Below are 144,179 nucleotides of genomic sequence, written 5' to 3'. Positions count from 1 at the left end.
AACAGTATGGCAGTCGCTCAAAAAATTAAACATAGAATTACCATATGATATAACAATTCTATTTCTGAGTTTATAAGCAAAGTAATTTAAAGCAGGCATTCAGACCGATACTTGGACACCCATGCTCACCCCAGCACTATTCACAACTCCAAAAGGTGAAAAGAATCCAAATATCCATCTATTGATGAATAGAGAAATTGTGGCAAGGGCATAGGCCGGAACATTTTTCAGACTTAAGAAGGAAGGAAATTCTGGGGTGCCTGGGTGGCTCAGTTGTGAAGCGTCTGCCTTCGGCTCAGGTCATGATCCCGGGGTCCTGGGATTGAGCCCCGCATTGGGCTCCCTGCTCAGTGGGGAGCCTGCTTCTCCCTCTCCCGCTCCCCCTGCTTGTGTTCCCTCTCTCACTGTTTCTTTCTGTCAAATAAATAAAATCTTAAAAAAAAAAAAGAAGGAAGGAAATTCTGATGCATGCTGCAACACGGAGAACCCTCGAAGACATTCTACTAAGTGAAGTAAGCTAGACACGAAAGGACAAATCTTGTATTATTCCACTTCTTTTTTTTTTTTTAAAGATTTTAAAGATTTTATTTATTTATTTGCGAGAGAGAGAATGAGAGACAGAGAGCACAAGAGGGAGGAGGGTCAGAGGGAGAAGCAGACTCCCCGCCGAGCAGGGAGCCCGATGTGGGACTCGATCCCGGGACTCCAGGATCATGACCTGAGCCGAAGGCAGTCGCTTAACCGACTGAGCCACCCAGGCGCCCTGTATTATTCCACTTCTATGTGGTACCCAGAATAGCCAAATTGATAAAGCAATAAAGTAGAACAGTGGTTACCAGGCACTGGTGAGGAGAGGTGGACGAGGAGTTTTTATTTTTTTCCGTGTTTTTGCCATTCGCTAAATAACCCGAACTGAACCCACTGGAAAGATTGCAAGGCATTTCAAATCCCTTTGATTCCTCCATAGACGGAAAAGGCTAACATAGCCCCTAATGACATTTACCTTAGTTAACAGAGCAGCAAAAGTAGGGCCCAGTGCTGACTCTGCCTTTTTGAAAACAATTAAGCCAGGCTAGCCCATCCCATCACCCTATTCTTAGCCGAAATTCTGGAAACTTCCACCTGATTCCCACCTTGGTCCTGTCTCCATTCTTGAACACACCTGGGATTCTGACCTGTATTTCTCATCTATTCTCAACGGCAGTTTTTCCTTCTGGCCCATTTAGTTTATCCAGTTTGACTTTCTCACTGTCTAGCAGTACTTACTGCAGAACCATTCATTTTTCTGAGTCAAGCTGGGCCCTTGGAAAGACATAACACTCTTGCGCTGCTCTTCACCCTAGCAGCCCTCTTTTGATTATTTGAATGTGCCAAGTTCTCCCTGCTTCTGGGCACTTGTGCATGTTGTTTCTACTGCCTCATATGTTTTAACCCAGTCTTTGCCCAGAGGAACCCCTGCTCATCAGTCAGATCTCAGTTCAAATGTCACTTCTACAGAAAAATGTCCCCTGACCCTTTCCTCCTCCCGCTTCTAAATTAGATGTCTGTGAACGTGTCTAAAAGGCTCTTTCCTTTCATAAGATAGCCCAGTTTGCATATGTATACTCGTATGATTATTTTATTATTATCTAGAAGATCATCTTTATAAGGAATGAGGCCATGGTTGCCTTGGTTATAATAAATAAATGAGAAAGAAGTAAATGAATGTAAGTGTCCGCTAATTTGGCTGGCATTCTCCCACCACCTGAAGAAGTGTGGACAGTCCTTCTGTCTCCTGAATGTCCTGTGTACCATACTCTGGGTTCCTAATACGGGCAGAACTGAGCAGGGAACCAGTGAAAGAGATGGTAAGAAAGGAAAAGGGGATCCCCACCAGCTATTGTGAAAACTGCCAATAGGCTGATACATGTACACTCATCCAATACCTTGCTGTCAACATCATTACTAAGACAAAATGGTGGCACTGGCTCTCCTTGTCTACGGCGCTCCCCACCCACTCCACAATGTGCCCTTTTCTGACTTTGTCCTCAACTATGCTATTGATGCTCATTTTAATCTGATTTCATCGGTTTTCAATCCATATTTTGTCGGGAGCATGTGGTCATGGTGGATATACAGTCTGTCTAGACACCCCTCCACAGGGAATACATTGAAATCATTCCTTTCCTTCCACTTACTAGAGAAGGGGTGGAAGAGCTGAGGTCTTATGAGTCCCATTTCATTTGAACTTTGGGGGTATTAATCCAATTTTACTGTTGTTCTAAACAATTGTGTCCCGGGAAATGCACTTGTAATGAACTTTCATTCTGCTCATTTATATATTAATTCATCAATTGTAAATATGCTGCCTCTAATAAGCAACGATCTCTGTATCTTTTGGGTCAGTTATATAGCCGTTCATCCGAGACAATATAATGAGGCTTCACTTACGCAAATAGGTTGTGTTGATTGACAAGTTCCAAGCTACCATCCGATCTGTCATTTGAACCAGGCAGTCTGTAATTTGCTGCAGCATCATTTCCACCATAGAATTACAGAATATTGGATCTGGAAAAGACTGCAAATAGCCACTGGGGCAATCCCCTTATTTTAGAGTTGAAGAGACTGAGGCCAGCATGACCCACTCTGTGCCAAGTCATACTAGGATCCTACCGCCATAGAAGATGACTTCCTATGGCTATTGTATTCATTACTTTAAAAATGTTCATCTTCCCCATATAACTCAACACATGTCCACTTATTTCCTTCAACTTTTTCTTCCCCACCCTCTCCCCAACTATCCCTATCTATGATCCATTTCAGCAAGCCATGGCATTACCTTTACCCTCCCCCAAAGCTACACATGCTTGCTCAGGCTATGAACAAATTGAACCCCTCCAGCACCAGGCCAGAGCTCCTAAGCTAGTTCTGTAGAAGCCCCGTAGCCAACCGTAACCGCCCCCCAACATCTGATCATTTTAATCTCTGCACAAGCACAGAATTTTAGTAGCTATTTTCATACCAACATTGGACAGCCCTGTTTATGACAACCATTTTATAGACATTGTAATAAAGTACCAACTCCTAGGCTGTCAATAGCCTCATTCCAAATTTGCTTTAAAACAACTCTATGCACAGATGCGGAATGGGACCACTGTTGTCAGAAAATAACTTTGCTGGAACATGAAGCCCAGAGTGACTTAAGCCTGAGGGAGATTATGAGGCAGTTAGGACTTTATAGAGAATGCAGGCTTGGTTATCCAGGACAACGTAGGTTAAAAGATACTTAGAAAATCATCTCTTCTTTTTCTGAAATCCAAGACACACTTGCTAAGAAAATGAAGCCATGATTGCATAAACGATCACATGCTAGTGTTCAATTTTTGTCATCACCGTAGAGGAGACCACCTCGCCTCTTAACTGTACATTTCATTGCCCCCCCCCCCCAGAAAAAGCATTAAGAGTATTTCCTGCTGTTGATCCATCCATTCATCGAACAGGCTATGGACATTCACTGACTATGTAATACGACAGGTACTGTGTGATGTTCCAGGGACATCACGGACATTAAGTCCTACTTTGTCTCTGTCTCCTGGGGCTGATGCTACTGGTAAGCATGGCTATTAACTCAACAAACATATTGGGTGCAAATGTTGGTGTAATGAGGACATCTAGCCTGACCAGGGAAATCAGACTTGACGGATCTAAGGACACATGGCCACACTATTTGTGTCTGGGAAGAGGGCAATAAAAGGGAAGGGGCAAGTTTGGAGGAGAACTTCAACTTTACCTATTTCACAGTGTTGTCTGGGCCCACCACTGAATAAAGGATACTTCCTGTAATAGCTATCCTTCTCAAAATCTTACCATGTTACTCCCTTCCTCACAAACTTCTATTGGCTCCCTGTGGCTATTGGGGTTAGGTTGTAGCTCCTTACTCTGACATAATAAAAGGAAGGCCTCTCACAATTTAAAGACAATTTCTTCCTCTCTTTTTTTTTTAAGATTTTTTTTATTTGTTTGAGTGAGAGAGAGCATGAGCGAGGTGAGGGGCAGAGGGAGAAGCAGATTACCTGATGAGCAGAGAGCCCGATGCAGGGCTCAATCCCGGGACTGCTGGATCATGACCTGAGCCAAAGGCAGATGCTTAACCGACTGAGCCACCCAGGCGCCCCTTCTTCCTCTCTTTTTATCTTCTGTCATATGTATCTGTATGCTCTGGCCAGTGAAACATCACACCACTTTCATTCCTCCATGCTTTTAGACATGCTGTTTCCTAGAATGCTGCCCGCCCCCAACCTCCTCCTACCTAGCAAACTCTTTTTAGTCCATTACAACTCAGTTCAAATGTAAACTCTAGAGTAAAGCCTTCATTGGCTGTCCCTGTTACACTCCCCCTTCCCATCCCACCTAACTCTGCCCTCCATGGTTAGCAATAGTATGCCATAAACTTAATAATAGGGCATCTTTTGAGTACTTATTATGTCCAATAAAACATTAGACATTTTCACGTGTGCTCTCTAATTTCATACTTAAAATATCCTGTGAGGTAGGTACTATTATTATTCCCATTTTACAGATGAGGAAAACAATTTGAGAAAACGAGGTTAACTTGTACAAAATCATACAACAGTGAATAGTAGGTTTGAGACTCAGACTCAGGGTGTTTGATTCCTGAGACCGTATCTTTTACTATTGATTTATTCATTCATTTGTCTTTATATGTCCTAGGCACTATGGATATGAGGTAGAAAGAAAAATGTTTCTACACGCAGAGCTTTCAATCCTTACTACCTCCCAAAGAAAAAGCATGCAAGGGAATGGCAAAGAATCAAACTGAGGTGCCGCCCCCACCCCTGCCACATGGAGGGCAAGATTTCTGCTACTGTTGTATTCATAATTCCTTTGGCAAAATATTTTTCTATGAATAAAACCAAGTGAAATATAAACTTCTGGGGCACCTGGGTGGCTCAGTCGGTTAAGCTTCTGCCTTTGGCTCAGGTCATGATCTCAGGGTTCTGGGATCGGGCCCCACATGGGACTCCCTGCTCAGCGGGGAGTCTGCTTGTCTCTCTCTCTCTCTCTGCCCCTCCCCCCGCTCATGTTATCTCTCTCAAATAAATAAATAAAATCTTTAAAAAAAAATAAACTTCTTACCATGGCCTCAAAACTGCATAGATTGGCAATTGTCTACCTCTGAAACCACATCTCACGGGTACTCTCCCCTCTTTAATTGTGTTCTAGTCATACTGCCACCTATCTGATCCTTGAAAATCTCTTTTCCGCCTCAGGGCCTTTGTTTACTTCTTAGTATTATCACAATTTTAATAAAAGATAAAATATCACACTTGAATGAATACTCATATTTACGTCAGACTTGTGCAAAGAAATAAAACACTACAAGTCGAATCCCCTCTGCTCTACTCTGTAGCCCCAAATCCTTTCCTCCTTCCACAGAAGCAATCACCATCATGAATTTGCTTTCTCTGCAGTCCATGTTTTCTTATGTTTTTCAACTTATTGGGCATGTGTGTTCATTTCTAAATTTATAAGAATGATTTCATGCTGTATATGAAGTTCTAGAACTTGCTTTTCTCACTTACCATTCAACAAAATACAATGTTTCAATAAATATTCTTGGACAGTAATTGAGGGCATTATGCTACATGAAATAAGCCAGACACAGAAAGACAAATATTGTCTGACATCACATATATGTGAAATCGAAAGGAAGCCAAATTCATGGAAACAGAGAGTAGAATGTTGGTTACCAGGAACTGAGGTTTGGGGAAAATGGGAAGATGTTAGTCAAAGAACACAAACTTCCAGTTATAAGATGAACAAGTCATGGGGGTCTAACATACGGCATGGGGATTATAATTAATAATACTGCATTATATAGTTGAAAGTTGCCAAGAGAGTATATCTTAAATGTTCTCATTACAAAAAAGAAATGGAAATTATATGACATGATAGAGGTGTTAGCTAAAGCTATAATGGTGATCATTTTGCAATATATCTGTGTATCGAATCAATACATGCACCTTAAACTTGGGCAATGTTACATGTTTATTATATCTCAATAAAGCTGGAATAAATAGCAAGAGGATAACTAAGCACATGTTTATGCCAATAACTTCGAAAGCCTAACTAAAATAGATAAATACCTAGAAAAATATAACTTACTTAATTGATGAAGAAAAAATATTCCCAAATATTCCTATATTCCAACTAAAGAAATAAAATAATTAAAAAATGTCCCACACAGAAAAAAAACCCCAAAAACCTGGTAGAGTTTTATGAGAAGGTGTTACCAGACTTTGAAGAAGCACATAATTCTAATATTTCACAAACTTTCTGGAGTATAGAAAAAGAAGAAATAATCTTGATCATTTTATATGCTAACATAAACTTAATATCAAAACCTAGCAACAAATATCTGCCAAAGAGGCAAATTACAGAAAATGTCCTCATGAATGTAGATGCAAAACTCTTAAAACATTATCAAAGCAAATCCAGCAGTGTATAAGATAGATAAAACATCATGACAAAGTTGCATTCTTTTCCACAGACTTACGATGCCACATCTGTCATCTGCCAAGTTTTCTTATATACATGGACATATTTTAGGGCACTAGTGTGTTCCTTTGTCGTTTGCCTACTTCTCTGCCAATACATCATTGTTTTAATTATTACAGCTTTAAAATACATCTTAAGGAGCACCTGGGTGGCTCAGTAGGTTAAGCATCTGCCTTTGGCTCAGGTCATGATCCCAGGGTCCTGGGATCGAGTTCCGCGTCGGGATTCCTGCTCAGCTGGGAGTCTGCTTCTCCCTCCCGCTCTACTCCCTACTCCCCCTGCTCATGCTCTCTCAAATAAATAAATAAAATCCTTTAAAAAATACTTTAAAATACATCTTAAAATCTTATAGCACATGTTCCTTTGCCATACTCTTCTTTTTCGGATTTGTCTTAGTTCTTGGATTTTACTCTCCCTGATAAATTTTTGAATCCATTTGTTTAGTTCCAAGAAAAAGCCTATTGGATTTTTATTAGAATTACATTTAAATTACAGATTAATTTGGTGGATAACTGACATCTTTATAATGAATATGGCAAGTCTTTCCAGTTATTATGTCCTCAATTTCTGGACAAAGATCTTAAATGAACTGCTCATATTTATTTGTAGGTCCTTTAAAATTTCATTGCCATTTTGAAGATCTTTTTGTCTTACTACATTTCCTGGTTGTTTACAAGTACCGCATGAGGACAATATTTATTTTGATCTGTCATTGATCTCTGATGTCCTCCAAGTTTATATGAAAATAATAGCATAATTAAGACATAAACATATAAGGAGAAGAGTAAACTGAGCATTCATTCTGAATGGTTCTACCTTTTATTATTTGACTGTTCATTTGTTGCCTGCTTGTGTGTTTTAATAATAATTTTTAAAACCACCAACTTTCCAATACTTCTTTGTGGTTCTACCCCACTGAGCAGGTACTAAAAATAGTCATGATAAAAAAGGTACAATTTGACCCCCCAAACCACAGGATGAGTGGTTCAATAGTCATCAGATAACATGCATTCAGTTATTACATTAGCAAATATTTAACCAACTACTATATTTACTGAACACACACTGTGTGACCGGCAATGTGCTAGAGGTGACCAGAAAAGCCAGAGTCTCTGCCCTTTTATAGAGTTTATCATCTAGCAGGAGAATCAACAAACCTGTTGTGATGGTTAATTTTATGTGTCAGTGTGAATAGGCCATAGTAGTGTGTTATTTCATCAAACATTAATCCAGGTGTTGAAGGTGTTTTGTAGATGTGGTTAACATCTACAGTCAGTTGACTTTAAATAAAGTAAATAATTCTTGACAATGTGGGTGAGCTTCATCTAATGAGTTGAAAGCCTTAAGAAAAAAACTGAGGTTCCCGGAGAAGAAGAAATTCCACCTGAGGGCTACAGCACCAAGTGTGGCCTAGTTTCCCGCCTGCTGGCTTGCCCCAAAGATTTCAGACTTGCCAGCCTCCTACAATCATGTGAGCCAGTTCCTTCAAATAAATTTCTTTTTTTACATATATACATATGTATATGTTATATAAATATATATACATATATACAACATATTAACATATGCTATTACGTTAACATATATATAACATATGTAACATATATATTCACATATATACACATATAATTTTTTACATATATACATATGCATATGTTATATACATATATGTGTGTATACGTATACTCAATAGGAGATACATACACACATAAAGACTCCTATTGGTTACTTTTCTCTATAGAATCCTGACTGATCCATCTGCAAAAACATAAATTTGCAGTGCACGCTATGAAGGGAAGACTTGGCAGGCATAGCATGGAGGGGAGATTGCAGGAGAAACTGCTTAGGTGGTCAAGGAAAGTCTGATGAATTCTCTTCTAGGCTGAGACCTGAAGCATAAGAAGCAGCCAGCCAGGTGAAGGGCTTTCAGAAACATCTGGATCAAATTATACTCCCATAAGGACCCTTGCCACTATGGAATACTACCATTTTATTGTTAACTCTATGGCAATTTGGTGGGTAAAAGTGGTATCATGTGATTTTTTTTCAACTTGTTTGTCATTATTTGGGAAGCTATTTTTTTTTTCACATTATATGTCATTTAAGTGCTCTCTTTTTACAGTTTTGACCAGAATGGTTTGACAGTAGCTCCAAAAGAGTGTCTTGTACATAGATAGTATCATAGATTAGCAGAGGTGGAAGAGATCTGTGGGGTCTCACCAGTTCAAGCTATGCTTAATGCAAGAATTCCTTTGAAAGCACCTGTAACAAGTTTTAGCTTCTGCTTGATTAAGTTCAATGACACAGAACTAACTAGAGAACCATAGATTAACCTGGAAAGAATGGACTTTACATATCACTATTAGATTCATTCATATCAACAAATATTCATCTGGTTTTATAATAAGAAATAGTCCAGCCTCTTCATTTTAAAGATAAGTACAGGTTACAGAGTTTAAACTACTTTCTCTAGTTCCTCAAGGGTGAGGGAACAAATCAGAGGCAAGAATCAGGTTTCCATAATGCAGATCCACCATACTTTTTATTATAAGGTGATATTTTCTCCCAGAACATTGAGGGGAAAAAAAACCACACACAAATACACAAGAGTAGCCCTAAAAGCCCTTTCTTGTAGTTTTATAGCTAGGGCACTCATAAATTTCAATGCGATCTTCTGAAGATTCTTTTGAGAGATAGAATAAGAAAATTTAATAGGCCGCTTTCTTACATTTCATATTGGGAGGTGTCTGTCAGCACAATTAGCCAATGTTCGTATTTAGATTTAGTAGCATTTTGTTTTCTGGATTCTAGTCCTTTAATCATAAATGTGACAAATAGCATTTAAGAATTTGATAATAAAAGGCATGTGAAAAAATAATCGTGTGGCTTTGTGTTTAAAAATGTGTATCTAGGGACGTCTGGGTGGCTCAGTCGGTTGAGCGTCTGCCTTTGGCTTAGGTCATGATCCCAGTGTCTTGGGATCAAGTCCCGCATCAGGCTCCAGGGAGCCTGCTTCTCCCTCTGCCTGCCACTCCCCCTGTGTTCTCTCTCTGGCAAATAAATAAATAAAATCTTTTTAAAAAAAATAATGTGTATCTCATGGGTGCCTGGGTGGCTCAGTCAGTTATGCATTTGCCTTCAGCTTGGGTCATGATCCCAGAGTCCTGGGATTGAGCCTAGGATCAAGCCCTGTGTCGGGCTCCCTGCTCAGCGGGGAGCTTGTTTCTCCCTCTCCCTCTGCCCTGCCCCGCCAGCCACCCCCCCTCCCCGTTCATTCTCTATCTCTCAAATAAATAAATAAAATCTTTAAAAAAAAATGTGTATCTTAACAACTGGCCTCTTAACATCTAACATACCTATCGACATAGTTAAGCACTTGCTTCTAGCTTGGAGCACCGGCTTTTACATGATTATTTTGCTTTTAATAATCAGAGAAGAGAAATTAAGAACTCAGGGAAAGAGCCTAAAATTTGCATAAGAACAATATCTACCAATCCTCCACGATGCGTTTAGCTATTCCAGTCACTCAATATTTGAAGTACATTGACAGTGCGTGGTGCTGTTTTCGCACTATAGGGTGATGACTTAGCTAAACACTTGCTTGACAGGAAACAAAATGAGATAGAGGTGACCATATTATTGCAGTCATTCTGACAAGCTGCCCATGTCTGAGAAGCAGGTGGTCAGGGTGCTGATGGAAAATACGCAGCTGTAACTTTATGATCCATTTGACACAATTGTATAGTCACAAGCACAGAAAATTGTTTCATCACTCAAAATCATTTCTTGTCCTAAAGGCCTAACTTTTTGTTGGGCTGCACTGGCCCTAAGAAAGGATTTGAAATGTTGTCAGTAATGACTGTGCTGTGCAACATTAATGAATTGACATTGACTCCTATTAGAGATACGGATTTATTTTACCCATACGAAACATTATTGAATTCTGAGCCAGGTTCTCTTGGGATCCTAGTTCATTCGTTCTTAAATGCCATCTTTCAAGCAATACTATTTTCAGACCCAGACTAGAAGGCCCCCTGTTGATGTAAATGAGATGATCAGAAGACGTCCATTGATAGCCCACTGCAGCCCAGTTGATTGAGATGCTATATGATGATGGGTATCTGATAGCTCAGGTTCTCCATGTTGCACTGTGTTCTTGATGTCAGGAGTCTCCACCATCCATTAGGATCGCCTTTGATTAGTGCCCAGCTAAACCCAGCCCCAACGGAAGCAGACTTTCGGCCTGACATCTTGCCACACTCTGGGGCTGTTTAGGTGAAGTCGTTGGAGGCAGCATGCAGAATATTCAAAGAAAAGGATGAATCCACAACCAAGGTATTGCTTGAGCCACTGGAATCGGTCAATATATAATTGAATCTGCCTGAAATCGCTACAGCTCTGATTAATCGTATTGTCCCAATACAGTGCTACAGTAGGAAGCCTACTTGCGCCATTAATCTAGCAGCATTACTATCATCTACATCTTTCCCCAGTTCAACGGCTATCTTTTATCATATACTTGAACTTTAGTGTGCAAAAAATTTCACTACACGTAATCATCATATTACTTATTCATTTATCAAACATTTTATTAAATGTATACGTGCGCCAGGGAGTTTTTTTTTTCTGCATTGCAGAAATGGAGATGAGGAGGAGATTTTGCCCTCTTTCAAGGATAAAAACAGTCATGTCAACGGTTATTCCAGAACATGTGAAGCATTGGGATAAAGGCAGTAGAGGGAAATCAAGACTAGATTTAGCTGGGACAGGTAGTGGTGGAAAGCTTCTTGGTAGGACCTTCATTGAGTTTTAAACCACAATTAGGAGTCATTCAGTTGAATAGGAAAAGACACTACAGACAGGGAATAAAAAGACGAGAGGTCTAAAGCTATGTGAGGTATGCGGGGATTTCCAGAGAGTTCTATGTAATGGTGGTGTGAAATGTACCGCAGAGGCAGTCAGGGCATAAATGACGCTGTAAGTTATGTTAAGAACTTTTGAATTTCATCCTCTGTGTAGGTGAAGGGGAGAAATGACTTCAAGCGAGAGAATCACACAGTAAAAAGTGGTTTTATTTGTGTATGTATTTATGTACGTACTTATTTATTTATTTATTTATTTAAGGTTTTTCCAGCTTTTTGGAGGTATAATTGACAAATAAAAATGGTATATATTTAAGATGCACAACTTGATGTTTTGATATACATACACATTGTGTAATCATCACCACAGTCGAGCTAATTGGCACATCCCCCTTTCCCTCACGTAGCTACTAGATACTTTGAAGGTAAAATCAACTAGACTAGGTAATTGATTAAATCCAGGAGTGAGGTAAATGAAGGAGAAAAGAAAAACTCTATGATTGCTGATGCCATTAAATTGAATAGAAAAAGCGGGAGACAGCAAATCACAGGGCCTTGGGATGTAAAGGAAAGCAAGAAAAGATGAGCTCTTGCTTACGGGGCTCTCTGCTTCCTTAGGCAGGGCCAATGCCATTTAATTCAGCTTTCTTGTGGGAAGATAACCATTTGGAACCAAGGGAATCAGAGAGCTTTGAAATTTGATACTCAGGGACAAAGGCTCGATCCTTCCGAGGACGATTTTGACAAATATAACCTAGGGTTCAAACCAAAGCTAAAACAAAGATGCCAGAATATCACCAAAGGCTAAATTCAATTGGTGAGGAGCAAAAAAAAAAAAAATTGCTCACTTTGTGGAGGGCAGGAACTCGTTCAGAAACCGCCCTGCCTTTTGGTAAATTACTCATCCAGCATTTCCTTGCTGCTGAGCTCACGCACCACGTGTGGACCTACCACAGGTGTGGACCCCAATTTCGGCAACACGGGTAATAAGGACAAAAATTATTTTTTTTAACACGTCAGTAATGTGATAAGGTATTACTTAAATTGTAGAGATAAAAGAAAACCGAGTGACGCAATCGGAAAACTGAGCAGAAAAGAATCAACTCAGACCACAGACAAAGTCGTATCTGGATTTTTGAGTCCACAAGGCTGAGGGCCAGGCAGTCTTTGACACAGAAAAATGGTCCTCTAGTTAGCTGGCAGCCAGTCTCAAGAAAAATCATCTCCTCTACTTTGTAGTTAAATGTGGCTTTAACACATAGACTAATACTAGAGAAATTCCAGAATTCAGTTTAATGCGATCAGTATCATAGGATACAGGGACAAATGTCACCTTCTACCAGTCAGCAGGACATTGTCACCTGCCATAATCTCAAACACAACCACCTGAAACCTTAAATGGTCTCAAACCACAATATCCTGCATACAGGCCCATTTTAGCTTACGAGATGATAGCACCACTCTCCGTGTCCTGTTTTGTTTTTTTTTTTTTTTTTTTTTTTTTATCATTCTGAGCCATGCTTCGCCCCAAACACTAGTAAGTTAGTTACCTACCAAATCTGATACTTTATTCTTTCTCTCACAAATCCCCTTTCATTGTGTGGTATGTAGAATGATGGCTCACAGAAGACGTTCACATCCTAATCCCTGGGATCTGGTACGTAGCAAAAGGGATTTTGAAGATGCAATTAAGTTATGGAGATTATTCTGGATTATTTAGGTGGCCTCAATCTAATTACATGAGTCCTTAAAAGATGAGACCCTCTCCCTGCTGAGATGAGAGAGAGATGTTATGACGAAAGAAGGGTCAGAGAGATAGCAGCATGAGAAGGATTTCAGGTCCCCCTGGTGGTTCTGAGAGTCAGGGGACTACGTGAAAACCAGAGAGAGGGCTCGAGCCACTAAGTGTGGCTCACAGATGAACGCCAGCAAGGCAGCAGAGATTTCAGTCTTACAATGACATGGAATTGATTAAGGTATTTTTTAAGTTTTTATTTAAATTCCAGTGAGTTAACATAGAGTGTAATATTAGTTTTACATGTACAATGTAGTGATTCAACACTTCCATACATCACCCAGTGCTCATCACAATAAGTGCACTCCTTAATCCCCATCCCTATTTCCCCCGCCCCCCCCATCCACCTCCGCTCTGGTAACCCTCAGTTCTCTATAGTAGAGAGTCTGCTTCTTGATTTGCCTCTCTCTTTTTTCCCCCTTATGATCGTTTGTTTTGTTTCTTAAATTCCACATTTGAGTGAGATCATATGGTATTCGTCTTTCTCTGACTGACTTATTTTGCTTAGCATTATACCCTTTCCCTTTTTCTCATTGAGTAATATACCAGTCTCTCTCTCTCATGTATTTGTGAGATATATACATGTGTATGTGTATATATATATCTCACAAATTTTTTATCCATTCATCAATGGACACTGTTTGCTTCCATATCTTGGCTATTATAAATAATGCTGCAATAAACATGGGGGTTCACATATCTTTTTGTACTAGTGTTTTTGTGTTCTTTAGATAAATACCCAGTAATTGAATTACTGGGTCATATAGTATTTCCATTTTTCATTTTTTGAGGAAACTCCACAGTGTTTTCCAGTGGTTGCCAGAGGGGTGGTGGGTGGGGAGATGGGGAAAGTAGATGAAGGGGATTAAGAGGTACAAAGTTCCAGTTATAAAATAAGTAAGTCACAGAGATGAAGAGTACAAGATAGGGAATATAGTCCATAATATTGTGATAACATCAGGTGGCGACTACATTTACCATGGTGAGCATTTCATAATGCATATAATTGTTGAATCACTATGCTGTGCACCTGAAACTAATATAACATTGTATGTCAACTATACTTCAACAACAAAAATTGTGTAAAAAAAAATCTTTAAGAGCCTGACTTTATAATAAAATTTTATAAATCTGGATTTATTTTAAGCCAACACACTGCAAACACCTATTTATAAATGTCTTGATAGGTAGTGTTTGGGAGGATAGTTCAGGGAAAGAGGTTGCTGCTCTTAGAGAACTTCCATTCTAGTGTGAAAGGGAAACATTATATAGAAGTGGGCTCTAGGAAAACAGAGGAGAAAGCAATTAATTCTGAGTATGGGGGCAGGATTTATCAGTATTACAGAAAGTACAATGTTTAAGCTAGGGCAACCGATATTTACTGGGCGCCTATATGTGCCAGGCCCTGTTCTAAGCGTCAGAGATGCATAAATGAACAAGACAGACAAGGTCTCTGTTAGGCTTTCTGGCACTTTCATTCTAATAGGAACCAAAGGCAGGAAATAGAGCTGAAAAGGCAGACTGTGACCAAATATCAGGGCCTTCAATGACCAACGAAGGTCCTTGGACATTGTCCTGAGAGCAATAGGGCATTATTAAAGGCTCTTTATCAGAGGATGGGCATGCTCAAATTTGTTTTAGAATAATCACTTTGGCTGCAAAATGGAGAGTATATTCTGGGGGTGGTGGCAATGGGTAGGTAGCAGAGACTAGAGGCACAAAGTCTGCTCAGAAAGCTATTTCCGTACATGTTGCTAGAGAGAATAAGGGTCTGAAACACGGTAGACACAGTGGGATAGAAAAGGGAAGTCATGAGAGTTTCATTAACAGGACTTCGTAACTGATTGGATATGGGGGTCTGAGAGGGGTGGCGCCTCTGGGTCATACCTTTTAAGGAAGTAGATGTTTCATCAGACCCCACATCTCCGAATCCGACCACGGTATATTTATTAAGGACATAGTATACACACCAAAATGGAAACATCAGCCAAAGTACATTTGTAATCCTAATTAAGCCAAGAAGTAACCTCCTCTATCTCCCATCTTACCTACTTTCAATTGTCTAGCATAGCTCACCTAAGAAGGTGGTTATTCCATAAAACTCCTAAAAGAAAATGTAGGCAGTAATCTTTTGGATATTGGCGTTAGCAGTATTTTTCTAGATCTGTCTCCTCAGTCAAGGGAAACAAAAGCAAAAAATAAGCAGTAGGGACTACATCAAACTAAAAACTTTTTGCCCAGTAAAGGAAACCATCAACGAAGCAAAAAGACAACCTACTGAATGGGAAAGGATATTGCAAATGGCATATCTGATAAGGAGTTAACATTTAAAACATGTAAAGAACTCACACAACTCAATACCAAAAAAAACCCCAAAAACAATCCAATTAAAAAATGGGCAGAGGACCTGAATAAACATTTTTCTGAAGAAGACAATCAGATGGCCAACAGACACGTGAAAAGATGCTTAACGTCACTCATCATCAGGGAACTGCAAATCCAAACCACAATGAGATATCATCTTACACCGGACAGAATGGTTATTATCAAAAAGACAAGAAATAACAAGTGTTGGCGAGGATGTGGAGTAAAGGAAGCCCTTGTGTGCTATTGGTAAGAAGGCAAATGGGTGCAACTGCTATGGAAAACAGTATGGAAGTTCCTCAAAAAATTAAAAATACAAATACCATATGACCTAGTAATTCCACTTCTGAGTATTTACCCAAAGAGGAAAAAAACACTAATTCAAAAACATATATGTACCCCTATGTTTAATACAGCATTATTTACAATAGCCGAGATATGAAAGTTACTAAGTATCCATCAATAGATGAATGGATAAGGAAATTGTGGCATATACATATATATATACAACAAGATATTATGCAACCATAAAAAAAGGAGTGAAATCTTGCCATTTGTGACAAAATGGATGGACCTAGAGGGTATTATGTTAGGTGAAATCAGTCAGAGAAAGGCAAATACGATGTGATTTCACTTATATGCTCCAGTAAACAAAACAAATGAGCAAACAAACAAAAACGGAATTGACTCGCAAATACAGAGGACAAACTGGAGGTTGCCAGAGAGAAGCGGGGTGGGGAGAAGGGCTGAAGAGGTGAAGGGGATAAAGAGGTACCAACTTCCAGTCATAAAATAAATAGGGGGATGAAAAATACAGCATAGGGAATGTAGCTGATCATACTGTAATAACTTGCTAGAGTGACATATCATGGTGAGCATTTTGTAATGTCTATAGTTGTCGAATCACTGAGTGTGTTGTATACCTGAAACTAATACTATATTGTATGTCAACTGCATTTTAACAAAAAATAAAAACTAAATAAAGTGGTTATAAAATATTTACCAGAGGGACGCTGGGTGGCTCAGTCAGTTAAGCGTCTGCCTTTGGCTCAGGTCATGATCCCGGGGACCTGGGATCGAGCCCCGCATTGGGCTCCCTGCTCAGTGGGGAGTCTGCTTCTCCCTCTCCCACTCCCCCTGCTTGTGTTCCCTCTCTCACTGTGTCTCTTGCTGTCAAATAAATAAATAAAATCTTTAAAAAACTATTTACCAGAGGGGCGCCTGGGTGGCTCAGTCGTTAAGCGTCTGCCTTTGGCTTAGGTCATGGTCCCAAGGTCCTGGGATCGAGCCCCACATCGGGCTCCCTGCTCATCGGGAAGCCTGCTTCTCCCTCTCCCACTCCCCCTGCTTGTGTTCCCTCTCTCACTGTGTCTCTTTCTGTCAAATAAATAAATAAAATCTTAAAAAAAAAACAAAAACTATTTACCAGAGAAAAGCAGCAAATACTACACATAACAGAAAATGCCCAACACTTACCGTCTCTCTATAAAATTGATCACTATAGAGTCCAATCAATTTCTAATCTTTTCTTCCTAGGGATAAATTAAACTTCTGACAAAGCACATCCCTGTTCCATTGCTCCCACACTGTGAGAAAAGTGTCCTACTTTATGTACAAAGCATCTTCCTCATCTTTGTTTGATTTTCTTATTCTACTCAGGCCCAGGAGGAAGAATGCCTGGGTAGAAACTGCCATTTATTTCTTTGGCAAGTGTTACAACAGCTGCCAAGCAGCAACCTAGAGTACCTTCATGAAAAATGGATGGAGCTCCTTCAACAGGTTCCATCCAGGCTGTGGGAAAACGGGCACTCTGACGACGTATTGTTTCTGGGAATGCACAATGAGTCAACGCCTATGGAGGGGAATGTAGCAACAGCTAGTAAAATTACAAATGTTTTGCTTATTGATCCAGGAATCCTATTTCAGGGAATTCATCTTAGAGATATGTCTACATGAATGCCATATGTATATGTTTACTCCTTAAAGCATCATTTGTAATAACCAAACACTGGGAATTATTAGTGTCTACCAGTACGCGTGGTACAGTCACATAATCAAATATTATGTGGGCTAAAAAGTGAGGAGGATTTTTTTAAAGATTTTATTTATTTATTTGAGAGAGAGCACGAGAGAGCATGAGTGGGGTGGGGTGCGGCAGGGGCAGAAGGAGAGGGAGAAGCAGGCTCCCGGCTGAGCAGGGAGCCCAATGTGGGGCTCAATCCCAGGACCCCGGGATCATGACCTGAGTCAAAGGCAGACTCTCTACCAACTGAGCCACCCAGGCGCCCCAAAAGTGAATCATGGAACACTACATCAAAATAAATAAATAAATAAATAAATAAATAAATAAATAAAGTGAGGAAGGTTTATATGTACTGATATTAATGATCCCCATTACTTACTAAATGACAAAAAAAATCAGAGTACATTTTAGACTACACAGATGTTACCTTTTGTTTAAGGAATGGTGAAAATAATAATACACGTTTGTATTTGAGCGTATTTGCATAAATGAACATTGAATGGATTTTTAAAAAATAAGATGTGTTTATCTATAGGGGCTACAGGGTGCAGTAAGGAAGGGATACATAGGGACAGGCTGATAGGGAGACTTCTTAATGTTGCCTTTCTATTTAATTTTGCACTTTGAAACCTATTAATGAATAACCTATTCAGAAAATAATTTGAAAGAAAAATTACCCTATTATAGCGTAGCACGTGATGGTAAGCTTCCAAATTTAATTTTATGCAGCTGATATAGCCTCAATGCTAGCACCTCATAAAGGCAGTCTAAAAGAAAAAGTGCAGAACTATCTGACTTTTTAAAACAGATGCAAAAATTATAAACGGAGTGTTAAAAATCAAGCTGTCAGTGCATCGAATAATATACCGTGACCAAGTATCATTTGTTTCTGGAATGCAAAAACGAGTTGGCTTTAGCAAAATCTATCAACAAACTAAAAGACAAAAACATTACTAATGCAGCAAAGGCATTTGAAAAATGTAGCATCCATTCCTCATTAAAAACAAAAAATATAAGTAAAATGGAAATATTGTAAAACTATATAGTAAAGTCTAGCTACCAAAACTCAACAAGAAATAATTTGTGAATATAAGTAAAGGGTATATGGGAGTTATAGTTATACTATTCTTTTTTTTTTTTTTTAAAGATTTTATTGAGAGAGAGAACAAGCGTATGGGAGAGGCAGAGCGAGACAGAGAAGCAGGATCCCTGCTGAGTAGGGAGCCCGATGCGGGGCTCGATCCCAGGATCCTGGGATCATGACCTGAGCCGAAGGCAGACGCTTAACGACTGAGCCACCCAGGTGCCCCTAGTTATACTATTCTTGTAAATTTGGGGGGCACCTGGGTGGCTCAGTCGGTTAAGCATCTGACTTGGGCTCAGGTCATGATCTCGGGGTCCTAGGATGGAGCCCCACGACAGACTCCACACTCAGCAGGGAGTCTGCTTGTTCCTCTGCCCCTCCCCCCACTTGGGCGCGCTCTCTCTCTCCCTCTCTCAAACAAATAAAATCTTAAAAAAGCTATTCTTGCAAATTTTCTAAACATTTGAAATTATTTCAAAATAAAGAATTCAAGTTCAAAAAAAGAATCAAACTTTAAAAATAAACTAGATGATTGGGATGCAGTAGATTGTCCAGAAAATATGTACAATGATTTAGTAACGAACAGAAGCTAATCTCAACTCAGGAGAAGGGAATATCTCATAACAGATTCTGGTGCAATTGGTTATCCATTTGCTAGAACACAATGTTGGGTCACAATGTCATACCATAATCCAAAATAAATTTCAGGTGGATCAGAGATTTTCTGAAAAAGAAAAAAAATAAAGGAACTTGGAGGTAGAGACAAGCTTCTTAAACTAATCAGAAAACTAAAAGCTGTAAAAGATACGATAGTCCTCTTTCGTTTACAAAAAAAATGAAATTTTTTCTCTAATTAAATAAAGCATGAATCAGCTCAAAAAACAAACAGAAGTTGAGGAAAAATACTTCAGCATAAATTCAAACATTCACATTTATAATCTACAAAGAGCTTCTATAAGTGGAAAAGTAAAAAAGCAAAGAATTCACTATTAAATGTGCTAAAGATAGAAAAAGACGTTCCATGGGAGACAAAATTCAAAGGACCAACAAAGTTATAGAATGATATACTTAACTTCTCATTCGATTAAATGCAAATTACCCTGGGGCGCCTGGTGGCTCAGTCAATTAAGCTTCTGACTCATGATTTCGGCTCAGGTCATGATCTCAGGGTGATGAGATGGATCCCAGCATCAAGCCTGCTTAAGATTCTCTCATAAGAGACTCTTAATCTGAGGAAACAAACTGAGGGTTGCTGGAGGGGAGGGGGCTGAGGGGATGGGGTGGCTGGGTGATGGACATTGGGGAGGGTATGTGTGGTGGTGAGAGCTGTGTTATTGTGTAAGACTGATGAATCACAGACCTGTACCCCTGAAACAAATAATACGTTATATGTTAATAATAAAAAAAATTTAAAAAAAGATTCTCTCTCTCCCTTTCCCTCTGCCCCTCCCCCCTAATAAAAATAAAATAAAATAAAAGCAAATTACCCTGAAAAATAAAATAGTTCTTCACTCATAAATCTAGCAAAACAACAATAGCAACAAATGCTGAGTGAGGGAGAGAATGAAAAGAAAATATCCTCATGGAAAGGGCCTGATGATGGAAATGGAAATTGCTAGAGCCTTTTTTTTTTTTTTTGAAAGAAATGAGAACTACACTTTGATTTTCCAATTCCGTACGTCTATCATAATGAAATAAGAACAGCCGCATGTATGGATACGTGGAAAATAATTCTTATTAGCCCATTGCTTGTCATGGTAAAATCTCTCAATGACCATCACCAGGAGATTCTTGAATAAATTGTGCCATGAGTGCTATCAGCATCATGGCTACACAGGACTCTCCTCCTTCCGCCCCTCCTTTTAACAACTAAAATTGGGCTTCCATCCATAAACAAAAGTGCCTCTGTGGGAGCTGTGGGACCCAGCACCATATGCCGAGGGACCTGGGAGGAGTCCCATCACTCTGTGAGTCAGGTAACAGGCAAACTGACTGAGTTTGGGCTGCAGAACCAGCAAGAGCTGGTGAACTGGCCCCAGACCCTCAGCTACAGTTGGGGAAAACCTGCAGAGCGCTGATTTGGGCAAACTTCCCCAGATGAGGAAGCCTTTGTACAAGTTCAGGCTTCCCAAGGAGAGATTCCAGGATTTCGCTGATCTCTCTATATAGGAGTTTGGATGCTGCGCCGGACACTGCTAGAGAAACCCATTTTTCTCCTGCAGCACCCAGAGTACTGAGGCAGGACCTCCATGACTGCGAAGAGGGAAGAGATCAGGAAAGAGGCAGATAATAACATCAGAAGGCATTAGAGGGATGGGGATCCTGCGGACTGTGTTTAGGACTACGGTAAGAAGCCTACCCACAAGCCACTAAGAAAACCTCATCTGAGGATTGCCCCACCTGGCCTGTGGGCACACCCAATGACTCGAATATTAAACCTACGCTTCCCACCTCTGCAGCTGTCTCCTGGTGCACATTCCCGAGTGTGGTGGCGAGAGGGAGCTACAGTTAACAGGGAGAGTGCTCACAAAACAGGCCAGGGTCCTTGGGCCTGGGAGAAACCACAAATTTAAACTATAGCACCACCTTCTGGAAAGAAAAGAGAGATTTCCAGCAGCGCGGCGCCACCCAGCAAGTTGTAAGATCAAGAGAAGATATCCAAGCTAAAGAATTCTGCCAAAAGAAGGGGCAGGAAGCATGGGGCAGGTGTATCCAGACAAGTTCAGAGAAAGCCCCAAATATGAGCAGAACCAACAAACAGTAGATCCCACCCGAAAGCAACTACTAAAGATTGAAGGAGATGCTACTCTGAAAGGAAAAATCTCAACACAAAACTTCAAGGAACATGAAGAATCAACGAAACGTGATACCACACACACAAAAAAAAATCTCAATAATCCTCCAGTAATCAAACTCAAAAACATGGAATTCTGGGGTCATCCAATATAGAATTCAAAATAGCTGTTTTGAGAAAACTCAATGAGCTACAAGAAAACACAGAAAGACCATTTAACAGAATCAGAAAACAATACATGAACAAAAGGAGAAATTTAACAAAGCGATAGAAATCATTAAAAAGAACCAAACAAAAATTCTGGAGCTGAAGAATTCAAGGAATGAAATAAAAATTGCAGTAGAGAGCACCAAACAGAAGCACCAATAGACCAAATGGAAGATAGAATCAGTGAGTCAGAGAATAACACAGTCAGAGGAGAAGAAAGGAAAAAAGAAGGGAAAAAAATGAAGAAAGCCTATGTGATCTATAGGACACCATCAAACAAGCAAATATCAGAATCATTGGCATTCCTGAAGAAGAGAGGGGGGAAGGAAAAAAGAAAGCTTATTTAAAGGAATAATAGCTGAGAACTTCCCAAATTTGAGGAGAGACTTGGACATCTAAGTTCGCAAAGCTAATAGATTACCCCATTATCTCAATGTAAAATGACCTTCTCTGAAGATGGATTATAATGAAACTGTCAAAAATCAAAGACAAAGAGAGAATCCTAAAAGCAGCAAGACGGAAAAAAAAGATTGTAACCTACAAAGGAACCCCTATTTTTTATATGTATATATATATCCCCTATTTTATATATATCATATATATATATATATATATATATAACAACTTTTTAAGACAGTGACAGAAACAAAAATGGGCAGATTTTAAAAGACTATTTCAAAATGAAACGCACATGTGATAATAGTGCATAAAATGTAGAATATAAAATTCTATTGATGGGTCCTCAAACCTAAGTAACCTGAAAAAAATGAAAACTGATTTCATGGCATTTAGGATTTTTTTTCTTGAATTTCTGCTTTAATAAAATAATGACAAAGATAATTGATGGACACGTTTTCAAGCCAAGACATTATGAAAAGAACACTAATGAACTAAGCTAAATACCCTAATTCGAAATTGGACAAAGACTATGTATGAACAGGTGTTCACCTATGTGTCTCTCTCCCATGTAGCCCACACACAATCACAAGAAACTGAATTCTGTCAGCAACCTGAATGAGCTTGGAAGAGGATCCCTAGTATCAAATGAGATTGCAGCCCCCCCCATTTGACATGTGCCTTGATTAAGCCTACCCTAATTGTATAAGTCAGTTTGAGGATTTTTTTTTTTTTTTGAGGAGGGGCTTGCAACTGATAACATCCTAACAGAATGAGATGCCTGGGATCCAGTCACTATATGGTCACCAGCTTTTCCTTTAAGACATGGAATACAGTTGGAAAGAATACACACTGTTTCTTTCTCGCTTTAAGGATTTGGCTGCAAATCTCAAATTATTGTCCTGGACTACATCCGAGCCTTGTGGGACATTTTTTTCCCCCCTTGATGGTTCAGGAATAGAAGGCCAATCCTTTCTCCTGATGTCCAGGGACTTATCCTCCTTGTGTCTACTTGTCCTCAAAAGTAGGCAATCATCTCTTTCCAGATACATCCCTTTTACTAGATTAGCACCAGGGAAGAAGAAAGCAAGACAGAGAGACAGAGACACCAACCAAATGGTCTCTTAGAATGAGCAGTCCGAAGGGAAAAATGCAGAGAACACAGAAACAAGAATTTTCAACATCTTTCCTTTCACAGAAAGCTCCACCCCTTAGTACTGCCGTTAAATTATGTCCCCATTCCTTGGCTTGACCTACATTCGCAGTCTTCTTGCTAATAAGCAGTAAGGAGGAGGTTTGTAGACTTAAGTTCCTCCTGGACATGCAAGTGTACTGCTAGTACTCACCCACCCGCGCCCCACCCCCCACTATTTTATTCTTTCCTTTTAATTCAGTGAGCTAAATAGCCAGGACTATAAGCAAACAGGGCATTAACCATCCCATTTGGGGGAGTAGATCAGTTATAATCCAGAAAAGTTCAATCTATACTACCATGAAGCTACTTCTCCAAAATATGACATGGTTCTTGGATGTTCCACTGTGTCCAATTGAATGGACAACACAGCTCCTCAAAGACTTGACAAACAGATCTTTGATATTGTTCCTGGAAGTCACATAAAAGGATCTGGGTAAACTTCCATGACATTTACCTCAAGGTCGTCTAGATTCTATGCAAAAGAGTGATCCATGGGTCTACACCTCATGTCAAATTACACAGATGCTAGACTACTGCCTACTCAAGATCGTCAAATAAAACAAAGGGCAACAGACAATAGTCTAAGCAATAAGAAGCTCACATTCTAAAATGCCCCAAATTTGTCATCACTCTATTTAAAACAATACACCACATTCATAGTAACTATTCTCAGTTAAATTTCTTGTTTCCTTAGCAAAAGGTCCAAAGGAATGAATATCTTCCTCTGAATTGCCAAGAGCCAGTTAAGTCCTGCCATGTGTACCAAGCCACAATACCCTATTCCATTTCTTCTGGTGACATTCAATGTCAACCAGAGAATGCCGTTTATGTGCTTCACGTTGGGGTTTCTTCTGTCATCAGCTACAACTGGTGGCATCTTTTACCGACATTGACCACTCCTTCTTAGCACACGCAAAGATTGAATATCCCAGTGCCCCGTCAGTCTTCTATACAACTTGTCTAAGTGCTTTAAGTACTAGGACACAAAAATATCCCAGCGCTGGCCTCATACCTGAAAAACTACAGATAAATCAGTTGATTTCCCAGAACAAAAGAAGATTTTTTTTAAGATTTTTATTTATTTATTTGAGAGAGAGAGAGCGGCAGAGGCAGAGGGAGAAGCAGACTCCCTGCCGACCAAGGGAGCCTGACGCAGGACTCGAACCTGATCCGAAGGCAGACGCTTAACCCACTGAGCCAGCCAGGCGCCTCAAAGAAGATCTTTCAATACATTTACAATCTAAGAATCAATTCCCACAACTTCCCAAGAGAAACTGACAATTTCAGAACCCAACACATATTAGGGTCTGGACCATTCTTACAGCCACAGACCAAAACAGAAATGAATGATGTTTGAGGGAGGGGAGCAGGCAGAGAAAATAACCTCATAGGTGTTTGGCTTTTAAGGGAAATAATGTTGTATCGGGGCGCCTAGGTGGCTCAGTCCATTAAGCATCTGACTCTTGATTTCAGCGCAGGTCATGATCTCAGGGTTGTGAGCTTGAGCCCCACATGGGGCTCTGTGCTGAGCGTGGAACCTGCTTAAGATTCTCTTTCTCCCTAAAAAAAAAAAAAAAAAAAAAAAAAAAGATTCTGTCTCTCCCTGTCCTTCTGCCTTTCCCCACCCACTCTCTCTCTCAAAAAAACCCCCCAAAACAAAACAAAAAAACAAGAAAAAGCAAAAAAAAAAAAGAGAGAGAGAGAGAAATAATGTTGTGTAATTGTGTTGATCTTACCTTGCTTCCTCCAAGACTTCTTTCCATGTGGCAGTAGCCACACACAAAACACATGAAACAGTGTGGATTCACAATAACTGGTTTATTTACACTAGCTACGATCACAACAGCTAGGTGAATATCAGACAAGTATCATACTCCAAGACACTCTTGAGCATGCAAGCTCAATAAACTGGTCGGTCACAAAAGTGGAAACAAGCTAGCGTCCTCCTTGGGTTTATCTTCTTATATTCCACTGACCCAGAAATATTGTGAAATCCACTCATTTGTAACATTTTGTTTTTAGTAATATAAAACACAAAATAGTTCAAAACCTTTATAAACCCTCTAATCCACCAGATTCTCAAATTCCCAGACACTACATTTTTATTCTGAAGAGTACTACTCCCACTTGTTGAAGACCTCTTTCTGTATTTCTCTCCCCATGAAAAGAAGCTCACATTTCATTTCCCCACATTTTTCTCTCCAAGCTAAAATGAATGCCTTTCCACATAGTAATAAATCATGTAGTCCATATGTCTCAACCATCTGTGTTAACTGCTTCATGGACTAAAAAGTGGAGTGTAGGAGTTGCATATATTGGATGGATCGATATATAGCATTTTTACAGACAATAGTGGAAATTCTTGGGTGTACTATGAGCATCTTTTATCCTGCTTTACGTCACCTGTAGATTGTTAATATTATCATGGATTTATCATTTTTTAACGGACTCAACCGTTCCAATAGACTACAATTGTTGCTTGGGGATTTTTTGTTTCTGTGTGTGTGTATGGGGGGGGGTTCTTTTTATGCTCAAGTGAGTGACATTTTCAAGTGGGCCTCTTTTTTAATGCTCAATATGCCACTCTGCTAATTCAGAGATTTTTAGGCTTGACAGAGAAAGAGACTTCCAGGGCAAGTGCACACATTCGCAATTTATCTCCACTTTTTCCAAATCCCTTCACTGATCACGATCGCCACACCATGCCATATATTGCCACACACAACTCATGCACTCAGATTTCACTGTTAATGTTTAAAAGCTTCTGCTGCCTTTTTCTTCTTTTTGATTCTTCATCCATGGATCCTGAATGTTGCTCCAAATTGTAAAGGTCCAAATGCTCTTCTCTGCCAGGAGAGTCTATACTATTTTTTACTTGAAAAAGAAAATAAATGCCAACCTCCCTCCAGGTAGCTTTGTCAGAGTTACAAACAAAAATGCACACAATAGTTGGTACCTACTTACACTAAAACAAGACATGTTGTTTATCTGAAATTCAAATTCAACTGGGCATCTTGTCTTTCATCTGGGCATCTTATCTCTAAGGGAAGAGTAGAGAATCTAAAAGCAGAGGTCATCTAGTGTCCCAGATAGAGTCCCCTAACACTCTTTAATATACATGAACCAAAAAGAAAACTATTCCCTCACAAGGCTCTTCTGATTTTCATCGTCATGAGCCAAAATGCAGACCTCAATTTCTTTACCCGAGTCCCTAATTTTGAACATAGGTGTTTCCCCCTTATAACGATTTCATTAGTGTTATTCTATTCTAAGTGCTGTCTCCACATATAATTCTGAATAGTGTACATTCATGTTTCAGTGGCCCTTACATCTATACAGACTTGACCCGTGACCAGAACATTTCAGTATTTTAAAATCCCTCAAAGCAACCTAAAGTATCAGAAAACACAATGACATTCACATCTAGAATCAATAGAAAAAAAAAAAAAAGGCTTTCTGCCTACTATTACCACTTTCAAACTCCGCACGCAGGAAATTCATATGGATCAATTCTATAGGTTCTTAAAAATTTTCACATTAACATCTTAAAACACACAACTTGGCTGACAGTCTATTCTGAAGACCATTACACATTCCTTTTACTTTAAGCACTCCCTAAAAACAATACAATTGGAGGCATTTTTACATATTTCAAAAGTTTTTGTTCCACATTAAAATAAGCAGATAATTAATAATAATAATAAAATAATAAAATAATAATTCAGAAAGCTATTGCCACTTCTAAAAAAAAGAAAGAAAAAAAGTTATTGCCACAGAAAAATTCAGTGCCAATGTCGTAATCTTTGCGTGGATTCAAATATACCATGCTCGTTCTCCCAATTTTGCGGCCTGTGGTAATCGGACGGCTACCACAGAGGTGAAACGTCATCAGAAAACAGAGTCAAACATATTTACACAGTAAAATTCTCCCCTCTCAATTTTTACCGTTTCGATTCGTAGCATCAGATTAGAATTCCCAGCCGGGAGAAGACATGAAAGATGAAAATAAACGCACTGAGCATAAAATCAAGAACTTAAAACGCAAACAAAAATAATCATAACAAACCCTCAAGAAATGAGAAGGAATGGGAGAAAAATAAATGAATTTGGCAGCATACAAATAGAACCGATAAATAAAAGCAGGAGCTGGTTCTTTGGACCAAAGAAAGGAAAAAAACCAAAACGACAAAAACCAATCTCCAGCAAATCCACTTAAGGAATGAATCACCAAATCTAACACATAGTACCAAAGGGGGGGGAAGATGGGGAACAATGTTAAGCTAAACAAATACACACACATATGGTTTTAAAAACCACATAGATGACATATGTAAATTTTAAAAATCATATGCATATGTATTTAACTTAACATAATTCTTAACATTTTATTGACATTGAAACAACATATACATTTTTAAAAAAATAATGTGTATATGGACAAACCATAACGGTTTTTTGAATAATGAGATTATGCTTACAATTTAATTTCTTCTTTTTACTTCTCCACTGTTGCTTACTTTTAGTTTTTTACTTTAGAAATAAGAGAAAAGAATTAATTTTAATAACAACGTATAGACAGGTAAAAAGGGCTGAAAATAAATGCGACTAAGTATCGGAGGATCCTGTCTCCAGGTGGTTGGATTTGCATTTCACGTGTGTACACGTGCATCCGTGAATTCTCCGCATTTACATGAATGTCATTTTTTTTTAGAGCCCCACAATAATATGCACAGTTGAAACTCATTTTAGAAACCAAAATAGCATGTTTCTGCATTCAGGTACACAGTTTGTACGTGTGTCTGTGGATAACAATAGAAGGCTGGCAGCACTGAGCCCTAAGGACTGCCTCAAGGGCATTTTGTGTGTGATTTTTATTCTCTTTGTACTTTTTTCCTGTGGTCCAAATTTTATCAAATCCATAAGAGGACAGTAGTAACCGAGTTATAAACTTAATTTCCCAAAAAGATTCAATTTTCCTAAGAAATCTATTGAACTCTAGCAGCTCATCTATGTAGTGACCCTCAGAGCTGGAGGTAAGTAAGTGAAATGTTAACTGCTGGTAAGGTTGAAGACGATTTGTCTGTCTTCTTCCTTTTTGCTTGCCTAGTTTTAACACAACATCTAACCAAGAACATGCTCACTTTCCCTGGTGTCCTGGCATTTTTTACATTTAAAACACTTCTTCCGCCAGGAAAAATTCACTGAATGACACCTGTCACAGTCCCACCCCCTGCCTTTGCTCCTGGTGGCCTGTCTTGCCGAATAAGAGAAGCCAGGTTCCTGCTTAGGCCTTTGGGTGTAGTGAGGCTTACCCCTCAAGCGGCTTCTGGAATTGCTCAGAGCAGGACTTGCCACTGCTTCTGCGGCCGCTCCTGGGAGAGGAAATGCAGAGGGGAATGACTAAGGGGTGGCTGCTGATCAGCCTAAGACCTCAGAGCGAGGAAAGCCCGGTCCCCCCCGTCCCCCCGCACCCCATCACTGCCCCATACAGCGATCACTTTCCCCTCCTGTGCCTCTGCCCCCTAGAGCACCAGTCCCCAGGAGGAGTAGCAGACTCCGGGCCTGCTCCTTTCGCTGCCTCCTTCCCTTGGCCCGTCACTTGCTGCAGCCTTGAGCAAAAGCAAACATACCAGATAGTCGCGCCTCCTTGGCCTTCTTGTTTTCTGCAGCACCTTCCCGCTTTTGAGCCTGAGCGCTTAACACCCTGAGCAGCTCATTCCTCAGTAAATTTCGCTCCTCCTCTACTCCACGAAGGGCTGCGAGGCTCTGCTGAAGCTGGAACTGGGCCTTCTCCTTTTCCCTTTCTTGCGCATTCCTGAGTCTGTTCACCATCCCCACCAAGACATTGGTGAACAGCTTCTGCTCATCCAGCTGATCCTGGAGGTTCTTCACCTTTTCTGTATCCTGCTGCTTCTGCCTCTCAGCCAGGCCCACTGCCAGGGCCAGGGCTTCCCAGGCACAGGCCTTCTTGGTGGTTTCTGCCACAGCTGAGTTGGTCAGGATGTCTCGCAACTTCCTCTCCATATCACCCCAGGACTCGCACATCTGTATCGAGTAGAAGTGCGGACTAACTCCATTTTGAAGTATTTGCTTATTTATGAAATCCACCACCTCCCTCTGAAAGAAGCCACAGGTTGAGTCATTAAAATTTACAGCCATTCTCACTAACAGCCCTCTCTGACCTGTTGTCCCTCAGAAAGCACACGGCTACAGGATATGACCTATGACCTATGACCTTGACCCCTCTTCCCAACTGTCACTACCCCTTTGTGGGAAGTTAAATGCCACCTACTGGTTTGAGGGTTTAGCTCTCAGGGAGTGGAGTCAGCTACTTCAGAGCAATGCGAGACTAAAGCCGGAGGATAAAGCCCCAGAGAGGCAGTGCATTGGGTGGATACAAAGTTTATAAAACAAAACAAAACAATCTGCTTGTCTCCGGCTATCCGGCTATCCGTCCGAGCGGGGGGTAAATACAGACACACGCCACGCACCGTCCCTCCGAACATTTACTTGACTGATCTGGGCAATATTGATTTAATAAGCGTGTTGTGTTACATCATGCCACAACTAGTTTATAAAATATTGGAAAGCAGGGAATTTTTTACCATTAGCAAGCACCTAGGATGCACAGAGAAATGCAAGAATTATTTTTGACTGGTGTATTTCATAGGTTATGTAAACTTGCTCAAACTGTACACATTTATATTTTGCCAAGTGAGAGTTGATTCATGCAGCACGAATTTGAAACTTAGACTGTGTTTAATAATAAAAAAATGTATTAACTATCTTTTTAGAGCAGGCATTATGTTAGGTGGTAAAGAGATAAAAGATCAGTAAGACATAGCCCCTGAACTACAGAGGCCCATTTTCTAGTATAATTTTGAACAGATAAACCTGTTAAAAATAAAATTCAAAACTCAGAAAACAGCTCCTCAGCATCATTATTATTATTAAAAGTGAATATTTCTCTCATTCTTTTTTTTTTTTTTTTGGCAAATGTAAAGGCATTCTATTTATTTCTTTTTTTCCTTTTTTTAATTTAAAGTCAAGTTAGTTACAATATAGTGTATTATTAATTTCAGGGTAGAGTTTAGTGATTCGTCAGTTGCATACAGCACCAGTGCTCTTTCCATCAAGTGCCCTCCTTAAAGCGCTTCACCCAGTTACCCCATCCCCCCACCTACTTCCCCTCCAGCAACTCTTAGTTTGTTCCCTATACTTAAGAGCCTCTTATGGTTTGCCTCTCTCTCTGTTTTTATCTTATTTTTCCTTCCCTTCCCCTGTGTTCATCTGTTTTGTTTCTTATATTCCACATATGAGTGAAATCATGTGGTATTTGTTTTTCTCTGACTGACTTATTTTGCTTAGCATTATACCCTCTAGCTCCATCCACGTCGTTGCAAATGGCAAGATTTCATTCTTTTTTGATGGCTGAGTAATATTTAAAATCTTTTAAAAAATAAAAAACCTATCGCTTATCCTGTTTTTCCTTTATAAACTGTATTTTAGAGTAATCAAATAGTCAAAGAAGGAAAATTCTTCCTCATATAAGAATTCCAGCTTATAAATGCAGAATGATGAGATTAGAAATTCACCAATTTGCAACCTCTGATGAAGTAATGGATCTAGGCAACATTACCCAATAGATGTTAGAACCATTAGGTGAAAGTTGGATGAGGGAATTTTATATTGGGGAGACCTGATTGACACCATCCAAACACACTGATCAAATGCCACATCATGAAAAGTGAGACATAAAGGTATAATTTACCTCATAAAATGATATAATAGAAAGTATACAACAGCACCTCTGATATGTGCCAAAAAAATTAAAATTGAATCTAATCTATCTCCTTGATTTAACTAGCAGTTTACAGGAAAACAGAGGATGAAGCTAAACACTAAGATAAGGAAGCAATCAGTCAAACACTAAATGTATTTCAGAGGTGAACTGCCCAGTTTTTCTAACAAATCAATGGCATAAAAATAAAGTGGGGAAAAATGACTCTGACAACAGACAAATGCATATGTGGACCTTGACCTTATTTGAATCCTAATCTGAATAAATATAAAGTAAGAAAAAATTTTGAGACGATCTGGAAATGTGAGTATGTAGGATTCAATATATGGGATTGAATATGGATTCAGTACTGGGTGATACTAAAGCTTTTTTTAACATAGCAACAATGCCATTTTTCATCCACCTACAATGCTGGTATTGCTATATTTAAAAAATATCCTCAGCTAGGGCACGTGGGTGGCTCAGTCGTTAAGCATCTGCCTTCGGCTCAGGTCATGATCCCAGGGTCCTGGGGTCGAGCCCCGTGTCGGGCTCCCGGCTCCGCGGGAAGCCTGCTTCCCCCTCTCCCACTCCCCCTGCTTGTGTTCCCTCTCTCGCTGTGTCTCTCTCTGTCAAATAAATAAATAAGAAATCTTAAAAAAAATATCCTCAGCTAGAGATGCATGAATGACATGATACCTGGGATTTGCTTTAAAATATTCTAGACTTCTCCCTCCAGTTTTTGGAGTATAGATTAAAAAAAAAATGGATAACCTTTGATAATTGTGGACGCAATGTGAAGAGTGCATGTATGTTCATTTAGGTTCATTTACATTTTGATAATTAGATCCCTACCTTATTCTCATACCTGGCACAGAGATAAATGTTAAAATCAAAACTCTGAAAAGTATAGAAGAAAATAGAGGATAATATGGTTGTGATAATGGGTAAGAATTCCTTAAACAGGACACAAAAAGCAAGAAACATGAAGGAAGATTTCATAAACTTGACTAGGTCATATATTTTAAAAATTTGTATGAAAAGCAAAAAAAGATGCTAGAGATTAGCAGATGATATTTGTAACTGGTGTAACTTAAAACAAATTAGTATCCCAAATATATCATGTATTCTTACAAATCTAAAACAAATAATAACACTACCATAGGAAATAAAGGGGTCTTTATAAATGACCAATAAGCATTTGAGAAGATGCTCAACTTCAGTAGTATTTAGAAAACAGAAATATGATGCCTATTCAAAGCAAGCAGATTGACAATAAGGAAAAAGTATGACTATATCAAAATTAGGGAAAGGAAAATGTTCATATGTTGTTAGAAGTAGTATAAACCAGTAAAACAATTAGGAAAAGTAATTTAGTTATAACCAGTAAAATTGTAAATGTACTTATCACTTCTAGATAAATCAACTATTTACCTATAAATAATCTCACCTGTACAAAAGGAAAGATGCACCTATAATATTTATGCCAACATTTTTTCTTATAAAAAAACTGAAAACAATTTAAGTGTATACCAATGGAAGTCATGTATAATGATGTGATATATTCATACCATGAAATTCTAAAGAACAGTAAAAGGTAATTAACTTGATATAAATCAACATAGATTTCAAATAATGAAATGCTGAGAGAAAACAAAGACTTTCAAAGTTCACATCATGATGACATGTATATAAAGTTAAATAGAATTCATACATATATATGTATATATAATATATATTCCAAAAATACAAACCTAATATATACGAGCATTTTTTTAATAGACATGAAGGATGCACAATAGATTCATGATAATTGCTTCTTCTGTGTAGAAAGGAGAGAATTAGGGGCACCTGGGTGGCACAGTTATTAAGCGTCTGCCTTCGGCCCAGGTCGTGATCCCAGGGTCTTGGGATTGAGCCCCACATTGGGATCCTGGCTCAGCGGGGAGCCTGCTTCTCCCTCTCCCTCTGCCTGCAGCTCCCCCTTCTTGTGCTCGATCTCTCTGTCAAATAAATAAATAAAATCTTAAAAAGAAAAAAAGGAGAGAATTAGAACTGGAGGTGGGCAAAGGGGAAGTCAACTCTCTATGTTCTGTCATTAAAATAGGTTGAAATAAATATGAAAATATGTGATAATGATCAATTCTTGATGATGGGCACAGGGATGTTTTGATATTCTTTGTATATTTTTGTATTTTTTAATTTCTAAAAATGGAGGGAAAAAAAGAAGATTGAAAGGCCTCCTAACCTACAGGAAATGAAATAATAAAATTAATAGATTAAACTTTAAGAAGCGTATTAAGCTTTTTATATTACCATTGAGAATACATATTCATTTCAAATGCAAATATAATATTTTTAACTGTACCTTTTAAGTAGATAACTCAAATTCCTCAGTGTAGTAGGAATCATAATAGTCAAATTCTATGATTATATTACAAAAAACCTGGAAATTACCACGAGAGTCAAGAAAAAAACAAACAACTTTGACTTTGAAAAAAATCTAAATTGATCTTTCAAAAAGGTGGCATGGAAAAGGAAACAAAGCTACAAGTAATGTTATTAGAAAATAATGACAATTAGTTTTGTGAAACAACAAAACTCTCCTCAGAAGATTTTGAGAGGATTAAATGCCTTTGTTGTAAAACAAAACAATATAAATAAATAAGCTAAGCTTTAAACTAAATAAATTAGAAAATCAACAACAAAATAAACCCAAGGAAAATATTAAAAGATCAATTTAGTCATTGCAGCACAAATCCATGAATCGAGATAAAGAAAAAATAGAATTAATTAATAAATGGAAATTGAGGCTAAGGCTTTCAACAACAGTTTTTAAAATATTGACACATTCTTCAACATGGATGAATCTCAAAAACATTATGTTAAGTGAAAGAGCCAATTATAAAGGACCTCATATTGTATGATTTCATATATATGAATTGTCCATATCAGAAAGTAGATCAGTATTTGTCTGGGGCTGGGAATGAAAACAGGAATTGACTACAAATAGCACAAGGGATCTTACTGGGTAGATGGAAAAGTTCTAACACTGGATCTTGGTGATGGTTAAACAACTCAGGAGATTTACAAAAAATTATTGAATTGTACACTGAAAGTGGGTAAACTTTATGGTATATAAATTATATCTTAATAAATTGTTAAGTTTAACTTTTCAGCCTTATACTTAAAATAGTAACTTCATTTAGGAATGAGGAATATCTCCACTGGAATCAAATAGTTCTTGTGTTTTATCAATATTAATAAAGGTTAAATAGTTAATTCAGGGCAGCTATATGAGGTAAGAGTATTCATTTCAAAGAAGAGAAAATTCAAATTCTCTTAATCCAGTGCATGCTTGGCATGTTCAGGAACTTTATGGATCAAAGAGTACAACTTTTCAGTTATAAGAAGAATAAGTTTTGAGATTCTAATGTAGAGCATGGTAACTATAGTTAATAACACAGTACTGTATGCTTGAGAGTTGTTAAGATTAGGTCTTAAGCATTCTCACCACACACAGACAGAATTAACTGAGGTAACGAATGTGTCAATTATCTTGATCTTGGTGATCATGCCTGTATATATAAAAAATATATATAATATTATATATTATAAATATGTATTATAAATGTCATATATATTATAAATATATATAAGATATATTATAAATATAATATATAATATATTACACATATCATGTATAATATATATTACAAATATATAGATAGATAATCATTATGTTGTACACTTTAGATATATATAATCATATTTGTCAATTATTCCTCAATAAAGTTTAGGGGGAAAAAAACCATATGGAAACCAATATGGTTGAGGTGGAATGAGAGCGGAAGAGTATTAGCAGGTAAGGTAAGATGGCAGAGGGTCAGGTCTCGTAGGGACTTCCCAGGCCATTGTTAGGATTTTGTCTTATTATCAGAAGGAGACAAGACGACATTGGATGGCTTCTAACAGAAGAGTCACATCATTTGATAAGTTTTAAATGGATCACACTGGTTGCTGTTTGGATGACTGACTGTAGGCAGCAAGGGCGGAATGTAAGAAGCTAGTTAGAAAAGGCTACGGCAATAAGCCAGGTGAGAGATTCTAGTGGCTTCATTACTTTTCTCTTTTCCAGAACCTGTATCGTCTCTCTGACATCCAGAGCATCAAATCCAAATCCTTCTGTCCTAGAATTCCAAATCAATTCAATATTTATAAACACTTGATAGGCACACTAATACGTAGAAGGTGTTGTATTATGAAGAAGTTGGTGCATCTGCCCATAAAGAGTTCATTGCTATGGCTGACCTCACTGTCATCAATAAATCCTAGATGTGTTGGATTTAGAGCAGCAAACCTTGTTTTATATAAATGGCTAAGGGTTGCAAGAAAGTGAGGTGGGGGTTGCTGGCAAAACAAAGAGAAAATCTGGGAAAAAAAAAAAAAAAACCGGTTGCAAGCAGAGCTGAAGCTTCAGCTGCTCAGGGTGGGTGTTGTAAGGAGAAAAGTCCGTCTGTTTATATATTTTTTTAAAGATTTTATTTACTTATTTGACAGAGAGAGCACAAGCAGGGGGAGAGGCAGAGGGAGAGGGAGAAGCGGGCTTCCCACTGAGCAGGGAGCCCGGAGGCGGGGCTCCATCCCAGGACTCTGGGATCATGACCCCAGCAGAAGGCAGACACCGACTGAGTCACCCAGAAGCACCAAGCCACTTTTCTTTTTTTAAAACAGAGGGACTGCTGCACCTGGGTGGCTCAGTCGTTAAGTGTCTGCCTTCAGCTCAGATCGTGATCTCAGGGTCGTGGGATCGAGCCCCGCATCGGGCTCCGCATCGGGCTCCCTGCTCAGCGGGGAGCCTGCTTCTCAACCTTTCCCTCTGCCTCTCCCCCTGCTTGTGCTCTCTCTGTCAAATAAATAAAATAAAATAAAATAAAAAAGAAAAGTGGTTTGGATTTCAACAATCATTACTTGGAGACAGAAGATGAAATCTTGAGACTGAGGAAGATAGGATTTGGAACTAAAATCCTTGAAGAAAGCCAGAACAATCATAGGGCTACATTGTTTGAAAGAAGAGACTAGAAAAAAATCTGCCTACAGATAACACATATGATAAAGTATGTGTATCCAGAATATATAAGAACTCTCAAAATTTAGTAATAAGAAAATAAACACCCCAATTACCAAATGACAAAGTATTTGAACAGACACTACACCAAATAAGATATTTGGAAGATGGGAACATGAAAAGATGTTTAACTCATTATGATTAGGGAAATGCAAATCAAAACCAAAATGAAATTCTACTTTGCACCTATTAGAACGGCTAAAATTTAAAAAACTAACCATCCTGGGGCACCTGGCTGGCTCAATTGGAAGAGCATGAGACTCTTGATCTTGGGGCCATGAGTTCGAGCCGCACACTGGGTGTAGAGATCACTAAAAAAATAAAAAATAAAATTTAAGAAGACTAACTGTACAAACTACTGGAGAGATTTGGAGGAACAGGTGCTCTCATTCACTGCTTGTGGGAAAACAGTTTGCTAGTCTCCTAAAAGTTAAACCTATCAAACGATCCAGCCAGTCTATGCCTAGATATTTATGTAAGAGTTAGGAAAACATATGTCCATGCAAAGTCTTGTGCACAAATATTCATAACAGCTTTATTTGTGATAGCCAAACTGGAAACAACCCAAATATTCATCAACAGGTGAAGAGATAAGTCGTAGGACATCAATACCATAGAATAGTACTGAACAGTAAGAAGATGTTGAATGTATGCTCCATACAGCATGACATACACAACGACATGAGTGAATCTCAAAATAATCATACTGAATGAAAAAAGCCAGACCAAAAAAAAAAAAGAGTTAATACTACATTATTCCATTTATATAAAATTCTAGAAAATGAAAGCTAATCTATAGTGACAGAAAGCATATCAGTGGTTGCCTAGGAAAGAAGGTAGTACTGAAGGCAGGTAAAATGAAAAGGTCCAAAGAGTCTTTTGGGGTGACGCATGTGTTCATTATCTTGACTGTGGTAATGGTATCTTGGATGTAAACACCTGTCATATGTTTTGACTAAATGAATATTATTTAGGAACACATACATTGGTAAGTAAACTATAAAGGAAGCAAGAAAACTATTGGTATGAAAGTCCGAAGAGTTTATCTCTGTTAGGAGGAGAGACAGAACAAGGGTCAGAGTAGCACCCTGGAAATGTTCTATTTCTTGACCTTTGTGGTGGTTTCTTGGATTTGCATTTTATAATTATTCATTAAACTGTTTATGTTTTATGTAACTTTCTGAATTTATGTTTTATTTCATAATAAAAAAGAAAAAGAATAAGCAATGGTTAATAAAATCCTAATAAATTTAAATAAGTCTTGAGACTATAAAACAAACATGAGAAGGTTTAAAAACAGATTAGGATATGGGGCGCCTGCGTGGCTCAGTTGTTAAGCACCTGACTTCGGCTCAGGCCATGATCCCAGGGTCTTGGGATCGAGCCCTACATCAGGCTCCTTGCTCTGCGGGAGGCCTGCTTCTCCCTCTCCCACTCCCCCTGCTTGTATTGTCTCTCTCTGTCAAATAAATAAATAAAATCTTAAAAAAAAAACCAGATTAGGATAAAAGTTGTTAACAGAACATATAAAACTTGGAATGTTTCAAGATGTCGTCTCTATTTATCTCACTGAGTCCCATGGATTTAAATATATTTATATGCTGACAACTCCCAAATTTTTACCTCTAGTTTGCTTCCCTGTTAATTTTCAGGCTTGTATATCCAAATGTCCACTTGCATCTTTACTTGAAAGTCAAAAAGATCTGAAAATAACATCCTGACATCATACTGGCAAAACTATAGAAGCATTCCTATTAAATCATGAATAATACAATATTACCTATTTTCAACACTATTATTTAACATCATCCTGGAGCTTCTAGTTAATGCAATAAAATGAGAAAGAAATAAGTAGGGAGGTGAGAAGGGGTAGGAGAGAGAAAGGGAGGGAGAGGGAGGAGAGGAGTCATAAAGGAATGGGAAAGAGAAGAAAAACTGAAGTTATTTGAGATGATAAATTGGTTACATAAAAACATCTAAGAGAATCTACAAACTATTAGAACTAATAGGAAGTTTAGCAGGTTGCTAGATACACTATCTCAGTAAATGGAAATCAATAGAGTCCCCATCATTAAAATTTACCAATCAGATAATGTGATAGAAACACAGCTATAATTCAAAGTAGCAACAAAAAAATTAGGTACCTACAGATAAATCTAGAAAAAGCTGTCTCCACTCTTTAAAGATAAAATTATATAGCATTATTGAATGCCATGAAAGAAAACTAGAATAAATAAGAATGTGTATCATGTTTATGGAAAAGAAGATTCAATATGAAATTTAAAAATGACAATGCTTTCCAAAATAATTTATGAATTCGGGGCACCTGGGTGGCTCAGTCGTTAAGCGTCTGCCTTCGGCTCAGGTCATGATCCCAGGGTCCTGGGATCGAGCCCTGCATCGGGTTCCCTACTCAGCAGGGATCCTGCTTCTCCGTCTCGCTCTGCCTCTCCCATACGCTTGTTCTCTCTCTCAATAAAATCTTTAAAAAAAAAAAAATTTATGAATTCAAGATAATTCCAATCAAATTCACAGTGGGATTTTTTTTAAAGATTTTATTTATTTATTTGACAGAGAGAGAGCACAGCGCGGGGGGGGGGGGGGGGGGGGGAGCGGCCGGCAGAGGGAGAAGCAGGCTCGCTGAGCAGGGAGCTCGATGCGGCGCTCGATCCCAGGACCCTGGGATCATGACCTGAGCCGAAGGCAGACGCTTAATGACTGAGCCACCCAGGCGCCCCCACAGTGGGATTTTTTTAATGGAACTAAACCAATTGATTCTAAAATTTATATGGAACAATTAATATTTAAGAGTAGCCTAGAAAATTCTGAGACATAAGAACAAGAAGGGGAAACTTACCCAATCAGATTTCAAGGCTATAATAAGCTGTAATCATTTAAATATCAGGGTAATTTGCAGAGCTAAAGTAGATGACTGGAACAGATAAATTCAGAAATACATTTTATCATAAATAGGAACTTGTTATATTTAAGATGCAGTCCTACACATCAGATTGGGAAAGGCAAATAATTCATAGATGTTGGAAAAATTGACTCTCTGCATATGAAATTTTAAAATTAGGTTCATACTCTAAATTTCTAATTTTAGGTTCTTCTACATCTACATCTTGTTAATTAATAATGTAAACATTAATGCTGTATAGATTAATCACCTAAACTGGTGATTTTTTTTAAAGATTTTATTTATTTGTCAGAGAGAGAACACAAGCAGGGGGAGCAGCTGGCTGAGGGAGAGGGAGAAGCAGGCTCCCCACTGAGCAGGGAGCCCAACGCCGGGCTCGATCCCAGGACCCTGGGATCACGACCTGAGCAGAAGGCAGACGCTTAACTGAGCCACCTAGGCGTCCCTAAACTGGTGATATTTTTTAGGGCAGTTTTAGGTTCACAGCAAAATTGAAGGGAGAGGGCGCCTGGGTGGCTCAGTTGGTTAAGCGACTGCCTTCGGCTCAGGTCATGATCCTGGAGTCCCTGGATCGAGTCCCGCATCGGGCTCCCTGCTCGGCGGGGAGTCTGCTTCTCCCTCTGACCCTCCCCCCTCTCATGTGCTTGCTCTCTCTCATTCTGTCTCTCTCAAATAAATAAATAAAAAATCTTTAAAAAAAAAAAAAAATTGAAGGGAGATACAGAAATTTCCCATCACCCCTGTGATATAGCCTCCCCAATTATCAACATTTCCCCCCCAATAGTGGTACATTTATTACAGCCGATGAACCTACGTTAACACATCATAATCACCCAAAGTCTATAATTTATTTTAGAGTTCACTCTTAGTGTTGTACATTCTGAGTTTGAATAAATGCATCATGGCATGTATTCATCATTATAGTATTGATACAGAGAATTCTCATTGCCCTAAAACTCCTCTGTGCTCTGCCCATCCATCCTCCTCCTCAATCCCTGTCAACCACTGATCAGTCTCTTGTCATTTTGTCTTTTCCAGAATGTTGTATAGTTGGAATCCTACAATATGTAGCAGCATTTCATTTTTTTAAGATTTTATTTATTTATTTGAGAGAGCATAAGTGGAAGAGACCACAGAGGGAGAGGGAGAAGCAGACTCGCCCCTGAGCTGGGAGCCTGACACGGGGCTTGATCCCAGGACCCTAGGACCATGACCTGAGCTGAAGACAGACACTTAACCGACAGAGCCACCCAGGGGCCCCTGTAGCAGCATTTCAGATTGGCTTCTTTCACTTAGTAATAAAAATAAAAATAAAAATAAAAATAAAAATAAAAAATGCATGTAAGCTCCCTCTTTCCATGCATGGCTTGATAGCTCATTTCTTTTTAGGGCTAAATAATATTCCATTGCCTGGATGTACCACAGTTTATTTATCCACTCACCTACTGAAGAACATCGTGGTTGCTTCTAAGTTTTGGCAATTCTGGACAAAGTCGCTGTAAGCATTCAAGTGCAAGATTTCACATGGAAATAAGTTTTCCAGTTCATTTGGGTATATAGCAAAGAGTGTGATTGTTGGGTCACATGGTAAAAGTATGCTGAGTTTTATAAGGAAGTTCCCAACTGTTTTCCCAAGGGGCTGTACCATTTTGCATTCTCACCAGCCATGTATGAGAGTTCCTGTCATTCCACATCCTCGTCAGCATTTGCTGTTGTCAGTGTTCCAGATTATAGCCATTCTTAATAGGTGTGTAGTGGTATTTTATTGTTGCTTTAATTTGCATTTTCCTGATGACATGTGATGTGGAGCATTTTTTCATATGCTTATTTGCCACTTGTATATCTTCTTTTGGTGAGGTGTCTAAAGTCTTTGACTTATTTTTTAATCAAAAATAAGTTGTTTTGTTTTCTCATTTTTGAGTTTTAAGAATTTTTTGCACATTTTTGGATAACAGTCTTTTATCAAATATCTTTTGCGAATATTTTCTCCCAGGCTGTGGCTTGTCTTCTGCAGAGTGAAAGTTTCTCATTTTAATGAAGTCCAGCTTATCAATTATTTCTTTGGGATCTGTCTTGGATCTATTTCTGCCTTTGGTGTTGTATCTGAAAAGTCATTGCCATACCCAAGGCCATGTAGGATTTTTCTTTTTTTTTTTTTTCTATTTTAATTTTTTTATTATTATGTTAATCCCCATACATTACATCATTAGTTTTAGATATAGTGTTCCATGATTCATTGTTTGTGCATAACACCCAATGCTCCATGCAGAACGTGCCCTCCTCAATACCCATCACCAGGCTAACCCATCCTCCCACCCCCCTCCCCTCTAGAACCCTCAGTTTGTTTCTCAGAGTCCATTGTCTCTCATGGTTCATGTAGGATTTTTCTATGTTATCTTCTAGTTTTATAGTTTTGTGTTTTACCTTTAGGTTTGTGATTCATTTTGAGTTAATTTTTTTTTTTTGAGAGAGAGTGTGTGTATGGGGTTGGGGGAAGGGCGGAGGGAGAGGGAAAGAGAGAATCCCAAGCAGAATCAATGCCCAGTGTAGAGCCTGACATGGGGCTCAATCTCACGACCCTGAGTCAGAACCAAGAGTCAAACACTTAACTGACTGAGCCACCCAGGTGCCCCTATTTTGAGTTTATTTTTGTGAAGGGGATAAGGTTTTTGTCTAGATTCATTTCTTTGCATGTGGATGTCCAGTTGCTTCAGCACTATTTTTTGAAAAGATTACCTTTGCTCCATTGTATTTCTTTGGTTCCTTTGTCAAAGATCAGTTGACTATATTTATGTGGGTCTATTTCTGGGCTCTCTATGCTGTTCCACTGATCTGTTTGTCTATTCTTTTGCCAATACTACCTTGTGTCAATTACTGTAGATTTATAGTAAGCCTTGAAGTGGGGTAGTGTCGGCCCTCCAACTTTGTTCTCCTTCAATATTGTATTTGTTATTCTGGGTCATTTTCCTCTCCACATAAAGTTTAGAATTAGTTTGTCAATATCCACAAAATAACTTGCTGGGATTTTGATAAGGATTGCATTGAATCTATAGATCAAGTTGGCAAGAACTGTCATCTTGACAATACTGAGTTTTCCTATCCATGAACCTGGAATATCTCTTTATTTATTTAGTTCTTCTTTGATTTCGTTCATCAGAGTTTTGTAGTTTTCCTCATATGATCTTATATATAGTTTGTTAGATTTATACCTAAGTATTTTGATTTTCTGGGTGGTAATATAAAAGGCATTGTGCTTATAATTTCAAATATCATATATTCATTGCTGGTATATAGGAAAGTGATTGACTTTTACATATTAACGTTGTGTCCTGCACAATTACTATAATCACTTACTAGTCGCAGGAGGGGTTTTTTTTGTTAATTTATTCGGATTTTCTATCTAGACAATAATATCATCTGCAAAGACAGTTTTATTTCTTCCTTCACAATCTGTATACCTTTTATTTCCTTGAATGTTTAAATAAATTTGTAAAACTTATGGACAACAATCAATAGTATTGAAAGCCAAGTCATTTTCTGGTTTTCTAGAATCTCTATTAAGACTTTAGGTTATGAGGGGCGCCTGGGTGGCTCAGTTGGTTACGCATCTGCCTTTGGTTCAGGTCATGATCTCAGGGTCCTGGGATCAAGCCCCATGTCAGGCTCCCTGCTCAGCCTGCTTCTCCCTCTCCCTCTGCTGCTCCCCCTACTTGTGCTCTCTCTCTCTTAAACAAAACAAAACAAAACAAACTTTAGGATATGAAATGTTTTTTTGGTTATTGCAGCCTGAGTGTAAATATGAACATCTAAAGCCTTCAAGGACTCTGTGCATAACATTTATATCACAGAAATCGGTTAGGGAAGAATTCATAATTATATATAAACTATTTTAACTCTCCAAAAGGAGATGAGTTTGAACCAGTGGGGAAGAGAGAAAACAGAGGAGAACAATGAAGTTAATAGACAGTGAGTATCTCTAATAATGAATCTTATGTTCTCCAGACTCATCTCAGTGGGGAGATGGTGTGAAGAAAACCCTAGATAAGTTGGAGGGAGCTCTCTAAAGTAGAGGGAATCTGTCTTGCTGCTCAGGTTATTAATTGAGGGCATTGTGAGACACACAGTAAGCAGAGGACTCAACTATCAATGATTTTGTGAAAGTCAAAGCAAAACAAATGGATCTGAGGGTAGCCACACTGAGATCTATGTACCTTACTGTAGTTTGGAAAATTCCTATTCCACGGATGGGTACAGAGGAGGCTGATATAAGGCAGGCCAAGTAAATGTGGACTAGTGGTTAGAATAAACAAGAGACAGACTGCACAATCTATCAGGGGCCCTCACTGGGACCAAGATCATCACAGCAAATGCCAGTGAGGGTGAAAGCCAAAGACCAGCAGAGATTAGCTATAGCTTAATTTATGCCAGCAGAAGATATAAGACAAACATGGAGCAGGAGTCTGTTCTACCTACTGCCATGCCAAGACAATATAGAATCCTCCAAACTGCATCCCACTTTTTGTACTGAGGACACAAAAAGGAATAGGTGTTCCATAAATCATGCAATTCAAAACAACAACCACAAAAGCAAAAAGGGAAATTTTGGTATGTTGCCATATGGATCAGTTGATGGTGGTTCACTTGTGGTTTTTTGGTTGATGTATTTGCTTTTTGTTAATTTTGAAATAAATTTGGATCTAGAGAAAAGCTGCAAAATAGTACAGAGAGTTCGCATATACTCTTTACTCAGTTTCTCCTACCGTTAACATTTTATATAGCCAAGGTATATTGATCAAATCTAAGAAATTAACATTTATACAATATATTAAATAAACTATACACTTTTTTCAGATTTTTAAATTTTTTTTATTTTTTTAAAGTTTTATTTTTTTATTTGAGAGAGAGAGAGGGAGAGTGAGCACGAGAGAGAGAGCACACACACCAGTGGGAGGAGAGGCAGAGGGAGAGGGAGAAGAAGACTCCCTGCTGAGCAGGGAGCCCAATGCGGGACTCGATCCCAGGACCCTGAGATCATGACTTGAGCCAAAAGCAGACCCTTAACCAACTGAGCCACTCAGGTGCCCCCACTCTTTTCAGATTTAACCAGTTTTTCCACTAATACCCTTCTTGTATTCCAGGATCCAATTCTGGATCCCACATTACATTGCATTACCATATTTCCTTAGACTCCTCTGAGCTGTGGAAATTCTTCAGTCTTTCCTTGTCTTTCATGTGCTACTACTTTTGAAGTGCACTGGCCAGGTCTTTTCTGGAATGTCCCTCAACCTGGGCTTCTCACATGTTTTCTGATGATTAGATTGAAGTTAAGCATTTTTTGGAAGACCGCTACTAAAGTGGTGTTCCACCTTTCCCAGTGAATCATGTCGGGGAAACACGAGGTCTGTATGTCTTAGTTCTGGTGACCATTAACCTTGATCACTTGGTTCAGGTAGTGTCCGCCAGCTTTCTCTACTATCAGGTTACTATTGTTCTCTCTGTAAGTATTAAGTATCTTGGAAAAGATACTTTGAGACCATACAAATATGCCGTCTCTCCACAAAACTTTGCCCACTAATGTTAGTATCCTTCAGTAGATTTTTCTAACAAAAATTGTTCCTGGGGTGTTTTAATAGTGATTTTCTATTACTCTCTTTCCTTCTATATTTGTTAAGTATATTTTTCTGTGAGGAAGAGTTGTTGCTTTTTCCATTATTTATTTCTATCAGCATGGACTCATGGATATTTATTCTATGGATTATAATCCAGTATTATTGTTGTTTATTTTATCATTTAACTTATTCCATTTGCGATGTAAAGCCTAAAATTAAGACCTAATAGGATGTGCTTCCTTGCGACCTAGTGAAATCAGGAGAGCCTCCAGTGGCCTAATCACAGTTGCCCACCTCATTCTGTTCCCGCAGATAAGTCCCATAGCCAAACAATCCTCCTTATCAAGGGGCCCAGGCAAGGTGCCTGCTTATCCTGGAGTGGAGGGTTCCAGTTCCTGCCAAACCATGGAATTATTCGAACAAGCCAGTCACATTCTCCTGCAGGAACCAAGGGTCACACCACCCTCTGGATACCACAAAACTCGCCTCCCACAGCCTGCGCTTGTTCAACGTGCTCCCAAGGGCAACACCTTTATGTCCCTTATATGGCATGTGGTGCCCTGGGCTGTGAGTGTATGTGACTAATACACTTCAGTCAGTCCCATCTGTCCAAGGCTGGGTGTCCCGTGTTTGGCCATTCCCATACCTCTAGGGTGGGAATCCTTCTCTTGCTAATAGGGTGAAGAGGAAGAGATTAAAACAGCATTTCAAGGGGTGCCTGGGTGGCTCAGTCGTTAAGCGTGTGCCTTCAGCTCAGGTCATGATCCCAGGGTCCCGGGATCGAGCCCCACATCGGCTCCCTGCTCGGCAGGAAGCCTGCTTCATCCCTCTCCCACTCCCCCTGCTTGTGTTCCCTCTCTGGCTGTCTCTCTCTCTGTCAAGTAAATAAATAAATAATATTAAAAAAAAAAAAAAAAAAAAACAGCATTTCAAGCCCCTAGGAGTTATCTCAGGCTGTTCCTGTGCTCTCTTGACTTGCAGAAGTGGTTGATTCTTTGGCTGGGCAGAGAAAATACCAGATGAGTCTTGAACATCTTGTGATGCCGGTGAGAAAGTGCTTCTTTTCATTTTACAAAAGAAAAATACAAACCAACATTGCTCCCCCAAGATTTTAGCAGTTTCCAAAGTTGTAGCCCTAGTAATTCTCTGTCCATTATAATCGTTTTCATATCCCTTACTTAAATTGTAATTCTCAAAGAATTTTTGTAACAGTAATACTAAGTCCAGGCTTCCAAGAATGTACCAGGCTTTTTCTTTGCATGGAGTCTAGTAACAATTGTGTTTATAACACAACATTTAGAAATGTCCTCTGTGTGTTCCATTAAATTGCCAGATTCTCCACATATGTTGCCTCCCCTCGGAGAGCCCTGTTATGCTCCTTGGTAAGTCACAGGAAGTCATATACAGTAATCCCCATTTAACCAGCTATCGACTCCTCAAGCAGTGGTCACTCCTGGGAAGCTGGGACTCATAGCAGGAGGCAAAAGAGAGTCTAAACACTGGTACTTCAAAGATACTGGTCTGAAACTTTCAGACAAAAGAGAGAAACTACACAAAGCACCATGAGCAACTTTGCAATTGCTAATTGCATCCAAAAGGACAGCAAATCATGGATAATCTTTCCAGCCTAAAACGAGTGTATTTTTGTTGTTGTTCTGGTTTGGTTTGGTTTGATTTTGGTTTGTCTGTTTTTTATCTGGGGTTTCAGATGGCTGAGATGTATACCTCAAAATGAAATTCTACCTTATAAATGGAAAATACTACATTATGGGAAGCAACTATTATGTAACAAAACATAACGTTAAAACATTAATTTTGGGGCGCCTGGGTGGCTCAGTCGTTAAGCGTCTGCCTTCGGCTCAGGTCATGATCTCAGGATCTTGGGATCGAGCCCCGCATCGGGCTCCCTGCTCCGCGGGAAGCCTGCTTCTCCCTCTCCCACTCCCCCTGCTTGTGTTCCCTCTCTCGCTGTGTCTCTCTCTGTCAAATAAATAAATAAAATCTTAAAAAAAAACAAAAACAAAAAACATTAATTTTGTTCAAGTGTTGGGGTCGCAAGCACTATTTTTCTCTAACTAGTTGGTTGGTTGTTTTTTTTAAAAGATTTTATTTATTTATTTGAGAGAGAGCGAGAGCAGGTGCATGTGAGCAGGGGGAGGGGTGGAGGGAGAGGGAAAATCAGGCCTCCCACTGAGCAAGGAGCCCGGTGCGAGGCTCGATCCCAGGACCCCGAGATCATGACCTGAGCCGAAGGCACACGCTTAACTGACTGAGCCACCCAGGAGCCCCTAACTAGGTTTAATAATAGACTTATATGTTATTAAATGTGATTTAAAAACACATAGAAAAAAGTGTACTTCAAATGAAAGTTGTTCCCTTAAAGTTGTCATCTTAGAAAAATACACACTTTCCAACAAATATGCTATGGCTTCAAGATCCTTTTAGAACTCCTTTTTGAAAAATGTCTTTGGAGTAAGTTTATAAGCCATGTAAGAAAAATGGGATCGCTATTTGAATAGCCACCACCTATTTGTTTAAATCAAAATCACATTCCTTCATTTACTCACCCACTTTATTCACAGCTTTGGCTCCAAATTTTGGCTGCTCCTAAAAATAAAATTGAAACTCCCCAAAAAAAGAGAAAAGCATGTGCTACCGCTCAGGCTATTCAAATAACCTGGGACAGACTCGGTAAGATGTTGCAGCTAGCTTCTAAAACAGTCCAAGTTTCCTTTACCATCTGATATTTTAAAAATTGATATACCGTTGTCCCCTCAATCATCACATCCATGACTGGCCCTCTTTCCTTCCTAAAGTAAAAAGGTAACAAAGAAGTTCACGGTCATTTTCTCAGAATACGAGTTCATTAAAACTGAGATAGTAATCAATTTCTTCACAAACTATCAATCTTTCCTCAACACTTAGCACAGTACTTGGCACATAGTATATGTTGAATAAATGTTTATCTACCAGGCAATAATTGTGTGAATAAATGATAATATCCCCCTAGATGCTGATTTCTACCATTTATCAAGAACTCAAAGTTTCAAAACACATAGAAGTCTGTCTACTGTTAGCTCACTGGCCTAATGACCACTTACCAAAACTCAATGACGGTTTTGTTTTTTTTAAAAGATTTTATTTATTCATTTGACAGAGGTAGATACAGCGAGAGAGGGAACACAAGCAGGGGGAGTGGGAGAGGGAGAAGCAGGCTTCCCGCAGAGCGAGGAGCCCGATGCGGGGCTCGATCCCAGGACCCTGGGATCAGGACCTGAGCCAAAGGCAGATGCTTCACGACTGAGCCACCCAGGCGCCCCATCAATGACGGTTTTTATTATGTTTCACAAGTTACAATTTCACCTGCATTACTTTATTTTCCTCCTAGCTCTCTGAGGTTGTTACTTCTGCTATTCCATACAAGAGATTATGAAATGAAAACATGGGATAATTACAAACACCTAATTGTAGATAGTTGATAGAGTTGGACTTCAATCAAGCCTCGCTGTGCGCCTATGAAATAGATCACTTTTGCTACTCCAACGACCCAAGACAGTGAGCAATCACCTTCAAGCAAACGGACTGTCTTCCCTTAGCAAGATAAATTTCAGTTCTTGGCCCTGAATCCAAAATACCAGTAAGGACCCTTCCTCACTAGTTTTCTTTGGGAAACCAACTAATCAGAGTAGAGGGATTTCTTTCTTGTTAAGTCCTCCTTTTCCCTTCTACTGTTATCCCAAGAAGGCAAAGTGAGGACAAAATTCATATCCCTAATATTCGCATATAAATTTTTGCCCTTGTTCTTTATATTAGGGATAAGGAATCAAGAAGATGCACTACTGATCATCTCCTGGGATAAACAACCATCTGGTTTTCCCAGAACTGAGGGGCTTCCCAGGACCTGGGACTGTTAGTGCTAATACTGAGACAGCCCCAGGCAACACAAGATGGTCAGTAACCACTCTCCATATACAAACCTAGGAAGGTCAGAAATTTTTTGAACCAAATTGCACATTTCTCCAAGACTGCCACCATGTAATTTAGGCTGACTTTAACCCTCAATACATACTGTTCGATTAACAGAGTGAAGAGTTCACAAGGTTTTGGAAAACAGAAACTATTCACCAACTGTTAAAAGAAAACTCTTGCAATCCAACTGATTACCTGGAAGGAAGGGTCTGAAAATAACCAGGCCATAGAAGATGCTGCTCAAATTCTATCTTCTTATAGCTCTTAGATTCATTAAGGACCACAATGATCTATTCTGCGTTGACCACACAGTCACTGGCTATTTATTATATACTAGGTCTCTGATAACCAAGGAAGGGGAAATCCTTGTCCTCAAGGAACTTGCAGTCTATTATGGAAGACATATAAGTCAACAATTCCTGATGCATCCTAATAAATGCAGCAACAGAAATAAGCTCAAGTCACAGTGACAGCACAGGGAACTGATTTTTTCTTTCTGAAGGTAGAGGAAATCTCAGAGAAGATGAAAAGCCATTGGATCATGGTAGGTGAACTGGAAGTTAACCAGGCAGCATGGTGCAGAAACAGCATTCCAGAGAAGGAGCAGCATGTACAAAGATATGGGGACATGCCGTTAATAGACTATGTGAGGGAAATTACAAGCATTCTGATATTTATGGAGCATAAATTATATGAGTGGGAGCAGTTTCCAAGAGAGACAAAGCTGGAGATATTTGTGGGGTCAGAACCCAAAGTGTCTGCTAAGATTGTTGTGTTCTTTCCCCGAGGGAATGGGGAGGCATGGAAGGTTTTAAAGTAGGGGAGTGAGATGCTCAGATTTGCTTTGAAGAAAGATCAGGGTGGAGGATGGAAAGGGCCAGGTCAAGACAGGTCAGAAGGATTGGGACAGAGCTGAATTAATGAGTGAGAGAGCATAATGTTCTCCCATTTTTGTCTCAATTTTTCATAAGCGCAGAATGAAGAGAATGAAATCCAACTTTCTACTTTCCCACATCCGGACATCTAGTGTGCTACCTTATGCTCTTTGGCACTTACGGCATTACATGAGTTCAATTTCTATCCATTCCCCAAGCTCAGCAGGCAGGAACCAGGCAAATCAAGGCCCCACTTGGTTAGTCAGTATTGCAATATGGTGACTATAACACAGAAGTTATATTTGACTTCATTGACTCCCCTGGATCTTTTCCATTGTTAAAAGTTTTACATCTAGGGGCACCTGGGGGGCACAGTCGGTTTCCAACTCTTGGTTTCAGCTCAGGTCATGATCTTAGGGTCATGAGATCGAGCCCCGTGTCAGGTTCCACGCTCAGCATGGAGTCTGCTTAAGATTCTCCCTCCCTCTGCCCTCCCCCCCAAAATAAATAAATCTTTTAAAAAAAAGTTTTACATCTAGAGGTTCTTCCCTTTTTCCCCTTCCAGGTCTCATCGCACAGAGGCAGACTCACCATAGGGTGCTTGCTAGCAGCTTGCAGATAGAAACAAGGCACAGCTGGAGTCCCCAAATGCAGCAGTTCCCTGAAGATTTGCTGAGGCTTCACATCACTTTGGGAACCAAATAATGGGCGGGGGGGGGGGGGGGAGAAAACATGAAGCTGTGAGTTCAGTCCCAAGTGTCTTTAGTCCTATGTCTGCTACAGCACTCACCTTGAATTTTCCAGGTTCAAAGGGCTTTGTTACCTTACAAAAGTTGGCAGCCTCCTTTCACCTCTGCCCGTACCCCATCACCATGCCACCAGCAAGTCGAAATGCCACAAAGACTGATTTTCTTGGGCACAAGTACCACTGCTGAGAGGTAGCAAACAGGAGACTCACCTTTTGTTATTACAAGCCAGAAATCCTTAGCCTTGCTGTGTGTGTGTGTGTGTGTGTGTGTGTGTGTGTGTGTGTGTGTGTGTGACTAGAACTGTATCAGGGGTTTCTTGGCTTATATATCAGTCTCGGTTCACATCCGTATCTACCCCTTTTCTAATTTCAGCCCATCCTACCACACACACACACACACACACACACACACACACCCCTCTTCCCACCTCCCTTTCTAAGAATATCCTGTCTGCTCTGGTCATCCTGGTCACCCGACAAGGCTAAGAGTGGGTCCAACCTTGTTTATAAACAAACCTTGGCCAACTCAGACCACTTCAATTTCAACTACTCCGTAGAGTATAGTCCATTCAATATATACTGAGCCTACTAGCATCCTACTGCGTGCCAAGAGTTGCACTAAGCATTTGACAAGATTTATTCTCATTTAATCTCTGAAACAACCCTGTAAAGAAGATGCTGTTATGGTACTCAACTTCTTAACAAAGTGAGAACTTAGGCAGACACTAATTTGACGTCTTCATATATGCTATGATATATTTTTTAATTTTTTAAAATTTATTTGAGAGAGAGACAGAGAGAGTGAATGAAAGAACACGAACAAGGTGAGGGGCAGAGGGAGAAGCAGACTCCCTGCTGAGCAGGGTGCCCAATGCAGGACTCGATCCCAGGACCCTGGGATCATGACCTGAGCCCAAGGCAGACGCTCAACCGACTGAGCCACCCAGGCGCCCCATATATGCTATGATATTAATTATGAGTGTGTGTGTGTGTGTGTGTGTACCACTTGTTCTACGTTTTTTCCCCTCTTTCTACCTGATCTGGGTTTAATTAAACACTTTTATGATGCTATTTTATCTCCACTAATTATGTACTACTCATACCTCTTTTTCTAATGTTTTTACTCATAAAGGCAAAGACTATTATATGCATTTTTAAGTAAGTCCTGTTTTTCCCTATAGGTCCCTACCAGTTTTTTGGGTTTTTTTTTCCTGGGTTTTTAGTTACTTGTTTGGACTGCAAACTTATTTCTCTGAAAGATTCAAGAAATTTCATTAACTGGAAGTTTGTCCAGCTGGGGCAGTGCTCGGTCAAGCTCTCTACTTCTCTGAGCTGAAAACAGAAGCTCCAATACATTTCTAAAAATAATTTTGTTTGGTTGTTGAAGAAAGGAAAATATAGTTTATCCTTTTTTTTAATGTATCAAGTTTTTATTTAAATTCTAATTAGTTAACATATAGTGTAGTATTAGTTTCAGGAGTAGAATTTAGTGATTCATCACTTACATATAACACCCAGTGAACGATGTACATTTGTAAATAACATGATCAAAAATATCTGACAAATATGAACTCTGCAGGGTTTTTTTTTAAGATTTTATTTATTTATTTGACAGAGAGAGAGACACAGCAAGAGAGGGAACACAAGCAGAGGGAGTGGGAGAGGGAGAAGCAGGCTTCCCGCGGAGCAGGGAGACTGATGTGGGGCTCGATCCCAGGACCCCGGGATCATGACCTGAGCCGAAGGCAGACGCTTAACGACTGAGCCACCCAGGCGCCCCTGAACTCTGCAGTTTTAAAATTATTTTCTTTTAATTAAATTGGAAGATGTGTATATCTTCATGCTTCACTGTCAAAAGTGATGTCTAGTTTATGAAGGCACTTAATAAATGCTTATATGATTTTGACCACATTTTAAATTTTGCTTCATACTTTGAAAAAAATAGCGTAAATTATACCCTTCATTACACACATAGACACAAAAAATATACACACAATACATAGAGCAAATATATGAGATACTACTGATAAACTGTCTGAATGCCAGTCTCTGGATACAGAGGAGAATTCACCAAGTTAATTGTCAATTTATGAGAACTGTCTAGACAGTCAACAAGACTCTCCCTGCTGACTCCTTGCTCACCTTCTTAAAAATTCTAAACTTTCTTTATAGAATGCCCTTTCTCTTTCCTCCTATAAAGACTCGTGCAAATGTTAACTTCCCATAAAGCTTTCCCCATAGTTCCATCTCAAATAAACTCCTCCCTCCTTTGTACTCTTAAAACACTTTTTCTGGATTCCTATAAATTCATCCTATAAATCCTAAAAGACCCTGGAAATGAAGCAACCAAATAACTTAAATATCTTCAATGAGGAGTTAATATGTGTCATTCATATATATATTCATTTACATAGATTTCTATGTATATATATTCATTTCCAAAGAAAGCTGTGTGGGATATAAAGAAATTCTTCTGCAAATCTCAATTGCAGGTGAGATATTGTTTAAGCAATTAAAAACTTGGGGCGCCTGGGTTGCTCAGTCAGTTAAGCACCCAACTCTTGATTTCGGCTCAGGTCATGATCTCAGGATCATGGGATCAAGCCCCACATCAGGCTCTGCACTCAGCGGGGAGTCGGCTTGAGATTCTTTCTCTCTCCCTCTGCCTCTCCCTCCCTTGTGCACTCTCTCTCTCTCTAAAAAATAAATAAATAAATTCTTTAAAAAAAAGAAATTAAAAACTTTATTTACATCAACAAATAATAAATTGGGCAAATAAATTATAAAACTTCAACACTACAGTACACCTTGTATTAATTACACATGATATACATATGATGTTATGATGATGCACATCCTTCCTGTTTGGCATAGAGACTTGTCTATTATTTAATGTTGTTTGGAAAATCTGGTTATGAGATAGCATTATAATATAATACTGTTAAAGTATGCAATTTATAGTGTTCACTATAATATTTATTAATACATATGCATAATTCTGGAATGATATAGCCACCAAAAACATAACAGTGGTCTTGTCCAGGTAGCAGATTTATAGATACTGTTTACATATTTTAAATATTTTTTGATAGTATCTGAATGTTTTATAATGAATGAGTATTTTTTTTTATAATCAGAAGAACACCTAAATAGTTATTTTCATATTGGGAAAAATATACATGAAAATAGTGTTGGAAAATGAAAACCTTGAGTAAACCGATAAAGGCTTTTAAACAGTAAGTAAACAACAAAAACGTTAATTATGTGAGGTGAAGAATGTGAGGAATGATCTTGGTAATCATTCCACAATGTATATGTATATCAAATTATCACATTGTATGCTTTAAATATATACCATTATGGTAGTCAATTATTCCTCCATGAAGTTAAAAATAACACAAGCAGCACAGTAAACAAAGAGCACACCAATGATATCCCACAAATCTTAAATTGGTAATAATGGTATTTGTACGATTAATTTCCATTTACATCCCTTGCTTGCTAGAAACTTTTAAACCACACCCTCCTTTTGCAGTTTCAAGGCGATGCTTGCAAATTTTCTTTTATTTCAGATAAAATACATGCTAAGAGGAATGGTTTCTGTCTGGCTCTCAATCCAAATATCCCATGATTTTTTTTCTTAATTAACAATGTTCCTTCTATTGAAAAAGTATTGTGCACATGGTAAAATTTTAACAAGGCAAAGGGTATACAATATAAAACTATCTCCCTACCACCCTTGACACCCAGATCCTTTCCCTGAAGACACTCACTTTTAATAGTGTCTTAATTAATAGTGTCTTATATACTTTCATACAAAAGTTGCATCTGTCCATTTCTCTTTTACACAAATGAGAGCATAATACTCACACTGTTCTGTATTCTGCTTTGTACAGTTAACCATAGATCTCAGAAACTTTTTTATAGGTACATACAAATTTGTCCCATTCTTCGAACAGCTTAACATTGTACAGAATTTATGTAAACCTTTACCTGAATGAAAGACACAAAGGGTGTTTTTACTCTTTGGCTATTATAAACAGACCTGCAATAAATATCCTTGTGTGTAGATGTATATATATTTTAGCATGTGATATCTCCGGGATAAAATTCAAGCAATACAGGAATACAGTTAATGGACCAAATAATATGTGCATTTTTTTTATCTTGAAAAATGTCCTTAATTGGCCTCCAAACTAATGTCATCAATATAGGCTTTAACCAACAATATGAGAGTGTCTTTTAGTTCACAGCTTCCTCCGCTCTATGTAGGTGACTATTCTTCTATGTATGACTTGATATTGGGATCTTTAGCAATCTGGTAAGAGAAAAAGTATTGTATACTCGTTTTCATTTAGATTTTTTAAATTATGGGTAAGATTAAGCATCTTTTCATATTTACAAGTCAATTATATATACATTTTCCTATGATTTGCCTATTTGTACACTTTCCTCATCCTTATATTGGTTTGTCTTTTTCTTATTTGGGAGGTCTCTTTTTTTTTTAAGATTTAATTTATTTATTTGATACAGAGAGAGAGACAGCTAGAGAGGGAACACAAGCAGGGGGAGTCGGAGAGGGAGAAGCAGACTCCCCTCTGAGCAGGGAGCCCAATGCGGGGCTTGATCCCAGGACCCTGAGCCACCCTGGGCTCTTTATATCTTAGGAAACCTAGCTCTTTGTATGTCATATGTGTGTTGTCAATATATTTTCCAGTTTCCATTTATCTTTTGACTTTTCTCAGGTGCTTTTTCCTGAGAAAATTTGTTATTTTTTTGTCATTAAATTTATCATGACTTTTCTGTAAAGCTTCTGGGTCTTGTGTGTTGCTTTAGGAAGGCTTTCTCTGTTTCAGGGATATAAACGTTTTCCCCAAGTTTTCTTCCAAGAAACATTTTCCAAATCTATTCTTCATGTGTAAATCTTTGAGCTATCTGGCATTTATTTTTAAGGAAGGAGTAAGTTAAGAATCCAGGTTTATTTCTTTTTCCTTCATAATAGCCAGCTGCCCCAACATAATTTCTGGAACACTTTATCTTTTCCTCATTTTAAAAAATACTCTTTACTGGGTTGCCTGGGTCATTCAGTTGGTTAAGCGTCTGACTCTTGATTGCGGCTCTGGTCATGATCTCAGGGTCGTGAGATCGAGCCCCAAGTAAGGCTTCTTTCTGGGTGTGGAGGCTGCTTAAGATTTTCTCTCTCCCTCTCCCTCTGCCCCTCCTCCTGCCTATGCTCTCTCTCTCTCTCTCTCTCTATTAGAAAGAAAGAAAGAAAAAGAAAGAAAGAAAGAAAGAAAGAAGAAAAGAGAAGAGAAGAAAAAGAAAAATATTCCCCGTCATATACTAAATTCCCATATTTACTTGGGTCTGTTTTTGGACTCCTTTTCTGTTTCACTGATCTGACTGTCTATTATTGTGTCAGCACTGAAGAGTTTTATTTTCTGTACATACAGAGTACATTTTACTATCTGGTCAGATAAGGCCCTCGTTGTTATTTGTCTTTTTCAGAAAATTTTATTTGCCCATTCTGTTCTTAATTTATATCTAAAAAAGTTAATGTCTACCTCCTTGATCCTAGAGCGGTCAATGTTTTATTTACCCCTACTTCAGCCTGTATGGTGGAGGGAGTCTTGTTCTAGGGCCACAAGGATGGTCTAACACACAGCGGACACTTTACAGATGAGATTGACAGCAGTTTATTAATCACATATATTCACAACCTCGGGGAAGAGGACACCATATCATGTAGGGCCACACAGGTGTTTCATTCAGGAACAGAGTGAACCAGCAGGTGCTAAGGAAGGCAGGCTTTGTAGGAACAAGAGGATGAGGTACCCCCTGGTTCCTGTGGGAGGATGTGATTAGTTTGTCTAAATTCCTCTTGGGGCCCCTGGGTGGCTCAGTCATTAAGTGTCTGCCTTTGGCTCAGGTCTTAATCCCAGGGTCCTGGCACCGAGCCCCGCATCGGGCTCCCTGCTCGGCGGGAAACCTGCTTCCCCCTCTCCCACTCCCCCTGCTTGTGTTCCCTCTCTCGCTGTGTCTCTCTCTGTCAAATAAATAAATAAAATCTTAAAAAATAAAACAAAATAAATTCCTCTGGCTGGGAAGGAGCCGAAACTTTCATAAGCAGCACTATGCCTGGTCCTTGTACTAATGAGGGTCATTTGCTAGGGGACCATATCCATGTGAGCACAATGGATAGGGGAACTTGCAGCTAGGCTATTTGAGGCCCTCTTAGTTTTTCCAAGATACTGAGACACACATAATATTAGGCTTTACTCCACAATTGACCCTTGGTGCATTGACGTCCGTTTAAACCTTGATGACTGAGCCTTCTAGAGAGTAGGAATAGGAAACAGAGTAGTTACTTGACCAAGAGGAAGAAGGCCACATCGTGAGGTTGTTGTAAAAAATTTACAATTTAGAAGTGTCCCCCTTTATAGCCAATAAAGTATATTGAGGGACCTGTGTCTCGTTGTAGGGAGCGTATGTCCCGAGGGAGTACAAATGTAGCTTAATCGATGCCTGTGGCAAAGGTGACAACCAACCTGGGCTCCACTGGACATTTTTTAACTTAAATAGGAGTTCTTTGAGAAGCCCATTATGCCTCCTGATTAAACCATCTGCCTGGAGCCTACAGGAAAGGTAGAAGTTCCATTGAATATCTTCTTCAAGAGCTCAAATGTGGACATTCTGAGGAGCAAAACCAGTGCTTTGCTCACCATCAGTAATGTCCGGAATTCCAAAGGTCATAAGGAGTGTTTTGGTGAGGTTTTGTATTGCAACTTTATTATACGGAGAAACAATCTTTTACCTTGATTGACATTTTGGGTATCTGTAAGGCAAGAGCTTCCCAGTGTTCTTTACCCCGAAGGGGACAAATTTTAGGCAATGGCCCACAGGTTTGTAAACTTGAACAAATGGGGCAATTTTCTTGGCCAGGGTATCCAGTGCTACAATGACTGTCTGATATGGGACCAATTGTGCTGACTCTTGAGCCTCATTCTTTACCAGGGACATTCTGAAAATCTATCGTGTGTGATGGTGGCGATACCATCTGCAAAGTGTACAAACTCCCATTGTTATTTACTCAGCTGGTGCTAAGGGGTTCTCCAAGTAGCCAATGGGTCTGGGAGAGAGGTGACCTCCTCCAGCACCATGGCATCTGGCAGGGGACTGAGGACAGGAGAGGCCACACCCACGTGCAGAGGGCCCTGGTTTGTCTCCATCTTGTAGCCAGGAGGTCTCAGTAGCCGTGCTAACCTTGGGGAGCCTCTTCCATCACTCAAGGCATAATGTGCAGCTGGGTACATAAGGTCCTAAACTCAATCTCCGAGAGCTTCCATTTCCAGGCGAGCCCAATATAAGGCCACAACTGCCGTTCCAGTTGTGAATGGTGCGGAGCTGAGAAGGGCAGTTTATTGCATCAGAAGCCAATGGCCAGCTGGTGGCTGTGATAGGTGGTTCAGAGACTCCCGGGGGCATGGGAGGAGGTTGCTACAGCCTCTACAGGGAAGGGCTCTCCGAGGGCACTAACCGCAGTACCTTTTGATTTCAATTGGGACAGATTCTAGAGCCTTTTGTTGCAGAAGACTTCATTTAAGGTGGGCTCTTTTGCAAGTAACAGCATCAGTGAGATGAAGTAAAATTATAAATGAGGAATATGTTGCCTCCAGAATGCAAAAAGGGCTAGAGGATGTTGGGCTTGTATTAACCTTGTGGGTGCTGAAAGCGTCGACCACTGTTTCTTGACAGTGTTAAAGACAGACTGGCTCTTGGCTTCCCAAAGACTTTTCAAGAATTTAGGTGGTGGGACCTTTCACTATGTGTGGCAATGGTCTGTCCCTTTTCTGTGAGCTCCTTTGTGAGTATTTCTGTGTCCTTAATACATGTGTCAAACAAATCTCCTTGGAGGAAGATGCCATCAATATAATGTCATATCTGTGATCCTAGAGAAAGGGCAAAGACTGTGTTGTAATGACAAGGCCGCTGAGGTACCTCATGAGTAGCCTGGTAAAGGTGGATTGTGTCCTTTCAGAGGTGAGGGCACACTGTGCTGAGAGGCTGTTGAAATAGATACTTGAACAGAACACATTAGCCAAACCTCTAACAGCAAAATATTTACCAGTTGCTGATTGGATAGGGTCAGTATTTACAGTACTGGGTGTAGGCGCCTTAAGTTTGCTGTGTTCCGCTATGAGGCACCATTCATTCTTTCCGGGTTTAAGACCAGGCCAAAATGGGATGTTAAGGGGGAAGCAGTAAAAATAATCACCCTTTCACTCACTAGGTCATATATAACATGTACGTTTAAATCCTTGAAGAGCCTGGTTTAATTTATATAGGGTGATATGAATTATTTTAATTTGGGGAAAGGGGATCCTGAGATACTGACGAGTCGTAGCAAGGAGGAGGTAGAGCACAAGATGGCATCCACCAGCCCATGTCTCCGGAGGGCACCTCCATAGACCTCTAAAATGTGTGCCAAATCTGAAGCTTACAACTCAGGCCAAAGCTTTAGGACTAGCAAAGAGGTCTCTTTCACGGAAAGACTAGGGGTGCATTTCAGTCAGCTGTCTGTGCAGTGCCGTGGGGGTGGTAGCCTGCCAAAAACCATCTCTCCGATTGTTACCGTTCCATGGGACCCAGGAACACAAGTCCCCCGGCTACCAGAGCCAGGGGTTCAAAGGGCATTGCCCTGAGGGGCAGCTGCAAAAACTGGGGCACCAGACACGAGGAAAACCTACCCTCCAGGAGATACTGACATTCTGGAGCGCAACAGAGAGAGAGAGCACAAAGATGGCACAGTCCTGCCCTTGTCCCAGGAGAGTGCGCCGACAGGCCCCCAGATGGGGGTTAAAGACCTGCCCCTCGGACCAACACTTTAAGATTAGCAAAGGAACCTCTTTCGCATAAAGTCTGACACCTCTGCATTGGCTACTCTTTTCCTGGGCCCTGGAGCAGACTGGTTATTCTTTTCCTGGGCCCTGAGGCAGGGGAGTCTGAGCACGAGTGTCCTTTAAGAGCCATTTCTTAGTTTGCTATAGCCTTGTGGGTTTTGTGAACACAAGCCCTGTTGGTTTTTAAAGCTAGATGTTTTGGGGGTTTGTCTCCCAGGTGCAGGTCTTAAAAGCCAGGGTGCCCGATGTGGGGTTCAAACCCTCTGCTCCTCAGGAAGAAGCTCCAAGTTTTAAGTTCCTCCTGGACTGTGGTTGCCATGCCAGGGGAGGGGTTTATGGCAAGAGTGTGTCTCGACTTCACCTACCTGCTTCCATGTGCTTTTTTTTTTTTTTTTTCATTTGCCTGATGTGTAGGAGTTGCTCAGCTAGTTTTGGGGTTTTTTTCCAGAGGAAATTGTTCCATATGTAACTGTAGATTCAAGGTGTCTGTGGGAAGAGGTGAGTTCAGGATCTTCCTACTTCACCACCTTTGATACATTTTGACTTTTGCTTAAAACCCTTGTACCTAGGAACTGGAATGTCTTGACTGTCTTTCATAACCAAGATGGCAAGATCCCCGGGGCCAGATGCCATCTTCTCTGGGTGCTCTTTTCTTTCTCCCTAGTACCTGGGTCACCTCCAGACCTGGTGAACCCTCTGCAAATGCTAATCATTTCAGGGCAGCCTCTATTCAGCTCAGCTCAGAGGCAAAAAAAAAAAAAAAAAAGACACCCACATGGAATGAAGATGGGAAGTAATATACACAGGAATCCAGGTTTATATCACTCTTGACATTGGAATGCAGTGTATTTCTATTTTTTATAGCTCCATCTTTTTTTCTGTAACTGAGATAGCAACGTTACATTCCATACAGTGATTAAAGATTACAGAACTCCCTAAATTGGTTAACTGGTAGTTGGATATTTTCATCTTTAACTAATGAAGCACCATCAACCCATCTCCTAAAGTGTCGGAGAGCCCAAATAGTTAAATTGAGCTTGTATTCTCTTATAAAAGGAATATCTGAAACACCAACCAATAGCTGTGACAAAATACCTGTCGTTCCAACCTTTGGAAGCTTTCAGAAATAATTTAGCAGATGTTCAAAAAATCATTTGGTAAATTGTCATTTGCTTGCATATTTTGTTCCTCAAATAGTTCTTCCTTTCCATTTAGAGAAAGAAGGAGGGGGAGGACATGAAGAAGAAAAAAATGTATAAGTCATATAATTTTTCTCCCCACCTATTTTTCCTGCTTTTAAAATCACCTGATACTTCAGTGGAGGTGTCTCTAAGCAGAATTAATCTTGTCTTTGTAGATCTGGAAAATTAAAGGATTCCCAATGTTTACAATAGCGAATTCCCGGTGTTTGGAGGGGTGAGTGGACTAGGAAAGGGAAGTTCAATACACTAGCTGTATCTCACCTCTCTTACTTAAAAAAAAAAAAAAAAAAAAAACTCTATTTCTATCTTCGCTGTTTTAGGATTAGGAGAGTCGTCCCTTCTTCCTGACCTTGCAATATTCTATGTTGAAAAGTATGAATGAGCCTTTCCCAGTACAAAGGCCCCACCTTAGTTGATCCAGAATACGTACAAGTATCTGCAGGGGGTAGTAATGTTAAGGAAAATGAAAATGCCACAAAAGAAATGTAAAGGGGGATATTCATCTCTCAGCTTTCAAAATCTGATTGTGCACACATTCTAAATCACGAGCTAGTACGTTTGGTGAGTAGCAGACTTCTAAGTGTCCCTAAGGATAAGGGTAGCACTATCAGAAACCAACCACAAGTTAACCCTATCCTTATACAGTTTGTTTATAATTTTTTTTTTTTTTTTTGGAGAGAGAGAGAACAACAGAGAGAGAGAGAGAGTGCAAATGGGTGGGGAAGGGCAGAGAGAGAAAGAGAGAATCTTAAGCAGGCTCCATGCCCAGCGAGGAGGAGCCTGACACGGGGCTGGATCTCACAACCTTGAGATCCTGACCTGAGCTGAAATCAAGAATCGGATGCTTAGTCAACTGAGCCACCCAGATACCCCAAGTCTGTTTAGACTTTTAATAATCTTTTTGTTATTTTATTTTTAAAATAATTACAGTAGAATAAGAGAACATAGTCTATATGGTCATTTTTTTTAAATTCAGACTTGATTTAAGACTGAGAAATTGTTTTACTTTCACAAAAATGTTGTCATATGCTTGAGAAGGATCTAGACTCTAAAATTGCTAGAATGGGGTAACATATGTCTTTTAAACCAATTTGTTGATTAAGTTTATCAAACCTTCCAAAACTTTATTATTTTGTTCACTTCACCTATCAATTAGTGAAATAGACGTGTTAGAGAATTTTTTATCATGCTGGATTCCCCATCTATACATGAAATACTGTCAATTTTTTTCTTATATGTTTGAGACTAGATAATGGCATTCACCCAGGTTTTAGAATTTCATATCATCCTGGTGAAGTTAAACTTTTTTCATCATGCTGCCACTGTTTCCCCCTAAATTCTATATGCGATCAGTATATATATTTGGTCTTCGCAGCAACAATTTTATTAATTGACTACATGGAGCCCTGGGTGTTATATGCAAATGATGAATCATGGAACACTACATCAAAAACTAATGATATACTGAAAGGTGACTAACATGACATAATAAAAATAAATAAATAAATAAATAAATAAATAAACAAATAAATAAAATTGACTCAAAAGAAAGAAAATAGACAATATATTTTTAAGTTGTTTTTTTCTTGGTGTATTTTTCCTAATCTTTTATTTTCAACATTTCTGTGTTTTTATATCTAAGTTTACTTTTTGTAAAATCATATAGCTGTATCTTTAAAAAGTCAATATTAGAGTGCCTTTTTTTTTAAGATTTTATTTATTTGACAGAGAGAGACACAGCGAGAGAGGGAACACAAGCAGGGGGAGTGGGAGAGGGAGAAGCAGGCTTCCCGCTGAGCGGGGAGCCTGATGCGGGGCTCGATCCCAGGACCCTGAGATCATGACCTGAGCCAAAGGCAGACGCTTAACAACTGAGCCACCCAGGCGCCCCGAGTATCTGTCTTTTAATTGGTGATTTAGGTTACTTTACATTTATTGCAATTACTTATTTATTTGAATGATTTCTCCTATCTTTTTTTCCTGCTTTCTATGTATCCCTATTTTTTCTCTACTTCCTTTAACCTTTTTTGTTTTCCCCCCAGTGGCTCCACGCTAAGCCCAGCACAGGGCTTGAAATCACAACATTGAGATCAAGATCCTAGTGGAGATCAAGAGTCAGATGCTTAACTGAGCCACCCAGGTGCTCCATACCCTTCTTTTACTGCATTCTTTTTGGCTGGGAAATGTTTTTCCCTATTTTCCTGGAAGTTACATACTTAGTGCTTTTTTTTTTTTTTTTTTTAAATGCAACCTTTAAAAAAGAAAAAAGTTAAACAATTAAAAAAAAAATCTGATTGTACAGGCAAAAAAGTCTTGCAATCCAAGCAGCTGTCTTGTAGATTCCCTCCCTCTCTTCATCCTTTAGTGTATTAAGGGCCAGGGTAGCACAGAGTTCTGCAGAGGGAAAGAAAGAGTTCTACACGAAGAAGAAAGATCTGCATTTTTCTGGCCCCAGGGGATTATGACAAGGAGACCAATGGTATTTACTAAACAAATAACCAAATTGTGAGTCTCAATTAGTGTATTAAAATAGTGAGGGCACTGCCCCCTGAGGGCAGGGCCCCTTCTTTCTCCTTACTCCCCACTTAGTATTCTGGAGAGCAATATCTCCGGCTGTCCCTGCATTAACCCGGGGTACTGCCTTATCAGTTTAGCTGTGCAAACTGAACTCCTAGGGTTTGGCTTTCCAGAGTTACCCTCTTTTTGACTGGCTTAGATATTAGATTAAGAGTCATTTGGGGCACCTGCGTGGCTCAGTCGTTAAGTGTCTGCCTCCGCTCAGGTCAGAATCCCGGGGTCCTGGGATCGAGCCCCACATCGGGCTCCCTGCTCCGCGGGAAGCCTGCTTCTCCCTCTCCCGCTCCCCCTGCTTGTGTTCCCTCTCTCGCTGTGTCTCTCTCTGTCAAATAAATAAATAAAATCTAAAAAAAAAAAAAATAGTCAGTGGCACTGCCCGTGGACCCTCCAAAGCAGGAAAAGGTGACCCAGCAGAACAGGCTGGGTCTGGACCACTGGGCTAGTTGGCTCAATGGAGGACGTGGAGAGAACGAGAAGTAAACAACTAGTGCAAATTGAGGTGACTTTGACGTTATCAAGAATGGCAGCCGCTGGGGTGCCTGGGTGGCTCAGTCGTTAAGCGTCTGCCTTCGGCTCAGGTCATGATACCGGGGTTCTGGGATCGAGCCCTGCATCGGGCTCCCTGCTCCGCGGGAAGCCTGCTTCTCCCTCTGCCTCTCCTCTCACTTGCTCTCTCTTTCTCTTGCTCTCTCTCTGTCGAATAAATAAAGAAAATTAAAAAAAAAGAAAGAAAGAAAGAATGGCAGCAGCTCTGAAAAAGCCAAGAGAGCGAGATGGGGATCGTCAAATACACTAGTCCTATCTTCAACCCTGAGTGACAGCACATCAGTGTAGGGGGGCAAGGGATATTAGCACAGAGAACGGAGGTCAAGGACCTCATTTGGGAGGACCTGATATGCGAGACTGACATTCCCTCTGCCCTGATGCTACCTAAGCCATATCCCTCCCCCATAAAACCACGCTTCAACCCAGGAGAGAAGCAGGGAGGAGGGGAAGCTGCCCTAGAAACTAAGCTGTTTCACCAAGAGAATCTGAACATTTTCTAAAGAGACTTTAATTTTAGATCAGACTAAGGTTTAAACTGGATTGAACATTAATTTTAACCCCCACCAACCAGAGGGTGGGGAACTCCAGAAGAAGGCCAGATGAGTTATAGATAAAATAAATAAGTTTCATTTTCTCTGCACAATGAAGTTTTAGTGTGAGGTAAAATTTTTAATATTGCTTTTGAAACCTGAAGAGGATGGAAACGCTAGATGTAAACCATGCCTCTCAGTGATTTTCAGATGGTTATTTTTGTGTCAAAGCAGGACAAAAATGCTGAAAGAGGGGAGAAATTATAGGGGAGAAATTATAGGGGAGTTCAATTCCAGTTACACTGATCCCTGATTCCTGTACAAATCCGAGTGAATCCCTGGGGCTTAGCAAATGGTGTTGAGAATATACAAATTTAAGAAAGATTTCCACAGATGCACTGGTACCCAGATGCTTGCATAATGTTACCTTCCTGGTTTGGAGTAATAATAAAGGGAAGAGAGTACAAACTAGACCAATGTATATGATACATCAATATCATTACATATGGGGTAAAAGAATAAGTAAAAGCAATATATATAATTAGGGTCTAAACATATTAACACTTGGATGGAGGTGTGAGTAATAGATTTCGTGACAGGGGGCGCCTGGGTGGCTCAGTTGATTAAGCGTCTGCCTTCGGCTCAGGTCTTGATCCCAGAGTCCTGGGATCAAGCCCCGCATCGGGCTTCCTGCTCAGCGGGGAGCCTGCTTCTCCCTCTCCCTCTGCCTGCCGCTCCCCCTGCTTGTGCTCTCTCTCTCTCTGTGCAATAAATAAATGAAATCTTTTAAAAAAATAGATTTTGTGACTGTTACAAACCATTTTATTTACTCAATGCAGATTATTGCAAAAAATAATTATAAGAATATAATGTGGATTGAAAAGTAGGAAAAAACCCAACTTGCAAAAATGTTACTGTTATTAATAACCCACTTTTATATCATACTTTATAGTTTATAAAGCTCCTTCATATTCATTTAGAAGTCATAATTGATTTTAAATATGCAAATGAAAAAAGATTATTAACTAAAGCATTTCAAATGAATTTATGTGAAATATATTGAAAAGACAGGTCCAATATTTAAATGTCACATAAATCCAACTGTATTTCTAGAATTAATTGATTCAAGTGAAACTGATTATGAATTTCTTATTCCTATATACAATATTTTCTCTTTTTATATATTGGTTCTTCTCAGAAAAATGAGGCTCAGAGATTTTTTCTCACACACTTCTCCCATTAAAGTCATAACAAAAAATATATATGTTGTATTCTCTGTCAGTTAATTTGAGATTTGGGGTCTCTGACATGTTTAGGTTTATACCCTTGAGGGAGGCAGTTACCTAAGCAAGATGTAGTTTCCTTATTGCAAATTGAGAAGGTTGGATTAGCTTCTAAGACTATTTCCAACTCCGACATCCTAAATTCTATGAAATATTCAATATAGTCTTTGTACCATAAGTACATCCACAACTTCTCATCACTGACACGTCCCCTCTAATTTCTCAGTTATCACTATCTGGGAGAGCTTACCCACATGCTCAATGAATATGCTTTCAACCAAGTGGAAAACAAAACAAAGCCTGGAAGTACTCTCTGGATTCTAATTCTTCAGTTTTCATCCACGTACTAAATATGATTTCATTCAAATGTCACTGAACACCGAAGACCATCTGTCTTTCAAAAACAAAGCAAAATGACTGATGCTGTAGAGATTGCAGAAGGGCATAATTGGGGGAGCAGACTTAAAATGGAGTACTGTTTCCAGTTTTCTCAACCTGGATCGTTGAGAGAAATGGGTTGCTTCATCCATCCTCTGGTTTCTCCATTTGTATAATCAAATTCTGTATCCGGACCTTCAGATGGTTTTTTTTTTATAGTCTATGCTCTATACCAAATGCTTATTGTAAGAAATTTTGGAAGTCTAACAGCTTTTAAAAATCACTTTTTTATTATGTCTGAAGCATGTAATTTGAACTCATTGGTTTTAAAATAGAGATATTTAAGGAACTTGACACAATAATGAAAGCTATTGAATTTATCCACATCTTTAATGGGAAAAGCAGTGCTTTTTTAAAGGAAAATACAATTCTGGAAAACCTTTATTTGGTCACATTACTACTACCATTTATAGGTGAGTCAACATTTGATAAACTGATTAAGAAGCAAATTTCTACCCAAATACTTGAGACTGAAGAAATAGAGAAATATATTCTCTTTGGATAAGCAAACAATTGATGAGGCTAAATAAAACCATGCTTTCCACCCGCCCAGCTTTGTTGAGATATAATTGACATAAAACATTCTGTAAGTTTTGGATATACAACATGATGATTTGACCTACATATTTGTTACAAAATGATTACCATAGTAATGGTAGTTAACACATCCATTACCACATATACTTACATTGTGTGTGTGTGTGTGTGTGTTGAAAACTTTTAGGATTTATATTCTTAGCAACCTTCAAGTATACACTTTATTAACTATAGTCACCATGCTGTACAATAGATCCTCAGAATTTATTCATCTTATAACTGGAGGTTTGTACCCTTTGACCAACATCTCCCCATTTTCCCTATCCCTCGGTCCCTGGCAACCATCATTCTGCTTTCTGTTTCTGTAAGTTCTTCTGTTTGTTTTAGATTCCACATATAAGTGAGATCATACAGGATTTGCCTCTCTCTGTCTGACTTGTTTCACTTAGCATAATGTCCTCCAGGTTCATCCATGTTGTTGTAACGGCAGAATTTCCTTCTTTCTCCTGGCTGAATAATATTCGTATATATTCATACACAATATCCATATATATATATCACATCTTCTTATCCATCCATTGACAGACACTTAGGTTGTTACTACATCTTGGCTATTATAAATAATGCTGCAATGAACATGGGAGGGTAGATACCTCTTCAAGACCCTGATTTCATGTCCTTTGGGTATATACCCAGCAGTGAGATTGTCAGATCATATGGTAGTTCTATTTTTCATTTATTGAGGAGTCTCCAAACCGTTTTCCATAATGGCTGAGCCAATTTACATTCCCACCACCAGTGCACAAGAGTTCCCTTTTCTCCACATCCTCCCCAGCACTTGTTATCTCTTATCTGATTGATAATAGTCATCCTAACAGGTGTGAGATGATATCTCATTATGGTTTTGCTTTGCATTTCCCTGATGACCAGGGATGTTGAGCACCTTTTCATGTATCTGCTGGCCATTTGTATGTCTTCTTTGGCAAAATAGCTAGTTGGGTCCTTTGACCATTTTTAACTGAATAATTTGGTTTTTTGCTATTGAGTCATCTGAGTTCTTTATATATTTTATATATTAAATCCTTATCAGATAACCGTTTGCAAATACCTTCTCTCATTTAGTAGGTTGTTGTTTTCTTTTGTTGATCATTTCTTTTGCCATGCAGAAGGTTTATAGTTATATTACCTCACTTGTTTATTTTTGCTTTTGTTGCTTGTACTTTTGATGTCATATCCAAAAAGATCATTGCCAAGACTAATGTCAAGGAGATTTCACCCTATGTTTTCTTCTAGGAGTTTTATGATTTTGGTTCTTACATTTAAGTTTTGTTTTTCTTTTTGTTTTTAATTTTATTTTATTATGTTATGTTAGTCACCATAGTTTTTGATGTAGTGATCCACGATTCACTGTTTTCGTATAACACCCAGTGCTCCATGCAGTACCTGCCCTCCTTAATACCCATCACCGGGCTAAACCATCCCCCCACCCCCCTCCCCTCCAAAACCCTCAGTTTGTTTCTAATGCATTTCAAGTTAATATTTGTGAGTGGTCTAAAATTAGTGCCCAGTTTCATTCTTTTGCATGAGAGTATCCAGTTTTCCAACACTGTTTATGGAAGAGACTGTCTTTTCCCCATTGAATATTCTTGGCTCCTTTGTTGACCATTAGTTGACCATATACACATTGGTTTCTTTCTGGCCTCACAATTCTGTTCCATTTGTCTATGTGTCTCTTTTTATGCCAGTGCCATCCTGTTTTGATTATTATAGCTTTGTAATATACTTTGAGATCAGGAAGTATGATGCCTCCAGCTTTGTTATTCTTTCTCAAGATTGCCTTGGCCCTTCAGGGTCTTTTGTGGTTCCATACAAATTTTGGAATTTTTTTTTCTATTTCTGTAAAAAAAATGCCATGGAATCTTTTTAAAAAAATTTTTTTTTATTTGATTATAGTTAACACACAATGTTACACTGGTTTCAGGTGCATGACCTAGTGATTCAACTTCCCTATACATTATGCTCTGCTCACCCCAAGTGTAGCTACTATCTGTCACCATACAGCACTATTATAGTATCATTGACTATATTCCCTATGCTGTACCTTTTATTTCCATGATGTATTTATTCCATAACTGGAAGATTGTATCTCCCACTCCCCTTCACACATGTTGCGCATCCTCCATCCCCCTCCCCTCTGGCAACTATCAGTTTGTTCTCTGTATTTATAGGTCTGATTCTGCTTTTTGTTTGTTTAATCATTTGTTTTGTTTTTAAGATTCTACATGTAAGCAAAATCATATGGTATTTATCTTTCTCTCTGACTTATTTCACTCAGTATAATACCCTCTAGGTCCATCCATGTTGTCACAAATGGCAAGAGCTCATCCTTTCTTGTGGCTGAGTAATATTCCATTATATATATACAATGGAATATTATATGTATATATTGTACACACCACATCTTCTTTATCCATTCACCTATCTATGGACACTTAGATTGCTTCCATATCTTGGTTATTGTAAATAATGCTGCAATAAGCACAGTGGTGCATATATCTTTTTGAATTAATGTTTTTGTTTTCTTTGGGTCAATACCTAGGAGTGGAATTGGACCAAATGGTAGTTCTATTTTTAATTTTAGGGAGAACTATATTACTGTTTTCCACAGTGGCTGTAGTAATTTACATTCCCACCAACAGTGCAAGAGGGTTCCCTTTTCTCCATATCCTTGCCAACACTTATTGTTTCTTGTCTTTATTATTGTAGCCCTTCTGACAGGTGTAAGGTGATAGCTCATTGTGGTTTTGATTTGCATTTCCCTGATGTTTAGTGATACATAAACAATCAATTCTATTTACTAGGGTCAGGGGAGTAGAAAGAAAGTCAAGACTCTTTCCCCATATTAGAGTTAAAATAAAATGTCAATCACATCTCAATTATTTGGGTTGATTGGCTGAATCGGATGGGAGAAGAGACAGAGGCAATGTTCACCACACAAGGATGATAACTAATTAGACAATGGCTGGTCATCAGTCCCCCTTTCCTGTCCTCCTCCTTCAGGCTGAGCAAGTAAGCACGTGAAACAGGGGAGCAGGGGGATAAGAAAGAGAGAAAAAATTTTTAAGTCCAGGAAATAATAAAGAAAAACCAGCATTATATTTTATTTAAAAAACTAACAGAGTACGAATTAAAGTGCTATGGAAAAAGAATGAAAACCAAACTGTGAGGATAATTTGAAAGAATTGATTTCTTCTGCCTGGGGAAATCAAAGAAGATCTCACAGAACAAATTGCATATGACCTTGACCTAGAAGGATGGGTGGGAATAAGCATTTGGAGATTGAGGAGGGAATGGAAGGCATGTGAAGTGGGAATAGCATGGCATGCGCAGACATGGGAAAACACGGAGTGTATTCAAGTGATCTGTTCATCCTGTCTAGAGTTTGAGATGGTGAATGAATGAGAGAGAGTGAGAGAGATATGTAGGAGATAAAGGCTGCTGTAGTGGTTTAAAGCAAGATTGTGGTGAGTTCGGAGGGAAGACACAGAGATTAAAGCTGGTCCTAAAAGCAGTGGAGAGCTAGTGAGAGTATTTGAGCAGAAAAAATGACATAACTTCACCATCAGTAGCTTATAGAAGGAAAATAAGATTGGAGGGAGAGATAGTAGAAACAGAACTAGGAGTATGTAGTCACGGTTGGTGGAAGCAGAGAGGGGAACATGCAATATGCCATTCTGTCCTGAATGGAAGTCTCTCCCCCAATCTGCCAACTGTCTTCTTCTCAGTTCATTTGACTTCTTCCTTTCACTTGATTATAATTTTCCTGATGGCATTTTTATGTTGGTGGATTCAGTAGGGAGCTGGGACCAATATTCTTTTCCTGCAAAACGTGCTGCCTCCTATCTAGAGAATTTCACAGCCCTCCTCGCCTTCCACATTCTTCATACTTACACTTCCCGAGATTTGCAACTGCTGTAGCAGTTCGGTGTCCGAGAGGGAACGAAAGGGCAGAAGCTAAAGGGATCCTGAGAAATGACTTGGTAATTCTTTGTATGCTAAGGTGAGTCGATGCAGGGAAATTGACTAATCTCAAAGAAAAAGAAAATGTATATCCAACTTTCCAGCCTGTGCCTATCACGACAGCAGTAGAACAGGATCCTTATAGAATATCAAGGGGCTCTTTGCTTCCCTAAAACACCTATGCACCTCAGAAGGCAACTTCAAGGAGAAATGAGCTGCTCTGGAAACACCTGGACAAGGCCCACTGCTACCTGGGAAATCATTGCTATTGTATCATTGACAGGAAAATTGTCAAATAATTTTTGAGTAAATTATTTTTCTCCTTTCATGCATGCATTCAGATCAGCAATATAGTTTGATTTCTTGCAAGGAAGGGATAGAAAACGATTTGCTCAGCGAGGTAAGTTCAAAGAGACATTGCACACATGTATTAAAATGGCAAAACAAAAACAACGGCGCCTGGGGGGCTCAGTCGGTTAAGCATCTGCCTTTGGCTCAGGTCATGATCCCAGGCTCCTGGGATGGAGTCCCACATTGGGCTTTCTGCTCAGCAGGGAGCCTGCTTCTCCCTCCCCCTCTGCCTGCTTCTCCCCCCGTTTGTGCTCTCTATCAAATAAATAAATAAAATCTTAAAAAAACAAAAACAAAAACAAAACAAAAACCCCACCAAAACCTGACAATACCAATTGCCGGCAAGGATGCCGAGTAACAAGGACTCATTCATTCATTGTTGGTGGGAATGAAGAATGGTACAGCTACTTTTGAAGACAATTTGGAAGTTCCTTATAAAGCTGAACATAGTCTTTACCATGCAATCTGACAATTATACTCCAGATATTTACTCAACTGAGTTGAAAACTTATGCCCACACAACACTGGTACAGAAATGTTTATAGCAGCCTTATTAATAGTCACCAAAAACAAGAAGCAACCAAGATCCTTCAACAGGTGAATGGATAAACAAACTAGGGTACATCCATAAGGTGGGCTACATTTACTAAAAAACAAGAAACAAAAAAACAACCTCTCAAGCCATAGATGAATCTTACACAGGCATTCTTAAATGGTAGAAAGCAGTCTGAAAAGGCTATATACTACATAATTCCATTCATATGACATTTTGCAAAAGGCAAAACTATAGAGACAGTAAATATATCAGTGATTGTCGGTGATTTGGGGGGAGGGTAATAAGCAGGTGAAGCAGAAGGGATTTTTTAGGGCACCAAAACTATTCCATATGATACTGCAATGGTGGATACATGACATAATGCATTTGCCAAATCCCATAAAACTTGACAGTACAAAGAGTAAACCTTAAAGCACACAAATTGTTAAGTCTATTAGGAAGTCAGAGGATCTCAGAATGAAATACAGAATGTAACATAAGATTTTAACCATATTAAAAAGGCATGAAATGACCTCACTGAGGGGGAAGGAGAATAATATGCTGACTTAAATAACTGAAAATAAATGGACTGTAGGAATTAAGTCAAAAGGAACTGGACTCTACTTGATAAAGGTATTTCCCAGGGAGGTGAGGGTTAACGGTTTGAAACCACTATTCCTGTATACCGGAAATGAACCATTAACTAAATGGATGGCAGATGGGAGGAGCAAGGTCTCTTGCTGTTGGAGTTGTGGGATTATAAGTAAGCAAGGGAAGGGGGCTAGCAGGATCCACCTAGTAATGGATTAGTTGGAGACATCAGTAAAAACTCATATTTGCCTTAATATAGGTAGAGACAAATTTCTCTAGAAATATTTCTAGATACGTGTATTTACATGGGTTAGTATACACAGTTTTCCTTGCTCTCTCAGCAGAGAGGGCCTACGATAAATACCACTGTGGTAACAATGAAGATGCCTAGCACACAGATCTTTATTTCTAAGACCATTCTCCAATAAAAGGAAGCAAGAATTCTCGGAGAAATGACTGATCCTAGGACTGGGGCAGGAAATATCCATTTTTTAGTGCCAGAGCATCCTCTAGCGCTGGAAACTAAGGTAGTTCTCAAAACAAAGCAAAACAAAACAAAAACACAATAATGGGGATATGTCAAAGGGACAGAGAAGCCAAGTGAAAGAGCTCCCAACGGCCAACGCTCGAACAATTTGGGCAACAAAATAAGGTCGTATTGGATTATAACACAACTTATAAAAATAAGTATTTGTGAGTTCATACTAATAAAGAAATGGTTGAATAAAGAAATCAATGGGTAGGGGAGGGAGAATAGAGAAACCTCCCTTGTGAAAGATTTATATAGATTGTCTGCTTTCAGAGAGATGGAGCATAGTGACTTCCTTTCCAAAAGCTGAGTACGGAAGAGAGTGTGGGGCGGGGGGGGGGGGGCGGGCAATAGTAAATTTATATTGGAGAAACCCGACCAACACTACCTCAGCCAGGTGATCAAGGTTAATAGTATCAGTGATAAAACATGTGGAGGGTCACCTGGTGGCTCAGTCGGTTAAGCGTCTGTTTTCTGCTCAGGTCATGATCTCAGGGTCCTGGGCTCCCTGCTCAGCAGAGAGCCTGCTTGTGCGCTCTCACGCTCTCTCCCTCAAATAAATAAAATCTTAAAAAAAGAAAAACATATGGAGAGCAGGTACCCTTGATATGAAGTGACCAGAGTGGTTTACCTGTGATCTTCCTCCATAGAACCCATAACATCAGTCTAATCATGAGGAAAACACCAGAAAAGCACCAACTGAGGGACATTTGACAAAACGTGTGACCAGGACTCTTCAAAAGTGTCAAGGTCTTCACAGTCAAGGAAAGCCTGAGCAACGGCCACAGCCAAGACAGCCTCAAGAGACCTGACAACTAAACGTAATGTGGCATCCCGATGGAACCTGCGAGAGAAAAAGAACAGTAGGTAAAAACTAAGGAGATCTGCACAAAGTATGAGCTTTAATTAATAACGTATCAATATTGGTCCATTAATTGTGGCATTTTTCTTTACTAACTTAAGATGTTAAAATAGGCAAAACTCGGCGTGGGTTACTCAGAAACTTCGTACCAGCTCTAGCAATTCTGCCAGTCTAAAAATGTTCTAATATAAGAATCTATTTAGGGGCACCTGGGTGGCTCAGTTGGTTAAGTGGCTGCCTTTGGCTCAGATCATGATCCCCGGGTCCTGGGATCGAGCTCAGCGGGGAGTCTGCTTCCCCCTCTGCCCCTCCTGCTGCTCATGCTCTCTCTCTCTCCCTCAAATAAGTAAATAAAATCTTTAAAAAAAGAATCCATTTAAATCAAAAAGCATAGCAGAACAGTTTGAGGTTATGAAAATCAATCTATTCTTAATCATTAACAAGGTGTTGGACTGAGACTCAGAATTTGTTGACAATCCTCTCGGCCTATATTCCCCTCCTTTGTTCTCAAGACCATTCATCTGAGTATTTTCTTAGTGCCTTCTTTTTTTAAGGCTCTTTAGGGAGGGTGTGCTCAAGTGAAGAATAAAAATGGCTCAATTGTGAATATAAGCCCTTTACTGCAAGAAACCACGCTTAAGGCCTGATTGTAACTTCTATTTGGGGCTTGCATTTAGCACGATCTAGAAAATGAAGTCCCTGTAGACTCCAGATGGAGAGGAAAGGAGGCAAAGGAAGCCCGCCGTTTCGGTTTTCTTTGAGCAATAATCATTCTGAAGCCCGTGTCAGACCTTAGCCCGTCGTGGAGCACTGTGCTCTGCCATTCAGGGTCCTTCCCTGTGTGACAAAATGGTAAACTTACAAGACAGGCGCTTTAACCAACTAAGCAATAGAGCCACCTCAAAATGGTAAACTTAGATGAATTCTCAAACCTTGGGGAAATGTTTTCTGGCTCATTTTAGAGGATGACGTGAAAGCTTTCTGTGCATGTTGGGTTCACCTGCTCTCTGAACTGTCACCTAAACAGAAACATCCAAAAAGTTCTATAGCTTCTGCAAGCATGCCGATTTCACTTCTTCACAGGTGCTATAGATAGAGCGCGGAATGGTGCTGCCTGGGCAGAGAATCTTAGGTCTCAGCCAAAGATTAGGTCAAACTCCTTTAAAGAAAAGTTCACCAAGCCTAGGTATTGATTCAGTCAATGGAAGGGGTAACATTACAGGACTATTTGAACCAAGATCGAAGTCAATGGCAGAGAGGAATGCAGTTTGGGGAGCAGAAGCAACCAGGAGCTACTAAAGAATATTTAGGCATCTCCCTCCCTCGATTCACGAAACAAGTCTTTGCAGAGAAAAAGGCTAAAGGACTATAGCATTTAGCAAATGAGAAAAGTATTTCAGAAGGGCAAAGGTATCCTGTTAAATGGAACTTGAACAAAGAAAAAATCAGAACTTTCAAATATCTCAAACTTAGAGCTTGATAGAATATATTGTATATGGTGCTGATAATTTATAGACTTGATTTTCCCTTTATCATAAGTCTCTTTAAATCCCCAGCACCACTCCGTTACCTCCTGCCATTACCCATTTGATACATGTTACAAGAACTGTCCTTTTCTTTTTATTTATAGATTGCTGATTCTGCTGGTTCCTTGCCTCTTTCATGTTCCCCTGTTCTCTTCTCTGTTCTGTCCAGTGTTTATATTTAGAAATAAGCTAGCAGCATCCACAAAGTGGCAGGAAACACGACTCCAAAATCCACATGCACTGACCCTCAGAACTTGGGAAAGAAGTGTGTTGATACGAATTGGGTAGTTTTTTTTTTAGTGGATTTCGTGAAACTGGCAGGTTTATGTTTTTACTTCTAGGAATTCTAAAGTTTTATTTACGATGAAGAGGCCTAAGTGCCATAGTTTTGGTTTTTTAAAGATTTTCTTTATTTATTTGAGAGAGAGAGAGCGCGCACAAGCAGAGGAGGAGTGTCAGGGGAAGAGGGAGACGCAGGCTCCCCGCTGAGCAGGGAGCCCAACGCAGGGCAGGGCTCGATCCCAGGACCCTGGGATCATGACCTGAGCCAAAGGCGGACGCTTAACCGACTGAGCCACCCAGGCCCCCCTAGAATGTGGTTCTTTATTCTCCTTTGTAACCCTTGTATTTTATTTGGTTTCATTTTATCTATTTCAAGGAGTAGATCTCTTATGTTATAATGAAAGTCAAGGCAAAAAGTGATTCAAAATATATATATTCAATTACAGAAAAGATAAAGTCCATGATGTGAATGAACTCCGCCCTGCCAACACCATGGAAGAACTAACAAAATCTATTATTACAATGTATTGACTTTGGCCTCTGAAAGTTCTGTAGTTCACTTCCAAGATTTAGAGATTTAGAGAAGCGTCAAAACTGTGCTTATATGGCAGATTGAATCTGAGTTTTGGATAACTAGTCCTTTATATGGACAGGTATTGTTAATGTAATTAAAATCATAATATTGACAACCAAACTGGTGCTGTGATTGACTCAGATCGTGGAGATTATGGAGTCATGTCTTTCATGTAATAATAGTGGTTAGTGAGAGAGGATTCTCAGGTTCTTCTGATGGATATCATGCAGTTCCCTGACTCTGAAAAGATACTAGACTTATTCCTCTTCTTTTTCTGCCTCTTCTACTTGCCTTCTTTACTTCTATTCAATATATAAGTCTATACCATACTTCTCCCTTCACGTATGGAGATAGATAGATATAGATATAGATATATAGATATAGATATAGATAGATACAGACATAGACATAGAGCTATTTCAAGGGATGGGGATGGTTTGGGTTTGTGGAGGAGAGAAAGGGAGGTAGGGACGAATGGAGTACTCTTCTTAGACCATTTGCAAATGGAAGGGAGAAATGATAAGCTTTCTTGATCAAAGCTTTAATCCCTTTTGTAGATTTACACAGATCACCAGGATTATAGATCAAAGGTGTTTTATTTGCAGTTTTCATAGCCTTTTATGGAGTGAGAGGTGGTGGGCAAAAAGGAGGTTGTGCAAAAAGTTATTTTAACAAGGAAACAACTTGGTTTATTCCTTTCTTATGATACTTTAGACATTCTGGTTGATAACACACTAACCTGGGTAAATGTTGTACCTCTCCTCCTATGCTTTAAAGCTCTTTGATGGTAATGACAGGGTTTTGTTCTTATTTTATCCATCAAGGTGGCTGACATAGTACCTGGTACAAAGCAAGACTCTCTAAATGCTTCTTGAATAAATGAGCCCTAGGGAGTGGAGACCTGTAAGACAACTTTTTAACTTTGAAGAAAACTGTAGTCCTTGAGGTACATTACCTAGGTTCTGTATACATTTCAAAATGATTCAAAAAGGTGAAAACTTACCCTCATTAATTATAAACGTTTATGTTAGCAACCACTTAGTTCCTATGGTTACATCTCCAAGAAATTATAAAATAGGCACTTCAAGGGTTTGGGAACAGGAACAAATTGGCTGTTATAGAATTCATGAATGCTAATAACTCATTTACTTATAATGCTTATAATTAATTGGTTTAAAATCATCTACTGCAGTCTTAAAATGAATAGGATATTTAAAGGTCACCATTGCTCTTGGCTCTCATTTAAAACTCGAATCAAACAAAAATACATTGTAGATATCAATTAAAACATTTAAAATTATTCTCCAGCTAAACTTGGTCTAGAATACTAAATGATGTATTCACTTGCTATCTTTTAACTATGGTGATCTATAGTCTGTGATTAAGTTATTATAAAACCATAATTTTCAGGATTTTGGATGACGGAGGATATGCCCATAATTTATGAAATGGAGTGAAGTAGAATGAATTATGTACACACTAAGGTAATTTCTTGTGAGATGTTTAGCAACGAATCTTCACTTTTTTTCCTTCACTGGAAATGCCAGTCGATAGCATGTGCTACACCAAGGTTAACACTAAAGATATGAAATTCAATGAGGAAGTTTTTTTAGATGGAAGATATAGCACACAACAATAAATCTCAACAAAATGAAGCAACCGATCTCCACGTAATGCTAATACAGAGAAATAACATTTCTTGTTGGAATTTTTGGAGGTGTGTAAGCGGGTGTACTGATAATACAAAAATTGCCAATTTGTCATTTTTAAAATTATAAATCCTTACAAAAAGTTATCACCGTTGGTTTGTAGCAGAAACTTTCAAACTATATTCCATGGAATGCTGTTTCGGAAAATGTTGATAGAAATGCTATCGATAAGGCTTCACGACTGAATACGTTTGGAGAATTGTGCATGTTGGTTCTCTCCCTATATCTCCTTAGTCTAACACTCTATCTCCTTAGTCTAAACAGGTTTTTCTATAGTCCTGAAGGAATGTAGGAAAGTGTATCTACCCACTAATGGTGTCTTTTCTATGAAAACAAACTATTTATCAAAACATCAAAAAAACCCATTTTGTTCAATATGATACATAAATCAACAACATATAAAGAAGCACAAGTGCCAAGTGTGACAGATTGTGATTTTCCAAAGATAACCGCAACGGTATCTCCCATCCCACGTGTTCTTCTTACAAAATAATGTTGACATTTTCCCTTTGGAGAAGTGGGGTCTGCATGGCCTCTCCTTAAATCTGGGTGGGCTTATAGTTATATGTAACTTCTGCATTGCATGCAGAAGTAATGCAATTTGACTTCTGAGGCTAGGTAACAACATGTGATATGGTGACTGCCTGATTCTTTTGGATACTTGCTTGGAGCCCCGAGCTGTCATGTAAGCAGTCCAACGGTCTTGAGGGCTCCATGCCGGGCCATGAGCATAGCCCAAACTAGCCCATATGGAGAGACCACGTGGAGAGGCCCTGAGACTACATAAAGTGAAAAGAATGCCTGTCACTTTAGCTTCCCTAAAATTCCAGCTCCAATCACCATCTGACCCCAATTACATGTGAGACTCTGAGCCTGAACCACTCAGCTGAATCCTTCCAGAAATTCTTGGCTCACAGAAATAATGAAATAATTTTGATTGTTTTAAACCACTAAGTTTTAGGGTGATTTGTTATGCAGCGATGGCAACTGGAACATTGGGTACCGTGTTCAGTATAATCTCTAGTAATAACACTAATTCTTTCATCATAATAATAAACCATTCATAGTTTCTTTGACCTTCAGCTTTTATCATTGTGAAATGAGGACAATCTTTTGAATTTAAAAAATGAGTATGAGAAGCAGAAAATATTTCACAAGTTCCAAATCTCGAGGTCTGTAGTAGACAAGCTGTGCTCACTGTCCAAAGTATTTCCAGGAACATAATTTAGGGTTACTAAGTCACCAGGAGCATATGGTTTAACTGTTCTTCTTGAATTATTTAAATACAAGAGAATATTGGAAATTTTGGCACCTGTTTCTTTACCATTCACTGCCCACAGAGACCTTAATATGATTCAGTCATTCAAAAGGAGTTGAGCGTTCTTAGATCCAGATGCATATCTAGACTTGAGAAGGCCCCATGAATACCTAAGAGCAATCAGATTAACTTAAGGATGATGATTCAAAGACTTCTTACAAAATGATGTTCCCTCACATGGAGGAAAACCAAAAACACACTGCAAGATTTCCTGAAGATAGGAATCCAATGTGCTTCATTAGTAATAGAGAGCCAGTTCTTTTGCCTGGTTGCCAATGTTTTCCTGGGGAAGGGAGGGAAGACCTCATAGTCACTATTTAGCAAATTTGAAAAAAGCCATTTATTTTTTAATTTGTTAAAAAGCTTTTATTTAAACTCCAGTTAACATACAGTGTAATATTATTTTCAGGTGTACAATATAGTGATTCAACACTTCCACACATCACCTGGCACTCAGCACAAGCACACTCCTTAATCCCCATCCCCTATTTCCCCCACCCCCCCCCCACTTCCCTTCTGGGAACAAGCAGTGTGTTCCCTATAATTAAGAGTCTGTTTCTTGGTTTGCCTTTCTCTCTTTTTTGTCCATTTGCTTGTTTGTTTTGTTCCTTAAATTCCACACATGAGTGAAATCATATGGTATTTGTCTTTCTCTGACTGACTTATTTCACTTAGCATTCTACTCTCTAGTTCCATCTACATCATTGCAAATGGCAAGATTTTATTCTTTTTGATGGCTGAGTAATATTCCATTGTGTTTCTATTCCGCATCTTCTTTATCCATTCATCAGTCTATAGATACTTGGGCTGTTTCCATAATTTGGCTACTGTAGATAATGCCGCTATAAACATCAGGGTGCATGTATTGCTTTGAATTAGTATTTTCGTATTGTTTAGGTAAATACCTAGTAGTCCAATTGCTGGATCGTAGGGTAGTTCTAACTTTTTGAGGAACCTCCATACTGTTTTCCAGACTGGCTGTACCAGTTTACATTCCCACCAACAGTGCACGAGGGATTCTTTTTCTCCACATCCTCGCCAGCACTTGTTATTTCTTGAGTTTTTGATTTTAGCCATTTGACAGGTATGAGGTGATATCTCACTGTGGTTTTGGTTTGCATTTTCCTGATGATGAGTGATACTGAGCATCTTTTTGTGTGTCTGTTGGCCATCTGGATATCTTCTTTGGAAAAATATCTGTTCATGTCTTCTGCCCATTTTAAAATTGGATTATTCATTTTTGGGGTGTTGAATTTAATAAGTTCTTTACATATTTTGGATACTAATCCCTTAATGGTTATGTCATTTGCAAATATCTTCTCCCATTCTGTAGGTTGTCTTTTAGTTTTGTTGATCATTTCCTTTGCTATGCAGAAGATTTTTATTTTGATGAAGGCCCCATAGTTTATTTTTGCTTTTGTTTCCCTTGGCTTGGAAGGCATATCTAGAAAGAAGTTGCTAAGGCCTGTCAAAGAAGTTACTGCCTGTGTTTTCTTCTAGAATTTTTATGGTTCCCTATCTCACATTTAGGTCTTTCATCCATTTTGAATTTATTTTTATGTATGCTGTAAGAAAGTGGTCCAGTTTTGTTCTTTTGCATGTTGCTGTCCAGTTTTCCCAGCACCATTTGTTGAAGAGACTATCTTTCTCCCATTGGATGTTCTTCCCTGCTTTATTGAGGATTAAGTGGCCATATAGTTGTGGATTCCGAGAAAGCCCATTTAAAAGAAGTGCTGATGATATGCATTTGAAGTAGGGAACAATATATGTCTGGGAAAATATTTTAAGCTTTAGAAATCCAGTATTTGTCTAGTAGTGTGAAATATTAACTACCTCTTTCTAGTCAAAATTTGAACTTCCTTTCTTCAAATATTGACATGTAATGTTATCTTAATAGAGAGGTTAATTTCCTCTTTATCATCTATATATCTATTCATATCAATACTACCTAGCATTTGTATATCTTTTACCAAGTACCTGGTATATGTATTAACGCTTTTAATCTTCACAACTCTATGGGATAAGTGCTGTTATTATCCCCGTTATACAGGGGAGGAAACTGAGGCCCAAAAAGATTAACTTGCCCAAGATTACAAAGTCTGTAATTGATGGAATCTTCAGAGCCAGGGCTGTTTAATACCGAGTCAGATCACTCCTCTTGAACATTGGTTTGCATATAGTGCTAACCAAAGATGATACTGAGTTAGAGTTCTGGGTTTTCAAGGTCACTGACTCTGATCGTGGATAAGTTACTCAATCATTCTGACCCTCTATCTCTGCCACTGTGTGATGATGATAATACCATTCCTATGCTTATAGTGCAGTTTTGAGGATTATAGGTAACATATAAAATACCTAGTATAGCACTCAATACGCACTGCTGCGGCTGCTAACAGTGGTGCTAGCTCCTTCTTCCAGGACTGTCTGCTCAAAGCTTAACATGATCACATACAGAGACACACAGGGGCAGATATGTAACTCAGCAAGCATTGGATGATATATTTGAGGAGGTCAAGACTGTGATAAGAATGTTATATTGGTAAGGCAGGCTTGAGGCAGAGATGATTCTCTTGGGCTATCCATCTGCCCTATGACAGGCAGGTAGGGTAAGGGAAAGGCCTAAAACAGTTCATTGATCCCCGGTCTCCCAAGTCTGTCCTTCCAAGGTTTATGCCGGGGCAAGGAAGAAGTTGGCAGTAAGATCGTTGGATGTATCTTTGAACATGTAAATTTGAAGTTATGATTGCAAGAGTAAGCATTTTCTTGGGAAAGCTCATTTGTATTTTAAAATGTGCTGAAAGTCCATAGAAACATATTAGAAACAGTTTAAGAGACTATAATTATAAACAGTAACAGAAAATAATTATGATAATGATATTCCCAAAGTCTTCAGATAATCTTTTCCTTTAGAAATGATTTTGGACTATTTATAGTATTCTGTGGGAAAATATATCTATTTTTAAAGTGCTTCAGTTAAATAACTAGGACATTATAGCAATCTTGCATCTAGTACTTTATGATGACTAGGTGAATATATTGATAAAACATCTGTATAGAAAAAAATCTGATGTAAAATACCCATGTGTTTAGCAACATCCAGATAAGCTGCTAAATTTGACATTTGTTTTATGGTTTAAATGTCACAGTGGGTTTTATCCCTACCTCCTTTACACAAACTTATTTCTAGAAATTGTTTTCAACTAGATGAGTTAAGAATTTGAAAAACTAAATATATCCACATCCCCCAACCACTAAACCCACACTTTTAAAACATGCTTTAATTATTTTAAAGAAGAAAAACTTCTGGGTATATTTTATTTTATTCCTCTTGAATAAATTCCTTAGTAGACCTTTTGTTGACTGTAAACAGAAGCAAATGAAAATCTCATTTAATAATTATGTTTGGTAAAATATACAATTTGACACTATCAGCCGTACCACTCAATTTGTCAATGAAATTTACTGAATTCACTTTGTAGCACCAAAGGCAACTAAACCCTGAGAAGAGAAACAAAAGAAGCTGAAGACATACAATTACGTATTGAACTGTGGTTCTTACATTTTAGCCTTTATAAACATAACTTGAGGAGCATGTTTAAAATGGAAATTCTTGGGTCCTCTCTCCCAGGAATCTAGACTTATTAGGGCTTGGGTAAAGTCCAGCAATGTGCATTTCTAATAATCTTCCCAAGGTAATTCTGATACAGGTGGTCTTTAACTACTTTTAACTCTAGAGATAGACATATTCATGTGCACAGTGTTTTTTCAATATTTGCAGTGGATTGGAATCCGCTGGGAAGATTAAAAAATACAAATGCTTAGTGACCATATGGGACAAACACTGATCTAGGATGCGCTAAGACTGCTCCTATCTCCCCCAATCTCTTGTTCATCTCCTATTGAATTTACTCCCAATGGATTAGAAAAGATCTGTGTCTGCAAATTTAAACTAAATTCCATTTCATGCAAAGCACATGCATTTAACCCCCTAACCAGTTTTTCTTGAAGCATGAACCCATTGTCCAACTATATCAGAATTATTTGGGTATCTTCTTAAAAATGCACATCCCAAGGCTTAATCCCCAGATATTTTAATTCAGTAACTTTTGGATGGGGCCCAAGCTACAGTAATGAAAGTTACCCTTAGATGATTACGATCCAAGTGGATCATTATCTATACTGAGAAATAATGATTTTCAACAGCCCAGAAAATGCATCTGACACTTTTACTACAACATCTCCAGTAAAATAAACTCACAAATTCCTCAGGTAGCCGATTCTTTTGAAAAGTTTTGGTTTTTAAATTCCTCCTTAAAATCAACCTTTAAAATTCTTCCTTAAAATCGACCTCCTAGAGACTTCGACCTACTGAGCTCTTTTTTCTCCCAGGGCCATTTCTCCAGTGCCCACCCACCCCCACTCCCCACTCCCAATACGTTTCCTCTTTTGCAAACTAGACATCCCTTGACCTCTTATGAAGTGGACCAGATGTTGATATTATTTGTCAATGTGTGTTTCAGCCACCGTTTACACCAGAGTCATGTGAAGGGACATACTAAGATTGAGACTTCTGGGCTCTACTCTAAACCTATTGAATTAAAACTATCTGGTGGAGAGCCCTGGGGGCCTACTATTTGTAGGGGCGGGGCCCACTGTTAATAAGCTAGGTGGAGGGTGTTCATGCTGCATTGGTTCCCACAGGTGTTGGTGTATCTAGGCTGGGGGGGGGGCAGGGGGAGGAAATTATGCCCACCAGCTCCTTTGTTCTTGGAGAAGTCTCTCAAAGATCCCTGTCCTTCCAGCACAGACCCTGAGATTAGCAAACAAATCGCTGCCATACACCCAGGCATCTTTCAAACTGCTGTTTGTATGCTCTATCTCAGTGGGGCTGTTTGTTGTGCTGACTCTTCAAGGGTGAGGACTCAGTTTCCCATCACCCTTTGGCTCTCCCAGAGCTGAGCCCACTGATTTTTTAAATGTCCAGGTATTAAGCCCCACTGATTATAAGAGCTCAAGAAATTAAGCCCCTCCGGTTTTCAAAGCCAAATGTTACGGGGATTAGTCTTCTCAGTGTGGGTCCCTCATGCTTGGTGTGCCTGGTGTGGGCTCTGCTCCTCTCCCCTCTCCATGTCTGTGATGTCCCTCCCTCCCGTGAACTGTCCCATGGGTCCATTTGGTTCCTGGCCATGTCTTTGCCTTTCCTACACTCTTCCATGTGGCCTCTTCTTTACATTTAGCTGAGGAGAATTGGTTCTGCCAGTCTTTAGGTTGTTTCCTGGGTTATTCACACTGATGTGGGTGCTATCTAGGTGTACTCTTGGGATGAGGTGAACCTAGGATCCTCCTACTCTGCCATCTTCCCCCTAGCTCCAAGGAACATGAATTTTTGACAAGAACACCAGGCCATATTGATGCAGAGGTTTATAGAGCACAGTTTGAGAAACACAGATCTAGGAGCTTGTAACGTAATAAAGGCAGCAAAATAAATGCTTACTTTCTCAGAGTGTATCAGATAAATACCAGCCATGGGCTTAGTATTATTGTAGAACCATCAACCTGTACACAACTACTTTAACCTCTAGAGATAGGCTCATTCATGTGTAGTGTTTTTCAACTCTTATTGTGGATATTTTTTAAATATAGAGAAATTCCATTTTAAAATGTAGAAATGCAGGGGCGCCTGGGTGGCTCAGTCGTTAAGCGTCTGCCTTCGGCTCAGGTCATGATCCCAGGGTCCTGGGATCGAGCCCTGCATCAGGCTCCCTTCTCCGCGGGAAGCCTGCTTCTCCCTCTCCCACTCCCCCTGCTTGTGTTCCTTCTCTCACTGTCTCTGTGTCAAAAAAAATAAATAAAATCTTAAAAAAAAATAAAATGTAGAAATGCTAATGTAGTTAGTCAGAGGTGGGACCTGCCTGGTATTGCTTGTAAAGCTCTTCAGGTGGTTTTAAGGTATAGCTTAAATTGAAAGCGCTGTATTTGGTTGGGGCACAGGTGGGGACATGGAAGTGGGGAGAGAATCTGAAGAATCTGTAGCCAATAAAGTAGTGACTGGAGAAACTACAGACAAGCTGTGTTAGCCTCAGGAAAAAAATGAAGAAAGTTGTATGTTTGTGAAGAGAAACAGCATCACTGAGTAAACTTTAACCATTGTTTTTTTTATATATAGATTACAATTGTTTATTAAAAATCTATTCAACAAAAATTTTTGAGGGCCAAGCAATGCACCAGGGTTCTGGAGGTATAGACTTGAAGAAAACATACAGAGTCCTTGCCTTCATGAGAGAGTCTGACATATGTTTTCTTACGTCAAATAAATAAATAAATAAACAAACAAACTAATTACAAATATTATGCATGCTATGAAAAACATATCGAGTATTTAGCCTAGTCTGGAAGGTCAAAGGAAGGCTTTCATAGGGACAACTTTTAAAGTCTAAACTTGCTGTATGACTAAAGGTTTGTATGTGTTTGAAGGCTCTTGAGCAATAAGAAAAAGCATTGCAGTAGTTCCCAAAGTGTAGTCCCCAGACCAGCAGCATCAGCATCATCTGGGAACTTGTTAGAGATGCCAATTCTCAGGCCCTACCCTAGACCTACTGAATCAGCAGAAACTGGGGGGTTGAAGCCCAGCCATCTGTGTTTTAACAAGCCCTCCAGAGGCTTCTTATCCAAACTAAAGTGTGAGAACTACTGGTTTACTCTGAGAGCCTGAACGACAGCCAAAGTGGTAGAGCACAGTGAGCAAAGGGGGAAATGGCAAAGGAAGAAGCCAGAAAGATAAATAGGAGTGAGATTTTACAGGGCTCTGCAAGCCCTACTTAAAGGTTTTGAATTATTTGACCCCAATAATAACAAATCACATTTCCTGAATGTGTATTCTGTGTAAGATTTACGATAACCTTATGAAGTAGGTGGCTGTTATTGTTCCCCTTTTTAGGTGAGTAAATGGAGTCTCAAAGAGGTTGCTTTTCCAACGTTCTATAGCTATTAAGTAATGGAGCTGGGATTAAAATCCAGCCAGTTTTTCTCCAGAGACCAGTTTGTTAACCATTCAACTGTATGATTATTTTAAGTCAATGGGAAGCTACTGAAGGGTCCTAAATAGGAGAGAGGGATAATTGTATAGAACTTAAAAAAAAAGTTGCTGTGTGGAAGATGACTTGTAGAGGTCAAGTCAAGCAGCAGGAAGACCTGTTAAGAATCTATTGTTGAAATTTCTGTGAAAGATGATAATGACTTGAATCAGGGTACAAATGAAAAGAAGTGCGTAAACTCAAGGTATGTTTTAGAGATAGAATTGGTAGATATAGAAATATCTTCACTATTTTTTATGCATGTCAAGGTTACTCTGGCTGCTGTGTGAAGAATGGATTGAAGGTGGGCAAGAGTGGAGGCAGGGAGTCCAGTTATCATCCAGGAACAGAAAGTTAGTGGTGTGAAATATAGAGAAGTGACAGGAAATAAGGTCAGAGAGGTAGTCTGAGGCTAAATTAAATAGGATCTTGAAGGTCATAATACAAAATGTGGTTTGTATCTTAATTCAAGTAGAAGCCATTGGAAGGTTTTAAGCAGATAATTAAACACAATCCAATTCATCTTTTTTTAAAAAGATCATCTTGGGAACTATGAGGGGAATTGATGGGGAGTGTGGGGGATGAAAGGAGGAAGACCATTTAGAAGGCTACTGCGATATAGGCAAGACATGAAGGAAGAATGGTAATAATGTGGATGAGAGATAACAGGTCATAAAACTGATAAGACTTTGTGATGGAGGTTTCTGGAATCAAATACTGGGTGCCATTGACTGAAATAAGGATGGTAGGGAAAATGAAAAGTGCAGCCAGTTTGAGGGGCAAGTGTGTGTGTGGGGGGGAGGGGTCAAGTGATAAATTTAATTCTCATGATTATCACCAAAAAAACTTGATTGTAGAGATAAATGAAGTAATTTGCTCAATCTCACACATTTGGTGAGGAGCAGAGATGGATTCAAATCTAAGACTGCCTGATTGTTCAAGTTATGTTCTTTTCATTTATACCACATGGCATTTTCACGGTAGTGAATCTTTAGTAGAATGTTTAAGGCAAGAAATAACATGACATGGCAGAAAGGAAGTAAAGAAGACACTTTCATTGGATTCTCCTGGCCTGATGGACAATGTGGAAGTACCAGGAAAGAACTTAGGTTTAGGTAAAGGAGGCCACGGTGAAGAACTGAGTGAGAATATTCAGCAAAATGAGAGATGCTAAGTCATAGAGCATAGCCTTTTGGTGAAGAGCCTAAAAGTTCACCCATACACAAGATTATTGTTTGGATCCGACACGCTGTAGGGGTGGTATGTTACAGGCTTGAGAGTAGGGGAGTTACATAATCTGGATATCACATAGGGAATATATTTGCTCATTTAAATGGGAAGAGGACTTGATGTCATTACGGAGACAAGCAGTCATCCAGCTGGTTGCAATTTGATTTTGGGTATAGGAGGAAGGGGCACATCTGAGACCTCTAAATTTTCAGAGTTCCTTGAAATTCTTGAGGGTCATGTCTTAAGATCTTTGCAGATTTCCAAGTTTATAAATACCACTATAGGATATAATATCCCTATGAAATGTACTGAAGTATGACTGAAAATTTTAAGGGAACCCTTTGGGCCTATAACAATCCTATAAATACAGGTTTAAAATAATTCATAAAGCTCTTAAATTCTACCAATAATATAAGCCACCATACTCTTAGATTGCTTCACTTTCATCAGCATTACTGCAAATTGGCATTCTTTGTACAGCCTTTTTACAAGAAAGTTACCACCCCCCACCCGCCCAATTTTAAAAAATTACTGTCTTCCATTTCCAATAGAGAACAACAAAGCCGTGTTACGATGCGGGCACTTAAAGCAAAAGAAAATGATGTCCGTGGTGGATGATCAGCTAGGTTCACTCACTAGCTAAGTAACTCACCTCCACACACCAGCCACAGAGAGTACATGGTACAATTTCATGCCCCAGCACACTGACAGATGACTATGTGTCATGAACCTTCAGAATCACTTGAGAATAATTGGAACTGAGTTTCAAACCTGGGACTGCTTAGTAAAGGTTGACTATATATTAACGTTTGTGTCATTTAGTTAAGCTAAGACTACTGGCCTAAAACCTACCTGCCCAGTAATCATAATCACTCATTTGGAGCCCTTCTGCTTGTAAAGATCAAATCATACATCGAAAAGGGACTGCATCTGAGTGTGCAAGTGCCATCGCTTTTACATAGCCCTGCTCAATTATACATGTGAAAACCCTATGTCATTGATTTTTGCCTCCTGGGCAACATTTGGCAAGACTGGTTGTTACAACCTGGGGAGTTGTGTCAAGGGCATCTAGTGCGTGAGGGCAGGGCTGCTGCTGTTAAACATCCTACAGTGCACACGACAGCCCCCTACACCCCAAGATGTCTATACTATCGAGGCTGAGAAACCCTGCCCTATGTCAAGGCGATGGCCTAATCAGGGAGAGCCACTTGTAATTGTTCCTCTTGGTTCTCTCAGTCTTATGATTGGAAAATCTACATTCCTAGGGTAAAAGGATACGAGATTTTTCTATCTGCAAACTCTCTTCTTTGAAGTCAGTCACTGACCTTTGCGATGTATATATCTATTCCATGCGTAAATATTGCTATAGACCAGGGGCGCCTGGGTGGCTCAGTCGTTAAGCGTCTGCCTTCAGCTCAGGTCATGATCCCAGGGTCCTGGGATCGAGCCCCGCATCGGGCTCCCCGCTCGGTGGGAAGCCTGCATCTCCCTCTCCCACTCCCCCTGCTTCTGTTCCCTCTCTCGCTGTGCCTCTCTCTGTCAAATAAATAAATAAAATCTTTAAAAAAAATATTGCTATAGACCGAATATTTTGACACCTCAAATTCATATGTTAAGATACTAATCACAGTGTGATGATATTAGGAGGTGGGGCCTTTGGGAAGTGATTAGGTCATGAGGGTGGAGCCCCGAATGGGATTAGTGCCATTATGAACGGAGACCAGAGATCGAGCTTGCTTCCTTTCCACCTCCCGAGGGTACAAGGAGTCAGCCGTCTGCCACTAGGTGGAGGGCCCTCACCAAGAACCTGACACCGCTGGCGTCCTGATCTCTGGCTTCCAACCTCTAGAACTGTGGAAACTACATGTTGTGTAAGCTACCCCATTTATGGTATTTTGTTATAGCAGCTCCAACTAAGACAAATATTTTGCATCTACTGTGCTAGTTCTTGAGTTACAGGGCAAGCAGTCTTTTCTTATGGTCCCATAGCATTTGTATTTTTGTGAGGGATACAGATAAGCAAGCAGATGATCGCAATGCTGAACGGTAGGTGCTGTGATGGAGAAAGTCCAGGTTTTCTTGGAGCTTGGTATGTATCTGTTAAGACCAGCCATTTGGAGGCAACTCACCTTAGAAGTGTAACTATTCTCTGATAGTTCCTTTATCATTGCTCCTTTTCACTGGGCAGGCATTTAACTGGGCCAACTGACAAGCACCTGATCCTTGATTCAGCCCTGCCTCGCAGGGGGATGAGTGGGAGAATGGAGGAAGATGGTGCAGAGTGGCATGTGGGGGTATCTTTCTGGAAGAAGTGACCTCTAAGCACAAACAGCAGGATAAGAAGAACTTAACCATGGGGAAGGAGGGGAAGAAGGGTATTCTAGGCTGAAAGGAAAGCATGTGTGAGAGTTTGGACTCATTGAGGAACTGACTTGACCCTCCCTAGCCTAAGCTATTTTGAATTTGTATTGGTGGATGAGAAGAATAGAGAGTTCAAGGGCAAGGCTTATGTGGGTCACACCGATCTCATCTCTAGTCCTGAAATCACCTTCATTTTTTTCCCCTCCTCTGTAAGTTACAAAAACAATCCTCATTCATTGTTAAAAATTTCCAAAGTATACAAAATGAGAGATGAAAGGCCCCATTAACACTTGTCAACTTCGCTTCCCAAAGGTAGCCAACATTAATAGTGTGTATCCTGCTGGCCTTATCTTCACTTCTTTTTAACACCTTTGTCTTCACATACTGTTTATAGTCTTCAGAGTTTTAAAACATAAATTGTGGGGCGCCTGGGTGGCTCAGTCGTTGAGCGTCTGCCTTCGGCTCAGGTCATGGTCCGAGGGTCCTGGGATCGAGCCCCACATCGGGCTCCCTGCGCTGCGGGAAGCCTGCTTCTCCCTCTCCCACTCCCCCTGCTTGTGTTCCTTCTCTCGCTATCTCTCTCTGTCAAATAAATAAATCTTTAAAAAAAATAAAAAAATAAAAAAAAAATAAAACATAAATTGTATCATGAAAAAGTTACAGATCTAAGCCTTTTCCTCCTTTCACTTTTTTGCAATAATTTCTGGAAATTTTTTACATTGGCACATATGGACCTACCTTATTCTTTTAATATCAGCTCAGTATTCCATTATATAGATGTATCATAATTTATCGGGGCTTTTACTTCACCAGAGTTCCCCCAGTTATAGATTCCTTTTCTGCTAAGTGGGCAGGGCAGTGGATTGCCCACTGAGGAAGCAGTGGGCTGTGTGATGGTGGGGAAGACAGAACTCCTTCGCTGAGAATTACATACAGACTGTCTGCACCTGAAGCCTCCCCCCTAAACGACCGTCCCCTGCCCAAGGCCTTTTTCCCTTCCAATTTCTACACAAACCCTTTAAACTGCAAGTTTTTCTCTGCCCTGCCCCTTCAAGATTGCGTCTGATGCTCACTTTAATGTGATTTCATTGGGATAAATGTATCTGTGGAGGGAAAGGCAGGGAGGGACCCCGAACCCGCCCACCTCCTTTTTCCAGCTATGCTTTGGAGGGAACACAATCAGTTGCTTGCAGGTATAACTGAAATGATAATCAGGTTTTTAGAAAAAGAATAAGGCAAGGAAAGGAACTTGGGAAATTCTCCAAAAAAAAAGGGAACTTGGGAAATTCTCCAAAAAAAAAAAAAAGCAGAATGCAGTTAACAGGAAGCAGAAAGTAGAGACACCTGACTGCACGTCAATAGCAAAATCACGAATGTTTGAAAGGCCCCAGGCTCAGAGGGATTTATTTGAACTGTTAACTATACCACGGTTTTCTTCTTATCTTTGCTGGGTTTGTTGGTATATGTTTACAGGATCAAGAAAACCGGCAGTCTGAATTATTGTTTAAAAAGATGGTATCTGGGGCCCCTGGGTGGCTCAGTCATTAAGCGTCTGCCTTCGGCTCAGGTCATGAGCCCAGGGTCCTGGGATTGAGCCCCGCATCAGGCTCCCTGCTTGGTGGGGAGCCTGCTTCTCCCTCTCCCACTCCCCCTGCTTGTGTTCCCTCTCTCACTGTCTCTCCTCTCTTTGTCAAATAAATAAATAAAATCTTTAAAAAAAAGAAAGATGGTATCTGCACACCATCTTTCACTTGACAATTTTCATGAACGACGGAATCATCTTCATCCTTCTAGATGATCACAAAGCAGAATTGGATATCAGCTTTTGTTTCTTTTCAGCCCCAAATTGTGTGGACTAAGGCAGGTGTGATCATTGGAGAGGTAGATTGTTCAAGGTATACTGGGAATCCTGGAGTGACAGAGGAGAGACGAGAACATGGGGAGCTGGGCTAGGACCCTTGCCGAGAGAACGCAGGAGAGGGAAAAGGGAGGTAAACTGAGGAGGGCAGGAGCCAGAGCAGAATTCAGGGCAGAAGTCAAGAGAGTACTCAATCAAGCCAGTCAGGGACAGGAATACAGAAACCTAAGGACTCTTCAAATAAGCCCGCCAGTGGACCCGGTTGAGTCTGCAGGGAACAGGATTGGAAAGAAAGGGCCACTGTTGAGAAGTTCACTACTGAAATGAGTTGCACCAAAATTGCTTGATCTTAAGTTTGAAAGACTCTGAAGATCCCACCGGAGTGAGGTAGCAAGAGCTCGGTTTTAGGGGGGCAGATTAAAGGACATTGGGTGAAGCATAGCAATGGCTGGTTAATTCTCAGATGTAGAGCACTTTGCTCCATATTCTTCCCAGCCTCCTAGGTACTTAGTCGTCCTTGAGTAGAATTGGGGATCCAGGCCAATCTGTATTTAATATTCTTCTGAGCCATTTACTGCTTCAGAGTGGAGTAGTTATAGTCATGGTAAGAGGAGAACAGAGTCAATTGTAGTTGGAGTGGGCAGAGAGCGTGTCATGAATATGGACAGCACCTATAACAGAAATGTTTGAGGCTAAAGAGCCTTAACAATGTGGAGAGCTCTATGGAAATGTCCTCCAGTTTCCTGAAGAGATATACTGACGTGGAAACATAGCTTCTTATCCTTTCCAGGCATCTGACTGGTGCAGGCTCCTCACTGGGATGCCATGTGTTTGCTTAGGCCTTGTAATTGACTTCGCCCTACTAAACTTTGAGCTTCAGAGTTCACTTAGGACAACAGTTTCTAAATTTTATTTTTAACAGAAAGTTTTACCATTATCAAACGGAATCTTACAGAAAGCTGTAATATGTAAACATATGTTAAAATATTTTAAATTCAAATTTATACCATTTACTATAGGGTATAATCAGCACATGAATAGAGTTTTGATAAACACAAACCTTGGAAATATGGGGGTCTGGGTGACAGTTGTATTCTTATGTTCAGCTTCAGTATTGAATTTATTTTTTCTACAAGGTTTTGGTTGCACAGTGTGGAGACATTCCTAATTCACACAGATAAATTACAAATAGAAGCAGTGTTTTGGATAGCTCAACTTACAATCTCTGGGGGCTCTTGAATTAAATAGAAATGGTAGGAATAGCTATCAATCAAGGCCTGGACTAAAAACTAATTTGCCCAGTAGCACAAATTAACACTGTAGTGGTTTCCAATATATTACAATTTGATATTTATTCGAGTGTTTTTTAATTTTACTATGTTTTGAAAGGTATTTAACAATATGATTAGTGTAATTCAAACTGAATACTCTCAGAAACACCATAACCTCTTTAAGGAATCTTAAAGGTCTTTGAACAGAGTTACAAAACCCCTGACCTAGGGAGATGTCTGCTCTGGGAACAGCATTGTGAGAAGTGAGTGTAGGAATTGAATCAGAGGAAAACCGTATCTCTTAAGAAAACAATGTTCGAAATCAAGTTGGATGATCATGTAAGCAAATTCTGTGACTCCTGAGAGGCATACTCGGTTGTTCTGTGGATGATGGAACAATGGAAAGACTGCCTATCTGACTATCCATGTGTGGGACCCAGTGGAGGTTGGGAGGGTGATCCTCAAAGTAGGTCCTTACCTGGGGTGCACAACAGACAGCTCCTGAAGGCTTTTTGTTTCCTTTCTTTTCCCTTGGTGTATTTGGGTTCTACCACAATACTTGGCACCCAGATTTTCCAATAAATATTAAGCGAATGAGTGAAGAGGACTAGGACTGGTGATTTGCTTGAGGAGCTCACAGAAGCAAGAGAGCCTCTGGAAGTATATTGCTGTCTTCGGAGGCCGTAAGAATGCCTTGCATGTAACAGATACCCCACTTGTGTTTATTGAATGAATTTAGACCTCTAGCCTTGAGGGCCAGGGCCTGCCTGTTTTTCTTCAGCCTCCTGCACTGACTTGTCTTCTTCAGCCTGCCTCGCCCCTTTACAGAGGGCCTTCTCATAAGGAATGTGGTTCAAGCTAGGACTCTGGCTAATATTGGTGCTTATGAACTGATTCCTTCTTCCTGTTCGCTCTCAGTCTCCCAGAACAAACACCCCAACTACTTCTCTGGAGCTTTCATTTGCCTGAACCCAGTCCCATCCTCAGTTGCTTCTGATGGTTGCCTTTTCCCTTCCTGGTTTTACCAACTCACACCCGCCCCCATCAACATATGCTCCACAATGACATTGAGCCCACCCCCTGAGACAACTCGTGTCATGCCTTTGTTTGCATCATCCCATCTCTTCATCTCCTTCTATTTCCCTTGATGCACCCAAATGTGCAGTAGTGAGGCTAAATTATAATAATAGGTCATATTTATTCAACATGTGCTGTGTGCCAAGCGCTGAGCTCAGTACCTCCTACGCTTTACCTCAATCCTCGTAGAAACCCAGTGAGGTAGGTCCTGGTTTTTTTCCCCATTCCACAACTGAGAAAAATGAAGTCAGTCAAGGAATAATTAACTTGCCCAAGGTCATACAACTTGTTAGTGTGAGATCCAGAATCTGATTCTAAACTCTGGCCTCCTAATTACTTCTTACATTCTTCCCTTATAAAATAGCTTGTTGGAAGGAAGCGTATTATGAGCAAATAAGTCATTGTTAGGGATCCTGGCTGGTGTCCAGCCTATATACAGGTTTGCCAAATGAAGATCACCCTCCCAACCTCCTTTTTTATATTTCTGTTGCTGCTCCCAAAGGCAAGCACCCATACAATTCCCCGTGTTCCTTGATCAGATTTGGGGCTAAAGGATGGTTTTCCCTCTTTTAGCAATGTGAATGTAAGTGGCACTGAGAGGGCAAGAAGCTGTCCCCGAGTCACACGTCTAAGGTGTGGGGGAAGCAGGAACAGAACCTGTGAGTTGGCGATCCTGACCCACCTACTCTCCCAGGCTATGCCTAGATACGGGACATGGGGAATTTCTAAGTGTGCTTGAGAATTCTGTATTACTCTCAAAAAAATATCTTCAGTAAGTCCTCTTCCTTTCCTTCCGATGTCATCCCCCATCAATGTTTTTCCTCCGCAAAAATTGTTTGTGAAACCATAGCCTGTTTATTCCTAATTTCCATGGAATTCTGTGGGGAGTTCCATGGTCTTCTCCAGATGGATTATCTCCTGTCTGCTTCTGTCTCTTCTTCCCTGGTCTGGAGTGTTTTAGGCTAATACTCCTAATACTTAGTGAGCACCTTGATGTGCTTCTCTTTTCCAGACACGAGTATAAAAATCACCAGGTTTGGGGCCTGTGTATATGGAATTGAATGTTGCTATGTGAATGTAGTGTCTGCTCAGGACCTTTAAAAGTCATGGTCATGTCCCCTGTGGCAGCCTACAAAAGCTCAGTGTCAGGACTACCGGTAATAGTAATAATATAGAGACAGGCTAGAAGCTATGACTGAGAAAACAAAGGCAACTGGATGAGCAACTGAATAGGTCAGCGCTTCTCATTTGCATGTTTGATAACTTTAGCCACACCACAGGAGGACGTGGAAGTCAAAAGTCAAAGTCAAATTCCTTTCCTGGATTATCTAATACTGTCTTCCTCCAAACCTACAAAGAATCATTATTATCCATAGGAGTGTGACATATCCCCTTTGTACAGGAGGAAATGATAATAATTAACATCAGTTGAATACCTACTAGGTGCCAGGAATATAGTGTTAAGGTGTATTAATTCATATATTCATCATTCATATATTCAGATTCATTAATTCATAATACATTCATGTCATCCATGAATAGACTTTATGGAGTAGGTGCTAGGGTTATCATCTCTCTTTCATTTGGGGGAGCGGCGGCACAGAAAGAGTTGGTGACCTGGCCAGGCTCACATGGCCAGTAAGTGGTTAGGTGGGATTTGAATTAAGACAGTCTGACTCCCTAGCAGCAGTGTCCACAATAGCCAAACTGTGGAAAGAGCCAAGATGCCCTTCAACAGAGGAATGGATAAAGAAGATGTGGCCCATATATACAATGGATCAGAAAAGATGAATACCCAACTTTTATATCAACATGGATGGGACTGGAGGAGATTATGCTAAGTGAAATAAGTCAAGCAGAGAAAGTCAATTATCATATGGTTTCACTTATTGGTGGAACATAAGGAATAGCACGGAGGACTTTAGGAGAAGGAAGGGGAAAATGAAGGGGAGAAATCGGAGGGGGAGAGGAACCGTGAGAGACTATGGACTCTGAGACACAAACTGAGGGTTTTAGAGGGGAGGGGTGTGGGGGGATGGGCTAGCCCGGTGATGGGTATTAAGGAGGGCACGTACTGCATGGAGCACTGGGTGTTACACGAAAACAATGAATCGTGGAACACTACATCAAAAATGAATGAGATAGTGTATGGTGACTAACATAACATAATACAATTTAATTAAAAAAAAAAAAAAAGGCAGTCTTGACTCCAGAAGCTACCTTTATCCCCCCTACTCGGCTATGCTGCATCTCAGAGGCCATGTGCCAGGGAAAAAGAAAAGATATGTATAGGGCCGCTTTCCTATGTCTGTCTTACCATAAGCCACTTTAAATTTCTTTCGGAGAGGCTCAAGGGGCAGGTAATACAGAAAAACAAAAATCATTCCAGGGACCCGGGTGGTGACTGAGACATCCACAAGGAACCCCGAGGAGAACATCGTTAAGGAGTTGAGGTTGAAGGAGTCATGTTGCAGCAACCCCACAAGATCTCTGCTAATGGTTTGCTCCGGCATTTCCTGGAGTGTGTCTGATGTCTTTAAATATCAGTGATGCTCTTGGCCTCTTAATTATTTTTTCTCAAACAACCCAATTAATTAGGCGATGCCTCGGTCCTCTACATTTCAGAAGAAGGGACTGAGATCCTAAGAGGACAACTGTCTTGTCTAAGGTCACAGAGCTGGCCAGTGGCAGAGCAGCCTGGATTTAAACTTCCGTAATTTGTTTTAAGGACCCACATGTTTCAATGTTGCCGATGATGTAGGAAATCAGGAGTCCAGAAGCTCATGCAAATCAAAGGTCAGGGCAAGGAGTCAGCAATCTGGGGGAAAGCAAAAACCTGGAGGACCAACCTACTGAAAAGCGAAGCCGGCAGCCGGTCAAAAGGCCAAGTTCAGAAGAGCCTCAGACAGTGAAGGAGCAGAGTGGGGCAAAGTGGATTGGAAAACAACCTGGAGGGCTAGCACAAAGGACGTTTGAATTTCGTGTGAACACCTATCCCAGCCAGGAAACTTCGTGTTATGTTTTCTGTTAGTGCAGGGGCCAGGCCCAGGGCTGACCCAGCCGAAGAGCTATAGGGAAAAGCAGGTTAAGTAGGAATGCCTGGATGGAGGGCAATGGTATGAAAGAACATATTCAGGGGCGCCGGGGTGGCTCAGTCGGTTGAGCATCTGACTCTTGATTTTGGCTCAGGTCATGATCTCCAGGGTCGTGAGATTGAGTCCCACATCACACACTGTGCTCAGCGGGGAGTCTGCTTGAGATTCTCTCCCTCTCCCTCTGCCCCTCCCCTGCCCTCTCTCTCTCTCTCTCTCTCTCAAAAATAAATAAATCTTCAAAAAAATAAATAAAAGAACATATTCAGATACACACTTGCTAGAGACTATTTAGAAAATGATAAAATCATGGACTATTAGGGGTCAGAAAAAATCCTAGGCTCCTCCCCACCGCATTTATCTTTGAGTCCTTCTGATGACATTTCTGGCAAGGTCATCTAGCTTCTACTCAAACACTATCTCCTGGGGCAGCCGGTTTGATTGTCAGGCAACTTTTCACAGTTCCAAAGTCACTCTTTATGTTGGCCCGAAATCTGCCTCCCTGTCCTTTCCTCCTTTTGGCTCTAGCTATTTTCTCCAGGGACACGAGTATGTCTAATTCCCATCCACAGGACAACAGACTTTGGGGCACATTTGGGGAGCTGGATCACAGGACGATGTACTGTGCTATTAGTCTAGATTGGAAAAGGAAGCACAGACTAACTTTTCTCATGGAAAGCCTGGTTTCTTGACCATGGAAAGTTGAGTTTCTTAAGCCATGACTTCTCCAAGAGGGGATTATATTTTGGATTTACTATTGTCTGAGCTCATTCTTATGGGTCTTCCAAAATACCCTCAAAGCAGTTTGTTCCCATGGAAAACTCGGTTTTAGTTTGACTTTGTTTATTTATTTCTGGCCCTGAGGTCTTGGCCTCATTCAGTGAAGAGTATGAGGAAGGAATTCTTGTTCTAAATAAAGCAAAAGCTCACTCACTTGTTCTCTCTCTCTCTCTCACTACCCCAAATAAATGCTTTCTTTATAGCTAACCTGGTCATTTGGGATAAACACTCACTATTTGCAGGGATACAGCGTAAGTGTAATAAGGACAGAAAGGAGAGGCTTTGTCTTATTTTGTTGATGATTTTAACAGCTAAATTAGTAAGATAAAGTAGAGGCAGGTTAAGGGGACACAGAAAGTCATGCATTCGTTGTTTCATGAGAAAGAGAGAAATTGAGAGACTTAGTACCAGACAGAAAGAGGAATGTGCCATACAGGATAGTCTGGAAAGATCATCCAAGATATACAACTTCTTGGCCTCTGTATGATGAGAAGGGAAGGAAAACTTGAAACAATGGCAACTATAGATGAAAAATGGAGTTTGTGAGTCAAAATTAAGAAGGATTTATGAACCACATAAAGAGAAAAATTCCATACTGGATACTTGTGAATTTTTCCAACCAGAAGTCCTGGAAATTAAGAAAAGATGTATTAAGAAGTTGAGGCAGTGTAAATTTAAGAAGAAAAAAAAAAAAGAATGGTTGGGTTTAAATTGGAACTCAAAGAAGCAGAAAAAAAAATTATTTTAACAGAAGCTTGGAATTAAGTTCCATGAAGTTTCTTTTCGTCCCCCTTGGGTGTGTGCAGAGGCCGGGGCTCTGACTTGGCCAAGATCTAAAACCAAACTGGGCTGCTGTGGCCTTCATCATGTGGCGCCAGGGCACAGCGGGGTGGCACTGGGGTGCAGAGCGGGACAAACCTGGTTTAGGCCGAAAGGGAACTGGGAGCACAGAAGGTGACAAAAAGAGGGAGGAGCCCTCCGGATAGGCCAGAAACTCTACTGGATTTTCTAAGAGCACTTTTTCGGTTCTGCCGCTGCCAAAGCCAGGTTTGTAAAGGGCAAAGGAGGGCCATGAGGCAGTTTGGGAAAATAAGTAGACAGCCAGGATGCGGGAGAGGTGTCTCCAAACACACGTGACCCAAGCCGAGTTTGCCAGACACGCAGTGGGGCCCATCACTGAGACATTTGGTATGCACAAGGGAAATGGTTTGTCCCAAAGGCCTCTTGGAGAGAGAGGAGGGAGGGAGAGAGAGAATCTCAAGCAGACTCCCCGCTGAGTGCAGAACCTGACGCGGGGCTCGATCCCACTGCCCAGGCGATCATGACCTGTGCCGAAATCACAAGTCCGACGCTCAACCGACTGAGCCGCCCAGGCGCCCGCCCTGAGTCAGGAAGTTTTTAAAGGCAGGTGAAAAAGGGTCTGGGTGAGGAGGAGAGGGCTAGTGACTCAAATTCAGATAAAGGATGTTACTAAGTAAAGGAGGGTTAATCTCACTTTGCTGAGCTCAGAGGGGGTCAGTGGTCCCAACTGGTGCCTGCCAGCTCCTTGATGGAAACTTGAGTTCCTGCAAGCAACTAAGTGAACACTTGGTTATCATGGTGTCAGGCAAGGATACTATCTCATGGGAATGTGGTGGCAGATGGCATTTGGAGAAGGGGCGGAAATGGGAAAAAGAGTTGCAGCTTCACTTTTTTTTGCCGTTAACCCCTTGGTTACAAGTCTCTCTCTCTCTCACTCACTCACACATGCACACACGCACTCTCTCTCTCACTCCCTTGTGAGTGGCATTATCTGGAAGAGCCTATAACTCAACCCCAACAGCAAATTTAGGCTAAGGACTCAGTCTTATAAGTGGCTCAAATACTAGTGAGCTGGTACTAAGAAAGTTCCCCTAGCCCTGACCCACAGAAGGTAAACCCCGGATGCACCAGCAGGCCACACTGTTGTGAGTAGTTCCTGTCAGAATTTAGAAGTCTTGGGGCGCAGATACTCTAGGGTTTCTTCAGGGTCACGGAGAAAGAAAAGTTACACTGAGTGCCCCAAGCAAAGGAAGCTGGCAGAATCTTCTCGTCCCTGTTGTTGCCAAGTACACCCTCAAGAAATCTTGAGTGTATATTGTGTGGAGCACAAGGCAAACTTCTCTGACCTCATCATTTTGCTGAAGATGATGAAAAGGATGAGTGGTCCTTTCTATTTCCAGTAGCAACAATTGGATAACGGGAATGGAAACTCTGCTGTCTCTAAAATATGGGATGGGAAAACAAAGGGTCAAAGGGCCTAATCCGTTATCAATAATTAATTGATCTCCCTACTCTGAGGAACCCTGTCCAGATTTTAAGATCTGATTATTTAATCCCTTCATAGTGCAACATTGTTTATAATTTACCCCAGATAAGAAGTGCATTTTCCTGCCAATGCTCAAAATGCAGAGATCTTCAACCTTGAACAAATTAAAAGTAACATAAAGTAAATGACCTTTATTCATGATGACACTCTCAGCTCTGGCTGAATAAAGAACATCTTTTTTCCGCCTAAATTTTAAATGACAGAGTGCCCTGGATCAAAATCATAATGACATTTATCCTGTTATCTGATGCCTCTAAGAGGTTGAAGAGAGTCATAAATATAGTTGTCTTCATGTTTCAGACACATTTTATCCTCTTTTTGACAGTTATTAAATGCATTAATTTTCTGATGGTAATTTCAATGTAATAACCATATGAAAAATGTAAGTCTTGTTTTCCCATCAGAAAAGAAGAAACTGAGAAGCATCTTGAGAGCCATAAATCAGAGTATGAAAGACCCGTACAATGCCATTCAGGGAGTGGGCTGGAATTCCACATGTCAGAATTGAATTGGAGCAGAACTATAATATGGTTACCGTTCAAGGGACTTTTCCACGCAATATTTCTCTAACCCAGATAGATATGGAAGCCTTACCAGAATAATTAGTAAGCAAGAAACACACAGGTACAAGACAAGGTCTTGAATTCTTGGTTGAGTCTACCAAAGTAAACCCACAAATAATGTAGGGGGAATGGTTTATTGAAGCAGATAGCTTGAAAATCAAATCATTGGGGAGTACAGGTTGGCTCTTAATGGTACAACACTCTGCAAAGGATTTGAATTTATTTCCCTCAGGTGAGGTGAGTTGGCTCAGCCCTGTTTCATGGCTCTAGGCAGGACTCCCTAACCTGAGCTAGGTCTCTCGGAAATATACGTGCCGGGCCCCAAGGTAATTAGACCAAATATCTGGTAAATTGCCTGCATCTACCATAACAATGTTAAAACAATCCAAAGTGCATTCCTTCTCCATAAGTGAAAAGTAGCTCCTTATTAGTAATGAGAATGCCACTTTTATTCAGAAACATCTATTTTAGAATATGGATGGTTCTTTTTTTTAAGATTTTTTTTTAAATTTATTTGAGAAAGAGAGAGATAGCAAACCTAGCCGGGAGGAGAGGGAGAAGCAGGCTCCCCGCTGAGCAGGGAGCCCCATGCGGGGCTCGATCCCAGGACCCTGGGATCACGACCTGAGCCGAAGGCAGACGCTTAACCAACTGAGCCACCCAGGCACCCCAGGATATGGATGGTTCTTAACATCATTGTCAAAAGCCCCCCAAATGAGCCCCAGAGAATAGTAGGAAGCAAGCATAATCAAGCACCTTTTCAGTTTGGCTGGTAGCATTATCCCTATCAACACTTTTGAGGCAAAACAGGCTGATTTCCTGTTCATTTTAAAGATCTTTCTTTCAGATACATCCAGACTATTACATTCACTTCCTGCTTCTTTGGCAATTCATTTCATTTTGCTTCATTACTGTCCTTCCTTCGTTCCCCTTAAAAAACTTTTAATGTTACCAAAGTAATACAGGTAGATAAAAGATTAAGTTTAAATTGAAAAAAGCAGTCCCTGTGTTCCTATTTCTGCACTCCTCAGTCCCATTTGAAACTTTCAGCCATTTCTTTTAGTATTTATCTCCATATTTCTAAATGATATGCTTTTGTTGCAATTTCTTCCTTTTTTTTTTCTGTTTTACGCTGCTCATCATCACTTCTTTTTATTACTGAAATATAACTGACACACAAAATTCTATTAGTTTCACGTGTATAGCATAGTGATTTGGCATCTGCATACATTGAGAACCGATCAACGCTATAAGCCTAGCTACCATACAATTTCTTGGTTTATCAACATTACACATTGTCTATTAACTTCTTTTAATGGAAGACGAGAAATTTAAGCTATTTTCTCTCTCACACACATCCACTTCTGTTATTATTTAAAATGCCATGCCTATGTAAATACTATGCACTGTTGAACCAAGTTGTCTACCATCTTTGGTAGACAAAAGTTGTCTACCATGATTCCATATCTTTTCTCTTACAATTTTTGGTCACTAATACTCTTTTTCATTTGTTTTCATTTGCCTAACATTAACTTTTCCCCCAAATGACCCTCCAGCATTATCAAATGCCCATCAATATTTTTTACAACTACTCAAATACTTAGAAAAAGTTACCAAAAATCTACCATTTCATTTTGCCCTGTAGGCCTCTTTCCCAGCACCCTGAACCATCCTGTTTCAATCTAGAATGGCTACTTCTACTCTCTAGGCCTGGGACACAATTCTTGACCTATAACCTCCTTTCATCATTCCATGTTGGATTCCTCTTTCCTAAGTTCTCATCTTTCTAGGTTTACTCCCTCACTTTGATGAAGCATATGAAACCTAAGATACATGGAGAGTTTCAAGTTCTTATAAACCTTCTTTTCTTAAGGTTTCTCTCAAGTTGGAGAATTTCTTGGCAATTCTTGGCAGTATAACAGTGATCCATGATAAAAGAGATTAGAAGCTGTGTGTGAATGTGAGGTGAAGGCTTGTGGCTTGCTGACTGGTGGGTTTGCTTGAATGGGGATCAGGCAGAAGTGGGCCTCTTCACAAAGACACCCAAAATATCAGAGTCCTTTTTCTCTAAGGACCTTAGTTTCTCCAAGCACAGTTGTCTAATTCTTTATCCTGAGCAGAACAGTAATGGTATATGCTTGGCTGTGTCTAGGAACATGGTATAGGGAAGGAATGAGGATCCCACTGTAACATATGAGATTCTCTCTTAATCTCCTTGTTCTCAGTTCCATGCTTTATCCCTGTTCTACACTCTCATCCTGGAGTCTGGAACCTCCCCAAGTTCAGTTCTTCCAAAGACTAAACTTCTTGTCTCCTATTGGAGAAGGAAAGGTAGTCACCATCTGTGTGAATCAGAAGAGGGAACCCAGTGAGTCCAAGCACTCTGTAGATTATCTTTCAACCAATCATTCTGTTTCCATTCCGTGCCACTTCCCTACCTTCTGTAGTACGTGGTGCCTTCACCCCTCAGTTTCTGCAGGGCTACAGGGGTCCCGTCTCATTGCTATTTCCCCTCTGCAGGGACTTAGGTTATAAATTCCTTTACTCTGTAGAATTGACTTGTACTTGTCCTTCCACTTTTGTTTTTCTAAACATCTTTTGAAATCTTTTGTCTGTTGTTGTCTCCTCTCCTATTTTCTTAGTCCCTGTGGGTTAATACCTTTCATTATTGCTATCCTTGCCATTTTGATAAGGGTTTGGGAGGGAAACAAGATAAATTCACGTGGTTATTTTGCTGTATTTAACTGGAAGTCTGTTTATCCATTACTTTTGTATAAGCAAGGTGGTTTGTACAGTCTTCTCTGTTTATCTCTGATTACAGATGATTTAGTGAGGCTTTACGTGAAAGGCCAGAAGGCTAAATTAAAGTAGTCTATATATAAAGTTTAATTTTGACTCCAACTCAACAGTACTTTTTAGGGTCCTTTAGAAAGTAGTTTATTTTTCTGCACTTGGGGGACAGCATCAGTACCGTCTTGGGCCTGTGACTAATTAGCAAAAATAATATCAGTGTACCCTTAACAGAATGTCTTTCAGTTTGTATCCTAAGCATTCTGATGAGAGAATTAGAAGAAGATAGTAGGTTGAAATTCCACAAAGACAAATCCAGGCATTTGTATGGGCATTTTTTTCAGCTAACTTTCATTTATTATGTAAATTCAAACATAAGAAAATTATATATACAGCTTCAAGTTGCCCTGGAAAGTTTCATGCAATTTCATGGCCAACTGATACCTCAGTCATTTATTTAAAAATGGCCCTGCTAGCAAGAACCCATATAGTCTCCATTGTTTCCTACTTATTTGGATAAGAAAAATCTATGGCAGGAGGCTGGACTTCTTTTTCAAAAAGTGAAAGGAAAACACTGTATAATTCCTTTTTCAAGAATTTGTTATATTGCTAAATGCTTTAAAGCAGTGTAACAGTTTTTAAAAATGGTCTTTTGAAAAGAAGCTGTGGGAAGCAGAATAATCCCTCCCGCCAAAAGATTTCCTCTTCTAAATTCTGGAGCCTGGGCCTATGTTATACTACTTGGAAAAGGTGAGTGTAATTAAGTTCCCTAATCCGCTTACCTTGAAATGGGGAGAGTATCCTGAATTATCCAGGTGGGCCCAGTGGCATCACAAGCGTACTACTTACAAGTGGGAGAGGGAGGCAGAAGTGGGCCAGGGTGCTGCAATGTGACGCAGTCTTGACTGGCCATTGCTGTCTTTGAAGATGGAGGATGGAGACCAGGAACCAAGGAATGCAGGCAGGAACTGGAAAAGGCAAGAAAATGGATTCTTCCCTGGAATCTCCAGAAAAGGCGTCCTTGTTGACGCCTTCATTTTAATCCAGCCACACCTGTTTTGACTTCTGACTCCCAGAACTATAAGATAATGACTTTGTGCTGTTTGTAAGGCCCTAAATTAGTAGTAACTGGTTATAGCAGCCATAGGAAACTAATATAGAAGCCATATGCTGGAAGTTCACTTTATCCATTTAACCCGCTAATCAAACGTTAGCTGGTACAAATCACTATGCAGGTAATATAAGGGCTGCAAGGATGAAACATGAAGACCTTAATCTTTAGGAATTTACCATCTAGTAGAATAGATGAGCTATTGCACTGCTTCAGGTGTGTTACAGATTGGAGAAGACCTTTTTTTTTCTCTTTCCTTCCCCCAGCCCCTCCCTCGCTTCTTCTCTCCCTCCCTCTCTCTTTGTCTCTCTCTCTCTCTCTCTCTCTCTCTCTCTCTCTCTCACACACACACACACACACAGTAAATTCTCTTTTTTAAAAAAAAGATTTTATTTATTTATTTGACACAGAGAGAGAGAGCACGAACTGGGGAGGGGGAGAAGCAGAGGGAGAGGGAGAAGCAGGCTCCCTGCCGAACAGGGAGCCCAATGCGCAACTCGATCCCAGGACCCCGGGATCATGACCTGAGCCGAAGGCTGATGCTTAACCGACTGAGCCACCCAGGCACCCCATAAATTCTTGATTTATTTAGCCAAAGATCCACAAATATAGCACAAGTGTGGTACCTAACAAGAGCCGGAGCAAAGCAGCATTACTCCTTTAGCTCTTTGAGTCCCTAATGTTAGGCAAACAATAATAGGAAATCCTGCTTGAATAAAACAAAGTTTCTGGGTGCAAGAAAACTGATTTTGTGCTGCACCATATCCCTTTTCTGTGTGTGGCTTATATCACCATTCAGGAAGAATTAAATAACCTTTGCACTTTATAAACACGAGGTTCTCCTGCTTCTTCAACTGAACTCAATGTCATGAGTCTACATGTTACCCCGGGTGAAAAAGCAGTCAGTGAGTATCCAGGTGCCCCTGAGAAGTATTTCTTCCTTGAGCTCCACAGGGTACCAGAAAACCCATTTCCCCATGGGTATTTATGGAAATGAATTTAATCACTTTACATAGAAGGTAGGGGTTGATAAGAGAAATATGTATGCGTACACAGAAATTCACACATAGACATGTGGCTCTAGATACTTACAAATGTACGTTGCTAAGGTGATTAATGTATTCTCTTAAGCGAACAGATGCAAGGCAACTTTTGGGATAACTCTGGGCTTCGGAGGGTCGGAGAGGAGAAATTAATCATGTAGAAAAGAAAATCTCTTGATTGAGAAAAAAAAAGACTGACAGAAACTGCAAGTGTTGGGTCATGTTTATAATTTTTCTTTTTCTCTCTTGGTTTGCAACGGGAGATAAATACAGTGACAGGGAAAGGCTAGGAAACTATAAAGGCCTGGCAAATCTAGAATAAGGGAAATGGGGGCTAGATTAAATAGTGAGTTTAGCATTGCAATCACAATCAATTACATTCAACAATGATCTTTTGGCACCTACTATGTGCTCAGGAGATTTTGTGAAAATCACAAAGGTGAAAGAGACCCAGTTTTAGTTCTTGCCATCAAGTAATTTTCAATCTAGCATTTGGGTATAAATCCCCATATAACTCTAATGCAAGGCCAGATATAGGGGCTATTAGATAGAAGCACAGGGCCATGTTACTCAGAGAGAGAGAGAGATCAGACTGATGGCAGGGCCGGGGGATGTGAGCAGGGAGGGATGATGGAGGAAAAGAGAAAAGCCTCAGTGAGGGAGGAAGTATTCCAATAGAACTAGAACGATGAGTAAAAGTTCAACAAGAAAAAGGGACTGAGGGGCTGCATGAACAAACAGCACAGCACTGGGAAAGCAACGTTAATTTGATCCTTCATTCATTCATCAAGGTCTCTGCTCTGTGAAATTGGTTCTACTCTGAGGTTACCATGGGAGGGGGGGGGGAAGGAGTATCTGATTTAAGCACATCTCGAATTTGGATAGTAGAGATGGCACTTCTCTATCTTTCCCAAACGGTCAAGATGCATCCTTCTGTACTGAAGAGAGGAAAGCAGATGCATGAATTAGAGGAGTACCCTGACATAATTCTGGTATAAATCCATCATTACTGCTTCTCGAATGAATATCGTGCTTTCTGGGTGACTGTGAGCGGTCCTCCTTTCTACAACAAAGGGGTTGTCTACATAGCAACAAGCACTCTGGGGGCACAACAGCGAGGCAAGTTTGAGTCTCTGCCCCCAATGAGCTCAGAATCTTTGGGGGACTATGATGGTGTGACCTGTAGAGTGCACATTATCCTTCTGGAGCCTCACTTTTCTCTTCTTTGGGAATGGAGCTTGGCTGGCCTTTCCTACATAGGGATGGAATGTGGTGAGACTGAAAAAAATATGAAGGGCATTACAAATATTCAGTGATATAATCATGCGAATTGGCTATTATTCCCTCTGCATTGCATAGAGGAGTCTCCTGGGCCGGACTGAACCAGGGTAAGTGCCTATCCCGTTCTGTGCTGCACGACTCCAACACATCCGCCTGGCTCTCTGACGCTCTCTGGCGCTGTTTCTCGAATAAGGATATTTCTATTTGATTGACCCATTGGGAAAATGGATTCTTAGCTGGGAGTACTGTGGTATCTGAACACTCAGTCGGAGCTTTTTCTGCTGGGGCCCTTGGCCAGTCTCTTTCCCCAGACTGCCGCCGCTCTTTCCCCAAAGCACACCTTGGTGGGCTCTACAGCTGAAGTCTTTTCTTTCTTTTTTTTTTTTTTTAAAGATTTTATTTATTTAATTGACAGAGAGAGACACAGCGAGAGAGGGAACACAAGCAGGGGGAGTGGGAGAGGGAGAAGCAGGCCTCCCGTGGAACAGGGAGCCCGATGCAGGGCTCGATCCCAGGACCCCGGGATCATGACCTGAGCCGAAGGCAGACGCTTAACGACTGAGCCACCCAGGCGCCCCTGAAGTCTTTTCTTCTGGGGAGATGTGCAGCAGCAAACTGAAAGCTTTCAGAAATCTGTATGTGGGTAACTCTTACTGAAAAATATTGCTACTAATGCAAACACCGTCACCTAAGAGTAATAGAACAAAAGCCAGTGTACAGCTTACAGCTTTCAGAGGAAGGGGGAGCGGGCTTTTGAAATTGATTGCTTGGGTGCACACAATCTGTCCTAAGTTTGGCTCTCAAATGGACTTGTGACAGCTTTCAGCTAGGTTTGAAACACCAGAGAAATTTCTCTTTTGTCCCTTGAAGGGGAAGTGGCTAAATCGATTTGGGTTATTTGTCTGGAAAACTGTCTTGCTATCTGGAAAACTGTCTCTCTGGATGCATAAAACAGCCTCTTTTATAAAGACGGGGCCCTGGGCCACGGCTACTTTCTATAATTACAAAGTGCACCACAGTTATCAGCCATCAAATATATAGTTTCTCTTTGGAAATGTTCTGGCTGAATTTAAGCTGTTTATCATTATTTCTAAATAAAAAGCTCTGAATGGGTTGTGACAACTGCCAGACAGGTGTTACTTAAATAAATAAATAAATAAATAGAACATTGGAAGAATCCTGATTACATTTTTCGAAGAAGTGTCATCTCGGGTGGTTAGAATAATAATCATGAGCACTGGTCCCCCCCCAGCAGCCTGCACCTGGGGAAGTTGAATGACAGCTGGGGTGCGGGGGTGGGGGGAACCCGCTTAAAGTATCGCTGTCCCAGGATTATATGGGAGATGGAAGGAGCATAAAGTTTGGATGGCCCCCTGGTTAATTTGCCTATTCCCATCTGGTACCTAATGAGTAAATTGGATGAAACTGGCTGTATCCCTTTATGTAACTAGAGAGTAATATCTTGAGAAGTGATACCTAGTCCAAATATAGAGAATTTTTTTTTTCGAGATAGAACCATTGTCATGGGATCAACCTCAGTTGTCCAGTCTATGAAATGGGTAAGGTGATGCTGTCTAGCTACCTCTAAACGTCTTTATGTGGGTTAAGTTAAACAAGACAGTGCCTGCAAAGCAATTACCACAATACCCGCCTGGCACAGAGTATTGATTTATAAAGACAGCTTTTTGAAAAATGAACACATGAACAGAAGAAATGGGGAAGCTCCGATTGGACATGTCTCTTTGGGAAGAAGGAGGGTCTGCTCCTGGGTTAACCTCTGGATGTCTTAAAGGGAAACAGGTGAGGAGTCGATCAGGGGAAGAGAGTTCTATGCAACACTTACACGGATGGCCAAACCAGTCATGAGCACTGTCTCTATCAGGGAAGGAACTACAAAGATTCTTCTTTGACTTCCCACAGTGATTCCTCTACCCTCTTAATCCTGCAAATGTATCTGACAACTGAATATCTATACTTCCCTCTCCTATTATATTGAGCATGGCTCCTCATGCCATTAGAGGACTATTATTTCCAGTATGAGGTTCTCTCTTTTATGAGTAGTAATAATATTAATAACAGGTACAATTTATTGAATGCTTCTATGTGAGGCCCTTGGAGAAGCACCTGTACCTGCCTTATTTCATTTGATACTTGATACCTTTCAGGTGTAGGTATTATTATCCCCATTTTTGGAGAAGAAGAAAGTGAGTCCCAATAAGGGTAAATAATTTTTGTAAGATCATATGGCCAAAGGAATGTGAATACATTTCAGAAGACTCAGAATTACTAAGTATTTGTAAGTAGCATATTGGAGGAAAGGAAAAATGCCAATGGAATTGCTTTGCAAGGCTACGTGAAATCTGAGGAGTGAATTCCTAATCACCTTCAAGTTTATGAAGAAGGATTACAAGAGATACAGCCCAGCTGACCTTGATTTCTTTAGGGATACTAGCAAAAAGAAATGGGCTAACGTGGATGAAAAGACGTATTCTGTGGTCAAACCTCTGGAATAAATGACCCATGGATGATGACCAATTCCGCAGTCAACCACGGGGCTTGGTTGATTTGCTCAAATGCTTGCTCAGTCACAAGGGTCAAATGCACTAGCCTTTTGAAACACAAGGCTCAAGAGATAGAAACATGTTTCTGGTTCCAGATTTATGTAGTTTTCCATCTATTGCTTTAAAGAGATACATTGTGTTACCCTATTTTCCGATTTTAAATGCATTAACTTGGTGACATGACTTACACTTTTTTTCCCCCGTCTGGGCTCCTGGGCCTACTGCAGGGATGTATGGGGCCTGGGTGACTTACATTTTTATATAATGTGAAAAATATTATTTTGGACTTTTAAATATTCTCATCTAAAATCCTAATTGGTGGGACACCTAGGTGGCTCAGTCGGTTAAGCATCTGCCTTCGGCTCAGGTCATGATCCCAGAATCCTGGGATCGAGTCCCGCATCGGGCTCCTTGCTCAGCAGGGAGCCTGCTTCTCCCTCTCCCACTCCCCCTGCTTGTGTTCCCTCTCTCGCTTTGTCTCTCTCTGTGTCAAATAAATAAAATCTTGAAAAAAGAAAAAATAAATAAAATCCTAATTGGTATTGACTCTGAAAAAGCAATTGAGAACAGTCAGCAATCCTTAAATCCCAGGGTTAGGGGTCTGGGCTACATATTCTTTGAGGATACACCTAAGATGATCTTTAGCCTTTGGGGAAAAAAAAGACAGATGTGACTAGAAAACATAAAAGCGTCTGATCTGTAATCTCAGAATAAGTTATGTGTATATGGCAGGATATATATTAAGTATCCAGATCCAACATCTTTTTACCATGTCTGACTTGAGAATTGCATGGCAAAGTAGAGTCCATAGCACTTGCCTCAGGTACAGTGATGCTACATATCAAACAAGCTCCAAGGAAATAAAACACTCAATTATCATTTCCGTAATGTGCGAAGTTATTTATTGATCTTCCATGAATTTCTCTGGTGCTGATAACTGTAATACCTAGGCACTCAATGAATCAATTAACAATGAAATCAATACGAACCACATTTCTCTCAGCAACCAGAGACCACTTGTTGGACCACGCCTGCATTAGCTCTCTAGAGTACTTAGAACAACGTAGGCATTTAATAAATGATTAATAACAATACAGAGAAGTCCATGCATTAAAGAAGATTGGATTAGAACTTTGGATCAATTTTTTTGAAATGCTTTCACTTGAAACGGATCTGAAATTGATCTAAGGCAATGAACTTCAAATATTGATAACACATGATTTTCTTTCAAGTGAAATATGAACAAAATGTGTGTTTAATCCTTACTACTGCCTTGTTATGCTTATGGTATTTAGGCCTGCCTAGGATTTTATCTAGCTACTTTCCTGAAGTCCCTCCCTACCTCTGGACCTGGGTCTGCTCCTGGGTGATGCAGTCATGCTAGTTTTCCCACTCAGTCTCTTTGAATGATTTAGGAACACTTGTATCAGCCTCAGGGATCTCCTTCGTGGGCTTGTTCTCAGTTCTCATGATTGACAGGACAAACCTAAACACCAAAACTCAAGTCTTCCATAACTAAGCTGGTTGTTGAGTCCTGTCTCTTTGCTTCCACAGAGGTAACCTTGGAGTTTCTAGTACTTGAACCTGACCTGAACACACTTCTCTCTGACCGTTGATTATTCCAGATGGAGTCCTATGGACTGGCATTTTGTTACCTGATCGAGTTCACAAATGCCTTAATAATCTTATGAAACTATGGACCATTGGTTGGCCCCCTCCAAAATTTTTCCAAACAATCCTAGATTATTTAACAGATCCCCAGAAACTCCTCGACGAGTGCCAGGTTAAGAATCGCTGCTTTAAACTGTCACAGAAACTTGATGATACACTGGAGTGAGAGCCAAAGATTACAGGAAAGTGGGATATTCCGAGAGTTTTTTTGGGGGGAAAAGGTAATTTCCACTCTAAGCAAATTTGTGTAATTTATCCCCTAGTTTGACATTGTCCAGAGACTCAAATTGCATTGAAACTGTCACGGGGTAAAAATTTAATACAAAACTGTAAGTGGAAAATAATATAGCAGCTTTATTTATGTTGCTAAGATTAAGGTCAGAGTATTTTCTCTTGGAATTGTGCATTTTCGGGGTTGGCAGGCATATTAAAGTTCAGCTTGTCCAACAGCACCTCTGATGCCTGAATCTCCTCTATGTTGATCAGTTTTCTTGTTGCTTCAAAGTTAGCTGTCACATTTTTAATGTGTGAGGACAAAACGATGGTTTTTTAATCAATTGGTTTAAGGATTTAAAAATACTTTCTTTTTATGTAGGGAAAGTTTAGCCTCGTGTAACCTCAGGTGTTTTTCTCACAATGGTAAAGAATGCAAATATATTCATGCGGTAATAGAATATGACATAGTCCTTTTTTTCCTGACCTATTTCTCTCCAGATTCTAAGATTTGGCTTCTGCGGTTGTTGACATGGCATCGTTCTTTTTCTATGCTGAGAGATGCTATCAGTTTTTGAATGAGAAATAAAAGATCATTGTGGAAGAAGATAAAGAAAAACTGAGTCACTTATTTACAAAATGCTTTTCTCTCTGTGACAACCAGCATTCACCACCTAAATTAATAGCATATTTTAGAAATCAGCCTTTTGTACCATGGATATTTTAACTCAACAACTTGGATGGAAATGTAGTGAAGAGAACAAAGTATTTCTGCATGTCAGTTCCAGGAATTCTGGTTATACTTTCCATCTGTTTTCATCAAATCCCTGGATTCCAAATGTCTTTATCCTTTCACAAACTCTTCCTCCCTCTTTTACTGTCACGTTGAATCTTTGGGAAGCCTTCCTTTATGTCTGAGGAAAGATTGAAAACTAATGAGGCCGACTTCCATCAACGATATATATATATATGCTAATGAACATTGACCTTCAAAGCAGTCAACTTAGAAGCCTGCACAATTATCCCAATGTTGTTATTGCTAAAAATCGTTTAAAAAGTTTGTTTCAGAACTGGTTTATGAGCCACGTGATGCTGTTCCACTAGCCAGTGAGGCTAGATCTAGGGTTATCAACCTTGTTTGACAGTGGAATCACCTACGAAGCTTTAACAACATGGTGTCCAAGCCACCCCTAGAGAGTCTGATTAATTGGTGTGGAGTGTGGCCACACAGAATTTTGGGGGTTTCCCTCGTTCGTTGCAGCCAAGGTGGAGAACCATTGGGTTAAAAGTTTGACAAGGTTCTGAAGGCACCTAATAGCTTATATGCCGTCTAAGAATGCTTTAAAACCAAATTTCACAGCTTAAAGCCATTCAAAGTGAAGTAATGGAAAAGCCTGTCAGGTAATTTACTATGGCCCTCTAATTCACCATGATTGCTCCAGTCCAGTGGCTAATTCAGCACAGTGCCCAGAAAGCCACTGAACTGTCTTTAATAAAGGAAATCTAAAAGGGAAACATATACAAAGCAAGGCAGTCTTATTAATTTGACTTTCAATTGACTAGGCTTAGATTTATATTAGTTTGTTGAAGAAGATTGTTTTTGTTCTGCACTGTTTTCAATAAGTGTGTACTGAATTTATGTGTTTTTACCACATAACAGCAATGAAGGGGCTTTTGTTTGCTTTTTCAGCAGAGGGAGAGGAGCAGCTAAAAATACTCTTTTTATCTCATGGTCTTAGCTTATGTGGATTTGAGATTTTGTTCCAGGTTCATGGTACATGCTCTTTCTATAAACAATTTCTCCGTAATGCCGATTTCTTGTTAAATATGTCTTACAAGATGAGATACTATCTAACACTCCCAAAGTTCCGAATGATTTTACAGAAATGCTTGATGTGGTAGAAACATTTTCAGCTTGCCCTCAAATTAATGAGGTTCGACTTTTACCACGTGGATAGACATATTTATTTGATCAATATATTTGATGGAATTAGATTTAGGAGCAGAACTCATTCACTTAGGGATGATAAAACACAAAACAAAAGCACAATAACTTACAGGTAAGATGGGTGACAAAAATGTAATTATAGAAAGAACAAGGGAAAGTTGAAATTATGGCCTATGTGTTTTCCATAGGAAGAGAAACTTTAACAAAGAAACAAACAAAACTCATCACTGTGGAAATCCTCCGTATCTATCAATGGTGAACCGCAAAGAATCCTCAAGTTCACTGGTGAGGCTGGTATACTTATGTTCTTGGTGCTGCTGCTGACCTTGTTCTCTCTATTAGTGCAAATGAGAATGTTAAAGGGGTGTTAATGAATTTCATGATAGCCGTCAAGAACTACCTGTGAGAAACTGGTACAATCCCAATCCATAAGTAAGGCTGGAGGGAACTGGAAAAAAAAAAAAAAATCCTGAACTGCAGGCATCTCCTAATTCCCACGAAACCTAGTCTTTCAAAAATTCCATATAATTCTACTGTCTGTGTAAAATTTCCAAAATGACTCGGGTGAGTTCAACATTTCTTATTTACCAGAGTGATAAAGAACTTAGAAAAAAATTAGATGGGTTTCATGCATGTACCCCACAGACCAATGTCTTATCCCCTCTTATTCTTTAAAGATATCATAATAACCACTGTTCATTGAATTTATATTATGCTGGATTCCAGCCACTGTGCTACATGTATTAGATTGAAGCATAAAATTGCCATATTTGACCATTGTTCATCTACATAAATAGCAGTTGCTTACGGTTCAACCTAACACCTTTTTTCAATTTATCCTTAGAACTACACTATGAGGTGGTTACTATTATCCTCCGTTCATAGATGAGAAAACTGAAGTTCCGAGAATTACTTTATCCTGAGTCCGGAACAAGATAATGGCAGAGGGATTATTCAAACCCAAAATGGCATGATTCCAAAAGTGAGTGATTTTCTGGTAATAGTACTGTTTCTGGCATTTTCCAGTTCATTTAAATGATGTAAGCATAAGGTACACCCAAGCTAAGGGTTCAATTTTCAGTCTTGCGAGAATAGAGCAGTATTGATGAATATAAGTTATTTTAGTTACACTAAATTGGAAGTTACAAATTAAGAAGGAATGACAAAATATGAAAGTATGAATGCCAAAGAGAAATGTAAATTTTGCACTAGCTGGCATAACTCTAAATGTTATCTTTGGCGGTTGCTAAAAATTAGCAACTATACATACTAGGCATATGGGTATGAAACCATTCCCTAAGTTACTATATGACCTTGAGCAATTAACTCTTTACTCTCAGCCTCAGCTTACCTATGTGTAAGATGAAGGGTTTGGCCTCACCAAACTTTAAGATAACTTCCACGTGTAAGATAACTTCTGTAATTGGTCGGATTCTATGGATTTTAGCACTTAGATTCTTTGATGTAGTATTCACTCAATAGGTACTATGGAATACATGGATTTTTAAAATTACCAAAAAGCAGAAATTTTCATGCTTTTATCCCATTAATTCAAACAAGTATTCGAGAATCTATGTATCTACCATCTTGCCACCTTGCCTGGGACTAGTTGTGTGTATGTATGGAGGGGGTGGGTAGGTGGTACTCAGAGTCAATGGGGAAACAATAAAGGGATATCATCAGAGGGGTGAAAAGATCAGGTATGCATATTAGAATATATAGAATATCAGATGTAGGGGGATGGCATGGCCATACCCTGAGTTAGGAAACATTGAAAGATTGAGTTGAGGAGAGGGTGAAGAGTTTCAGTTTGGGATACGGTGGGTTTATCTCACTGCTTATGAGATATTCAAAGTAGAGATGTCCTATTGGACTTTAGGGCTGAAGCTCAGGAGGGAAAAACTGGCTTGGGATCCATGTTTAAGAGGATTTGTTGATAAATAAATTTTCTTTCATTCTTTGTTTCATGTGAGGTTTGGCTACCCCGCAGAAGCCATTTATGTACACCATTCTATTTAAGGAATGCATATCCTAAGAAGCAATGTCAAAGGAAGGGAGGGGGAGGAATTTTAAGAGAAGATGCTGAGAATCTAGCAAGGACATTCCAAAGCCATAATGTGGAGAGAAAGCTGAGATTGGAAGCTAAGGGTACACAGTTATGAAATGGGTCATAGGAGTATGAATTGGGTTTCAGGAAAGTTCTGAAAGGTCCTCCAAATCACTTTTTCCTCATTTAATGCAATTGCTATTTGGCTGCCTATACATATGTAGTAAACTTTGCCATGCAAAGTTTCTGCTTAATTTCAGATATCACTATAGCAGTTGACCTGAAGGGTCCTTGGCGGATCGAGGGAAAACATGACAGACTCACCTTCAGAAAATCAAGTAACTGAAAACAAGGGACACTGACAAGATGATTTGGAGAAGGAGAGGATTATATTATCACTGCTAATTATAACTAAACCTTTAGTGTTTTCTTCTGGATAATAGGATGAGAAGTGAGAGTACAGGAGGCCAAAAATCAATATGCCCTTTTCTCTCTTTACTTTCAATCCTGTTTGTCTTGTGGTTGCATTAAAGTTTCTGTTTAGGTCATTCTTTGTGCAAAGTTCATTGTCTCTGAAGTCCCTTCAGCAGTGAGGTGTGAGCTACAGGTTGGACAATCAAACTGGAGAAGGTACCACAGTGGAAAGGCCATAAATGGTGAGCATGGTGAGAATGTCCAATCTTTTCTTTAATTAGTATTCCATATTAAGATGATGTCATGTCATTTATCATGGACAGACACTAGAGAGCTGGAAGTATATTAACCAGATTGCTTATTTCCCTTGAAGTATTTAATTTTCTTGTCTGTGGTTATTACTTTGGAGCATTTAGAATGTTCTTGCCTCTGTCCATTCTCATAGAAGGTGATAAGGGCATATGTATAGATTTAGACATGATTTTGAAGTTCTGGCTTTTCTACTCAAGTTAATCTTGACTGTTACCTGTGGAAATGTGTCAAAAGCATGAAGTCAAAGAATCCCAGGCAGTAAATATTGTTATCCCTAATCTATAGAAGAGAAACACAAATAATGCAAGGCAAGGTGATACTTTATAGAAGATTAAATTTGGGGGAACAGTGTCAAGATTGCCTGAGCCACATATGAGCTTTAATAGAGTACAAAACAGAGAGATAAGTAAATACCTTGTCTTTGCCAATATTCTGAGAAAAAATCAGGCCAAGGATTTTACACTCTGCCAGAGGAAAAATTGTGTGGTGTCTGTGCTGTCTTAGCCAAAGTCTCTTCCTAGGCCTTGGCTGGAAAAAAATGGAAATGTTGATGCCAAAGAACGAGGGCAGACATTAAGGAAAACCCACAGAGGCAACACAGCACACCGAGTAGTTAGAGAAGAGAAACAGAAGTGAAAGAAATTTTGTTTCCCTCTTTAGCTCCTTACAGATTAGCTCTTACAAATACCAGAGGGAAAGTTAAAATAATTAGAGAATTCTTTTTTAAATTTTGTGTCCTTTAACCTCCATCTCTTCTATTTTGTTACCTGTTTTATTATTTATTATTTATTATTGTTTCCTATATTACAGGGATACCTTGTCAGTTTCTTTTACATACTTAGTCACATGAACCCAATAACCTTGAAATGTTCCTGTGTTTCAGCTGTCACTATGATTATGGGTATTTTGTTGTTATTGTTGTTGATCGTCTTTCCCAGATATTGAATAAACATGCAAATTATTTTAGATTCACATAAATGGGTTTAGCTAATCAAAACCACAATGAGATATCACCTTATACCAGTCAGAATGGCCAAAATTAACAAGTCAGGAAACCTCAAATGTTGGTGAGAATGTGGAGAAAGGGGAACCCTCCTACACTACTGGTGGGAATGCAAGCTGGTGCAAACACTTTGGAAAACAGTATGGAGGTTCCTCAAGAAGTTAAAAATAGAGCTACCCTATGACCCAGCAATTTCCCTACTAGGTATTTACCCAAAGGATACAAATGCAGTGATCCAAAGGGGCACCTGCACCCCAATGTTTATAACAGCAATGTCCACAATAGCCAAACTATGGAAAGAGCACAGATGCCCATCGACAGATGAATGGATAAAGAAGATGTGAAGATGTGATATATATACACACATATATATATATTTGATGCTGCATATATGTGCAGTGGAATATTACTCAGCCATCAAAAAGGATGAAATCTTATCATTTACAATGACATGGATGGAACTGAAAGGTATTATGCTAAGTGAAATAATTCAATCAGAGAAAGACAATTATAGCTTCATTCATATGTGGAATTTAAGGAACAAAACAGAGGATCATAGGGGAAGGGAGGGAAAAATTAAATAAGATGAAATCAGAGACAAACCATAAGAGAGTCTTAACTGTAGAGAACAAACTGAGGGTTGCTGGAGGGGAGGTTGGTAGGGGGATGGGCTAACTGGGTGATGGGCATTAGGGAGGACACTTGATGTAATGAGCACTGAGTGTTCTATGCAACAGATGAATAACTGAACTCTACATCTGAAACTAATGATACACTATATGTTAACTAATTGAATTAAATAAAATAAGTTAAAATAAAAGAAATTTAAAAAAATAAATGGGTTTGGCTAAAACAGCATTCTAGCATTAAGATCAGAATTTACCCTACATGCTTACAATGTTGTAGGGACCTATTCATTCATTCATTCATTCATACAGAATCATTTATTGTGTTTCTTCTATTTTCCAGGTTCTCTCTAGGTATTGAGAGATCGATGCCATACAAATCCTGCCTTCAATGTGCTAATCATCTGTTCAGAATAATTTTGCTTCTAAGAGTCTATGTAAGTACCATAAAACAATTTTAGTCTTCCATATTATTTCTCTATCACAGTTGACCTTTCTTTTTGAAATGTAAAGCCCTTCAAGAGAGTTCACCTTGCAATCTCAAGTGACAGATATCAAACAAACTCCAAAACCTGACAGTAAACAAAATGAATGTTTAGGGATGAGTTTTGGTTTCTTGTTCCTTCTATTTTAAAATTATAGTGAGGTTACATCATAAAAATCTTCTCTAGATCCCAGACTTGAAAACCTTCAGAGTCATATTCTCTGCTTAACCCAATTATCAAAGCAGTTCTATTGTTCCAAAATTAGGGATGGAAAACCACAAAATATTTCTAAGAAGGTTTCTTTATGAAAAAGTACCGTAACTACTGTCTGAACTACAACGGTGCCCAGAGCTTGTCCTAAGGTTAATTCAAATTTATAAAATATTGCTTCAGTCGTCATTCAGAGAACGGACTCCTTTGAGTCAAATTGCATTCAGATGAGCTCAATGTTTGTACTTGTCCATCTGGTGACCCTGCATATTTCAGTGACTGTGTCCAAGCCACTTATATCAGCAGTCTCCTGTCGTAAGCCCAGACTTGGGCATCTGACCAGAGAAACTTGAAGTCATGTGAGCAGTTTTAGGAACAGGAGAGGTGGGTCCTTTTCTACTCCTTCACATTGAGATAGTTAATATAGTTGGTCAACATGTTGTCTCCATTTAAAAACAAACATTTTGTGCTTTTACCCTCTTGTTTCTTCTCCTATCTGTGGCAAATCTTGAACTCCATCGTCTATAAATTTGGTTGGGAGTTCACACCATTGCCTGTCATTTTGGTTCTAAGCCAGCACATGGAGGAGTCAATAATCAGGAAATATTCTCTCTGTGGAAAGCCATTTACGTCTTTGAGGCGTTGAGCCTTATGAGAAACGAATTGCTCATCAGTATTTCATTATTGCTGTTTGGGTTAAGTTTTCCATCTCGCTTCCACCTAAGCTATTTTGATGCTGCATCAAAGCAACTAAATCAACCAATTTATCAGTATGCTACTCACAGAGAGCCTAGGAGCCAGGACTCTGAAGCAAAAATTAGAACTTTTTTCTTTTCAGTTCTTTTTTCTTCCTTTCTGTGGTGACAAGAAAGAAAAATACGCTTCACTGGCTAAAGGGTTTTCATACCATGGTCCTTGCCAAACGATATAAGCCAGCAAGTTTGTACACATCTCATCCATACCATGCTTTACCCAGTTATGCTGCTTAACACAAAGCAGCCTTACTGGACAGCTTAATATTTAGTGAGGTGCAATTGGTTTCCTTTTACCCCATCAGCCTGAGAGACAAATCACCCATCCCAATGAGCAAACATCTTTTCTTCGATCAACCTTGCAGTGACCTTGGGATGACTCCTCTCTATTTGGAAGTAATGATACCCAGGTCCCATTAATCTTCCCCATGATGTTGTCTGGCCTCCTGTAATGGTTACCAACCCTTGAGTTGCTCTAAGGAAATGAAGCATTATGCAAATTTGCACTCATTCCACTGAGGTCAACGTTTTCAGGACTTCCCCCAAAAGAATAATGCTTCATTCATGCTTACTCCTGCTTTATGAATGGAGCCTCTTAGGAGCTGTGCCTGCCCTTTCTCATTTGCTCTGTAGCCTGAATGACCTTCCCTGAGAGAAGGACTCCTTGGCAGTGTAATTATGATGACAAACCCCGTGTTGTAAGTTGATGTCTACATCAGCATAGACATTTAGGGTACTGATGGGATTAAGGCAGTGGAAAAAAAAAAAGAAATAGATGTACCTTTTTTTTTCCTGGAGTAATTAGGGTATTCATCTGGCTCCTAGTTCTCTGAAAGGCAAGATCTCGCTCAAGCTACAGTAAGCTCAAACCATTAAAAGAGCGAAGTTTTCCTCACACTTCTCACTTCCAGAATGGTTAAATGCTTGTAATCTATTATAGGATGAATGGAAACTTTATTTCTGAGATACTTTCATATAATTGTGTTGCGCCAGGATGAACAAAATTAATCTGTCCTGAAATGTTGTTTCTTAACCTTATATAATTAGTCAAAAATATTATAAAGCCATGCCCAGCTTTAAGAACAACAGATATTAGACAAGAGGTCATTATTTGCATTTCAAAAGCCTTCTTCACTTGACTAAAGAATTATAGAAAGTTTCTTGAACTCCATAGTGCATCTCTCCATTTATTTACAGAATATTAAATGTCTGACAGAAAGACAGATAGAAAAATTGAAAATGTGTTAGGAACCACTATTAGCTGAAGAACAGAAAACATAACACATAAGAGAGCATAAGAGAGTTAATTTAATAAAGTCAACAGAAGATTACACTCAATTTGAAAATACTGATTTATATACAACTTTTGAGAAACTCAACTCCTGTGTTACAGAGAACCCATGTCCAGGTGAAATGCTTTGGCACCACCAAGCCCTGATGACAAATAACAACTTGGAATAAAGATTAAACATCTTTAGGAATTGCACAGACCAATCTCATGGTATATATTATACTGGTTAAAAGAATGGACCTGCGGGATGCCTGGGTGGCTCAGTGGGTTAAGTGTCTGCCTTCACCTTGGCTCATGATCCCAGGGTCCTGGGATAGAGCCCTGCATCAGGCTCCTTGCTCAGTGGGGAGTCTGCTTCTCTCTCTGCCAGCCGCTCCCCCTGCTTGTGTTCTCTTTCCCTTTCTCTGACAAATAAATAAATAAATAAATAAATAAATAAATAAATAAATAAAGTCTTAAGAAGAAGAAGAAGAACAAGAACAAGAAAAAGAAGAAGAATGGACCTGAAAGGCATACTCGGTTTTAGAACCCAGATTTTTAACTTACTAGCTATCTGAATTTGGGCAAATTACTTCAACCCTAAGTTTCTTCATTTGTAATGTGGGACAGTAATAATAATGATGATGATGATGATGACACTTTTGGCAACTGTGATGATTAAATGATTTAATCCATTTGAAGTGCTGAGCCTGGCCCATGGTAACCACTTAATAGCTATTAGATATTATTACTTTTATTATCATCTTCATCATCATCACTTTTAGATCCATTCATTGCCTTACCTTCATGGTACTTTCTAAGGCAGTAACTTTCAAGCTTTAGCCTACCTCAGAATCACTTGGAGGCTTTGCTAAACCACAGCTTGCTGGGCCCCACTCCCAGGGGATTTGACTTAGAAGGCGGGTGGTGGAGCCTAAGAATTTACATTTCTACCAATTTCCAGGTGCAGCTCATGCTGCTGGTCCAGGGACTGCACTTTGAGAACCACTGTTTGAAGGTGTTCAGGGCAAGGTTCAATGTACCTCTTTTATAAATGGGATACATCAATATAAGTGTGCATTGAACAATCACAACTCATGGCATATAATCTGAAAGCACCTTTATTTTTCCTCCTACTGTTGCTTTAATATGTTTTCAGTGGTGAAAGATCTCTTTCTCGTGGATGAAAATCTGAGCAGATGTAGACTTTCAAAACATTCTCAATGGAGCAATTTGTCAAATATTAAGGTTTCTGAGCCAATGCTTTGGCACTGATAAGAGAATTGCCTATACAGAAAAATTTTAACTGGGTGCAGTCATCCATTCCAGCTAAAAACACAAATAACAGAAGCTTCAAATGTTCTATGAAGAAACTTTTCAGTTATAAAATAGCGCCGACTTTGTGGCTTGCTTTCTCTTCCTTCCTCCTTATAGAAAGAAGGAAAATCTCTCTAAAGGAGCTGAAATATGTGGGGGATGGCTTCCGAAACACTCTATAAACAAAGACTGTTACACAAATGATTTGAAGCTTAAGTACTTACGTCTGGTGGCTGAGAAAAACCTCAAGGCCTTCTGCGGTCAAACCAATCCGAAATGTTAGAATGGTATACCCACCCTAGTCAGTGTTTCACTATATGACAATAATCTAGGGCAAGTAGCAAAGACATTTCTACCCAAACGCTGGAGATCAAACCAGGGTTAGATAAAGCCATGATTGATAATGCTTAAGAGGTAGAGGGAAAAGTATCTCCTGTGACATAGGATGAGTTGAAATTCATCTGAGGTCCAGGCAAAAAACAAGCCTCTATCTTCAAAGCATTCCCTCAATTTTAGGGAATCACATAAATATAGAATAGGAAAAATGACAATTTAAGCACTGGAACTGGAAATCTAAATATACAAAAGTAAAACAAAATAATTAAGAAATAAAAATCTTCACATATTTTCATGTAGAATCATGAGAAATAAGATGCAGGAAAAAGAACTAGGGAATGTAGTTTCATTGTCCTTGCTCAACAAACTTTGAACTAATCTTCGTTTCTCTGCAAGTCTATATTTCAGGTCAGACTGTGTTTATAACACCTCAACCAAAGTTAAGCCCCTACTATGTGCCAGGCACTTTGCTACGTGCTTTAGCAATAATATCTTATTAAATAATAGAAATAAGTATGTATTAATCAGGGTAAGTGATATGAACTATTATAATAAGCAATCGCATAATCTTCCTGGCATGATACAATTTTTTTTTTCCATTCATGTCTCAATCTATTCCGACACTAGTAGATGTCTTTCCATAGAGTTTCCCAAGTAGTGACTCAGGGACATAAGCTTTGTAGGTTTAGGGATTCCACATTAGATAAGGTTTCCTCAGAATTCTGTGCTAGATCCTCTGCATTCCACTAGCCAACAAGCCAAAGGAGAGAGCATGGAGGATCACATGAGATGTTTCATGGCCAGGCCTGGATGTGGTATGTGTATGTGTGTGTGTGTATATATATAATTTCTGTCCATTTTGCATTGCCAGAACCCAGTCCAGTGCCACAACCCAATCTCAAGGGAGTCTGGGAAATAGTCTTTCCATATGGTCATGCAAAAGAAATAGGATTGGTTAGCAGCTTGGTAGACTCTGATACAAGATGAGGTAAATATTGTACACATAAGGTAATTGCAGCTTAATGGACTTCAGGGAGCTAGGAGTAGCTACTGGATCCAAGAATCGAACCCAAGTTATGATTCAAAAAAGTACAGATTTCCCAACACTGCTTTATAAATCAACAACTAAAAAATACTCTTACAATGTTCTAGGTCTTCCCAAAAGTACATACAAGAAGAGGGGGCGAGTATGGAATCTGATGATGAGAATAGGAAACAACCATTGATTTGGGGTTTAGAGAGTTGCTGTTACGAACCATCTTGAATTGTTTAAAGAAAAGTCTAAGTTGGCAAAGGCGTGGGGAGGTTAGATTCAGGGAAGCCTGTCCTCAATATTTATTGCTGCCTTAATCTACCCAGAAGACTGCTAACTGTCTGGAATAACAATTAGAGGATTTGTCTCGGGCTGCTTTGTTATACTAGCTCTCTTCCTTCCAACAGTTGTTTGATGGTATTTTTTTTATTGCTTTTCATTCTTCCTCTTTATTATTGTCCCGCCACTGGACGGCTATAGAGAAATACTTTAGCAAATGCCAAGGCATCTCTGCTGGATGCAAATCAGAGTTGCCAAAGGCAGCCAAAGTACCACAGGCAGATATATCACTTAATGTCTACTACTCAGTACCATGCCATATGTTTTTCCCGAAAGTCAGGTATTTGCCACCAGCTCTCTTTGATCTGAGCTGGTGTCACAGGTTTGGGGAGTTTCGGAATGACCAGGCTCTGAGAGCCACATGATCAAATTTGTACCTTAGCCAAAGCAGGAAGGAGGCAGCATTTGGTGGGTGGCTTTCTGTTCCCTTTTCTTCATTCCTTTCCAGCCCTGTTTCTTCAACCCAAACCCCATCATTTAAACTTCTACTTCTGCTCTTCTTCTCAAGATTGTTTCTAAGTAGTTCCTAGTACCCTTAGTGTAAATTAGTTTAATGTTTCTATACCTCCTTGAAGCATTCGTGTTTTAAAAGTTGGTCAGTCTTGTTTCATTGACACAATCATATAAATTTTCTCTCTTAATCATCATGCAAAAAAACCAGCTTGTAAGGAATCCTCTTTAGAAGCGTTTGAGTCTGGTGCCTTCTATGCAAAAAGATTTTTAATTAATAATTTGGTGTTTTCAATGATTTTGGATCTATTTGAGTTTTCTGTTTCTTCTTGAATCAGGAATATTGTTTCATTTATTTCAATATTTAAATGTATTGACGTAAGGTTTTCCGTAGAATTATCTTGGGAAATTAAAAAATTCATCAGTGTATGTATCTTTCCTAATATTGTTTATCCCTTCTCTTGTGTTCAATTTTGACAGAATTTTGTCAATCTCATTAGTCTTTTCATTGCACCTTTTACTCTATTGATCCTAGCGTATTTTTAGTTTTAATTTCATTATTTTCTGTGCTTATCCTTATTTTTTTCCCCATCAATTTTATTTGGGTTTAACCCATTTTTGTTTTTCTAATTTCTTAAATCAGATGCTTTGTTCACAAATATTCAACATTTCTTCATATCTAAACTGAGCCAAGTTTGTATCTAAATACCTCTTTACCTCTCTCTATATCTCACAAGTTTGGATAGGTAATACAGTATTTTAATTTTTACTCCTTTATAGTTGTTTTCTAATTTCCATTTTAAGAGGGTTTTTTTTGAACTCTAAATTATTTAGAAAAATGTTTTAGATTTTCAAATGGAGAGAAGTCTTAAAATTTATTTTATATTGATTTCTAGATTAATTGCATATAACACAAGACATGATCTATTTAGCACAAATTCTGAGTCAGTTGAGCCAAACTTTTGGGCCAGTACATTGTCAAGTTTTGTAGTGTTCAATGTGTGCTTATAAAAAAATGAGCCCTCAACAAATAGAGAATGTACATTTTATATAAGCACACATTGAACATTTATGAAATATATGTGTGTGTATGTATACCCTGTACCTCAAAAAATAGTGAACATTTTTTTTTTTAAGATTTTTTTTTTTTTTATTTGACAGAGAGAGAGCACAAGTAGGTAGAACAGCAGGAAGAGGGAGAGGAAGAAGCAGGCTCTCCACCGAGCAGGGAGCCTGACGTGGGGCTCGATCCTAGGACCCTGGGATCATGACCTGAGCCGAAGGCAGCCACTTAACCGACTGAGCCACCCAGGCGCCCCAATAGTGAACATTTTTGACAAGCACGCATTGAATATTTATGAAAAATGGCATGTACTTAGAAACATACAGATTAGATGGATAGATATAGATACAGAAAGATAAAATCTCAATACATTAGATCAAAATTGGAAATGAACTGTTTAAATCTGTTTTATTAATTTTTGGTCTCCTTAATCTCTGCATACAAAGAAATGTACAGTAAAATCTCCCACTGTAATGATGGATTTTTTCCTTTATTATTTTGTTCATTCTGTTTTGCATATTGTGAGGCTATGTCATTAGATGCACACAAGTTTAGAATTGGGATATTTTCCTGGCACAACGTATCTTTTCCCCTCTCCCCCCCTCCACAAGGTTCAATGTATCTTTAATCACTCGACTCTCTTTATTCATAATAGGATTTTTTTCTGCTTAAAGTAATTTATCTAATACACCTATATCTGCTTTTTGAAGTTATTTCATAATGTGACTTTTTCTATCCTTTTACGTTTAACTTTTCTGCATTCATATTTTATTTATGTTTCTTAACAGCATATAGCTAGATTGCGTATTGTCATCCAATCTTACAAACTCTTTTTTTTTTTTTTTAAGATTTTATTTATTTATTTGACAGAGAGAGAGAGAGCGAGAGAGGGAACACAAGCAGGGGGAGTGGGAGAGGGAGAAGCAGGCTTCCCGCGGAGCAGGGAGCCCGATGCGGGGCTCGATCTCAGGACCCTGGGATCATGACCTGAGCCGAAGGCAGACGCTTAACGACTGAGCCACCCAGACGCCCCCAAACTCTTTTTTTTAAAGATTTAATTTATTTGAGATAGAGTGAGTGAGAGAGAAAGAGAGAGCCTGAGTGGGGGTGGGGGAGGGGCGGAGGGAGAGGGAGGGGCAGAGGGAGAGGGAGAAGCAGCCTCCCCACTGAGCAGGGAGCCCGACATGGGGCTCGATCTCAGGACCCTGGGATCATGACCTGAGCAGAAGGCAGACGCTTAACCAACTGAGCCACCCAGGTGCCCCTAATCTTACAAACTTAACTGGAAAGTTTGGCCAATTTACATTTATTGTGATTGCTGTTGTATTTTTATGTATTTCTACTACCATTTTTTGTGCTATTTGCCCTGATTTTTCTATGTTTTTTTCTTTCTTTTTTTTTTTTTTTATTTATTGAGGTCACTGTTTTTGTTCTCCGTAATTTTTTTCTAATTTTGAAATTACATATTCTATTTCTAATCTTTATTTGGTTACTTTTAAAGTCTTAACATACACTCTTAACTTTACAAATTCTCAAGGTTTTGTTTTGTTTTGTTTTAAAGATTTTCTTTATTTATTTGACACAGAGAGACAGCAAGAGAGGGAACACAAGCAGGGGGAGCAGCAGAGGGAGAGGAAGAACCAGGCTTCCCGCTGAGCAGGGAGCCCAATGCTGGGCTTGATCCCAGGACCCAGGATCATGACCCGAGCCGAAGGCAGATGCTTAATGACTGAGCCACCGAGGCGCCCCTACAAATTCTCAAGTTAATCAGCATCTTTAACATGTTCCTGAAAATTGAGGACTTCGGACCTCTTTAAATTAGATCACCTGTCCCTTCTTCCATTTTATTTTTGCCCAGAATTTTACTTCAATCATTTTACCTTAGCTTCCATCCCAAATTAATCATTATTATTTTAAATATTTAATCACTATTTCTTATGTTGTATCCACATATTTACCACTCTCTTTGTTTTCCATTCTCTTACGTCTTGATGTTTGCCTCTAGGTTCAGTTTCCTTCTTTCTGTAATATTACTTCGCAAAGTTCCTTCAGTGGGAGCCTGTCAGTGACAAACTCTCCCCATTTTGATTTTCTGAAAATGTGCCTTTTTTACTTTACCTTTGAATGATAATTTCTATATGGATAGTTATTTTTCCTCATCCCTGTGGAGTTCTTGTCCAGCTGTCATCTGCTTTCTGCTAGTACAACTGAGAATTCTACTTTTGTTCCATTGAAGATAATCTACTTTTTCTCTTTGTACACTTTAAAAATCTCTGTCTTTGGTGTTGTACACTTTCAGTAGAATATGTTTATGTGTAGATGTCTTATATTTCTCTTGCTTGGAAATTTTTATCTTCCTGAATCCAAAGATCTGTGTCTTTTATCCATTCTGGAAAATTCTCAGCCATCATCTGTCTATATTCCCCTCTGCCCTCAACATGTGCATTTCTTTACTTTTCTGCTGCACTTCAGTTATATGTATATTGGACCTCACAGTCTATCCTCCATGTCTCTGAACCTCTGTGTTTCTTTCTTCGTGTTTCTCTGCTGCCCTCTCTGCTTCTTTCTTCAGCTGATACCAGTGTGCTATTTAGTCATTGCATTGTGTTTTATTTTTAATGATTATATTCCGAATTTCTCAAAGTTCTAATTGGTTCATATTCAAATTTCTTAGTCTTTTTTGCGTTTCTTATTCTTGCTGGTATTTTTTTTTAATTTTATCTTTTGGTCTTTAAACTTTACGACACTTATTTTACATTCTGTATTTTATAATTTCAGTGTCTAAAGTACTTGAAGGCCTAATTGTGCTTCTGTTGGTTGCTTCCATTTCTTGTTATTCTCATGATACCCTGCTTCTTTCGTGTGTTTCCATTTTATGGGTTATTGCTTGTTGTGTCTTTATAATGGGCATACTCTGTGGAATGGGTGAAGGATGTGTCCCATGTTAAGGATCTGTGTTTACTTTTACCCATCAGTCTCCAGTGCTACAAACCTAAGACCACTTGGTGTCAATTTCCTGGCTTGTGGTTTCTTAGCCCTGAAATTCTCAATGCTATGAACTCTCAGGGGAGAGTTTTTTCTTTGTTTACTTTTTCTTAATCAGAGCCCAAGCTAAGATGGACACGTTTCTTATGGTGTCCCTTTGCCAGCAGGTGGATTTCTTTCTAAACTTTCCTTTTACTACAGAAATAGCCCTTAAAGGACCCAGCTTAATGCTGGGGTTTCATTTTCAATTTCTGTTTTACTGGGGCCAAAGCCTTGTCTCCTGTTCTTTCACAGAAATTAAAACTCAAGCATTTTAGTTACAAAGGTCTTCGAATATATTTCCAGGGCGTTCATAGAGCTGTTGTCAGCTTACCATTATAGTTTTCAGATCTCTCTCTCTCTCTCTCTCTCTCTCTTTTTTACCCTGGACATATTTTATACTTGTGAAATCAGCCACACATCTAAAAAGAATGTTTGTTATATTTTATCAAGCCATACACACACACACACACACACACACACACACACACACACACACACACATATAATATAAATATTTACATTTATTAGCTACACTTTATTTATTTAGTATAATTTTAACTGGATATGTTTGCAATGTTTGTCATTTATAAGTGACTTATTTTTGTCCAAGAGTCTAGACCTTTTGTACCTCCTATTCTTCCATAGCCCAGTCCTCATTTTCACTGTAAATTTAGATTCAATTAACGATTTATTGAGTACCTACTACATGTCTGACTCATTTACATATGTGTTCACAGCTAAAACTTTTTGAGACCCTGTGAAAAAGACACTGCTAACCTCAGGGTGGATTCCCTCTAGTTCCAAGAAGACCATCACTGACTTTAAATAGATTGAGCAGAAAATAGAGGCTCAGAGAAGTTAAGATTTTTCCCAAAGTCACAAAATGCGCCTAGGGCCACACATACAACAAATGGAATTATTAAATATATTCTTTTGCTCTATGCATTTACGATCAGAAATAAAAGAATAATGCCAGTGTTTCGATTAAATTGACACTGACTAATGTCACTTTTCTTTGTTCAGTGGGTGTGAGGATCTTAACAATTAATGACTTAACCTATTATGAATAGAAATGTTGAATCTCTGAAAAGAAAGGCACCTGAAAGATAGCCAAAAAATAACAAACAAAGCCTCACGTTCTCCATAAGGCTCACACACTGACATGCAGCTGAGTACATTTAAACTCCTTTATAGAGATTTTATGCTTCACAGATGCTGAAAGGACATACTAAGCTTTCAAGACGCATTTTCTCCCCAAACCCTAAAAAAAGAAAAAAAGATTTTAAAGCTTTTATTGTAATTATTTCAATTAGAATGAAGGTTTGTCTGATTGATTTTTCAGTGTTGTTAACTTTATTCTTAGTTTACTAGGACTCCTATTTTAGCTAACTTAGGACATTTGTAACTACCAGGTTTTTTTTGGGGGGGGGGATTTTTTTTTTGTCTTCTGTGTCTCTTGGAAGCTTGGATATGATTAATGACAGATGTACTCATTTAATAAAAGAGGCAATATTAACAATCTTCTTGAAAAAAATAGAACTACACTGCTGTTATTTATTTAATATAATCAACTGTGAATATATTTCCAATTATTTGATGAACTGTATTTTTGAGGACCGTGGGATGGTGATACAGAAATCAAGATGTTATTTAGAGCTATAATCTTTCAGTATTATCTGTTGTCACAACTTGGAACACAAGAATTGTATAGATATCCAGGACCCCTTTTTAACATTTAAATAAATTGAAGTCTACATTTCCAGTACCTTATTTTTTTAATTGCAGCTCTTTGAGAAAAGATGGTTGTACATATGGTTTTACAGAGCATTTGCAGTAACTCTGTGCCTCCTGAGGAATCTGGTGCGCACGGTCTGGGACTGTTGCCATACTAGAATTCATATATGTTTCGTGTATTACATCCGAGCTTGCTCCTCAGTGTTGCCAACAGAAGACTGTTCAGCCATTTGGTAGTGAGTCTGGGTCATGAGTTGTTAAGCAGAAGGAAAAATAATAATAGCTAACATTTATTTGGTGCTTACTGTGTGCTGGATATTTTACATGTATTCACCCACTTAACCCTCACAACAACACTATGAGAGAAATACTCTTTCTCATCCCTACTTTTTTTTTTTTTCAGATATGGGAACTGAGGCCCAAAGAAATCAAGTAACTGTCACATAGCTAGTAAGTGGGACAAGGTGAGATTAGAACTCAGGCAGTCTGGCCCACCTCTTCAGCGCTGTCCAATACTCCCTCTTAGAAGCATGGGTAGTCAGATGCCAGATGCCAGGGAAAAGACATAGTTCCATTTAAGCCACTTCAAATCTATTTTGAAGGGAGGCAATATATAAGAGTCTGGGACCCCCAGATAGCATCAGAGACATCTGCAAAGTGGTATTAGGAACTGAAGTTGAAGAAAGAATGCAGGACAGCGTATAGTAAAATGTGATCATAGCAATCCAAAAAGATTGTTAACAATTGTTAATTGTTGTCCTCATGTTTGAGGGAGTGATTCTGATGTCTTCAAAAATCAAGTGCTGACGATATGCCTGACTCTTCACATAATTTTCTTTTTTTTTTTTAAAGATTTTATTTATTTATTCATGAGAGACAGAGGCAGAGGGAGAAGCAGGCTCCTCGCGGAGCAGGGAGCCCGATGTGGGACTCGATCCCAGGACCCTGGGATCATGACCTGAGCCGAAGGCAGACGCTTAACCGACTGAGCCACCCAGGCGTCCCACTTCACATAATTTTCTTAATCCTCACAACTGCCCTAGGAGGCTGGTGATTTTTTTTTTTAAGTTTTTTTTTTTTTTTTTTAAGATTTTATTTATTTGACGGAGAGAGAGCACAAGCAGGGGAGTAACAGGCAGAGGGAGAGGGAGAAGCAGACCCTCGCTGAGCAGGGAGCCTAATGCGGGGCTCGATTCCAGGACCCCGGGATCATGACCTGAGCAGAAGGCGGACGCTTAACTGACTGAGCCACCCAGGTATCTCAGGCTGGTGATATTTTGACCTGTTTTACAGATGACAAAACTGAGACCAAAAGGCATAACTAACTCGCTCAAGATTATGCAACTAAGGAAGTCACATAACTGGGTTTTCAGCCTAATTTTTGTAGACTTCAAAACCTATGCAGGACCATCTCATGCTGCTTTTTAGGTGGAAACATTTCAGATCTACCTCCTTAGTGCTTGTGTGTTTGAAGGACCCTTGCTAGGTTTTGACCAGGTTTGCTCTCTTTCAGTAGTCTCTTACTGCAATACATTCTTGAACAGATTGCGGGGATCCTAAGGGAATGTTAATTCTCTAGGGACATGGAAAACAAGACCCCAAGCCTAACCATTGTTATTCTGTAGGAATAAGAAGGACGTGGTTCCTAAGAGCAGGGGCTCTTATACTTTTAGCATCTGGTCTTTTATTGTGCTGAAATATATCACGCCCCCCCCCCAAATCATCTTGATTTTCTTTAATATCTCACTAACCAAAAACACATTCTGAGCCTATGCACACATCTATTTTCAGCCTATACCACCTTTATAAGCTATTACTTCCAAACGTTTACTCCCTGTTGTGTGATAACGATAATAACTCATTGATTTGGCAACATTGGGGCAAAGTCTGTCCTTGATCTGCTGGAAACAAGCCCTTTCCTATCTGCGTTCATTTTAGTGAGGTCGGGGTTTGTTTTTGCTTTTCCAACTCCAAATTTTATAAAACTCTAATATCTGATTTCAAAAAAGACAATTAAAGGTCCAGTAGTATTTTAAAATTCAGAGAACCTTTGGATAAGGCCATTACTCTTCATCCTGATCTGACTATAAGCAGGCTCTTAAAAGGCTTGGCGTTTTTAAATGTCTATGCTCCGTCTGCTCATAATATGGGCAGTAATATAGACTTTTGATGCTTGTTCCTGTAGGTTGTCTTGTGCTCCAGTAAATATGAGCTGAATGAAATATATAACCAAATTTTGAATCCAATCCAAGCTGTTAATAATTTGCCAGACTAGCATTATGCCCATTAAGGAAACTAGAAGATTCAATCTGCACTTTAACTCGGAAATAAACATTGCAAAACCATTCTCCAATTTCCTGGTATTTTCTTTTAACCAGTCTGCAGTTGACATATAGGATCAGATGTCCTTATTGGTGAGATGAGAAGCTAGGTTAAATAATAGACCCTTGATGGAAAATCCATCACCATCCCCTATTCCCTTCCCTTCTCTGAAGTTTAGGGATCTTACACTTTGGGTTTGTGCATTATTTCCATGGGGTGATGAAATAAAAAGGACATCCTTTCTCAAGTTGATAATGATCAGGCATTTCTATAACCCATTGAAACTTTTCAAGGCAGAGGCCGTAAAAGTGAATGCAGTGATATAAGCAGTGAAGGGGATGATTCTCTTCTCTGTATCCCCTTGCTGGGCACTGCTTCTAAGACTGAACCCGGACACCCATAACTGGTAGGCAAAACAGTCTACTTGCGAAGAACATGGGTTGCCGCATTGAATGGCGAAATCGCAGCTCTCTGGCTTCCCAGGTTTGCTATCTGTGGCGAGTGATGGAACCTCTTTCAAAGCCAGAGTTTCATAATTTGTAAAATAGAAAAATAATAGTACCTCTCATAGGATTGTTTTGAGGATTAGATAAAATAACCCATGTAACCTACTTAACCACAATGTCTGACATATAGTATGGGATCAATAAATATCAATTACTCTTATAAATAGTAACCGTATTTTCAATGAAGGAGGAAGAGAAGTGCACCATCTCCCTGCCCTTTCATTTCATATTTTCCCCACATGGAAGGGAGGGGTAGAGTTTGCTGTTTCACAGAGCAGTGTCGCAGAAGCTTTGGTAAAGGCAGAAGTGGGTATTCTTGACAATGGGTGACCATGCACCGAGGTCCTCTAAAACTGTGTGTAAAATAAGAGTATGTAAAAATAAATAAATAAATAAATAAATAAATAAATAAAATAAAAAATAAAATAAGAGTGTGTAAGCACTGGTACGTACGTACACACACACACACACACACACACTCACACACACACACTCACACACACACTCATCTTCACAAGCTGTAATAAGAATCCTCTTTATAAAGAGTAAACCTGGCCCCTATTTAAAACCATATAATGGCTTCCCATTACCCTTAGGATCGCAGTGAAACCGGTTCATGAGATTCATAAGGTCATCTGTCTTCTTTTTTTTTTTTTTTTAAAGATTTTATTTATGTATTTGACACAGAGAGAGGGGGCACAAGCAAGGAGAGCGGCAGGCAGAGGGAGAGGGAGAAGCAGACTCCCCGCTGAGCAGGGAGCCCGATGCGGGGCTCGATCCCAGGACCCTGGGATCATGACCTGAGCCGAGGGCAGTGGCTTAACCAACTGAGCCACCCAGGTGCCCCGGTCATCTGTCTTCTGTCTACTTTTTCCGCCTCATCCCATTCTGGTCTTTCTATGCCCAGCTGCTTTTTACTGCTTTTAAGTTACTTTACTGAATGTGCCATATTTTGTAACCTTTGTACACCCCGTTGCTGCTTTAACTACTCTGCCCCTATTCTTCCCGAGCTATTACTCATGCTTTAAGCTCCGCTTCCTTGACTTCTTCAGGGAAAGCTTTCTTGATCCCCTAGACTAAGGTATCACATCCATAGATCTGCTGTGCTAGTGTAATGGACGCCTCTATGTTTTCTAACATGTATCAGAACTTGTTATGAACTGAATTGTGTCCTCCCAAAACTCCTATGTTGAAGCTCAGACCTGCAATGTGACTATGTTTGGAGATAAGGCCTTTGAGAAGGTAATTAAGGTTGAATAAGGTCATAAAGGTGAGGCCCTATTCTGATAGGATTGGTGTCCTTAGCAGAAGAGGAAGAGACACCAGAGATCGTTCTCTTTCTCTCTGTGTCTCTCTTTCTCTCTCTCCACATGCACAGAAAAAAAGGCCGTGTGAGGACACAGCAAGAAGGCAGCTGAATAGAAGCCAAGGAGTAAGTTCTCACCAGAAACCAACCCTGCTGGAATCTTGATCTTGGCCTTCTAGTCTGTAGAATGGTGAGAAAATAAATTTCTGGTGTTTAAGCCACCTAATCTGTGGTATGTCGTGATGACAGCCCAGGCTGACTAATACAACACTGTAGTATTCTAATTGCTTGATTATTTAATGTGTTTTCCCTGATTGCTTTTAAGTACCTTATGAGCTAGGGATAATGCCTGCTTCATTTATTTTTTTAGACGTCCAGGGCCTATCAGAGCACTGGGCACATAGTAGGTTTTCAAGAAATATTTATTCAGTGAATGAGATGCTAGCCCCTCTTTTTTTTCCCTTTAAAAATGATGGGGTCATTGGAGAACATGTCTTTCTTGTTCACTGCTATATGTCAAGCATACCTAACAAAGGAAAAATCCATTCATTTCCACATTTGTCAAATACATATTTTTTTTAAAGATTTTATTTACTTATTTGACAGAGAGAGACACAGCGAGAGAGGGAACACCAGCAGAGGGAGTGGGAGAGGGAGAAGCAGGCTCCCCGCTGAGCAGGGTGCCCGATGCGGGGCTCGATCCCAGGACCCTGGGATCATGATCTGAGCCGAAGGCAGATGCTTAACGACTGAGCCACCCAGGCGCCTTGTCAAATACATATTAAGAGCAAAGTGCAAACCCGTGATAACCAGAGAAGAAAGCCAGAGATTCAGTTCTGGCTCACAACCTTTTGCTATGCTTCTTTTCTGACAAAACCCAAACAATGGCACCAAACAAAAAGACATTTTTGTTATTCCTTTACATGATGATCACATAGATTCCCAGAGGGTAAATACTGTGGAAATGTTATATGCCTGAATCGCCAGCATTAATTTTAATCTTGAAAAAGCTTTTAATATGGGTGAATGATATTTCCTTATAGACCTCTTTAATAGGCCAGGATTTAGATTTAAATTTAGATAGTTTGGCTGGAGAATCAGCTGCTTATTATTTGATGTTTTCTCATCTATTACTCCTAATTTACACAAATAATATAATGGCTTTCTTCAAAACAGCGAATGGGTCCTTGGTAATGATGCTCTTCCCCACCCCCATCCTTCTCATACTAGCTCTTGTCACCATCAAGAAGAAAATAAATAAATAACCTTATTAAGGGTAATGCTATCCTCAACGGCTTCCCAGTTCTAGTCAGTAATGAGGAGATGCTTTGTCTATCAGAGAATAAAATGCAGCCTGTGAATTTGTGACTACTCACTGCATTTTACATGATTTAGTGATGCATTTAATGAGCATTTTCATTATGGTGTCTTCCAGAACTCCCTGTGTATCTTTTGGGTCATTTCAGCATGTTCAAATCTTTTCATACTATTTATCAGGAAAGATGGATTGTTTGCACCAACATTTTTCCTAGACAATTTGGTACCCTTTTGGTCTCTTTCATGTAATGCATATTTGGAAGATAAGGAATATCCAAAGGCCAAATGTTGACTCAAAGTAGCTAGATCTCTATTCATCCAGTGATAGACTTTTTTGTCAGAAACTTTGCTAGCAGAGGTAACAATATTTAAGAGACCTAGGATAGAGCATTTTAGCTCCATATTGGCATAATGATGCTGTTTCCTATCTCTTGGAGCTGATCCACCCCAGGGACTCCTGTCTCTCTTGGAATAATATGCCAATCCCTATTGATACACAATCACTGTTCTTCTCACTCTGGGCTCAGGTATGTAGTCCTCTGTTCTGCCGGGTTCAGGGTTCAGGTCATGCACTTCAGAGAGATCTTACTCCTTCTTCTTCTTCTTTTTTTTTTTTAAATGTGAATGAGATTCTTTTTTTTTTTTTTAAAGATTTTACTTATTTATTTGACAGAGAGATAGCGAGAGCAGGAACACAAGCAGGGGGAGTGGGAGAGGGAGAAGCAGACTCCCCACGGAGCAGGGAGCCCGATGCAGGGCTCGATCCCAGGACCCTGGGATCATGATCTGAGCCTAAGGCAGATGCTTAATGACTAAGCCACCCAGGCGCCCCTTACTTCTTCTTCTTAAGTTATTATCACCTCTAACTCTTTACTGGAGAGACTAGAATTTATCCCGCTCCTTCTGATCCTAGGGCAAATTTTTTTTACAATGAAATTTGACCTCTAACGATTCATAGTACGTGGCTAGAATCTGTAAATTCGGAAAACACTATCAGACATTGTCTTTCCTTCAAAGGATATTCCATTAGAAACATTCTGTTTCATTATTTACATGGTCTAGTATAGGAAGCTGCAGGATCAAAATGGCAAATCACAGAGTATTTCATATTGTCATTGTCTTAATCTACAAAAAAAAAAAAAAAGAAACATAAAAGTGAAAAAGTTCCTAGGTTTCTAAGACAAGGAAGGGCCTATCTTATCAGTCATTCTGAAAATCAAGCCAATCTGTCCTGGTTGATAATCCCGTAATATTACCACTGATGGTTTGTGTGTGGTGATAGTCATGTAGATGGAGCCATGATCTATGACACTTGCATAATAGGGGAATTTTTAATTGAAGAAATAACTGCTGAGTGTGTCTTCAGGTAGTAGTAAAACATAGCCAACATGAAAACTATAGGGTGACAAGGTAGGGGAAGAAATGGGGGCATGAGTATGGGTTCTGGAGTCAGACAGTACTGGAGATTGAATTCTAACTCTTCCTCTTACTAGTTGTGTGATCTTTGACAAAATACTTGATTTCTCTGAACCTCAGTTTCCTGAAGGATTATTTGCTTTCCCCTCACTTCCAAAGTCTCTTTATGCTGGGATCAAGGTCCACTACCATCCCTGGCTTCATGCCCCAAACCTATTATTTTTCATGGAGGTGCAGTGAGTTTCCTAACTGCTATGTACAGAAGAAGAGCAAGGTATTTATAGCCCAATTTGTTTTCTTGCCCTTTATCTTGGGAGATAGGTTGGCTGCAGGTACACATTCTGCTCTGCTCCTCCGTGCTGACAAATGGCAGGAAAGGCCTGCAGTGATCCAGTGATGCCTGAGACTGGTTGCACTTCTCATATGCCCAGTTTGGGTGTTGAGCCTGTTCAGTTCTCTTGCTCAGTATTATGAATCCTATTTGGCCACAGCTATAAGCCACATTTTCTTTTTTTTTTTTTTTTTAAAGATTACGTATTTATTTATTTTTGCAAGAGAGAGAGAGTGAGCATGAGCAAGGGGAAAGGCAGAGGGAGAAGCAGACTCCCCACTGAGCAGGGAACGCAATGTGGGACTTGATCCCATGATCCTAGGATCAGGACCTGAGCCGAAGGCAGACACTTAAATGACCGAGCCACCCAGGTGCCCAATAAGCCACATTTTCTAATTTATTTCTAATTGTTTTATCAGTAAAGGTAGAAGTTAGTTCTCCATATGCTGATCTCTATGGTTTTTGTTCTCAATTAGATCACAACTAAGGTAGGGGAAAGAGATGTTATTTCCAGGCTGCCTTCATGTACTCCAACAGGTACATGAGAATTAAATTAAATAATATAAGTAAAATGCTAGTAAAGTGCCCCACATATAGTAGGTGACCAATAAATGGTATTTCCGAATCATTCAGGTAATTATGGGTAGGCAGTATTCTTTCACTGAACTTAATTTAATGTAAATGTTACCTCATTCCCTTGGATCAAGCATCATGGAAATAGAATGTGTTATTCTATTAATCTTGGCTCTTTTTGTGTCTATAAAGGCTTTGAGAAAACATTGGACAAAGGTTTGAGGAGAAACTAGGATATGTTAAGAGCACTTAATCTTTATATCCTAATGCCTTAAAATCATAATTTGTTTTCAGCCAGAGAAAGTTGAATCATCTGTTCCAATACCTCATTTTATGGAAGCAGAAACTGAGGCCAACATAATTTAAGAGATTTCCTTAAAGTCCTACAGACACTAGCAGAAGGGAATTATAATTCAGATTCTTTCCATTGTACTATGCAGAAAAGAAAGTGACCATAAATGACTTCATTATCAAAAGTTAGGCTACTAGAAAATTTCAGTTTTAAAGTTTCCAGCACTAGTTGCCTTAGAACCAGTTTGAGGGTACTGATCTAAATGACCACTTATTTCTGAGATGAGGTCTACCATCCTTCTGGATCAGGATATCTATGGCGGTAAATATCATTCGGACACAGCCTGGTAATGGTGATCATCCATTTTTATAGTCTTAGGATCTGAATAGCGTTAAGTGTTGACCCATCATCTCCCTTAACACATAGAAACATTCATAGTTACTAAAAAGTCATACTTGTGAGAATTGTGTCTTTCAGTTTTCCACCAGGATCCTGGCCCAGACTTTCCTCCTGGCTTAGCTGACTCCAGCCTCATGATCTGTAATCATGTGTATAAAAACCTTAGAAAACACCCATTCTGCTCAACTAAGCTAATTAATCAGCTAAAAAACAAAAGCAAAAAGAACAAAACAACTCTCTACTCCCTGTGGCTATCAGTATTACTGGGCAAAAGTACTTGACACCCGGGGAGATGATGCTAAAGATTACTACTGCAAGCTGAAATCTAAGATCGCTCAAGAGGCAAAGCAAAATGAGAATGAAAGGTGGTAAACCTGACATTTAAAAACTCTCTGATATTTTTGAAAACTGCTCTCTTGCCATTTACTTCTCAGCAGACAGAAGCACAGAGCCATCATTGTGTCCTTAAATACATATTTGAGGGAACATAGCTGCTTACTTATATTTAGTTTGTTTTTTCTTCAAACTGGAGACCAGAAATGTTTTTCTTTCCAAATTGATTATTTGTGGTACAAATGGATCTAAATCTGTAAGCATTAATACCCACCATTCATTACGAATCACACCATCTCACTGAGCAGGAGAAGACTATGTTAACACTGTATTCTTTGTTCATTATGGCTTAGTACCATAAATGGTGGACTGCTGAGCCATGAAACTTGGCAAAATTTGCTGTATGTCAGAAACAAAATACTTAAATATTTAAACATCTCCAGACTGACAAGACTTTAGACATGAAGAAAAATTCATTCCTTATGAAGCCAAGTCAAGCCACAAGGTAGCGCAGCCTATTCCTAGAGGAGAGCAGTAAGAAAAATCAAAATATTAAATGTCATGCTTATTACTTGTGTGTAATTGTTACATCCTGTCTTTAGCAGAAAGCAAAGGGATGGGATCCTATTTCAATGACCCTCATGCTAACATCCAGTTCTATATTGTAAGGCTATTTCTACATCCAGGCAGATAGCCCAGAGCAATACTGCTTTGCTGAATTAGAAACAAAGAATTCTATTTGAACAAGAAATTCTCTATAAAAGATACATTCATAAGCCTCTGCTTTTAGTAGGACATCTATGCTTACAGACTCATAAAACCTGAAAACTGAAAAGGATCTGAGAAAACATCCAGTATTGTATGGTTGTATTTCTTGTATTTCTAGGTTAGAAAACCAAAGCCCAGATAGGAAAAGGAGTTGCCCATGGTTACATGGCTAGCCAGTGGCGGGACTGGGATTAAAATCAAGGTTTTTTGATTCTTAGTCCCAGGGTCTTTTCACTAAATGTATGTTGCCTCTCTTCCCTTACAAAGGAACTATCCCATGGTTGTTAGGAATATTGGCTTGAGAGTTCAAATACGTGAATTGGACGCCTTATTCTGTTCCCTTGGGGATGTGTCATTTAGGACAAATCACTTAAACTTTGATTCTCATTTTTCTCATTGTAAAATGGAGATAATAATGGTGCTTATTTCGTAGGATTGTTGTTAGGATTAAGTGCCTCAAATAACGTAAAGCACTTAGGAAAGTGTCTGGCACATAGTAAGCTGTCAAAAATGTTTGATAGTGTTTTCTTATTACACTATTAAGGTAATTGGTTTAATCAAGACAGCCTTTTTTGATAAGATATTTAAGAATAATGCATGATATGTGGGAACAGCTGAGAAGGAAACAATCAATGGAAATGTCAACAGAAGAGATTTAAAAAAAAAAAAAAAAAGGCCCAGTGTATTGGCAGAACTCCATTATGTAAAGTCTAAAATCTTCATGGCTACATCTGGTCTCTCAAGACATACCTGATGTCAGAAAGGGAGCACTACTGCTTCTACACAGTTCTTAAACTAATTATGCTTGGTTTCTATTTCTCATACGTTTTAAATTAATGCATGCATATTGCCACAGAGATATATATAAGACAATATATATGATCTACATAAAGGAATACATATATACACACACACACACACACGGGTATATATACATACATTATATATATGCATACATTTGCAGCAAGACTTCCTTGATGTTGGAAGGAGTGGATTGATTCACATTCTGGCACAACACTCCAAATCTCCAGATTGACCAGTAAAGAGTTCATAGAATGGCACTAATCTTTTGACTAGCATTGGCCCTCAGACCACAGTTTGATTAGCACTGACCTAGACCATGACTTTAGGATGCTCTAGCAACACACTCCTTCTTTAATTTCATATATAATTCAGTCTTCCTGGAAAATCCCATTGGTTTGCTCTCTCTAATAATGGCAAAATAGCTCTTTTAGCAAAAGAATCTATGACATTTTTACTTATGACTGTATTAAAGTGGTAAGTATTAATCACTACCATTTGCATTTCAATATCTGCCCGATATTTTGTTTATTGTATAGTTGACACACAATGTTGCATTACTGTCAGGTGTACAACAAAGTGATTTGACAACTCTGTACGTTATGCTGTGCTCACCCCAAGTGTAGCTCCCCTCTATCACCATACAATGCTATTACAATACCATTGACTATATTCCTTATGCTGTACCTTTCTTCCCCATGACTTATTCATTCCAAAACTGAAAGCCTGCACCTCCCATTCCCCTTCACCCATTTTGCCCATGTCCCTACTCCCCTCCCCTCTGGCAACCTCCAGTTTGTTTTCTGTATTTATGGATCTGTTTCTACTTCTTGTTTGTTCATTTATTTTGGTTTTTAGATTTCAGATATAAGTGAAATCATATGGCATTTGTCTTTCTCTGTCTGACTTATTTCACTTAGCATCATACCCTCTGGGTCCATCCATGTTGTCACAAATGACAAGATCTCATTCTTTTTTATGGCTGAGTAATGTTTAGATAGATAGATGATAGACAGATAGATGATAGATAGATGATAGATAGATAGATAGATAGATAGATAGATAGATAGATAGATAGATGATAGATAGATGATAGATAGAAATATATAGGTAGATACCACAATTTCTTTATCCATTCATCTATTGTTGGACATGTGGTTTCTTCCATATCCTGGCTATTTTAAATAATGCTGCAATAAATATGGGAGTGCATATATCTTTGGATAAATATCCAGTAGTGGAATTACTGGATTATGTGGTATTTCTATTTTTAATCTTTTGAGGAATCTCTATACTGTTTCCCACAGTGGCTGAACCAATCAACATTCCCACCAACAGTGCGTGAGGGGTTCTTTTTCTCCACATCCTCACCAACACTTGTTATTTCTTGTCTTTTTGATACCAGCCATTCTGAAAGGTATGAGGTAATATCTCATTGTGGTTTTGATTTGCATTTCCCTGATGATGAGTGATGATGAGCATTATTTCAAGTACCTGTTGGCCATCTGTATGTCATTATCTGCTCAAAATTAAAATAAAATAGGGATGCCTGGGTGGCTCAGTTGGTTAAGCGACTGCCTTCGGCTCAGGTCATGATCATGGAGTCCCGGGATCAAGTCCCGCATCGGGCTCCCTGCTGAGCAGGGAGTCTGCTTCTCCCTCTGACCCTCCCCCCTCTCATGTGTGCGCTCTCTCTCTCATTCTCTCTCTCTCAAATAAATAAATAAATAAAATCTTAAAAAAAAATTAAAATAAGATAGCAGTGAATGCAAGTGAAATGGAGAGCATGTGACAAGGAGAAAAGCGATGGCTTTATTTCTAATCCTGCATAGGTTTGTATATCACCTAGTTTTACCTTCTGCCTTTTCCCTAAGGAACCGTGGTCGATGCTTCCTATAATACTGAACTTCTGGATCATTACTTCATAGGGATGTTTCAAACACTTAGAAGAGTACCCATAGTTTTACCAGCACCAAATTAATGAGGGTTAACCGCCCTTCTTCCTTACTTCCTGCTTTCTCTGTGAGGAGCATACATCTAGGCTTAAAACTCTGGTTTCACAGTCTTCCTTAGGAAGGGTCAAGATCTGGAAGCAGCCTACGAGTGCATGAGTAGTTTGGTTACAACTGCCTTCCCTTTCCCTCCGAGAATCTCCTCACTTTTGTTTCAAACCTTTGCCTCCAAATTCCTTAGCATTGGGTAAAACTGACCTGTCCCATTAATCCAATAGACTCTACTCCTGGGTTTCACCCCTCACACTACAAACAGTTTTGTGGACAGAAATCCATTCTAGCTCAGAGCATTTCCAAGTCCAGTGGCAGAAGGTATTACCAACCTTCAGCACCTAGCCCTGTCCTTCCCAACATCTAATAGCACTTCCCCAAGCCATTTATTTATCATCGTTTTATAAATACTTTTCATTTTGTTAGCAAAATTTATTGCTAAGGTTGAACCCAAAGAAAATATAAGGACCAAACAGCATTAACGCTTCAGGAGCTAAGACTCTAGAACCTGAAGAAAAAAAAAAAAATCCCATGTGGTAATCATTAATGATGTTTGCCAAATACTGCAATTCTCTTCTCCTTCTGGGAGAAGGCTCCCTCCAGACCCTTCCAGTTGGGTAGGGCTATGTGACCAGCTCTGGCCAATAAATTGCAAGTAGTAGAGATACGTGACACTTCTGGCTAAGCACTTAATGAACGTATCAATTAGAGCTCTCTTTCTCTCTGCCGTGACAACAAGCAATGCTCCAGAGAGTGGTTGTTCCATCATTCTGGGTCTGAAGAAAAGACAACACGGAACAGACCCCCAGAGTGACCCTTGAGGAACCTGTAGCATGAGGAAGAATGAAACCTTAATTGTTTCAAGCCACTGAAATTTGGGGTTTTTTTTTACTGCACCATAACTTAAACCATCCTGATTGATACAACTTCTTTCATGCAGCCTTCTAGAAGCAACCCTACTACCTATGTTCGCTTGCAAATTTAAGTGGAAATAAACATCTATTTTCTATAAACAATATAACATGGGCAAAAGGTACACTGGGGATCTGATTTTTTGAAAGTTGGATGTGATGCGAAAATTTCATTATGCTCTGTAGCTTGTTAAATGACAGTCTACCTACGTAGCTTTCGCTGAGAAATATATCTAGTAAGTCAGGGCTGTATATTGTAAGCTCTGGAGCAACCGACACACACAAAAATAATGAAAATGGTGGTAGACTTAAAACCAACCACATCAATAATTAATTCAAATATAAATTTAACTAAGCACTCCACATAAAACGCAGAGATTTGCCAGACTGGATTAAAGAAACAAGCCCCAACTAGACGCTATCTACAAGACCTATGCTTTAACTTTAAAGACACAGATAAGCTGAAAGTAGAAGGATGGAAAAAGATACAACATGCAAAAAATAAGCTTTACAAATGTGTTTGAGGAAGAACCAGAAATTTACCCTGGCAAATATTCTAAGTTGTTTAATGAGAGAGATAGAGACAGAGAGAGAGAGAGGGAGATGTTCAAGCAAAGCCCAGGCTTTATGCCTTTTCAAACAGTAAAGCATTGTCTTATATATTTGTTATTTAAATGTAGGTGTTTTGCATCTTGAAAGAAGAAAATATCTGGAGCCTTAGAGAAAAAAATGATCATACAGAAGAACCTCATAAAACAATAATACTTAGGGCACCTGGATGGCTCAGTCGTTAAGTGTCTGCCTTCGGCTCAGGTCATAATCCCAGGGTCCTGGGATCGAGCCCCACATTCCCTGCTCCACAGGAAGCCTGCTTCTCCCTCTCCCACTCCCCCTGCTTATGTTCCCTCTCTGGCTGTGTCTCTCTCTGTCAAATAAATAAAATCTTTAAAAAAAACAATAATATTTAGAGCTCAAAGAGGACTTGAAAATCATCTAGTCCAAGGTTTCCAAATGAAATAGACATACCACCTCTGGTATATGAATGCCTTTGGATGGTACTTGACATTTTAATAGTTACGAATATAATAAGTTTCATTAAGAAATGCTATAACTAATACATCACACTCATGATTTCACCAATATTATTTCCTGCTAAAAACAAAGCTTATACAAGAGTCATGTTTTACCTTAAAGAAAGTTGTCACATAAATGAGAACAGAGATGGTATACAATTACGGCAAAAATCATGGAGCTGATATGAAAATGGCTGAAGTTGTGAAAACACTGATTGTATCCAATTCTCTTATGGAAAGAACTGAGGCGGGGGGGCGGGGGGGGATAGTATTTAAAAGGTCACATAGTAAGTGAATGGAAAACCTGACTCTAGATCCTACTTCTTCCAATGTTCATTACAATGCTTTTTTTCCCCTACTTTACTATTTAAGAAGTAGCATCCATTACCTGGATAGTTTAGAACACCTTGCATTCAATGACAAATAGTTAAGCTGATATGTTAACATGTTAACTCTGAAGCTCTAAAGTCCTGAATCATCAAAGAGTAATTTTTTTGCAAATAATCAAGGTTTTTCACTAGGA

Source organism: Halichoerus grypus, chromosome X (assembly GCF_964656455.1).
Source record: "Halichoerus grypus chromosome X, mHalGry1.hap1.1, whole genome shotgun sequence".
Taxonomy (NCBI): domain Eukaryota; kingdom Metazoa; phylum Chordata; class Mammalia; order Carnivora; family Phocidae; genus Halichoerus; species Halichoerus grypus.
Note: the sequence above shows the minus strand (reverse complement) of the source record.